The 144179-nt window shown below is 32.6% G+C and overlaps 1 protein-coding gene and 1 pseudogene across 3 annotated transcripts; both read left to right on the top strand.

The window, feature by feature from the left end:
• Nucleotides 1-23018: 23018 nt before the first annotated feature.
• CDH9 (cadherin 9) lies at nucleotides 23019-94029 on the top strand. Of its 3 annotated transcripts, none has more exons than XM_054584001.1 (11): nucleotides 23019-23299; nucleotides 58714-59008; nucleotides 64700-64819; nucleotides 65669-65836; nucleotides 67901-68088; nucleotides 69044-69297; nucleotides 83507-83643; nucleotides 84118-84239; nucleotides 88740-88857; nucleotides 88956-89207; nucleotides 93542-94029. In XM_054584001.1, the coding sequence occupies exons 1-11, from the start codon at nucleotides 23072-23074 to the stop codon at nucleotides 94027-94029; spliced, it is 2370 nt and encodes a 789-aa protein (XP_054439976.1). In that variant the 5' UTR covers nucleotides 23019-23071. The 3 variants fall into 3 exon arrangements, with proteins under 3 accessions (XP_054439976.1, XP_054439975.1, XP_054439977.1); XM_054584000.1 differs by having other exon boundaries at nucleotides 93539-94029; XM_054584002.1 differs by lacking the exon at nucleotides 64700-64819 and having other exon boundaries at nucleotides 23185-23299.
• A 28566-nt stretch (nucleotides 94030-122595) lies between these two features.
• On the top strand, nucleotides 122596-127197 carry LOC129079023 (dnaJ homolog subfamily C member 10-like; annotated as a pseudogene).
• Nucleotides 127198-144179: the final 16982 nt, after the last annotated feature.

Below are 144179 nucleotides of genomic sequence, written 5' to 3'. Positions count from 1 at the left end.
AAAATGCTTACCATAGTAGCCACATAATAAATATTAATTTTGCTTAGTATCATTATCATATTTACAACATACTAAACCTGTCACTTTATACTACAGTTTTTAGAGAATTTTATTACTGTATTTGAGAAAAGTAGTTACAATATTCAGTTCACATTTTTAAAACTTCCTCTCTCTAGGCTTGTAAAACAGAGTAGAAAATGAAAAATAATTATATCTTTAAGTAATCGATAGAAAAGATGTTTTTGGCCTGTGCTAAGATACTTGATTAAGCAACATATTTTCTCTAAAAAAAATCTACACTGGCTTTTAAAATTACCATATGGTCAGTCATGAAAGCAGAGTAGGAAGGACAATGAGAATATATTTGAAAAAAATTGAAGAAATTTTGTTAAAAATTATGTACACAATCACACTTTCAAAAGACACAGAACACTAAAAAACACTAATTACCAGACTATAAAATATTTGAAAATGCATTAAAAATATTGGCCTTGGAAAAATATTTATACGATCTTTACTATTAATGAAAATAAGGCCAAGTTTTCATAATGATTTCTAATGATGTTACATGCAATTTTTAAAAAATATTTTATTTTATTTTATTTATTTTTCAGAGAGAGGGGAAAAGAGGGAGAAAAAGAGGGAGAGAAACATCAATACGTGGTTGCCTTTCGCACGTCCCCCACTGGGGACCTGGCCCGCAACCCAGGCATGTGCCCTGACTGGGAGTCGAACGGGCAACCCTTTGCTTTGCAGTCTGGTGCTCAATCCACTGAGCCACACCAGCCAGGACATTACATGCAATTTTTAAGTGGAAAAAGTTTGTCCTATGAAATGTGATCTCCCTTTTGGAAGGAAGATTTTAAATGAAGAAAAACAATGATAAATTATAATCAGGGATTACAACAAGAAGGAACCTAACTGACTGATTTGACAGGCAAGGGTAGCATAACCATGAAAAATTTGCTTAAAGTTATCCTAGAGGAAAAAATTGGAGAGTACAACCCAGGTCTCCAGAAATAAATTGTGTAATTAGAAATGCCTTAGAGATAAAAACTATTATATTTTTACAAAATTATTTTTGGTTCCTAACCCTTTACATATGAAATTCAGCTTTATAGTAAAGCGTGTGTAGCCAAAGGTAAAAAATGTCTGCCATTTGGTTGACCACTGTGGTTGGGCTTTCTCCACAAACCTTACTGAAAAGTAAAATGAACCAACCGAATCCTGCATGTAGAGAAGGAAAAATAAATGCATGCAATGTCTATGCCATCTGGGTTGACTAATAATTGTTTACTAGCTTTTACAGGGAGACATTACAATTCAACCTGGTATAAAGTGGAGAACAGCGAATGGGAGTAACAAGATCAGAGATAATGGGTTTTTATAACTTTACCACTCTAGATTTAATTTCTTCATTTTAAAAATGGTGGAGAGAGACTAGAAGACATTTAAGGGCTCTTTCAGTGCTAAAGTCAATTGAAGCTTTATTTGAAAATAGTTGTGTATTTAACTTTCAACTGTTTCTGTAACAAGCTTCTATCTTGCAAGGAAAAAATAAAACAATAGAAACACTGCTTAAAAATGTCAAGAAGCCTGGATATCACTCTCATACCTGGTCCTCTTGAAGGCCTTTTCTGAGCTGTGGATTCTTCAATGTTGGTGTCCAATATTATAGCAGATCTATTGCCTCTGTTCAAATGACCTTCTTCATATTGTCTAAATTTCCAACACTGATATCAGAATTTCCATGTATACAAAGAATGAGTTGGAATTCCGTTATTATTATATATATTCAGAAATATATTTATTCCAGTGTATCTACAGCACTACCTGTTTTCAAACACTGTATCAGCATGTTCACATCTATTACAACACATTCAAATATCAACCACCTGAAAGTAAGAGAAGTTTGATTTATTTCAATACCTTTTTGTGTGTTATAGCTAACTGAAAGAGTATAATACATTCAATTGTTTGAATATATATTTCTTCATGTATAAAATTATAAAATAATACTAAAATTATAAAATGAGTATTTTATACTATATATAGAATTTATTCCTGTACTATAGCAAACATTGCATGATATGGAACAATTTCTTAATATGATTGCCCCATATTTGGGAAAAAAGAAAATATGTAAGTTTGACAATTTTAAAATAAAGATTGAATTCATTTGAAGGGTAAATAATTGTAATATAAAATAAAGCTTTAAAAAAACTCAATTTGTAAAATACTAGATTTAAAATAAGTTATATAAGGCTAGTTATTTCTTTAAGAGGTTATATATTGACATCTTTTCATAGTTCTATCCTTGGATATTATTTCATTGTTTTGTTTTGTTTTAAACAATCTTTCTTAGGCACTCCAGGTACTAGACCCCACTTAAACCTAAAAGAAATTACTATTCATAACCATTTTTAATCTATAGTGTTATGAGATTAATAAGAAAAGCATGAGTATGCCAGATAAGTTCTCCCAAATCACAAAAAAGCAACACGCCCTATTTCAATATAATCTCTTGTGGAAACATTATATGAATATCTGATAACCAATTAAATATTTTGCTTTCACAATCTATTTACATGAAAATTAATTATTTATAGGTAAATTGTCTCCTCTTCTTGTGATTTCCTCCTGGAATTACAGATTTCTTTCTGATGTTCTAAAGAAGGAAATTAATCTATTCACTAATTAAATTAATCCCATTGTAAAATGCCATTTTGTAATAAGGATCTGCAGATTTTATTTTTTTTTTTTGGCAATGAACCTTTATTTATAATGGTATCGTACCCAAGTCTATGGGGAAAATGAGTACCAGCTGTGTTGGATATACCACACACAAAATTAGCATACTGACTCTCTTTGCCAGTGATATTGTTGAAGTTATGTAAAATACTATATATTCCTGGGGTGTGTTTTATAGATGAAACATTTTATATTACTTTTAAGAATGTTCTTGAAAGACACTGTATGCATCCAAATTCAGTTTTTATTGTCAATATTGATGCTTTATTTACTTCCATTGCACCACATATAAGGAACTTAATCAAAATACATGGCAGAGCCTTTTTTTTCGTTGTGAAATCCTACACATTTAGTCCAGCAATTGTAGCTACACGTTTATTGTTGATTTTTTAAGTAATCATGTTTGCTATTGGCCAAATGATATGAAACACAGTAAAAAATAACTATAACTGACTAGATGAAGTGAACAGTCTGGCTAAATTTTTCTATGGACAGATAATTTTCCCTGTTTGTCATTTATCCATTGATAAATTTATTGATCAATTAATCATTTATCAATTTACTTGTTCATTTATTTTTTACATCTATTTTTAACATCAAAGTTTTGAAATCTGGTTAGTTATCTTGGGTATTTCTCAGGGGCATGTTTTTAGAAATATTTTAGCTTCAAATGACTCTACCACAAAATGTTTCTCTGCTTGCCTGCCCTAGGAAGTCCTCAGCCCTTCATTTTGTTCCTACTGGATGGTCATTAAAAAAGTTACCCAGTACTGAGAAATTTAGGGAGAATCACTCAATAAACCCCAGAATTAAAAACCAAACAAACAATAAAGTGTTCATGTACATGGAAACAATCTCAGTGTTATTACAATAGTCCTCATATCCACAGGGACTACATTACAAGACTCTCTGTGGACACCTGAAAAAAAGAGTACCAAATCCTACACTGTATGTACTGTTATTTTGCTTTTATTCTCTATACATTCATTTTCACTTAAAGGAAGCACTTTAAGACTTCTTTTTGGCATATCTGAATTACCAGCATCACTAAGTACCCTTGTGTCTTGGGGGAAAAGAGAAGAACAATGTGAGATTTTGTTTTACACTCCAGAATGGTGTACTATTTAAAACCTTATATCTATTTAATATGTTGAGCTATGATTAACCTTGGGTAACTGAGACCATAGAAAATGAAACTGGAAATAAGGGCGGTTGCTATAATCCAGTGAGTGTGGAGAAAATATTATGTGATTAAAGTTACCTGAAGCTTATGTGGTTTTCCCCCTTCCTTTATAAGATATTAAGAAATTTTACTTAATGTTCTTTTCATCTTTTGTAGTTAATTTTTATAATTTTATGATGGCTGAAAAAGTAATTTTCTCCTGGGACAATATGCAACTGTATGACCACAAAGTAAGTACTGCCCATTAATATGTCAGTGTTATTAAGTCAGTAGGAGACCCAGTCAAATATACATCTCAACATATTGTGCAATTTGTATAAAAACTGATCCAAAATTCCACATTCATAAAAACAAGCTACTTGGCACAGTACTTTAGCTCCCTCTTTTGGATGGCTCAGATTATAATATAAAAATAAGAGAAAATACTCTAATTTGCCCTTTTATTTGAAACAATGTTTACACCATTATCAAACTGCATAAAATTAACCCTTTTAATCAGCTTTCAAGTGAAAATAAGTCAAATCTATATCTAGTAATATTTTTTTTGTTGAGTGCTCAGTTATTGAAGACCGTGTTTTAAAGCTAAAGATGTATTTTAGCAAAGTATTTTACTACATAGTATTTGAAATGAATTAATACTTCATTTATGAAGATTTTAAATACAAATCCTTCAAATAAAATATTTCAGCTCAATTATTTAATAAAATACGTAATAGTTGTTTTATAACAATAATGAAAAAATATATTTAAAAGTTTTGTAAATTTGATGGATTTTTACTTGACACATTTTTAAGTATCTTCCATTGTTATTTCAGTAATTATATAGAAGATAATGCATAAAGATGTATAAAGCAAATATTTGTGTCACATCTTGATATTTATGTGTTATGTATGTATATGTGTGTATTTATATACACATATGTAATTCATATTTAAAAAAATTATATATCTTATTAAAAATTATCACTTAAAATTTAATAACACCAAAATAATCTAAAAAACAAAATTATCATGTTTGGTAATATTTTTTTATTTACTTATAGTAATTGGACAGTATTCATTAAAATGTTTAATATTAAATAACAATAAGTATAAATTATATAATAATTGATAAAATCGTTGCCTTCTAGGAAAAAAGTGGTTAAATTATGATTTTACATAGCTAAAATATAAATTGAAGAGAATATTTTTATTTTATATTTTTGCAATTGAAATTTAACTTTATTTTGAAAATTAAGGATATTTTAAATAATTAAACTGTAGTAAACACTAATTATTTTTATTTATGTTCAACATAATATACTAGGCATTAAGACATTGAAAGTTCCAGATTAAAATACTTTATAATTATGTTTCACAATACTAATATCATTATCTATTTACGGAAAATAAATTAGAGTAGATATGTCATCATTGAACATTCAAAAGGAATATACTTTTATCTTCTCTATTCCAGTTGTGTTCACTTTTTACACAACTTCCTAATAAGGGAGCACTTCTAATGTATTTGTTTAATTTACAGATAGTTTAAAGTACACTCATTTGGACAAAAATACAAACATATTTTCAAAGTTCATATATGGTAGATTAATACTAAAAATCTTTGCATGCATAGAACAACCCTTTATAAATTTTCTATATTTAAAACTATCATTTTATTTAAAAGAATATTACAAATTATTCTTTCCAATGGCAATGTAAAAATCTACTCCTTTTGTGTTTACTTATGTATGATTTTAAAAGTTCTTTATTGAATGGTCAATTTGTTCCCGGCTTAATGTGATTTGACTCCACCCTATCAGTACTAATTCTTCTGCTCATTGAGTTCTGTTGAAGAAATAGATATTAATTTAATTTCTAAATTTAATTAAATTAAAAAATATGCAAAAGCTTTGCCATGTGCTAGGATTTACCTATTACCACTTGCATAGGATGTTTCTTCCAGTTTCTCAATTGATCTCAATGCTCAACCCTGAATAGGTCCCTTTTTATTCCCCTCAGCTCTACTAATACTGGGATGGAATAATCATTAATAATAATATAACATTACACCCTTTACAGAATGATAAAAAGAATGAAGATATTGCTAAGGAACAGAGACATCAGGGAATAAAAATTAACATGGAGTACCTCACTGCTGAATCTAAATTCCATAGTCCAGGCAGTTTCCTAGGACTTAACTCATGGCTGTTTCCATCCCTTGCTCTCAGCCTGCTGCCTTGGAGCTGGTGAGCATATCCCTAACCAACAGGTATTACCTTGACACTAATTGTCATTTAGGAGCCCAGAATCCTCAATTAATCCTAGACTATGTGAAAGAATTCTAAAAATTAAATAATTTATTCTGATATTAAATGTTACCCAGATAATTTTTTTCTTTTTTACATTACTAAAGAGAAAGCTTTATCCTTATATGACATATGAGCATTTGGATTTTTTCAATAGAAAGTGCAGGGCCACCACTTAACCAATGTCTACTTGATTTAAAGGACTCCCTGAGAATCGAAGATTTCATAAAGATAAATCATACTTCCTTGTAGAATCTTAAAAAAAGCTATAATTTTGTCAATAGCATTTTGTCTCTAATAATAATTATTCATAGGCCAGAAATATTTTATACTATTTTCCTCCAAATTTTAAGCAAATATAAAAATTACTTAACTTTACATATAGTTAATATGTGGTTAAGTGAAGATGATTCATCTGAGAAACATTTTTATATAATATGTACGTCAGAAATAAAAAAAACTAGAATGAAGAAGAATAGAAAAATATAAACAGTTTCAAGGTAATGAGTTCTTGTATTTTAAACTTGAAAGTTGTCATATTGCAAAAGAGGAAATGCAGACAGAAAACAACAGTAGAACTCAATAACACTCTGGCACCTGAAACTCTGAGTGATATAAATACATTTTGAAATCTGTCAGGCTTAAGCAAATTAAAAAAAATGTCTTTCCTCTTGGTGGATATATATGAGGTATGTCAGGAAAAAGTCCAGCTATTGTTAATATAACAAGAATGGTTTGCATGACTTGGATGTAACCTGACAGCCAAGGAGAGTGGACTGGAATGAGCACTTGTGAACAGTGATAACTTACTGTACTAGTCAGTAGGGGTGGCAGACGCCATTGAGGGAGCATGTGTACTGTGTGGCTGTTACATTCAAAATGACTAAACAAGTAGAGCAACGAAACTGAATCTACATCAACTTTTGTGTTAAGCTTATTCCTCTGTCGAAACCATTTGGATGATTCAGAAGGTCATAATATGGGCAACTAGTGATTGGCAGCTTCATCACAACAACAGGACTGCTCATATATTATGTCCTGTGCAGAGACTGTTTTTGCAAATTGTCAAATCGCCTTGGTGACTCAGCACCAGTTCAGCTCACATTTGGCACCCTGCGACTTCTGTCTTTTCCCAAAACTAAAGTCACCTTTGAAAGGGAAGAGATTTCCGTGTTGATGAGATTCAGGATAAAACTAAGGGGCAGCTGATGGCAATAGGGAGAACTGTGTGAGGTCCCAAGGTGCTTGCTTTGAAGAGGACTGAGGAGTCATGTCCTATGCACAATGTTTCTTGTATCTTGCATCTTCTTCTATAAATGTCTCTTTTTCATGCCACATGGCTGGATATTTTTTGGACAGATCATATCTATATATAGATAAATATTCATGCAATAGAAACATGAATTAAACAATTGTGAAAATTACTACCACTGTACAGGAAATATATATATCTCATGAAGACACACACCAATGTGTTCTTTGAAAGTTTCTATGTCTCTAATTTTTCTTTAAATCTAACCAAAATTTCATAAATAAAATTTATCATATTTAGTCAAACAACAATCTCACCTTCGTACCCCTCCTCAACTTTTTTTTTTTTCAAAAAAAAAAAAAGTCTGTTTATCCCAGCACTGTGTCATAGAAATGACTTATGAATGCATGGCTTAAATGCATTCTTGGTACTGCATCTGTGTTCTAGAAAATAAAATATAAAGTTTATTAGTTGTAGGTATTCACAGGCCAGTGCTATTTGCTAGAGATTTATTGAGGCATTACAGTAACTATTTCTGAGGATGGTTACAACGAAGGAAAAATAAACTCTTCAAAACCAGTAAAATATGTAGGATGTTAAAGGATAAATTATCTCAGTAATAAAAATCACATAAATCATCAGTATATGTTGTATTTGTCTTTATCTATACAGTTTCTTTGTCTGTTCACCTATATGAGGTCTGATGATAATGATGTCTCATTATAGTAGGATGACAAAGTCCTAAACTAAAAATGACGTACTGAAGAGATAATGACATACTGAAAGTTCTGAGTCTCAATGTTGACACAGGCAACCTTCATATGCTTAATAAGCTGAATCCTATTAGAAAGACAGCTGTGTCAAGTGTTTGGCAGATATATACTGTTATGCAACAGAAAATGAATTAAGTAATTCTGGGAATTACTATTAATGTACAGGAAACCGGAGCATGTATTTTAAAATTTATATTATGTCACAGGAACCTTCTAAAGAGGCAAACATTGAGGATTTTTTTTTTTGGCTTTAATGAATATATATTTAATTTAGTGTATCATATCTCTCATGCTTAATGATGCTATTTAAGAAGCAAACATAGTTCCTTTGGCAAATATAGATAAAAAATAAAATAAAATGATCTTACCATGTGGCAAACAAATGAGTTTCACAAAGAGAAAGATTCATACCAAGACATGTAAGGCGCTTCAATAAGGCCTGATTTTAGAAGATTAACTTAGATGCATCTTTACTTTTTAGATTTCCTCTTTCACAAACGAAAAATGTCCCAAAAGATTATAGTGAGAGCATGATTATTTAAAATGAAAATAATGTTATCCCTTTAAATTCACTGGGTTGATGGAGATATTCAGTTATGTTATATTTTTGTTGTATTTCAGTGTGTGGTTTTCTAGTATTTCCAACTAAATTTTGAACATTTTCAACATTGCAGTGCTTTAAAAATGAGATACAATTATGTGCACTATGTGTCAAGTGAAAGATAACGTTTAAATCATTGAAATAGTGCACTGTTGTTAGGTGTTTCGTTATATTTTTATAAAGCAGAGTCTGAGTGCACTGAATCACTTGAACTCTTGGTCTGCTGTCCCTCCTCCAAATCAGACCATAGTTCCACACTAACTCTGTGTACATTATGAGGATTATGAGGATAATTAATTTTTATTGTAAAACACTTCTGATTCACAGGTTGTTATTAAACAATCCTCAGGAAAATTGAGGGAACTGAGAGTGGCTGATGGAGATAAAAATAAAAACAAATGAATAAAACAAGAGAAGGTCCTCATATGAACCAACAATAAGTATATGCTCCATGAGCAGAGAACATGATTGATGGAACAGTCTGCATGGGATGCTGGGGCAGTGGGACAGGAACCAAGTCTACTTCTTAATAATTTTTCCTTATAAATTTATACTATATAAACCCCAATAAGTTATATTTTATATCAGTGCCAATTTTATTATTTTACTACTTTCCTTTGAGTTGTTTTAATCAGACCTTGTGATTTGTTAATATAATTGTCTATCATAGAACTGCTATAAAAAAGGAAATGACCTATGTTAATTACCTTTTTAACTCTCCAAATTTATACTGCTTTATTTGGATTACAGTGCTGTGGCTTTGTCATGGGTACTAGAGTCAGACTCCCTAAATGTACATATCAGCTACTAGCGCCTGAAAGATCACCAGGAACACAGCCATGGTCAAATACAGTTAGGTTTACAGCTTCCCGCAACGAATCCTACTGTCTGTCATAGGGACGTGGGAGGTATTGTGGTCAGAGGGAATGAGGATCTGCTCATTATGAAGTCTGGAAAAATACTGGAGCATTTGGGAAGAGCTTATAAAGCAAGGATCAGCACTTAATTGGTAAATATCAGGAAACTGAGGTAATTTTGTCGATGTGTATTAGTTTCTGTCTGAAAGCCGGAAAAAGAGCTTGAGGTTGACTTTGGAAGGAAATAGAGTAACCAGGAGAGGAAGATATTTGGTCATTTTGGGTGTCTCTAGTGCCCTGCTTTTGTCGAGTTCACTCACATATGTTGAGTTAGCTAATCTGATGCTGATATTCTGTTAAATTGTGTTCAACAGGGAAAACTACATCGTAACTCTTAGTTGCCAGGTTGGTACCAACTATCAGCTCTCAGAGCTGATTTTTGTTTTGTTCCTCATCAACTAACTGATGATTGTCTTGGGCAATACATTTACACACTTGGTATTTCATGTTTTTTGTGTATCAAATGGGAAAACAACACCTTCAGCCAGTGGATTCTGAGACTGGTATGTGATTTATTCATAACGCAAATGTATCTGTCAAGAGGCTTAGTGTGGGCAGTGACTATTAAAAAAAAAGGTTTATTTCCTCTCTCGTATATTTATCACAGGTTGGCTGGTAAGGGTGTGTGGGGTAGTTCCTCGTCATCACTTCAGGTTCTAGGCTGGGAAGTCTTGCTATTTGGTACGGCAAAGAAAAAAAGGCAGTGGAAGGATCATGAAGCAGTTCAGACACCTTCTCAGAAAGAACCTACACCACGGCCACCCAAGCTTCATTGGCCAAATAACCTCACAGAACTTCAAGGCAGCAGAGAAGCCCAATTCCCTTGGACTAGAATGAGAGAGGCACGGAGGCACAGGCTGTTTGGGAACAGAATGAATGGCTGCCACAAACTGTGAGGCACTTAGAACAGTGGTTGGTTCATAACATGAGCTTAATAAGTACTAGATATAACAGTAAATAACTACTGCTATGTTAGCATAATCTTCCATTTTCTTCCCTCCATAAGATTATTATATATCGTAAGTGAGTTTATTTTTCAGAAATATTTTCCACGTGATATAAAGACAGGATTTTTAATATCAGTATCTGATAATGAGATACTAAGGAAAATTTTTTGTAGCTTTATTGTGCATGAGTAGGTGACGTGCAAACTTAAACATGTTAATGTATCTTTTTACTAAAATATTTTTAGAAGTTTAGTTAAAGGATATCTGAATTTGAAACCACTGGATAGTCCATGCTAGTTGTTCATTTCTTTTTTTTTTTTTTTTTTGGACTGTTTAGATTTTACTTGACTGACAAAATGAAAAATCTTGAGGTCTATTATTATGTTGCCAAATGGTACACTAGACTCATGTTATATTGTGACTGTGTAGCACTAATTGAAAACACTACCATGGTGATTGCTATAGTAACATTTAAATTGTCATCAGTGCCAAGAGATAGTTAGTAGAGCTCTCAGTATTTCACAGTACATCTCAAGAATATAAATGTAATTTTGCTGGTGTTTTTATTTGTACAGGCTGACAGAAACAAATATATGTATGCATATATATTTTTAAGTAATAAATTTTTAGTAAAAATACTTAAAGAGGAATATTGATGATTTATATTTTAATGGAATCAGAGTATCTCATATAGTATCTTTCCATATTACATTACATTTTGTTGTTTGACTTCTAAAAAATAAAATGTACTTTTTATGTAATTCCACATACAGAATATTAAGCGTTTTAAATTCAAGTTATTTAGTTCCTCAACATATATTTCTAAACTTCTCCTGCACCATGCAAGACAGTGTGTTGAATATAGTCTGAAAAAGAGAGAATCACAAGTAATTTAGAGAGCTAAATATAACAGAGCGTTTTCAAGGTCTTTAAAAAAGAATTAGCAGCAATTCTGTATAATAATAATATTATTATTGTTTTGTTTTACAAATTAAGAAAATGAGACATAAAGTTGTCTTGCCAAAAGTTATATAATTAGGAAGTAGCAAAACCCTTTGAAATAATTCCAAGTTTATGGTGTTAAAAAAGTCTTCATGTTAACTCTCTGTCTTTAATATTATAAACTCAATAATGCAGAAGCACAGAAGAAGAATACTCTCTTACTTTTACCTGGGGAAGTCACGGAACTATTACAAATGGGTAATACATGTTAATATTTAAGTAGCACTATATTAGATCCCTAGGATTGCTGTTACAAAGTACAACCACCACTCCTTACTCCCTTCAGCTTTCTGCTCAAATGTCACCATAATTGACAGGCTCTTTTCTACCATATTATTGAAATAACAGTACCTTTCCCAACACATGTAATATATCTATCCTTTAACTTTATTTTTCTTGCATAGCTTCATTTCTTAGGTCAGTTTTAGATTTACAGAAAAATTAAGAGGAGGATAATTATGATGTTCCAATATACTCTTTATCCAGTTTTATCTACTATTAACATAATACATTAATGTAGTATTTTTTTTCAATTATTCATCATCTTGTTTGGTCTAATACAATCAGAATTGATTTCCTTACAGTTATGGAGGCTGGACTTCGGACATCAAGGTTTTGACAGGGCTGTGCTCCCTCCATAAGAAATGGTTCCTTATTTCTTCCGGCTTCTAGTAGCTTGGCCCGTGGCAGTGTAACCTCAATCTCTACTTCCATCTTCCTATGATTGTCTTCCCTCTACATGTGTGTTTCTTTTCTTCTTCTTATGAGAACAACTACAATATTGGATTAGGGCCCAGTCTAATTAAAGATGACTTTGTCTTAACTTAATTTCATCTTTAAAGATCCTATTTACAATAAGCTCACATCATTGGCACAAAGGGTAAGGAATTGAATCTCTATATCCTTATATTGGTGGCAATATTAAACCCATAACAATAACTTTTATACTAGTGAAACAATAATCAGAACTGTTGACCAACTATTTCTGAATTTCTCTCTTCCCAACATATCATAAGACTGTACTCCCCCACCTCTGAATTTAGACATAACTGTGGGGTTTGCTTTGCCCACTGAAATGCAGATGAGTGTGCCTCTTTTGTGTGGAAGACCTAAAGGTCAGCATGAGTTTTTCCGTGTTCTTTCACCGTTGTCTTTGCAATCATGAGAACATGATGATGAAAAGTCCCTTCCCTTGGTTAGAAGCCTCCTAGGAAAAGCACAGTGATCATATACCCTACCAGTTTTGAGTTACTACATACAGCATAACCCAGTCAGCTGTGACTGGTGAATAAATACCTGCTAGAAGCGATATGCTGTACTAACAATAACAACAACAGAAGACACATAAAATTTGTAGCATTGGGTTAAAACTTGGCCATCCAGCAATGGAGAAAGACTTATCAGAGTCTCGAAAAATGGACATTTATTTCATACAGTAGCATAATATTTGGTAAAGTTATCACTTGCGATAACTTCAAAGGTAGGTCCTCAACCAAATAAACTTATAGCACTAGGGAAAATATGGAAAAACAAAGTATTACTCTAGATTTGTTATCAAAACACTATGAGAAAGAGACAAATTCAGAGAGCTATTGCCAGTCTACTGGCAGAATATAAGGAAATGAAGATGGCATGAACGAGGGACAGGCAGGTTGAAAAGTAGACAACATTTCATGATAAAAAATAAATAATAGTTATGTTGAAAAGGACTGATTGAAACTCTGAAAGTGAAAACACTAGAATGGCCATCACAGCTATTTTTAAAACTTTTCAATGGAGGGTATCAGCAGGATTAAGGACCCAGCTAAGAGTTTGGATCCCAGCAAATGATGTTACCTGGACAAAATGTGTTGTGCTACAAGCAGTAAAGCTGTGGTTCATGCAGTGAAGTCCAATAAAATGAAAGGAGCTGTAATCAAGCAGTAGTAGCCAGGCCTGTGGAATAGTGATAATAAAATATAATCTAGTGGTAATAAATATAAAGAAAATCCAAGAAGTATATCTAAATTTAAAAATGTCTATGGAGTGTCCCCTTGACACATAAAACTGAATAGACTAAAAAACATGAGTCATTTAATGTTTAGCAGAGCTCTCCTGACAAAGAAACCATGAGCCCAGACCAAAATAAATAAATAAATAAATAAAAGTCTGGGTTTCACTGAAGTCTAAAACAAGCCAGGAATGCTACTGTGGCAGGACCCTTGCACTTTCTTTTACTTTAACTGAAAACACTTTCTCCACATGTCCACTTGGATAGCTCCCTTTTCTTCAAATATTTACCCAAATAATTTCTTGTCAATAAAGTCAATATGGAATTTCACTTTCTTTCCCTTATCCATACTCAGATCTACCTGTATTGCTCTATTTTTTCCAATAGCACTGAATACATTCTGCCTATTATATGTTTTATGTTTTCATATTTATGCTTATTAAATAGTGTTTGTCCCTGCTTGAATGTAAGTAGCAGGAAGGGGTGTGTGTGTGTGTGTGTGTGTGTGTGTGTGTGTGTGTGTGTGTGTGTATCCCTAGCACCTAAATTGTGCTGATGGTGCTGTGTACCTGGCAATGTAGCACCGGATAAACTATTTGAAGAACAGCTAAATGGTTCATTTCTAATAAAATAGATACTCATTCAAAATAAATGTAGATATATTCTTCTAGATGCTTCAGAATATCTATATATATATATAGATATATATAATCTCCTAGAATCAATCTGAGACTTGGATTTGACACAGATGATTGATTTAAAATGTGCTTCTCAGGAGAATACTTGAAGGGAGAAAATGAAGCAGGAGAGAGAAGAGTAAAGAACACAGCACAAATATGGTCTCTCAGCTTGAGTCTAGCCTGGGCCTGATTACAGAAAGAAGGCTTGGAGAATAAAATGGAATGAGTGTTGACACACCTTGAGGCAAGGAACCTGGCTATTTGTACCTCAGTGTCATTGGCTACGGTGATGAGTGAAGTAATGTCCCTAGCTTGGTGGTTCCCATCAGTCTAAGATAATTCTCAGAAAAAGAAGTAGCTCTAAGCAGTTAGCAGCCAAACCTCCCAGTAGCTGACCGGTAGGTAGACGGCTTTGTCAATGGGACATGCGTGGAGCACTGTGGCGTCCACAGAATCTTACAGTAAACTGTGAATGTGTTTATACTTTTAAAACTTTTTACGTAATAGTTTACAATGACTTTCCTGATTCTCATTTATACTTTCTTAGACAAATGCGTATTCTTTTATTGCAGCTTAATAGAATGTAATTATATAATGACATCATCAATACTTTCAGTTTGAAGAAAAGGAAGAATGTAATTATATATTACAGATTTACTATATTTCCACTGCTACACTCAACCTGAACTCCTCCAGTGCCTCTCATCAGTAAATGTCAGCTCTAAATCTGTTTGTCAAGCCACAGTCTGTATTCTTACTCCCCAGCTTCTACTAATTGTAAGCCAGTAAGAACATTCTTTTATGAGGATTATTTCTATCACCTTCTCAGCATTTTCTGTGTATTTTCTTGATTTGTTAAGTCTATTTTTCATATGCCAGTTAGAAGTATCCATTTAATACTATGTTGTGATTGTCATGCGTGTCAAGCTCTCACGTGATTTCAGCATGATGAAGGTTTAGATTTTTTGCTATGGCTTGTGAGACTCTGGAAGCCTGCCATCTTTCTGACCTTGGAGTCTATAACTCCCCCCTTGTGTACTGAAGTCCTTTCTGTGACTCGAAGGCTTCTCAAATGCATTTGCTTTCTCCCTCAAATCCTCCTCACCTAGTATTTACGTTTCACTAGTTCTTTTTATGGAACACTGTTTCCATTGAAATCCTCCTAACTCCCTTCAGCTTTCTGCTCAGACATCACCATAACGGAAAGGTTCTTTTTGACCACACTGACAAGAACAATACCTCCTCCACCACACATAATTTATCTACCCATTTAACTTACTTTATTTTTCTTAAGCAGATTTCATGTCTTAGATCAGTTTTATATTTACAGGAAAACTGAGGGAATTACTTGTTGTTTTGTTTCTTTCCTTTTCTGTCACCATACCTACAGGGTAAGGTGCTTTATTCAATTCCTTGCTCTATGCCTGGGACAGTCTTTACATATGCTGTGATTTTTTTTTATCAATTTGGTTTAGACTATGAATGCATAAATATCTGTGATTCATTTGTACCTCTTTAAAATATATATAACTCTACTATTTTGTTTATGTTTTTAAAGATCAGTCTTTATGTATTAATGATATTGACTCATTCTCCATAATGCTCGTGGTTGCCTCTTTCCCCTCCTTTTCTCATGTATCTACGGGGAAGTCTCCCCACACTGTGAGAAATGTTGAGGCTGGGCACGTCCATCATCCATGCGAGCTTAATTACTCTTTCCGCCGAAAGGCTTCTCTTCTGATCCCCTTTATTTTCATAGACTCTCTGTTGTGTTTTGTTTTGTCTTTTGATTTTTTTCCCCCTCAGATGAAAGTGCTGTGTGTTCTTTTGCTGACAGGATGGTGAGCATTTCCCTTGCTTTACTATAGCCCAATTTATGCTGCATTTTATATCATTGTGCCACATCAACTTGTAAATCGTTTTGCCCAATATCCAGTGTTTTAGAACACATAGACTAAATATGTCACCATTTGTTCATGATAATATCACATTTTATCGTCTCCACACACTAGTGATACTTTGTAAGCCAACATTCTTACGTAAGTCAAGGGCATAGACAGCTCTCTTCTAGCGGTTTTTTTTTTTGTTTTTCTTTTTTTAAATCTCTGACAGACAATGATTTACTTATAAGGGATATCTAAAAATTAAAATATTTTGAATATATTACCACCTTAAATTGTTTTATATTTTTTCTTGGCCTGTTATATTTCAGGGAGTGCATTAATTGAGTAGATATAATAATATCTTGACCAACTTCAAAAGAAGCTTTTTTGTAGTAGAGGGTCATATATAAATTTTGATGCATTTGGTCTGCATTCAGGGGACTGATATTGGGGAAAAATTTGCTCATCTACTTTTAATTGAAAGTCCATGTGTTTTTCATATATCCAAAAGTCACCAATCATTATCTTTTTAACCCAGTTCCATTATCCTTATAGACCGTGGTTATTTATCACAAATACTGGCAATCAGTTGTTTACATGACTTTATAATACTATATATTCTATATATGTCTTTCTATTCTCTTATGCACAATGTTATTATTGTTCCCTTGATAGGATATTGGCAAAAGCTAATTCAATAGCTTCTCCTAATAACAGTTCATACAGCTGGTTTCTAGGGAAGACCTAATGCTAAATTTTTAAAGATGGGAGTTTAGTGGTGTTAACTATTAATGACTGCTATACCTAGCTGGCAGCTCATATTTCTACCATCATTTTCTGCCTTTTTAAAAAATTATTTTATAGCCTTTATTTAGAGAAAGGTAGAATCCCAAAATACAACATGACAATATTTGGGCATGGATTCTTAAAAAATATATATATAATTCTAGAGATCCTAAATATATATGTATACCAAATAAATATAACACACTAATAATCAATTACATATATTCATATATCCACCTATATTTATATAATAAATATAAGTATTATCAATTATTATAAAAATAAATATTATTTATCCTGAAGTAGTTCTTTGGTATAAAAAATGTAATAGTGTGTTAGTAGAACTAATGGTCAAAGAATCCAACAACATACATAGGAATTTTGCCAATACCAAAAAATAACTGGATAATCAGAAATGGTTTTCTTCATTTCTCCAAACCTCACATATCTCATCTGGGAATGTATTTAAATTATATGACTATATTTCACAGTTTCTATTATGAAGATAAATAAATAAATGTGTGAGAAAGTACTTTGTTGCTTATACATTCTATAATAAGGTACTAAAATTAATCATATACACTTGTCTTATGTGTACATTTCATCTCAGAAACTTTGCTTGAAAACAAGATTGAAATTATTAAAATACTTTATCTGTGTTTAAACTATGGGGATAAGAAATAACAATATAATTTAATTTGGAGTGTGGATTTTATATGGGGAACATCTACTTAATTATAAACATGCACATATTTTCTTGATTCACAAATAACCAGCAGCCATTTTTCTCAAATGCAATTGAAATGTAATTAAGGGAACAAGGAAAAATAATAAAACAATTTTCAGTTTTTAAAGTTAACAAGATTCATATGAATTCCCTGGTTACAAAATCAAAGTCAAACCAAATTTAAAATACTGTACTTTGTGATGCATCTGATGTTATTTATTTATAAACAAAAATGTGATTAAAATGCAGAGCATTTAAGGCTGATAGAGATAATTAAACATAGAAAATGTAGTAATCAGCTTGTTGCTATTGAATGAATAATGGATATGAAGAATTTTTAATAAAACCTATGGGAAAAGAACTTGCTATCTTTAAAAACAAATGCAACAAAAAAACTCTTAGAATTTTCATTTTGTGTAGAACAGAGGGACATGCAGATGTTAAATTGGTCACAGGATGGTTCCAGTTATATTTCCTAAATGAGAAGAATTATGCCAAGAATTATGAGGAAAATAAAGTTGATATTTCATGGAAGGGCTTCAAAGTTTAAGCAAACATTCTATCATTTATACCACTTATGTTATCAATTTTATACTAATTCCTTGTTATGCAAATTTCGCATGAATATTACTCTTCACTGCAGAAAGTATTCTATTTGTTAGAGGAAAAAACAACATTCTTTTAAAAGGCACATGTCTTCCAAATTCAACTCTTTCCATATTTCTATTGTTATGGAATGAAATATTCAATCAATCTCAGTGATCCCAAGCTCATCTTAGGGATTACCAATTTTATGCATGAAACAGTTAATCAATTAATTTTACAAATACATATTCAGTACTTACTGCACATCGATAATTACTTTATATAGGACACAGTGATTTACAAAATACCACCATGCAAGCTACATTATAACGACAAGAAAGAGTCAATAAACATATAATCCACTAAATGAAAGAGGTAATTAAAATCATGGTAAATGGTGTAAAGAAAATACATGTATGGTATGAAAGAAATCAATAGAGCCTGAATTGGTGTAAGCTATTTTTGAAAAAAAAAGTTGTTTAGAAGACTTTTCAAGAATTCAGAATATTATAGAGACTGAAAATAATGGGAAAGAGATACCAATTGAGGAGCCAGGTAAGATTGTTCAAGGACAGAGTGTGAGTAAAGACAAAGACCCTGAACTGGGTACATGAAGGAGACCTCTGGGTAGACGCATAAGGAACAATGGTACTTAACAGCTGTATAATTACTGTCATGAGAATTGTCATCAGTCATACAGAATTTAAATCCTGGATGCCTCCCACCTTTTCCGTTGGTGCCTACCACCCTGTGATATTAGTAAGTTACTTCAGCAAGCAAAATCTCAGTTCAATCCTTCATCTGACACAGCCACTTTCTTTTTGTAATATTGCTGAGATGAAAGTTAAATAAAAAATGTTTGAAGAAAGACTCAGCAAATTGCCTAGAATGGAAAGCCAGTTAAAAGAAATGCTGGCTGCTAGCATCATAGATGATAGTAGGTTGAGCCTAAGTGTAATATAGGACCTGGCTTTGATTCTCAATATTTCTCTCTCTGTTTATATAAACTCAGGCAACCATTGACTCTCTTTGTACCTCAGTTGCTTCATAATATTGTGAGAAATGATATAAGATTTTACTTTAAAGTGTTGTCATTTATGTGTTTGTATGTGTGTGTGTGTGCACGCGCGCACACAATATAAAACCAGTAGGGCAGTGAATTCTTTCCTTCCTATTATTAATTATGCCAAAATATTGTTAGCAGAAGCAATACAAAAATTACTTCTTTATTTTGACTGAGAATAACAACAAAACTTGATTCTTTAGTTTTCTAACACAACTTCTATTCCCCTTCTTTTCCACTCAATAAATGCCTCAATCATCTGCCCAATTGAAAAACTAATAATCTAAGAATTATACTATATTTCTTATTTTTTACCCTCCACATTGAAGGTAGTACTTAATATTATGAATATGTAATTTCTATCTATGTCTTAGGCCCGGTTCTCCAGAAACAAACACTGAAGTGCAGATTTGAGTGCAAGTGATTGGTAATAAATTTCTTCTAGGTTAGGAAGGTAAAGAGAATTGGGGAAAAGCAAAACAGGGGGGTTATCCAAACAAGATGTGATGTCAAAGTTCCAGCCCCAGCATGGTTCTGCAGGGGAGCTCTGGGATGTAAATAACATGTAGGTTTTCATACTTCTGCACCTGTTAGACAATGGCCCGGAGACTTTGTGGGAGATGATTGTAGAGTTGCAGGCACTTTAGGATCTCTCTGCATGTGGGCAAAGTGGCACCAGTCCCCAAAGGAAGTTCTTCAAAGAGTTGCAGGTGCAGGCCATTAGAAGAAGCAAAAGCATACAAAAAATGCAGTGTATGCTGTGTGTTTGTGTGGTCATATTAAGAAAAAAAAATCAAAGGGAATCTGAACAGAGTATGACTGGGCACTTCAAACCCCTTCTCTATATGCGCTTGTTATCTCTTACTGGACTAGAGCAAGATTCTAACCAATTTCCCCTTTAATAAAATACTTTCTTACCCTCTAATTTTCATCGCTTGTAGCCAGGTTGATCTTTAATAAACACACCATGTTAAAAATCTTCAAACTGCTTTCCAGTACACTGAAAATGAATACAACTTTTTAAATCTAGCTTTAAGGCCTATGGGATCCTAGCTGCTGCCTAAGTCTCCGGTTCCATCTAATACAATTGGACTTTTCAGCTTCAAGGCTTACATTCTACCTAGAGTGGACATCGTAGTGAGAACAGACCTCAGGAAAAGAAAAGTGCACTCCACTTTTTCTGGCAAGGATGATCAGAAAGAACAATGGCCAAAAGAAATTTCCCAGTGGGAGGAAGTCGGGATCATCGGTGTGGTCAACTAAGCATCTGCCGTATTTTATCAAAGTGAGATATCAGCCGTCCTTGCGATTCTCCGGCTGCTCATTTTCCACTGCACCATCACTAATCAACAACACGCAGGCCATGTTCCAAGCTAGTGGCCACTCAGTGGTACTTTTCCATTGCACTTGTTCTCAGCACTCTTTGACATTGTAGTTTTCTGATATTAATTTCAGAGTTTTACGGTTCTTGTGATTAAATTTACTAGTGTTCCATAGTTACAAAGTTATGAATAGCTGCATAAAGTCCTGATAAAGAAAATTCTCATCACCTAAGATTTCAGAATATAAAGTGATGTGACTTTCTTTTCTCTTACTGTTAAGCATATAGATTTGTAGCTATATACGCGTATTTTGTTAAGTAACAGTGTTTTAAAAACAATAGGTATGAAAATTAGGGTATCTCTCTGAGGGACAGAGCCAATAGCTCTGGACCATAGCAAACATCCATACTATTATCTGTCAGTCACCGTTCTCTGCTATGTGGGAAATTATATATATACATATATGTATGTATGTATATATGTGTGTATATGTACATATATACATATATAGAGAGTAACCATGTTTGATAATAAACCATTAACATATTGAGAATTTATATATCAGGACTGTGCCAAATTCTTTTCATATATAATCTAAAAAACACTGTTTAAGACTGTGGGTCTAAAATGAGTTCCAACACTTATTTCCTGTAAGATCTTTATCAAAGTACTTAATTTCTTTATACCTTAGTATTTTCATAGTTAAATTCTGTTTTAAAAATAAGCCCTTGTACTACAAAAGACTATTAAATGTTCAAAGTAAATAAACAATACCTTAAGTCAGATACTAATTATTCTTTGATAGAAAGAGTAGTTGAGACCTAGTGATGTGCTTAAATATTCTAAAGTCTTAGAGCTAATAAGGGATAAAGCTAAGCTAGAGCTTTATATTAGATGTTTATGTTTGGATAACTGCAGTTGAGTTCATAGATGGATGGTCCAGCCTTGAGCATGTGGCCTTAGCTAGGCAAATCAGAACCCATTACCAAGACTTTTCAAACTCAATTTAGAAAAGACTATCAGTTGCTTTCTGGTTTGGAATATGTTAAATCTGAACTCCATATATTGCTATATTCCATGAGGTTGAGAAGGCTGAGTTCAAAACAAGACAGAAAAGAATAAAAGAGAGACAGAATCAAATACAAAGAAGAGTACTCAAGTACTCAAGCTCATATTCTAGTTTTCATGAGCAAGAAACGCCCTGTAGCTTCTTTGTCCCTTATATTCTTTCCTTTCCAGAATTAATTTGATTTTATAATCCATTTTATTTTTTTTTTGCTGACGCTAGTTTGGGGTGGGTTTCTATTGCTTAACAAATCATTATCATCAGCACCATTATCATCATCTCACATCCACTATATTAAATGCTTTACACATTAAACCAATTTGCTAATAAATAAAATTAATTCTGATATACCAAAAAAGGTATCTTTTTTACTTCAGGAAGAATTCACTTACTATCTCAACAGAGACACTGTTTGTTTCAAGATTCTAGATCAAATTATCCTGTAGATAAAACCTCACATCTAATTTTACAGTACCAATTTTGTATAGCTCTTCACTATATTTGGAAATAAACACATGTTGTTTTTATTTATCAGGTAAATGTTTCCACTTAGAACACGTTCAACTGTGTCTCAAATAAATTATGAGATACTCAAAGGATTGTTGGTAAAAAATAGTAGTTATCAATTGTAAAGGATCAATGCGGTACAGTAGGTATTGCAAGATACAACCCAAAGTGTATTCAGTATCATTTAATTTGCCGTTAGGCAACATCTCAACCAATTACAGAGAACAAGGAGGAAGAGGAGGAGGAAAAGAAGAAGAAAGAGAAAGAGCTCATAAAATTTAATAGTGTGCAGAAAACAGTTTTATTTAAAGTATATACATTCACATATATGAATATTTGAATAGATAATGTACTTTTATTAATCTCAAGGAATGCTTAATATGATCTTTGCTATATTGTACAGATTAATTGTTAAAATATTCAGTATTTTAAATTACAAATAATTCACATTTGTATGCTGCACAATAGTCACTATATTAAAGTCAACAATTAACTTCCTACTTTGTGTGTGCTATGTATGTCTTCCAACTTATGTATATGAATTTTTGAGAATAGTTTACTTATGTTACATGGAAAAATAGTGTATATATAACAATATACATAACATTTAAATAACATTTAGGATTTTTTTTTACAGTTTACAGGTTATTTTAAAGTGAAACGCAGTCTAATAAACCATTTTCTCCCACCACTCCTCAGGGGAAGTAGACGGTACATTGAATTTGATATCCTGCTGAAGACGCAGATAATGAGGACTTACTATTGCCTACCACTATTCATCTGGACCTATATGTTTTATTCAGTTGATGCTATCCCATTGCAAGAAAAAGCTAACAGTAATTTCCCAACCAAAAGAATAATGAGTCTGACAAAAGACAATGGTAAAATGCTACATCGCACCAAGCGTGGCTGGATGTGGAATCAGTTCTTCTTGTTGGAAGAGTACACAGGGACAGATACACAATATGTAGGCAAGGTAAGAATGTTTATATTATCATTTAGAAGCTGAAAGTAGTAGTACTTTATTTTTACAGCAATTTTTCATGTCATTAATGATTATTAAAAAATAATTCACTAATTATGTTCTACAAAAAGCATGCCATTGCACAATATTCAGTAGGGTAGCGTAAGAAATTTGATTTATTTAACTAGCTAAATGTAGGTCAGTACTCATAGTATGCCTCAAAATAAAATAATTTATATGTGGACTTGATTTACTATTAATCAGCTAGATGTGATTTAATCTTGTATATGCATCTAAAAGATTAAAATGCTTTCTTCGAAATTTAATTTAAATCATGTGTAAATAATAACTAGGGTATTATAGATGACAATACAAAAGCAATTATAATATACCAAAAATTACTAAATTGTATTTGTCTCTACTTATGAATAATTTATTATAGTTAAGAATGGTATGATACGTATGAGAAATAAATAGACACAAATACTTGTAGATACTTCTGTTTCTTAATATCAAGATAAACTGAACTACTTCATGCCTACAATCCAGACCAAAGGGTTTGAGGCAGAAGGAGGAAGAAAAGGAGAAAATAGGACAAAAGAAACTTCCTTTAGAAAGATTTAATAGCATTCTAGTAGCAGGGTGATATTGCTCATTATCCTGCTGTAGATTGTTGACGTTGTTCATTAGCAGTTGGGAGCAAATGACAATGGCAAATATGTAATTCCCTTCTTGAATTCAGTTTTCAGGAACGGATTCATTACCTTTCTCTCTCTCTTTAATCTGTGTTGCAGACTATGTGACATGATTTTTCTGATGTCCAAAGTTTTATCTATTTTCCCCTTAACAATCTTAATATATTACTTTATATGTCAGGCAATTTTTGTGTTCACTCTGCATTATTTCCAATTTATGCCCACTCATTTCAAATCATGAGAATAAAACATAATGGGCAATTATGAATATTAACATTTCCCATAGATATTTATTTTTCTTACTTCTTGGCATTAAATAATAGAAATGATTGTAATGATATGAGTATCACTCGATCCACTGCAACATCAGGCAAATATGATAGACCAGGCCAAAAATATAAACAAAAAAGCACCTGCTATCACAAAAGTTATGCCTGCTGCTTTTAAAGAAGAAATACCATTATTTATGAATTTTCCAGAATTTTGACTTGATTATTCGTTTTGTGCGTTTGTGACAGTTTATTTTTTCAAATGCAGCTTCCCTTATCAGAAGTCTATTATTTCCACTTCTGTGGAAATCTCTCCTCTGGTTTCATAGGTTATACTCATTTTGCCCCATACAATTCACCTGATGATTCCTTTCCTCTCTCTCATTTCTCCTCAGGTTAGTCATATGACATCCTTCAGCAACCCTCATTTAACATCACTTTTCACTCAATAGTTAGTAACCGACATCATGATATTTCAAGTTCAACTGACAAATATTTGTGTCAAATAATTTGAAATTGCTTTATGATTCTTTTTCTAAGGTAGTGTATAAAAGACACATTTAGCTCATGTGGCCTTATATAAAGGGTTTCATCCTGGGAGACTCACAGATACAGAAAAACAGATAAAAAGGGGCACTCACAATCTTAAGGCAATCAGGGCTACACTACGAGCATTTATCTTTAGCTATAAACAAAAATGCTTCCTTTTTAAAAATTGAGTGTGCATTGACTATCATTACTGCACTGACATTTTAAAATATGCATTGCATTAGACCTTGGCTAGATAGCTCTGTTGGTTAGAGCATTGTTGCCATACACCAAAGTTGCAGGTTCCACTCCTGGTCAGGGCACATACAAAAATCAACCAATAAATTCATAAATAAGTGGAACAACAAATTGATGTTTCTCTCATTCTCTAAAATCAATAAATAAAGTATCCATTATGTTTTAGATATTTTTGTACCACTTTTCTTACTTTTAACTAGTTTAGTTTGTCAAGGTAACTACTAATAGTGTGTATATAATTTAAAAAAATTCATCAAATGTTATTGATTATTTTGGGAAAATAACCTCTGTGTTTACCTATAGACAAATTAAGGTATTTAATTTTTTTGTGCCTATTTTTAACAACTAGATCATGAGCCAATATGGAAAACCCATATATAATAATCACAATTTTTCTCAAATGAGGAGAATCAAATCAAATCTGTGTCAACTATTTTATATTATCCATGGAAAACAATATGCACAGGAAAGAGATATTTTAATGAAAAAAATCTACTCTACTTCCTTAAAAAAATACTTTCTCTCTTTTGTAATATGGCCTTGTCTTAGATATGCCATACACTGCATATTTATTTCACTATAAATATGGGTTTCCAATTACTTCTTAGCATTCCTTAGGTCCATAAGGGTTTATAAATTCTCTTCTGCTCTCCAGGCTTTGGCCATTATTATTCATCTGTGATTACAGAGACTAGCTAGACCCCTTCCCTGAACTTGGTTGAACCCATGAGTTTTGATGAGGATTTAACTGCTTGAACACCAACACAGACTGTAATTTTGATCACACCGCTCTGGTCGCCCTGGGCAGATGTAGTCTTCTTGGATCAACTATACTGGCAATACCCCATGTGAAGTAAAGGCCTACCATATTTACCTTATACCACCAGGATTGGGAAAGATTATATAGTTGCTAATGGGAAGAGATTTTCACATTTTTTTCTTAGTTTTGCAGAAGCTAGGTATTCCAGAAAAATAAGACCCATGTTAATTTATAGGTTATATAAAATTGTATAAAGTCAGAACAATATATAATCCTTGAGTGCAAAATCTAGGGTTTGACTCTGAATTTAGAATAAGCAGTTTTAGAACAAGGAAAGTAGTACTAGCAAGATTTAATATAACCTATATCTACATACTTACAAACATATAACTTACAAAGTTCAGTCCTGGTTGCACCATTTAATAATTATGCAGTACTTAGAAGTCAATTATACTTCCCAAACCTCAGATTCTTGTTAGGTTAAATTAAATTGTCATTATAATTTATTTAAGCCCTGGCCAGTGTGGCTCAGGGGATTGAGCGCCGGCCTGCGAATTAAAGGGTCGCTGCTTCGAGTCCCAGTCTAAGGCACTTGCCTGGGGTGCAGACCAGGTCCCCAGTAGGGGGCACATGAGAGGCAAACACACGTGATGTTTCTCCCCCTATCTTCCTCCCTTCCCCTCTAAAAATAAATAAATAAAAATATTTAAAAAAGATGTATTTATGTCCAAATTTCTGATATTTTCTAAGATTGTGGAGAAGGCTGTGACTATGGGCTGGAGGAGCTAGTACAAATGTAATAAAAATTTCCATGGGGTAGTCCAAGGAAATGGGATTGCATATGGCCTTATAAAAGAGACACACGCACACACACACGGGCTAGTCGAATGGGTTACGTATAGACCATCACTGTAAAAGGCCCAACATTCCATGCTCAAGCATTTCTACTTAAAGTACGGAATGTGAGTCCTTGTTGAAAACTTTTGTACAAATTCATTATGAATGGAGCACAATTTAGGATGATAAATTTGCTTTCATTATCAGGATGAACTGGAGGGGCAAGAAAATAAATCACAATAATATTTCTATAAGGAACTACTATAGAACTTTTTTAATGTCATTTTAGACATTTGTGATATTGGTGAGAAAAGTCAGAAGCATTGAATGAAATTATGAGCAATTTTTGTCTTTCCTAATAATCTCACTTCTGGCTGAAACTATCAGATATTTACCAATTCTGCTTTCTGTACCAAGAGAAACCTTTGGTTCTTCACTTGAGAGGATTACAACATCATTGCAATTACCATGTAGCTTCCCTATAATTTGAATAAATACGTGTGACTGAATTACTTAGGCAGACGGGTAACACTGCTTGAGATTAATTAAAATACATTTAACAAGAAGCATAGCACAGGCTTCTAGTGTTCTGTTAGAAAACTGTCATGTGCATTTGATTTTTTGCACTTAGATGTAGTTCCTGAAGAATCCCGACTTGTTATGGATTACTCATCAATTGATCATGTGCCTACATGTCTTTTTGTTATTTAAAATTAGCAGAATTTAAGTATTTGATATTATTACTTGGTTATTAAGACATATTTATTGCATGAAGAGATACCTAAATTACAAGAGTAGTATTTATTCATTTTTAAAGAAAACATTAGTTAGTATAAATGATTTTGAAATGTCAACTTAATTGACCATTATATTTTAATTCAAACATATGTTTTTAACACTTGCTTTGCTCAAGGTATTGGCATAGTGTCCTGGAACTGTCTGTAAGTAGTCACCAACTAAATATTAAATATATATATTTTACAGAGTTAAGTCTCAGTTTTTCATAGTTTTAATTAAAAGATACTATTTCATAGATAAAATCACCATGAGTTTAGTCATAGGATCCTAGAATGGAAGGGGATTTTAACATTTCTCAAGATTTTGTTAAAATTAGATAGAATTGGTTTAGATGTTAACTAAAACAATGGAAATACAAGTACCAACTCCAGAACAGATAGGAGTCTAGTTTATGTTAAATTGAGCAATCAAACTGTTGAGTAATTGAGCTTTTGCACTTACGTATGTTGACATATGCACTGACCATTGATATTTTCTTAAAGCATACATACAATATGGTATTTGGATAGATAGTTTTCTCTTAGGTTTTAGAATATGGCCATTTGATGAGTATAGACACAGAAATAAAGTCTCAAATTTCCTGAAGGATGTTTGATAAATTTTTATAGTGTTATAGTGATTTTCAGAATCAATATAAATTACCTTTATCAAGGTTTTAGAACGCCATTACTGATGATGCAGTACATGTAGCTGCTGCTTCTGATTTAAAAGCATCTTTAATCCCAAAATTCTCTTTATAGGTTGGTTGTTTAAAACTAGGAACACATGAGAAAAATATTAAGCGTTAAAAATACGTTCTCAGGATGATGTACAAATGCTTATTTCACGTGAGTTATATAAAAATCTACTTTTATAATAGAATGCTATCATTTAATTTTTACTGTCAGTACTGTATTATCAGATAGCTGCGTAATATAGTACACTAAATAGCCTTTTTACATGAAATCATTTTAATTTTCAAAACATATTACACAGTATTTCTTGAAAGATACCAATATCTGGGACAAAATATCTATAGAAAAATAGCTCAAAGTTGCTTAAAGAACATTTAAATTTATTCATTACCATTGTACATTTCAGCCTCTGTTCTATGTCAATGTAACTATGTAGTCTTAGCACTAAGTAAAGTAAAACTTTCTCCTTCCTATACTTGACCTCTAGTTCATTATGTTCACAGGCCTTTTCCCAGGAAATATCTAAGCACCTTTTCCATAATTTTATCTATTCTCCTTGTTTTAAGTCTAATCTCAAATGCATCCTCTTATATACAGCCCCTCTTCATTCTCCCGGCTAGAATTTATCATCAAAAATTATATCACCTCTCAAAATCTGATTCATGGCACAATTTTAATTATTCTGGTCTACTGTTTTACCACTTCAAATCTGTGACCTTTGAATCCTTGTTGAGTTTTTGTTCTCTAAAATGGTTGACATTATATATTTACTCAAAATTAATATTCAGGTGCTCTCTCACTAGACCTTTAATGAGCATTTATAATCTGGGTCCTGAGAGACTGACACTATAAAACACAGAAAGAGCAGAGAACATTTAAAATACGTGTATTTCCCTTTCCTGACAGACTTTGTGCCAAATTTAATTCCTTTCCTGTATTGCATTACACTTGAGGGTTCTATCTGCAACCAAGCTCTTCTTATCTTGCTCTAGGCTCTCAGAGAAACATATACTTTAGATTCGCTTTCACTGCAAACTAATTTCTATGTCCTTAATACAGATAATGTCAAAGAGATATTAACAATTAAAGGATAAAATTAAACAAATTCTGATTGAATAAGGAAGGGAATTGGAACTACTCTTAGAAGCATTTATATTTAAAATTTTAGTGACTTTTTTAGCTGGAATATAAATAACAGTTAAGCCATTGAAAAATATTAGAGTGTGATAGAAAAATGTTTATTAGTATGATTACAAAATATGTGTGATTTTTTTTTCCTGACACTGATTTCCTTGATTTAGTGAAAATTTAGTGAAGTAGTAGAATCTTCAGGAAACTACACAGAGAAGGATAGGAAAAAATATATTTAAGCACAAGTGCCATCAGGAAGAATACAAAAAGTTGATTTATTTTCAATTTCTTTCTTTACCTTGGTAATTTTTTCTTCGTTTTTATGCAATTATCATGTGAACAGACAATTATATTTTATGCTTCTGATTAATCAATGTTTTATTATTATAAAATAATGCCCTTTTTGTTTGATAATACTACCTGCTTAAAGTTTACGTTCTCTGATGCAAATTTACCTATACCAGTACGTTTATGATTGTGTTTGTGGTGTTTATATTTTTCCATCCTTCTGCTGTCAGACTTTTTGTGTAATTTTATTTAAAACGCCACTTTGTAAACAGCTCAAATTCAATTTATTTTTTTCCACTCTGAAAATCTTTAATCTTTAATTGAAATATAAAGTCCATTCATATACTCTTATAATGCAATTATTGATGCATTTGGACTTAATTCTACCATTTTCTTGTTTTCATTTACCCTATTGTTCTTTAAACCTTTGATTTTGCTTTCTAACTTATTTGGGTCAATTCAGGATTTTTTTAAAAAATACCTGGTTTTATGTTCTTTACAAATAATCTTTAACTTACAATAATATATATTAAAGTAATATTATATATTTTAGTATACCATGAAGTAATCTTACAACAGTATAATTTAATTTCCCCTGTGGTACTTTATTTTTGTCATATACTTCCTTATGTGTATACTATAAAAATGCATCATGCCTTACTAATATTTATTTTTAAGCATTTCAAAACTGATTTAAAAACTTACAAAAATAAAATTCATATTGATTATATTACATTATATTATATTATATTATTAATTACCATTTCCAGTCAGTGCATTTTACTCATTCGTGTAGATCTGAATTTCTGTTGCTATCATTTCTCTCAACCCAAAAACTTCTTTTTGCATTATTTTTACTATAAAATTTCTGCTCAGTTTTTAACATTAAGGCTGAATTTCTTGGAGTCTTACTGTGTAAATGATCAAGTCAGCCACCTGTAACATGTTGAATGTATTCAGAGTTTAGGGCTATCTTCTCTCCGGCTTCCTCTGTTCCTAGATTCCCTCCTCTCAATTTCTAGTCATTATGATAGGCCTGAATCCTGATCTCTGAGCACACGCATGACACACACTTATGTGCACAAACTCACGTTCCTTCTTTTCCTTCCCAGTTTCATTCTTCTTTCTCTCTTCCCTTGCTCTCTGCCTCTGCTACGCCTCCCTCCGTCTTTCCCTCCTTTTCTCACTTCTCCCTCTCCTCCTAACTAAGACTCTTCTCAAGTTTTTCCTTTGGGTCTCTTTGATCTCTTGTCTTGTTTCTCTCCCCTCCTCTTCCTTCCCCCTCTCCTTCCCCCTGTCTCGCCTTCAGAAGTCTATTCTCTCTCCACAGACACCTTTCTCCACAGTCCTCCCCCGTCCCACCAGGGAAGGCACATGCATGCACACACACTCTTTTATACCATGTTTTACTGTCTTTTTATGTTCAGGTATGTTCAGATACACAGCACTTTCCATTGTGTTATAATTGATTACACGATTCACTAAAGTAATACACTGTATATGTTTTTAGCGTAGGAGCAGTAGGCTATACCATCTAGCTTAAGTGTGTAGTAGGCTATACGATCTAAGTTTGTGTACGTGCACTCCACCATGCTCACACAACAAAATCATCTAATGATGCATTTCTCAGAATACATCCCCATCATTAAACGAGGCTTGACCGTGACATAAATAATGACTATGGAGAAATCCTTTTGAATCAATGGATAACAATTTTAATGAATATGTGTGTGTATTTGTATGCATATGTGTTGCCAACCTGCCTGTTAAAAATGTATATGTATAAACTAATGCATGTATGTATTAATTGTGGCAATGAAATTTTACTTTTGTATATATCTAAGTTAATAGAACCAAGATCGCAAGATAGAAAATTGGCAGCATCCAAGAATGCGCCCTGTCATTTATGCCTTTCTAATCAATACCTTAGAGGTAACAACTTTGCTGACTCCAATCCTTTATCAAGAGTTTGACGGTCCTTGAATTTAATATGTATAGGTTTAAACGTTATGTCTGGCTTCTATCTATCAATATCATGGAGATAAATTAATCCATGATGCTGTGAATAAGATTAAATTTTTATTGGCAATACAGCTTTCCGTTGTATAAATGTACCACAATTATTTATTCTACTGTTGATAGATCATTGATGTGCTAACTGGAGGCTATTATAAAAATCCTATAAAATTTGTCCTGGCTAGTGTGGCCGAGTGGATTGAGTGGCAGCCAGTGAAACAAAGAGTCACCAGTTCAATTACCAGCCAGGGCACATGCCTGGGTTGCAGGCCAGGCCCACAGTTCGGGGGTGCACAAGAAGCAACCACATATTGATTCTTCTCTCCCTCTCTTCCCCTTCCACTAAAGATAAATAAATAACATCTTTAAAAACATGCTATAAAATTTTTATACATTATTTTTGTCATATATAAATTTATTTCTTCTGGGCATATTTCAACAACGGGGTTGCTAAATCATGGCGTGGACATATATCTGTAGTAGATATTAGTAAAAAGTTTTCAAAAAAATTGTATGAATTTACTCTACCCAGGGATTTATGAGAATTCCAGTTACTGCATATACTTACTAATGTTTTATATTGTTATTATATAGTTTTAAAAATTTAACCTTTTAGGTGATGTGTAGTACTACTTCATTTTAGTTTGAATTTGAATGACACTGAAAATTTTAAAGTTAGGCATGTTTTCATTTTATATTGAACACATGCAGATCGTAGTTTTGAATCGAATGCATGGGTATTTGCTCTTTTTTTATTGTTATCTAACTTTTTATTGTCACTTTATAAAGGCCTTTATATATATTAGATACAAGTCATTTATTAGATGGAGATGTGGGAATTATTTTCTTCCGAAATCAGGTTACTTTTTCATTGCTCTTATAGTGTCTTTCACTGAACAATATTTATTAATTTTAATTCAGCTCAATTTGTTAAACCTTTTTTAATTTGTTAATTACCTTTTTTTAAAGGTAATTAGTTTTGGTGCTTATTTAAGAAACATTTGCTCATTATTCAGATAAATGTATCTATCATAGTTAGATCTGCAAGCCAATTTAAATTCATTTATGGACTATATGTAAGGTAGGGATCAAAGGGTCCATCTAGATCTGGATTTGCCCCAGCATCACTACATTTTAAAAATCATTTATGTATCTAATTCCAATGGCCTTTTAAAATAGTCACTTTTTTGTTTATGGGTGTGTGTATTTCTAGTTATTTTCTTGATCTTTTCATTATCTCTGTGTGGTAATACCAGGCTGCCTTAAGTATTAAAGTATTTTTTAAAATCTAGTCATTTAAGTTCCCAAGCCATGTTCCTCTTCTTTCACTGTGGTTTTCAGGGTCTTTCGCATTGTCACAAAACTTTTAAAATTAGTTTTTAAATTTTCACTAGTTTCAGACTACAAGATTAAAATGGCCTACATATTTAAGGAAATGTGTGACCCTGGATTAAATCCTGGGTCTAAGTGGGAAATTAACCATTAATACATTATTGGAATGGTTGACATATTTCAAAATAGTCTGCTTATTTTAATGTTAAAATAATTATACTGTTAACTTTTTAAATTTTGTTATAATCATATTAAACGGTTTCTTAATTCTAAGTTTATAGAGCTGAAATAATCATACAGAGGTATAAAAGGATAAGATGTTTACAAATGGGAGAAGATAATTTTCATATGTATAATACATGAAATAATACATAGGACAAATATTCACAGACCTACAGAAGTCTATAAAATAAGTAAATATGAACAGGTATATAGAAATTGGCAAAAAAAGATTGGATAAGTATTTCATAGAACATGATATCCAAGTTTCCTGTTGGAAGAACATAAATTGTTCTGTCCTCAACTCATTAGTAAATATGAATTTAAACCACTCCAAACCAGATTGATATAAAGTCCAGAGGGGAGATGATGCTATGCACATTTTGGAACTCCCACAGATTAAGATTAAAATACAAATATTAGAAACACTAAGGGAGACTTAAATGGAGAAACATAGTATACTTAGAGATTAGAAGACAAAAAAAATCTAAATGTTAAATTCCCTCCAATCAATATTTCTGTGCATTTCTTTAACTTTATTTCAAAATAATTTAAAACTTTGGGAGAGTCATTCGAATTGTGCAAGGTAATTCTGTTCCCCATTCAGCAGTTTTACCAATTATCAGTATTTTACCCAATTTGTTTTATCACTTTCAGATTATAAAGATTAGTGTTATGGCAGAATGATTTCCATTTGATTATTGCTTCTAGGACTTGTCCCTCTTAAATATTACAGAAGACAGGGAGTTCTTGCAAAGCCACACTGACTTGGCAAGGAGTCAACTCTCATTTGTGTTCTCTGCTGATCAGATCTCTGTTTAGTTTCTTAGTATCCTTGCTGACATTATCTATCTTGCTTCAAGCTGTATCTTGTGCACATGAAGTTTAGACATCAACCAAATATTTGGGGATGTTAACAGAGAAATGGGTCATTGAATCTCTGTGACTTCTTCCTCGTTAGGATTGTACTCTCCAGTTTCTAGCCACTGTGGTAGACCCAGTGTCTACCCATCTCTGCAACCCAGTAATGCCACTTCTCTCTGCTTGAGCTCTAGTTACATATTGTCCCCAAACCAATAGCTAGGAAGTAGCCTCTGTGAGGAGAATAGGCAGGGACCGTTCACTGGTAAAGAGTTTCAGTTCAGGGTGATGAAAAAGTTCTAGAGATGGATAGTGGTGGTGGTTACACAACAACATGAATGTACTTAATGCCACAGAATTATACACTTAAAATAGTGAAGATGAGAGCTGAGCATTAGGTATGTTTTACCACAATTTTTTGAAAAAAAATTGTTCGCTGTCAGATTGTGAGAAACTTCAGAATTTTATTAGTATAAATTTCAACTTCTAGTACTGCCTTATGTATAACAAAATTCAATTTTTTTTGCAGAATAAATGATTCAACTTTCATAGAAAAATAAAGTACTTCTTTTTAAAAAATCAACCAATATGACGATAAACTAAAGCATAAAAGCTCCTTTGCACTTCCAAGATGCTAGGAAGAAAATAGAGGGAGGGAAGGAAGAAGGGATGAAGAAAGAGAGAGAGAGGAAGGAAGGAAAGAAGACGAGAAAGTCTGGTAGTGGTACAGGCCACCAAAAGCTGGTAGTTTTTGCAGCTCCTCCTTTTTCCGTTGGTATCTTGTGTTATCAAACTATTGTTAAACAGTACAGTGTCAGTTTTTTCTCTCTGCATATCTGTTGTTGTTTTGGTCATATATTTATAATTATTCTAAATAAATCATATTTATAATTAAAGAAAATAATACTTTCTTTAATGCAAATGCTTTGTGAGGACAAAAACCCAAATACCAAGATTGCCTTTGAGAAACACATCAAAATATGAATATGTCGACTCCATGCACTATTAAGGACTGTAATATTGTGAGATTAAAAAAAAAATCCTGAAGTGTTAAATCAAAATAAGCTCTCTTTTCCCCCCCAGAGCTACACTTACAATTTTGGTTTCGTGTTTTATTATATTAGGTAGAACTTTCAAGTGCTTTATATCATATGTGATGTAAACCAGTTCCTTAGTCTGTGCTGTAGCATGTTAAGACATATGATGGTTCTCCGTTTCCTTCCTGGCAAAAAACTCAGGTCTTCAAGTGGAAATCTGCAGTAGCCATTTGTAAACATTTTCTCTTCACCTTTTGTCTGGACCAACACGTCTACTGAATAGTTGTACTTCCACACTTCCAGTCACAATAGCTCAGGTGCCTATGAAATCAGTGATCACTCTCTCTTCTTTCCGGTGCAATTTTGAACACCTCCACTTACTCCACCAGTACATCAATGAGAGTAAGATGGCAGAAGTCAGGCTACTAATTTCTCATCATCCTTGAGCTATCTAATCTTTTATTTTACTGTATATATAACAGAGGTATGTAAAATAATCATCACATCACTATTTTGTTTTACTGCATTTTATAAAAATACCTGTGTTATATTCAGATTGTTTATTCTTTGAAAATACAGATTCTTCTGCTTCCCTTAGTTTAGTGTTTGGCATATATTAGCACTCAATTCAATGTGATGTTAATCTAGGTTTTTGAGACAAAACTGTGTGATGTTATCATCATTATTATAAATACTGCACTGATTAAGCACAAGATTAGAGCTAAAATGAATGGGCAGATAACACATTGAACTGCTGTAGGGAACTTTTTCAAAGAAAACAAAAATCATGTATCATGCCTCTTCGTTAATTTATTTGTATAAGTACAAAAGTCATCATTCTGCTCACTAAAGATAGCTTTTTCTTAACATGAAAACATGATCTTAAAAATGATAAAGGAGAAGAAAAAATAAGTTTTAAAGTATATCATGGGAGATAAAGTGTAATCAAACATTATTAAATAACATAAACTTTACATTCTGTTTTGATGATGTTCAATGTACTTTAAGGAATAAAAATGCATTATGAACACTGTTCTGAACTTCAAATTTGTTCATGGTATTAAAATATATAACGAGATCACAATACAAAATCAAGGAAAAGCCATTCAAGAAAATATCCATTATAACATGCCCCTTAAATTGTATTAGGACAGAGAGACAAACAGTAAAATCAAACAGTAAAAAGTGAATTTTCATGTTAGATTCATTTGAAAAGTGTTGGTTGTGGAAGAGTTTTAAATTGATGAATAATATTTTATAATTAAATGCTTATGATAAATTTAAATTCCATTTCAACTATGAATCAGTAGGTAATATGGCTTATACTGCCAATCTTCAAGTAACCTCTTCAGTAAAAGAATACAAAATAGAATTGATGTCATTCAGGTGATTGCAAACTAACACACAAAAGCAAATGATATACTATTTATGTAATCAAATATCTAACAGAATCTTACACAGGCTTTTTAGATACTGGAGCCTTAGGTTTTTCAATTTCTTAATATTTTAATGTAAGACATAGTATAGAGCTAATGCAGAGAACACATTCCGCAATCCTACTTGAAGCCACATCTCATGAACACATATCACTTCAAAGTTGGATGGAAATACGAGCTTACTACTACCTTGCTGCAGTTGGCAACCTTTACAAGAATACAGGCATATACACACATGCACATTTGTTAGCCCATGGGGTAAGAATAGCTTTGTTTGTAAGGAGATGCAACATCACAAGCAAATATTGTAAGGAAAATTCTGTTGTCAAAATATTTCAGCCATGCAATTGATTTTAGCAACAAACACAAATGTGTCGCATAATAATGATTTACTCTATACTTCCTTCTTTTCAACATGCAGGTTTTATATTTAATGAATTTTGTGCTTTGAAAACACAATGAATAATACTGTTTAAAGTTGTTCCTACTGAGGAAATATTTTTCTGAAGTTGGATGAAAAAGAAAGAGTGATAATACATTGTTGTATTTAGCACTCCCTAGAGTATAAAAATTGCCTCTTGAAAATGATGTATTCTAGGCTATAATCTTTGTTTGTATTCTATGAGATATAATATGACCAATGAGTGAATACCAATATTCTCTCATGTCATTTCACTCCTGATAGTATGTGCTTCATCTTGACCATTCTTATGGTGAATAATGCTGAAATCAGATATTGTACCTTCTCTTTTCTGATGTTCTGGTCAAGTCAGAAATAGAGATTCCTATTTTAGCCTTGCACAAAGCTGAAAAGAAGCTGAGTTTGCATTTATGTCAAAAGGAACTTCATAGAATAAAGGGTAAGAAATGTGTGAATTGTGATAAGAACGACCTGTTCTTGTCAGTAGTATTTCTGAGGTTTTTGTTGCTAACATTCTTTTCTCTGCTACAGATCAGAAAATTTAGAGAAAATAATAGTTTATGTTGATATTCACTTTGAATTACATGTGACAATCCCAGGACCACTTCTATTGTATTTACAGATGACATTTGAATTACTGCAGTACTTGTGACATTTATAAGAAAAAAAATTGTCTTATTTTAGGTATACAGGAGAAGTTCAAATTTGCAAAATGAGGTTTTTGTCAAATAAATAAGGTATAACCTATGTAAATATATGGAAAGAAAATTCAGTGATGGCAGAGAAATGAAGATTCTGATTACTAATGCAAAAACTACAGTCTGTATTCAATTATTCTATCATCCTTCTTTGGAGTTGTTGCAATAATAAAGTTATTTTCGATGTTTATCTTAGGCTAACAAGCCTGATAAATGTGATGCAACTTAAACAATGAAGCTTGACCATGACTATTTAAGCAAAACAATATTGGGTAACCATTTATAGGGTGTACGGGACCATGTAAATCATTTGTATGAGTATATACTGATGCAGTGAAGTTGTTTTTCTTCACACATTTCTGAGGTTTAGGTAAGTTGTTAGCAAAACTATACATACATATCTGAGGATGATTCTTTACTGCTAAACAATGTGCCTCATATGCATTCCTTCAATAAGCTTTTTGAAAAAGTTTAATTGGTTATAAAAGACTGTGATTTTGGTTAGTAACAATTTAAACTGTATGTGTAAACAAAAAAGATGATGACTATTTAGATTGGTGACATTTCCATAAAAAAAGTCTCCCAAATTATTGGAATTCAGGTTTTATTACTTCATTTTAACTTTATCTTGATTTAAAGATACAAAAAAGTGTTGTTTGAAATTTTCAAGAACTTAAAATTGGTGGTGGTATGAAGAAATGTTGAGGCTAATATGATTTGCCTTGAAAAGGTATATGTATATGCATATGTAGATATACTGTATGTGAGATGAATATTATATCCATGTATTCATATATAAAACTTTTTTTCAACCTACCAGTGAAATCAGCAGAAGAAATGCAGAATACAATTTTAGGACTCTTGATGTCAGCAATGAAAAAAAGGGAAGAATTAAAATAAATAATAAGCACAGGTATCAGGAAAAGGAAATTTTCAATTTTAAAAGTATCAATACAGTCCAATTAAACTCTACAACTATGTATTGGTATCAGTTAGTTCCAGGTACTACATTAAGGCATGTCATGTTTACAATGATCGTTTGTCTAGAATGATCACAGGGAGCAGGGACATACATACAAAGGTAAGAGCTAATTTTTTTCACACCCAACTTAAGTAGAATCCCTGCTTTTGCCTTACTTTCTTGCTCTAATTTATCACACTAATATTTTAAAATTTGAAATGATTATCATTCTGAAAATCTTTTTCTCCCTGCTAACACAAGAACAGATTCTCTGTTTGATTCAAAATAACAATATAGTATCAAAGCAATAGTGAAATATAATTCTTCTCCAATAAGCCTTGAAAAAATGAAAAGGTTTGATACTTGTCAAAGGATTTTGAAAAGCATTTTAGTGATAAGTGTCCAAAAATAACAAAAATAAAATAATTAATATTCGATGCAGCAATTCACCCACTAGAAATTTACCCCATAAATATAATCTTAGAAATATGTGGAGATGTATATTTAAGAGTATTCATTATAGCACTCAATACTTAATGAAAATAACAAAGGAACCAACCTAAATATTCATTCATTGAAGATTACATAAATATCATTAAACTATTCACAGTGAAAAACACGTGTATAGAACTTTTAAAAACAATATAAGAAGCTGAGATTAATTATATAGTAAAAAAGTGCATATTTTAACTTTTAGGAATCTGTGACATTAATTAATAGTTGCATATATATAACTTCTGATATATTAGACTGTGTTTTAGGTCAGTATGTAAGGACAGATGATGTCTTCATATTCACTTTGTTTTATATACTTTATGTATGTATGTATGTATGTATGTATTTCTTTAGTGCTGATGTTACAACTTTGTAGCAAGCCATAAAGTATTAGCCTGTGATGTTCTGGTGGGGCTCAAATGTCAACAATGAATAGTTGCTGTCACCAAAAACTAAGAAATATAGAGTTGGCATTCAATGAATTTATGGTGGGCCATCATATACACACACGCACACATGCACACACACATATACACATATATACACATTTATATATAAAGTATCTCAAAGTGTGTGTGCGTGTGTGTATATATTCCTTTTTTGTTGAGAACGTCTAAGACATGAGTTGCTTATTTAAAGGCATCCTAAAAGTAGTTTGGCAAAAAGCACCTTAAGGGGACTAGAACCAGAAGATATATCCACTGTTACCCTACAATGCCTGTAAATTATTTTGGTACTATTTTATGATCTACATTTTCTTTTAGACAAAAGAAGCCCTATACCTCTAAAAGGACAAAGTTTAAATACCATAGATTAAAGATTATATTATTACCAGTAGTTCCATGTGATTAATTCTAATGTGATTTAATGGGTCTGATCAATTATTGCTCAGGGCAATAATTGTAATCAATTGTAATTGTGTATCATTGTAATTGTATTTGTAAATAATAATGAGTAATACTTTTTATTTACTTTTTATATGTTTATGAAATCAGTGTGCACATTAACTTGTTTAAAGAGAATAGCTTATTTTGTTGTAAAATGTATTGACAACTATCAAGAGAGTTCTTTTTATTAAAAATATTATTTTAAAAAATTGATAAACTTATTAGAGAGTGAAATCTTTATGTCAGAATCTAAACACAACATCAAAAACAAAAAGTTAAAAGGAGAAATTTTTTGTTATTGTTATTGTTCTGTTTGACTTCATCTTGTTGGTGGGCAATAGAACAAAAGGGGACAATACTTTAAGAAACTGCCAGCAACAGAAGGCTAACTGCCGTGGTGAAGAAGGGTCAGTGAAAGTCAGTAAGAATGCTTTGTTTTTGGTTTCTAATTGAACTGTTTATACTCTCCAGAGTATTTTGTTTTTAAGTAAATAGTTTTTTTTTATGTTAACAAAATTTGTAAATGCTATTCTCAACCAAAAAACCCCAGTGTTGTAATTACGTTATCAACTGGAATGTTTACTGTGATGTGTAAACTTTTCAGTTATTTTAGAAATGGGATATAAGATGTAAGCTTTTTGTGTCTGTGCATGAACTGTCTTTGTTTTATCCTCATTTAAAAAAATATAGTTTTTAATTTATTTTTAGAGATAGGGGAAGGGTGAGAGAGAGAGAGGGAGAGCAATACCGATGTGAGAGGGAAGCAATCGGTGGCCTGTGCTAGGCCTCTAACCAGAGACTGTACCCACAACTCCGGCGGCGTGTGCCCTGACTGGTCTGGCGCTGGCGAGCTTTTGCTTTGTGGTAGGACACTCACACGAATTACACTGGGCAGGGCGATCCTCCTGTTTTATTAATAACTTTACTGAGTGTAAAAATACAAGTTTCACAATATTTGAGCATAAACATCTTGAGCATTGATCACTTCTTTATCATGTAATGCTCCAGATTGTTGATGAAAAGTCTACTGCTTATAAAACCCACATTCCCCTGCAGCTGAACTGCTTATTTTCCCTCACTATGAGCATTGAGGCGGTTCTCCATATGTAGCAAAATTTTATGAAAAAAGAAGAGAAAATCAAATTTAAAAAATCCAGATTTCTATGTCTCATCACTTTATCTTTTTTCTTGTCTTTTTTTGAAGTATTATTAACATAAAAACCATTTGAAGAATACCATTCAATGGAGTTTAGTACATTTTTAATGTGCAGCCATCACCCCTATTTCCTAAACATTTTATCACCCCAAAGAACAAGTCCCGAACCTACAGAGCAGCCACTCCCTAGTCGCCTAACCTCCACACCGTGTCAGCTGCCAGCCCGTCTTCAGTCTCTAAGGATTTACCTCTTCTGCATATTTTATATAAATAAAATTATACACTATGTTATATTTTATTTCTGGCTTCTTTCACTCCGTATAATTTCTTTAAGGTTAATCTGTATTGTAGTATGTATCACTACTTCATTTATTTTTATAGTAGAGTAATATCCCATTGTATAACTATACCAAGTTTTCTTTATTCATTCTCCATTGAGGAATGTTTGGTTCCACCTATGGGTCCTGAGAATAGTGTCGCTACAAATACAAGTATTTGTTTTAATACATGTTTTCAGTTCTTTTGGGCATATATGTAGGAGTGGAATTGGGTCATATGATAATTCTATTTTTAACTTGTTGAGATACCATCAAACTGTTTTTCATAGTGTTGGGCATATTTTCATATTTTGTTGTTCTTTTGTGTATATTCTTGGGAAAAATATCTGTTCAAGTCATTAAACCATATTTTAATGGTGCTCTTTGTCTTTTTGTTGTGAAATTGTAAGAGATCCTATAAATCCTAGACACTAAACCTTTATCAGATACATGCTTTGCAAATATTTTCTTTCATTATGTAGCTATTTTTTTAACCTTCCTGATTGTGTCTTTTTATACACACAGTTTTTACTGGGTTTTTTTTCCCTAAGATATCCAGTTTACTTATTTTTTTTAATTCTGTTTTTGGTGTCATATTTAAGAATACACTGCCACGTCCAAGATTCTGGAGATTTGCTCTGTGTTTTCTTCCAACAATTTTTAAACTCCTGAACGAAGGTCATTGTCCTATTTTGAGTTAATTTTTGGCCTGATTCAATTTTTATTCCCACATTTGTCCAGTCATTCTTAGTAATATTTTTGCATATTTTTGTTACATAGATTCTTTTTGTGTTTCTAATTATCTTTTGTTTATAGTGAAATATTTTTCATTGGTGAACCTAAGTTCCTCATGTGTACTGTAAGCATATATTTAGAGTTTATTTAAAGTAATTTTGTCTTCATTGTAGTGAAGCAATTTTTTTGAGTTCAGTTTTCTAATCTTAACTTAGTTACCTCTTAGTTACCAATTTTCTTCCAACATATCATGAACATTTTTTGTTTATTCATATTTATGTCTACTCTCATGGCCATTATCCCCTCCTTTGTAGGTGAACTTCAGCTTTGCGCTCAGGGAAGATTCCTGCAGAATGAGAGACATTATCTTAGCAAGCATGTATGGGAACTTGGAAGGCAGAAAAGGAAGTTATTTTTCTGATAAATAAATATGGAAAACTTGTGTAAGACTTCTGATTTCTTAGAAAGCATATCTCTTGTTTCAAATTAAATGTTGGTTAGGGAAGAAGGTGGCAAAAATCGACAAACCAATGATGCCATTTTATAAACCATTCTTTGATGGGCACCCTCCATGTTCATCCTTCTCATTGTCACTGTCCATTTCTGTTACCTTCAGAGGTGCTTATGTACTAAAAACAGAGACTCCTCTCTTCCTTACTAGAGTATTATTTGTTGTGGTTTACTGAAATTTATGTTATTTTCTCAAAATTATGTGTGAGTAAATCCTGCCTATTTGATCTCCTTTAGGAAATGGCTAAAATTAACTAATGTATCCGCTCTTGTTCTCAACATTACTTTAAATTCATTTATTTGAGTGTTTCTTTTGTCATGTTTCAGTTTGTGAAAAAGAATGAGAACCTAAGTTTGTTCATTTATTCTACCATTTCAAGTCAAAAATCTCACAATGACTTTGAGGCAATCTGTTAATAGGATCATATGTAAAATAATGGTGATTTATTTAAAATACAGGCAGTTTCAGAACATATTAATTAATTTGGTGCAGAGCAAGTATATCGTTGTATAACATGGAATCTGCATAATGCCTATAGTTGTGCATCAAACATGACATTTAGGTAAATGATTCCAAATATTCGTGGAAATAACCATAATTTGACCACAAAATAATTTTTAATAATTAGATTTTATTATTCCTACCTTATAAGAACATTTCTCATTAATAGTATATATAAATGATATTAATTTCATATTAAATGTACTAAATACTAGTCATAGCAAATGTAATTACAAGTTTCAAAAATAAGTATATTTATTTTAGCATTTCTGTTGGAAATCAAAAATATAATTTAAAATTCAACTAAATGGATATTTTTGAATAAGCAAATAAATGAAGTTAAAAAATTGGAGGTATAGAAGTCATCAAATTAATTCCACTATCATATTTTAATAAAATTTTAAAAGCTAAGTACTAAGGATACAAGGTGATTAGATGTCCTCATAGATACATTAAAAAAAAAACAGAAGAAAAGACAACTTTATAGAATTTGCTAATACTTAACATGTAATATTTATTAAGCACTAACCATGACCCAGGTATTTTATTGCTTCATATACTTAAAAAAAAAAGTTAAACCTCAATTCTAAGAGTGATCACTATTTTTATGATTATTTTATGGAGATAGGTTAAATTACTTGCTCAAATCACATAACATTGATTGCAGATCTAGGATTTTAAACATGTTTGTCTGATTTTAAAAATTCATCCTTTTAAACCATTACACTATACTGATGCTTGGTGTAGCTCAGTGTATGACATATCAAGTGTATCTGCTACCTGTAAAAAGATTAGTGTATGAAACCCTACCTGAAGATATGTGATAGAAAGGAAGAATGGTATTCCTATGTCCTAATACCTAGAAACTGTGACTTTAGTGCAACATATGGTAAAAGAGTATTGAGGTTGCTAATCAGCTATTCTTAAAATAGAGACATAGAAATGACAGATAAACGATGATAGATGATAGATAGATGATTAATAGAGATAAATGTAACCAAAAAAGAAGGTTCAGAGAGCTACCATGTGAACATCACTTGACCTGTTGCTGCTGTTTTGAAGATGGAGGAAGGGACTTACAAGCCAAAAAAATCAGGCAAGGAAATGGATTTCTCAAGTTTCCAGAAGGAATGCACTCCTGCTGAAAACCTGATTTTAGTCTTGTTATACCTGTGGGAATTCTGACCTAGAGAAATGTAAGAACTGTCAGATAAGAAATTTATGTTACTTTAGGCCATAAGATTGTGGTAAATTCTTATATCAGCAACAGAAAACTAATATAAGTTATAAGGAAGGGCTTCTGCATATTGGAACATTTAACGTGAGCCTTGAAGAACAGTCAGGAAATAATACTTGAAGAAGTATACAAAAGACATTTTAGATAGTGGGAGCTAATGCTTAAAAAAAATAGCGAGAACAAACAGCTAAAAAAAAATAGTTGAAGAATGATAGAATAAGGAGTAACATTTGGTTTTAGTGGACAGTAGGTATTTTAGCAGCTTAGAAAATAGTCTAACAGTTCATTGTAAATTGTCATTTAAATTGAACTTCATGATGATATATGGCAGAACATTTTATTTTATAAAGACTTGTTGGAATTATTATAATTTAAAAATTATCATTTATTTTCTTATTTTTTTTTACCAGAACATGTTTATTTCAGATGTAACAACAATGTTAAAGTCAACAGATTAAATTCTTAACTTCATGAAGTAAACTTAGCCATTTAAGTATTTTTAAAAATATTTTTTTAATTTATTTTTAGAGAGAGAGGAAGAGAGGGTGAAAGAGGAGAGAAACAGCAATGTGTGGTTGCCTCTCAAGCTCCCCCTATTGAGGACCTGGCCGGTAACCCAGATATGTGCCCTGACTAGGAATCGAACTGGTGACCCTTTGATTCGCAGTCCAGCACTCAATCCACAGAGCCACACCAGGCAGGGCCATTTAAATATTTTTAAAGTTAGCCCCTCCAAAAAACTGAGGGAACTTTTCTTTTCTATCCCACACACCATCATTCCTCAGTTGTTCTGTTTTCATAGTACTTTAAATTGAGTAAACTGCTTTGGGAATATTTCAGAACTTCTTTCTCCAAATAAAAACTAATCTGGAAAAATTATATATTGCATTATTTCTCTACAGATGCTTTTATTAAAAGTCTAAATGCAACCACCATCAAGTATATATACATAAAATTATATATATAAAATTATATATGTATAATTACCTATTTTCCCCACATTAAAAACTATATGTCCTGAAAAATTGGTAGATCCTGTAATCTTTCAGTTAATAGGAGTGTTTTACCTCAATGATCATTTTCATCTTACTTCAAAATAACCAACCCAACTGGGACATTATTTCAGTCTTTACAGACTCATAAGCATATGAACTAATACCCAGCTTCTAAATCTTCTGTAACATCTTCCTCCATAAGAGGATAAATATATATTTTTTATCTTAACCACAGAAAGGGAGTTCTTAAGATACAGAGTAGTGATTAATTTTTTTTCCAAATGGAGACAGTTGGACAGTGACCAAAAAGAAAAAGCTTTACATTTTGTAGAACTCTAGTTAAAGAATTAATACTTAAAATTGATTAAGGAAATCACTAATGAAGGAAGCTGTCGAAAATGTTACTGCTAATTGGAATTCATGTGTTATAGAAAGCAATGTAAAACAACAATGAGGGGGTCAGGAAATCCTGTTTTAAATACCTTTTTAAAATAAATTCTGTCTTGACCTTGGGCAAAGTAATTAATTTGTCACTCTAAAGAATTTATACTTAATTATATTGAGATGCATGGTGAAGGAAGAAAGCCAATAAGGGTATAGTTTAGTGAGTGAGTAGGGAAAAAATGAGTAGATAATTTGAAGAGTTAGAAACAGAGGTGGTTGTGTAGGTACTTGGAAGTCATAGTAATCTTTTGGTTTTATGTGCTTTTTTGGTGTGTGTGTGTCTGTGTGTGTATATGTTGGCGGGGGGAGACAGTGGGGTAGAGAGAGAGAGAAGAGGTAGTTACTGGAATGAAAAGCCACAGATCTGTTTAAAGCAAGTGATTCATATAAACTAATTCTAGCTTGAAAAAGATCACTCTGGAACATAGTTCCACTATGTTCATGTGGAACATAGAATCTGAAGGAGAAAGATTCAGGTAAGCTGCGTAGGAAGCTACTGAAGTACTTCAAGTGGTCATCAGTGGTGGCTTGAACTGAGATGTTAAGAAAAAAGATGGCGATGATGGGGTTCACAGATAGATTAGATGAAGAAGATGAGAGGGAAAGAGGGGAAATGACTTTGATATAATTAATCATGCAGGGGATAGCACTATTGACTAGAGTGGAGTGCTGGATAAGGCAAGGTGAGAGGATGGATGTATCGTGGACGGCTAAGAGAGAAACAGAATTCTATTTGGACCATATACAATTAAAAATGGCTTCTTTGACATATTGATGGTATGAAAAGCAGGCATTGAAATATTAGATTTGAAAAGACAGTGCAAATTATGAATGAAATGTCATTGTGAGAGTGCTTACATATAATTTGTCTGTAAAACCATTTGACAAGGTAAACTATTTAGAAAGTAAAAATCAGAGACAGAAAAAAAGAACTCTTTATTGTGTAATGATAAATTCATTAGAGCAGTATCTATGGAAATGTCTAAGAGAAAGGTTTTGTGAATTCACTTGTAGTGTATTCGTGCATAAATTTTATTTTTAAAAATATTTTGAAATATAATGGAGACTAATTTAATAGAATGATAGTTGTTTAACATTCACACTGTAATAATTGAGTCAAAATGATATAATGTTTGTGTATCAAATTACTGCCTTATTATATTTTCTAAAGGAAATGTTTGATGCATTACTTAGTATAAACTCTACTGTTTTGGAAAAAAAGGTGAGGAAATATGTTGTAGAAATATAAAACCTTCTATAAAAGCTGAGGTTACGCTGAAGTTAATATGAAGAATCCACTGATGCCAGTTTGTTTTATGCTGATTCCACAGATTATCAATTATATAACATAATTCTTAATTACATATTTATTTTAATTTTCTTATCATTTTAAAACAGCCTTGGTAGTCAATTCTGACTTTACTTAAATTGTGTGTTCTTAAGGAATGGAGACATTTTGGGTTAATTCAATGAGAATTAGTGTCTTAAAACAGCAATTTTAGATTCCTAAGGAGAATTGCTTTTTTTTTTTCTTTTAACTGTACCTGTGTGTTGAAGATGAAAGTTTTGTGGGCACTATTGGACTACGGAAAGAGGTATCTGTGAGAACAGCATTAGAATGTCACTATTAAGGAATGATAAGTGATTGTGCTTTCCTTCTGAGAGAAGACAAATGATAAGGAATTGTCAAAATCAGACTTGCATAAGAAAGACATATTGCCCAATATCAAGCTTTACCGATAATTTCAAGGGCATGCACAATCTATGGAAGAATGTAAAGAAGACGCGCAAGGTATTCAGTGCAACTTTCCAAATCTCCATGGAATGCATCTCTAGCACATGTCTAAAACATAGGCCCCTAAATAAGGTAGACAATCACCTGCTTTTAAAAAATATTTTATTTAAGTTATGAAGCATCTCCATTGTATACTCACATAGATTATGAGACTGTTTCCAGAGAGTATGGCTTGTTAATCATAGATTCTTAGTTTAAGTACAGAAGGCAAACCTAAACCCACGGGCAGTCTACTAAACACTAAAGCATTTTAAAGTTAAGTATTCTCCTTCTTCCAAATAACATTAATTTTTTTTAGGGCATTTTTTCAGCATGCTTACAAAAAGATAGGCCATGTTCACATGCTGAATCTCAACCTCTTTCCAGTACTGTGAAGGTAACTGTTGTAGGTGAACTGCTGGACTTCCTAGTCAATCCTCTGTCCTCAGGCAATATTTCCATACTATATATTTCTAAGATGTTTTCAATTTTCTGTGTTACACTTTGTGCTGTATTTTCTACAAAGATTAATCATACTAACATCATGACAATGAAATGGACTTGACTCAGACCATATTTAATAGTAATTTCCTTTGCAAAGCTCCTTAACATGATGATATCCACCCAGAGTTATTTTAATATTATTTTGTCTGTGCAATTACTTTTATTCCTCCGGTGGTCACAGTCAGTTGAACATTTTCATATATGTTGATGTAAGTATTTATTAAATGTGTAACTTTTATAAGACCAAATTTTCTTCCTTTTCTGGGCAGTTTTTAGAAGCCTTTTATAAAGTGATGACTTCAATTCAGATCATAAAATATTTTCTCATTCTGGAGAATTATCATTTATACAAGTTTAGTTTTAATTTAATTCTATAAATCAATTTACAAAACATTTGTTCGTCCTACATCTTTGTCAGAGAGATTAATATAGTAAGCTCTCTATGTACCATACATTCCAGCTGACTAAGATAAATAACCAAAAAACATCATTTGGTGAATTCCTGGTCACATTTGGTTTGTAGACATAACAACATTCCAGTTAAAACAGGAAAGGATTTACAACACTGGCTACTGGGTGTAATAATAAAACTTTGCTGTTCTATCTATTGAAGCCCAATGAGTTACACCATTGTGAAGACTTTTTTTATCTGTAATATTTAGGACTTTAAAAACAATGATAAAAGCCACACTTTTATGTGATGCCCTACTATTGCTTAAGTTTAATACAGTATTCACACAATTACATTTCTTTTGTTTGACTCACTAAGCCACACCGTTACTGGCCCTTAAAGCGATCAGAGATTATGACATTTGATAACCTTTTTGAGTAACGCATAAGCCCTCTTCCACCACTGTTGACAGCTCTGCTGAAGTTATTATTTATTTAATGAATTTAATTAGAACTTCGTTTTCTCTCAAGATCAATTTCCAGCCATCGTCAGTCTCCTAAAGAAGATATTTTTCTAATGCTCCTCCACAGGCTAGCAAGACTGTTCCATCATGCTGATGACATTCTAGGAATGTTATTTAGTCCTGTTCAGAATCTATAGATGGGCTCTTACCATACCCACAGAGAAGTTTAAATGGTAGGGCCAGTGTTTATCAAGTCACTATATATGTTTTTGCCGTGACAAGAAGAGCAGGAGTTCAGTGTTTCTTCTGTAGGGATATCAAGGCCTGAAGTCTCTCCCTCACTTGCCATTGGTCATCATTAGATTGGAAAGGGATAACTTAAAATATTGTTTCCTTGTCCTAAGATACTCCTTGGAAAATGCATAAACACATCCCTCCCTGGTATACTAATTTTTCTGTGAGTACCTTTTCCTTTTGTTATGTCTCCCATTTCTATTTATTACCTTTTTTTAACCTAAGATTGACTGTTAGTTTTTCCCGGGCAAGTCATCTACCTACGGGTATGGTAATAAAAGCTGCCTTACTCACATTTCTCTGTGGTCTTCCACCCCTGTCTCTAAGCAGATTAAGCATTTGGCAGGTTGAGGATCTAAGACAAAGCCTGTTGCTTGATAATGGAACTGCACTTACAGGTAGCTCTAATTAGTCCACAAGGGTTGATGCTATGGCTCATCTTTAAATACCTTTAGAAATATGTGCTGATTAATTCAATTGCATCAAACTTAGTCCTCAGGGATTTGTTATATATACAAAAACTTTAAATCAGCCAGGCATGGCTGGATAAGGAATAATGGAAGAAAAAGTTTCATACATAGAAATGTGAAGTGTTTGTAATTGCATCCCCTTGCTCTATTTCTACCTGTGGATTCTACAAACAATTCCAGTGACAGCTCCCCTTACTTCCTGTGATATTCAAAATTAGAACATGTTCACTTAAATGATATAGACAACCTATAGAGCCTTTTAGTTACCCATTTTCAATAGCAAGTGTTTCAATTGCCTATTGAATAGAACATTTCTCTGCAAGCAATGAGTTATGTGATATAATCATAAAAGATGTGTCCTTGATTCTTTCTTTTTAATAATAACAGTGAAAAAATGTGTAACTTACTCAAGAAGAAAAATATATCTTTAATGGTGATGCAAAACATATCTTAAAAATATATCAGTGTTTTTGAACAATGTTAAAATATTAGAAATAAACATTATTTCTAATTAGTTATTTTTAGCAACTGTCAGCAATAGACCTTATGTCTTTCCTCATTAAAAATTGAATAAAATGATAGAAAATTTCAAATATATTTTAAGGATATATGAATATTGTTGATAGTAAGAGTTGGACATTATGACGTGCCATTTGAAATTAAAAACACTTTAAACAAAAATTAAAACAAATGAATAATAAAAAATAAAAAAACTCCTAACTTTTAAAAGAAGGTTAAGAATGAATTTGCTTTGATTTTACTAATTTAATTTTCAAATGTTGAATTAGTCTGGGCTTTCTAGAATGTTACTGTGTACATATGTAATTTATATATGTATATAAAATCTTTTTTATATATACACGAGGCCTGTCCAGAAAGTATCAAGCATGTAGTGTGAAAAATAGGGAAATTTATTGAAGAAGATACAAAAAACATCGTACATAGGACAATGATAGGTCAGTCCCCTTCAAGTAAGTACCCTATGACCTCACACAGTTCTCCCAAACACTGTCAGCTGCCCTGTTGTATTTTCCTGAATCTCACTTAAGGTCTGAAATCTCTTCCCTTTTAAAGGTGATTTTAGTTGGGGGAAAAGCCAGAAGTTGCAAGTTGCCAAATCTGGCTTGTGGGGGGACTGAGTCACCTGGGTGATTTGATGGTTTGCCAAAAAACTCTGCAGGAGACACAATGCATGAGCAGGCACGTTGTTGTGATGAAGCTGCCAATCACCAATGATTCATAGCAGTTGCTTTCTGAATCATCTGAATAGTTTCTGTGGAGGAATGTACATGCTTAACGCAAAATTTGATACAGATGCATTTCTCTATTCACTCAGTCATTTTGAATGTGACAGCCACACAGTACACACGCTCACTCGATGGCATCTACTGCCACCACTGACCAGTACAGTGAAATCATCATTGTTCATGCATACACTTTGCAGTCCACTCTCCTTGGCTACCAGGTTACATTGATGTTGCGCAAACTGTTCTCGTTTAACTAACAATGGCTGTTTTTTTCTGGGCAGACCTTGTATTTCTTGTAAGGAAATTGTTTATGTGATCATGGAACCTGGAAATGTCTAAGATCTGCAAGCTGGAGACTTAGGAGAGCCAAAAATATATAGTTTCATGCTGAGTCTGAAGGTTTGAGAACCAAACAGGAAATCTGAAGGTGTAAGTTCCAGTCTGAGGCTGACTCTAAGGTCCTGGAAGATCAATGTCCCAGTACAAACAGTCTGAGAGAGAGAAAATCCTTTCTCTTAGCTCAGCCTTTTGCTCTATTCAGGTTTTCAATGAACTGAGTGATTCACACCCACAAGGAAGAAAGCAATCTGCTTTACATGGTTCACCAATTCAGATATTAACCTCACCCCAAAACACCCTCAAGGACACATCCACAGTAATGTTTAACTAAATATATGAGCACCCCGTGATCCAGTCAAATGGACACATACAATTAACCATCACATGTCTACTCCTTGTCATCTTCATATGCATACATACATCTTTAAGACATATTTAATCTTTGAATAAGGACAATAACAAAATTTGTAATTTTGCCTAACAGATAGAACTGTCATACTTACAAATGAAATCACTGATCCCTTTCCTAGAAGAAGATGTAACATCAAGCGATATGTATTTTTCACCTTAATATCCTGTAATTTAAACACAATGATGTAATACGAACCATATTTAAATATTATAATATAAGTCAATTTAACGTAGGTTCCATGATAAAAGAATAAGAGAGAAAAGAAAATGGTATTTGCTTAACTTACACAGAAACACATATAGTCATAACAAAATAAGGAGGAGATACTTATGACAATTACTGTCCTTATTTCTGTAACTAGTCAGGTAATTTTAGCTGGTATTTATAAATATCTTCTTCTATCAATTCTTTGTGTGTAGAAGGCTCCTTTCTGGTTGTGGCTCTTTATCTAGTGGAGGCACTCAAACCTTCAACCCTAAATAATTTGGACCATTAGTGATCTTATATGAACTGGATTGTTGTAGTTTTCCATTGACTTTAATCACAGAACATGGTGATACTAAGAGGAGCTCCAAGGGGTCTTATGCTTCCAGATACACCGTCCCTTGCCCCTCCATGGAGTAGCAGTCCACTTTTCCCTATATAGTCAGGATCAATCACCCCAGGCAGTACAGTGATTTCTTTCTTTGCTTGTTGATTCAGAGGCATGAGGAATCCAAAATGGCCGTAAGGAATAGTTCTCCAGTTCAATGGAGTCATTTCTGTGTCTCTTTGTGGCTATTCCTGCCTCTGGAATTAAAAATTTTAGCCCGGCATATTATAAGGTTGCTGGAACTGGGAGCTAGTGGGTCACTAATAATAGTAGTGGTGCCACTCCTATTTCGATTTCTTGATTCTTACACCCATGAATTCTGCCTGTGGGAGAAAGTGCCATGTACAGGATGATGATTCAGAGCATATACAGCCTTCTGTAGAGTCTTGCTCCAGCCCTGTAGGTATTGGCTCTTAGCTGTCACAGTAATTGAGTCCTCAGAAGGCCATTCTAGAGTTCTATCAAATCAGCTGCTTCAGGGTGATGTGAACCTTTGTAAGAACAATGAATTTCATGAGCATTCACTTGTTCTCATTCACTTTTGCTGTGCAGTTATTTCCTTGATTAGAAGCAATGTTGTGTCATTCACCATGGTGATGGATAACACATTCTGTATGTCCATGATGGCAGTTTTGGCAGAAGCATTGTGTGCATGGAAGGCAAATCCATATCCAGAGTGTCTACTCCAGTAACAACAAAACGTTGCCTCTTCCACCGTGGAAGCAGTCCAGTGTAATCAATCTGCTTCTCTTGGAATGGTGTCATTTCAGGAACTCAATGTTGGTCAGCTGCTGGCAGATCAGTCGTTCAGCAGTGGCCAGATGGCCCTGAGTGAGTGGATGTTCCTGCTGCTGAGACCATGCGTAACTTCCATCCCTGCCCCTGTGGCCAGTTGATTCATGAGCCTATAAGATGGCAGAAGTGGCTGGGGAAAGAGGTAGACTGGTATGCACAGAGCAGTTTGTCCTACCTTCTTGATTGTTAAGATTCTAGTCTACTGAGGTCATCCTTTGGAGAGCATTCACATGGGATGCATGTTTTTTGCACTTTTAGAGAGGAGTGCCCAGAAGCTTCTTTCCCAAATTTCCTTTTTACCATTTTTTAATCATGTACTTTTCAACTTGCTGAACATCCAGCCAATCTATTAGTGACAGCTCATGGATTGATACATAATTGCATGTGTGGCCATTTTTATTTCCAAGTAAAATAAATCACCAGGTGTACTGCTTGAAGTTCTGCCTACTGAGAGGATTTCTCTTCACCATGGTCCTTTAAGGATGTTTCAGAAAGGGGACTGTGATGATTCAGCTGTTCACTATTAAGTGATGCCTGAATATCATGCAAAAGTATCTCTAAAACAGGCCCAAGGCTTTTCTTTTTAGTTCAGTTGATTGAAGGAATTCCTTGTGAAACCACAGGTGCAGACTGGTAGAGAAGACCGTGTAGAGTGGGAACATGGACATATGAACCACGTTTTCTTGTAACTTAACTTGTGCTCCCAGCTCACATCCAGGCCTGATCATGCAGCTGCCACTTCCATTTGATGATGGAGTGCTGCTGGGCACACTCAACTTTATGGACAGATAACACCTAGTTCATGACGAATACCTCAGGTTGTACAGTGACTTGGCAGCCCATGGACACGCATTCAGTTTCTAAGGCCCAGTAATAGAACAAGAGCTGATTCTCCAAAGATTAGTTACCCACAGAATATACCACGTCTTTGTTCTACAGTCCTTAGGACCTGCCCTGCAATTCACTTATCGATTCACCCGTCAAAGGCTCCAAACAGTATCTATCTGCTCCTAACACTTCAACCACTGAATCAGCCGGTTTATATAGCCCAAGTGTTTAAGCAGCTCACAGAGCAGCCTGGACTTGTTGTAAAGACTTCTTCAAGTTCTGGGTCTCACTCAAAACTAGCAGCTTTTCAGGTGACTTGGTAAATGAACAGAGTAACACTCCCTTATGAGGAACATGATCTCTCTAAAAATCTAAAGAGGCCCACTAGGCACTGCGCCCCCACTTTTTTTAGTTGTAGAATGGGCCAGATGTAACAATTTATCCCTCACCACAAGATAGTTTGGGGGCCCACTAAGCTCACCATGAGATAAACCTCAAGTAGAATTCCAGTGATCACCTTATTTCTATATTCTTCTACTCTGATGTGCACATCACACTAATGCACACACTAGATGTTTTAGATGTCCTGGAATCAATGCCATTTCAGAACCAGTGCCCAATAATCCCAAAGGGCCTGAAAATGTCCTCTTTTTTAGTGTACAGCTACTCTGATAAAAGGTGTTGGCTCATTTGGGAAAGGCTGAGAGCAAAAGAACTATTCTTCTAGACACTCTTAGTACCTATGAATAGGTGTCAAATGAAACACCCTAACATACAACTTTCCCTAAGAACTATTGATTCTCTTTCTCTGGAAAACCCAGACTAAAATTTTATTTATATAAAGTATAATTTACATATTTATACATATTATATTTATATACACGAAAGTTTTTTCCTCAGGAAATATATATTATAAATATATATTATATTATTATATGCACTTACATATTTAAATTACACTATTATATTCACATTATTAAATTCACATATATATTATTTTATTATACATACATGCATATAACAAAGAATTGGCTTATGTTATTATGGAATTTAGAAAAACCTCAAGATCTGCAGTTTGCAAGTCAGAGGCCCAGGAATGCTAATGCAGTAGTTAAAGTCTGAGTCTCAATGCTTAAGAACCCTGAGAGCCATTGGTAAATGCCAGGAACAATCTCAGACAGACAGGCAGAGAGTGAATTTTCTCTCACTCAGCCTATTTTGTATTCAGTCCTTTAAAGGATTAGATGAGGCCAACCCACATTAGGATGGGGCAATCCATTTTACTCAGTTTACTGATTCAACTGTTAATTTATCCAAAATCATCATCACAGGCGCACCCAGAATAATGTTTAATTAGCTATCTGGGCACTATGTTGCGTAGTTAGGTTGACGTATAAAGTTAGCCATGATAGCTGCATTTTAAATTTTCAGCCTCTTTTGCATGTATATGTTTAATTTTTCAAAATTCTAAAAACAAAACAACACAAAACTAAAAGTGATACTGTTGAAACATAATAACAATTTAGAAATGTATCAAGGAGTCATCCATCTCTATGTATTTATTCAAGTTTAGAAGAAGCCAGTAAGTTAGTTCCAGAGAAAGGGGACTACTTGGTTCATGGAGATCTGAAGAAAATTTTTTGATACTCATATTTCTTGAGGCTTTTTATATGGGCCTTGTTCTATAATAGAAAATTAATATATTCATAAAGTATATACTTTAGTCTATTTCACTGACTCTATTAATACTGAATGTATGATTTAAAATTAATAATGTAATAAAGAATTTTAGCATTTCAGGATAGTAGTCGAAGTTTTATAAGATTGCACAAGAAAATAACAAGTAAGAGGTTTCATTCTTAAAATGAAATTGTGAATTAAAAACAGTGTTTTAAAATGTGTGTTTAATTATGTGTAGAATTACTGTTTAAAATGGTGCTCTAACTTAACAGAATAAAGAGCATATATATCATGGCAGAAACTAAAACACATATGAATAAGATAATCTAATAACTGATTTTAACATATGAATTACTAAAATAATACATTTTTGTAAATATTTTATTTTGTAACTAAGGTTTAATAAATTTAGACAACATACTTACTCATGAAATTACTCATGTAATTCTATTAATATTTCAACTTCTCCTGGACATCACCTTCTGTCCAGACACCATGACTTTTAATACTGAGTGTTCCTTGAAATTTTTAAATTGAATATAAACAATTCAGATAAATTAATATAAATATTTTATAAAAATACACAAAACGTGTACTACTTAAAAATAAAGATTATATTTATAAACTATAACTGCTTTCAATATTATGTTTTGTTGATAATATTTTTAGAAAAAGAAAAATATAAAAAGTTTAAACTATATTCTAGATTGTGTCTTTGAGCATGAATATCTTACCTAAATTATTTATGTCCCAATGTGCGTATTTATTTTCATGATTTTAGTGGCTGAAAATAATGCTATTGCACATTAATTAGCCTAACAAAATTAACAAGGTGAAAACATCAGCTCTTTCCACAAGTTTTGCCAAATTAGGGCTTGTAATAAATCAATTCTCAATCTTCCCACTTACCTATGTTTTTCAATCTTTCCTAATGTTCCCTCTCATTAAAAGTATCTTCTTCTTTTTCCTCCTCTTAGAAAAAAGTACTAGTAATGCAAGACTATATGTTCAACAATATTTGTTATAAAATAGCTTGAAAAATATTTGTAAAATTTAGACATTACAATAATGTTATTGATATATTTTAAAGATGTAATTTATGTAAAGGAAGTTTTATATTATTTGATAATATATTACATGAGAACACACTGTTTTAAAAAAGAGGAACTATTTGGTTTAGAATATGTTGAGATTCTAGCTATTTAAAAGAATCTCTTTTTCATTTTTACAGTTTAATGGGTACAGCAAACAATTTCAAATGGGATGAATATCATAGTAGAAAAGTGAAATGTGGTTTATAGTTCCAGAGCAGTCATGTCTACTTTAATCCACAGACTTTATTGCATCAGCATTCCTGGGTCTCTACAGAGCCAGGAAAGGCATCCCTAAGGAAAAAAATTTAAAGTGAGATGTGATCAATATTTACTAGGGGAAAATTCAGAGAAGAGGAAGGATGTTAAAGGGTGAGAGAAATATATGCCAACATCAGGTATATAAGCTGGAACAGCTCTCAGAAATGAATAAAATGAAATAAGGCAAAACAATCGGTTTATATAGCATGCCTAGTTAAAGTGGCAAATATGGCAGTGTTACATCCTGGGGTGAAGACAAGACTGTGGATGATGTACAAATAATGCTACAGAGTCCAGACAATTAGAATAACAATACAATTAAAGATTCTTTTTTAAAAGAGAATAGAATCTCCATAGTAGAGCAGCCTGATTAGTAAACACACATGCCCACATACACACATACACCGTTTACCCAGTGTAACACAAATTTGCATGAGACTAACCGTGGTCTGTAAGACTGAAGTCATGGTTTTCATGCACTGTGCCTTTTTGATTTTTAAACTGGAATAATATGGCCAGATTTGTGATATAGATAAAACTTCTTTAGTGCGAGAAACTGGAGTAGAGCAAGAGAGGAGGCAGGCTTCAATTAAGAGCTCATTGTAGTGGTCTCACTAAGATAAGATAGAAAACAAAGTAAGGATGCTACTATACAGATGGAAGCAGATAGATGAGTCAGGAAGATATTTCAGAAAAGAAAAGCTGCAGATGGTTATTTTAATATTAGAGTTAAAAACAAAGGAGGAATAAAATGTGAATTCCAATTTTTTTATTTTAGCTAACAAAAACCCCCAGATTTAATAGTCAACTAACAGGTGGAATGTGGAAACAAAGAAATAGGTAGAACCAAGATGTAACAAAAATTGTGAAGTATATAATTGAAAACAACATAGCAGGTATAGGCTAGTTAAGGCTCAAGTTTCAAAACAGTTATGTTTGCAAACATATGAAGATTTTTTTCCAATGTAAAATTTCTGTTAGTATTTGATTCATTTTATCTGTTTTCAATACCATATGAACAGCCTTCTGCATTAAGAAGTTAATTACTAAAATGAGTATGTATCAGAAGAAAGACAACTTATGAAAAAAATCCTATTTTTATTAAATTATTTACCTGGCCAGAGGAAAAGCCCCATATAGTTGATATCACTTGAAATTTCTAATGAACATAAAATGCCAATTTTGAAAAAGAGAACACTGTATTTGAAAGAGTACCCTCCCAAGAGACTGATATACAAGATTAAAACCCTCTCTCTCTGATTGAACTCTCTAATTATAGAAACTGTGCATCTACAAACAATATACTGTTAGGAGGTAAACCACTTTTAAAATCATATTTTTCCTAGACTTTTCAGCATTGTAAGTTTAGAAATTCTTCCTATCATTTTTTTGAGTTTAGTGATTTTCAATGTAATGAAGAGTGTATTAATATTTTACACTCAAGATCTAGGTTAATAAACTTTTTTATTGTTAATGTATTAGAGATTTAAACCTTAGTAACATTCTATTCAAAAATATTTCTTAAACATTGTGTTTTGAAAAAAGGATATATTCATTTTTATCATATTTTAAATTTGATCACTCTGATGTATAAATATAATTACTGAAAAATTTTGAGAATGATAAAACTGAAATGTGTAGTTTCCCCACAGTGAAAATGAAGATAACCATTGCAATCATTGTTCCAGTGATGTTATGTGGAGACAACTTGATTTGTGCCAAATTATTTTTTTCTGTAATAACAATGCATCTATTTATAGAATTCTTTTTTTTTCTACTTTTCTAAAGCTTCACACTGACCAAGACAAAGGAGATGGAAATTTAAAATACATATTAACAGGAGATGGGGCTGGCAGTATATTTGTTATAGATGAAAATACAGGAGATATTCATGCTGCAAAGAAATTAGACAGAGAAGAAAAATCCCTGTACATCCTTCGTGCCAAGGCTATAGACAGGAAGACTGGGCGGCAGGTGGAACCCGAATCTGAATTTATCATTAAAATCCATGATATCAATGACAATGAACCAAAATTCACAAGAGACTTATACACTGCCAGTGTTCCTGAGATGTCTGGAGTAGGTAGGTATATGTTAATTCATGTAAACTAACTTTTTTTACTTATTTGCTAAGGTAATATTGTACACATTTAGTTGTAATATGGGCCTCTTTCAGGATAAGAACTATAACTAAAAACTATTGTTTCACATTAGCTATCTCTGTTTTAAATGTTTCCAATGGTATGTATTTTCAAGTGTCCTGCTATGTTGTAACTGACATCTAAAATGATTAGTACTGAGAACAATTATTCCATTGTATTTCAACCATTTTCACCTCAACTCGACTGCCATTCAAGTTGAGTATATTTTTGTCTTAAATGAAAGGAATACAAATAGTATCAGTAGTGTGGGAGAGTTTTGCTTGCATTCTTTTGCATAATAACAACTAATGCTTTTGCATTTGACAAATTTCTTTTGATCGTCTCATTTGATCACTGAAACAACATAATGTTGTAGGTGAGGGAAATACAACTTCAAATCCCCATTCTGTTAATTAGGAACCCCAGGTTCAGAAAGATTAAGCAACTGAATTAAGATCAAATGACTTGGTAGCATAACAACATTTCAAGTCTTTTTTCTTGTATGTCATTTAAGTTACTATCATGCAAACTGAAAATAATTGTTTCATTTTTAAGTCTGCCCATAATTTTAAATACCATTTATTATGCATTGCTTTTTAATCTGTATATCTGACTACATTAAACTTATTTTTATAAAAACTTTAAATTTGTTAATAAAAGCTAACTTTAAATTCATAACATAGTTCTAAAATAACATCAAAAATAAGCTTACTATAACATCTGAACTATGCAACCGATATTTTGATCTTATGTATTTGAATGTTATATAAAAATCAGCTTTAAGTTTATGATTTTGACATTATTATAATTAACATATTTCACTCTAAAATGATTTTATGAGGAAAATAAAGTTATATCTATCTTTACTGAGTGATTGATATAAAAATGTGTCTTAACTTTTTGCCATGTTGTCAGAAGAACAGTTTGTTAATAAAGTTATAATTTCCTCTAACATCAAATGAAATCTCATCTGTCTGAGAAACTGAGTTCTACTGCCTTTGTGTGCATTCATTTCAGTAATATGAAAGGGACTTACTAAATTAAACAGCAGCCCTATAAAATCATAAGAACTTGGATGAAATAAGTGCAGTTGTGTTCTCTTAAATAATTTTAAATACCTATTGTCTTGGTACAGTTCCATGGAAAGTACTAGACTGGTCCAAGAAGGTCAACCAGTGATGCATTATCTGCATCATGATTCCTTTTTTGGGATCACATCTGAGATGGAGATGCATTTAAAAATTATACTCTCCAGTTCAACCTCCCATTAATGAACATTCTAATACAGTTTGGTATTCTGGTTAACACCCTTTGATTAAAAAAAACACATTAATTTTTTATTGTATATATGTTATTTTGCCAGACACTTTAATGCTTAACACACAAACTTTCACTTTTCCTTCTCTAAAATGGTGTGATATACTTACAGGAGTAAAACAGTATGACCGAAATGACAGAGATATTTAACTATAATATATTTTGATAATAATTTATTTAAATTTGTATAACTTCAAATTTTCAAAGCATTACCTCATTTTAAAAATCACAGTATTTGTTAGATACTATTGCTATTTAAACTAAATAATCTGGGCTTTTTCCTATATTATTTTGTGTATTTAATGTAATGTCATCCCTACAAGGGTGGGCAACAGTAGGTTTACAGTTATAATAAAAATAAGTAATACAATAAATAATAATAACATAATAAACTCCATTTTGTGTACTTACAATTGTAAACTTACTTTGGCGACCCCTGTAAACCTAATTCAAATAGGTTTTCTCTCACCTGAAATACAAATACAGTCTAGATTCTATTAGTACTTATCACGTACAAAATAAGGACTGGAATAAGCAAGTCTATATTTTATTTTTTTAAAAACCTTCTCTTGCTCAATGCCTGTAATAAAATATAGAATGTACAACTTTATGCATAGAAGAGGACTTGTTTCTAATCTTGTCCAAAATACCCTCCTTATAAAGCAATCCATACTTCATTTATACAAGATTTAAATCGTGGCTAGTACAATTTCTGATAATTGCAAGCATTATGACCATTGCCAATCGCATTTCCTCCATTTCTACAATTACAAAAAAAATTTTAAAAAATTGGGCAGCAGTGTGGCTCTGGTTGCAGTTTTTGGTACTAATAAATAAAGATAAGAACTACAGGGAAGTCTTGGTCTTATTTATAGAGGATAGCGACTATTCTTCATTGCCAATATTAACATCACAGCATTACTTGCATCTTCCTTGGCCCACCCATAGACTATATGTATACCTATCTTTAAATATATAAAATATTCACATGTAGAAGACACACTTGATTTTCCATGTATTTTAATAAATAAGTAAAAATGAGCCCAAAAGAGTTAAACTGACTTGCTCCACAATACACAGAGACAGTTCATTACTATACTAATGTTTTTTTTAAAGGTTGAGCCTTGGCAAATGTTCCTCAGTGGATTGAGCATTGATCTGTGAACAGAAGAGTTGCTGGTTCTATTCCCGGTTAGGGCACATGCCTGGGTTGTGGGCCAAGTCTCCAGGTGGCAGTGTGCAAGAGGCAAACAGTTGATATTTTCTCTCACACATCAATGTTCCTCTCCCTCTATTTCTCCCTCCCTCAAATAAATAAATAAATAAATATTTTTAAAAAAAGTTTGATAAATGAAATAATGAGATAAATATAATGCTTTGCTATTTTTCTCCACTGTAAAGTCATTATGCTTAGACAATGAAACATAATTCAAAAAACTTCTAATTTTATTATAGTCTTAGTAATTCCTCAAAAGCTTCATTTTTCTTATTTAATTCTTTTAATTAGAATGTCCCCCTATTTCAGTAAAATTAAAATAAAGAGTAGAAATCTACAAATAAGAGTAGAAATGGAGGATGGAACTGCATTTCACAGTAAGATTTTCTCATTTTTTTTTTATGTTACTCTCCTACCTGATTAAAAAAAAACTCATCATTTTGCAGATGTGATTTTCTCTTCTTTTTCTTATACAATTAACCACTTACAGAAGGAAAATAAAAAGTGATTCTTAGCAACTCTGTCAGACTATGTGTAAACCACATAGTGACAGTTAAATCCCATATGTAATCAATTCATAAAGAATGCCTCTGTAAATAAAGTAATACACAATGGTTTTATTTTAATATTATTTTTAGCATATTAATGATTTTGATTTAAATCAAAGAGTTAACAAACTATTAACTATTAACTTTGGGAGTAAATAGACTCTAATGACAAAAACATAAAATTTATTTTATACTTTACCCTTCTTTCCAATGTCATCCTCTGACATTCTGTATAATGGTCTCTTCTTCCTGTTTATTTTTCTCAGTATATTTGTCTTTCCTTTTTCTCTCTCACCAACTTGTCTCTTTGCTTTTTCCCTCTACTCATGTTTCTCTCAAAATCATATGCCATATTTCATTTTAATTATCAGAATCATGTGCTCCCCCTTTTAGTTGAAATCCAGTAATTCCAAGTAAGTCTTGAATTCTGAAACAAATTATCATCTTCTGATCAGAATACATAATCTGATAATATATGAAGACATAAAATGAAAAATTAGGTATGTCCTAATTCTGGAACGTAGAGGTCACCAGCATGAATTGGCTATGTAACATGTACCATAATATCCATAACACCAGACAGGCCATTTAGTAAAGTATTTAGAATGAAGTTTCTTCCCTCAGACTGGTGAGGTTGAATCCCATCCTTATCATCTCCTAGGTATGTGATTGTTAGCCACCTTTAAATGCCCCAATACCTAGTGCTATGTTTATTATTAGGATAAGGTAATATTACAAATCAAGTGCTGAGAACTCTGCACATTGTAATGGTGAAGGGATCACTTTGCTTTGGTCTAGCTAAGACTTTAGTGCATCAGTGGATATTTTCTACATAATAAAAGAGTACATCTGGGATTGACTGAGTTGTAGTATATCTTCTCACAGGACATGTCAATTCCGTTGCAGGTGAGGAAACAGAGGCCTCTAGAAGAAGAACTAAGTTTCTCATCTTTTCTAATTAATTTTGAGAATACAAAGGTCTTGCTGAAATTATCATATTGAACATATTGGTGGGAAACGGACTGTTAGTTTAATCTTAATATACAACTTGTTATTTTTCTGAATTTGCACTTACACATACATGTAGAATTTGAAAACATCCACTACAACTCAGACAAGATATGAGTGTGCAATATATGTGGGGTATTAAAATATATGACAAAGCTCTGTCTTAAAAAATATTAAAATCTATGCAAGAATGAGTCAAACATTTGAAAAATTATATGCAGTATACTGTAAAATGTCATATAAACTCATTTTTCCCAAGATAGGCTTCAGTTAATAGTAGTTTTACAATTTTGCCTTGGCTCTTTAGAAGGAGCTACTGAAATATAAGAAAAGTTTATCAACATAGTGTATTATGTTTAGCTCCTGAAGCTACCTTTTTAACAACTTTTAAAAATCTTTTATTTCTTTCTGCTGCGTAGTATCCCACTGTGTATATGTACCATAATTTTTTGATCCAATCATCTACTGATGGACATTTAGGTTGCTTCCAACACTTGGCTATTGTAAATTGTGCTGCTATGAACATTGGGGTGCATAGGCAGAAAGAAAAAAAGAACTACTAAACTTCGCGACAGCATGGATGGAACTGGAGAGCATCATGCTAAGCGAAATAAGTCAGGGGGCGAAAGACAAATACCATATGATCTCACCTATAAGCGGAACCTAACCAACAATGCAAAGATGCAAGGAAAATATGACCAGCAACACTGAAAGGAAAAGAAATCAACAGAGACAAGAGGGAAGGGGGGGCAGGGTAAGGGAAGGGAAGGGGAAAGTCAAGGAACATATAGCAAGGACTCATGGACAAAACCAAAGGGGAAGAGCTGAGGGAGGGAAGGAGGGAGGGGGAAAGGGAAAGTGGTGGGGGGGGAGGCAGAGACAAATGTATTTAAAAAGTAAATAAATTTTAAAAAAATCTTTTAAAGAAGATTATTTGTGATAAAGTTTAAAGAAAATAATTGAAATTTTATACAATAAAATTAAACAGAGATTAATGTTAAATTATAATATTGCATTTTACAGTATTATACATTTTTCACAGTAAAGGAAATGTCTACCGATTTATATATGTGCAGAAAATAATAATACGTAGCTTATCAATAGGTATAATTGAATGTGACTGTTACATTTTAAAGGGGAGGCAACAACACTTAATAATCACATATATATAGTTTATAAAAATATTGCAGGTCAATTTTATGTCATTTTGTTTGTTTTATTAAAAAGGACATCTCCATTTTTCATTCTATTATAATACACAGTTAATTTACCAGAGTAAAAACCAGCATTTGTCTAATTGTATTAGTCTTCATGATATTACATGTTTTTGATTTTAGATAGCACAAACCATGAATGCAAGGAGTATTTAAATTTAAAAAAGAATTAAAGACAAAAGTGAGAGGTGTTTTTTTTTCAAGCAGCGTCATTTAAACAGATTTCTTCAAATGGTCTAACACATCACACTACCAGTAGTAATTTTTCAAAAAGATAGTTTCTAATTCAGAAGTATTTTAGTGTCTTTGTTTGGGTGGGGATTCATATAGGTACATCAGTTACACAAGTGACTGCGACAGATGCAGATGATGCCAACTACGGAAATAGTGCCAAAGTGGTCTACAGCATATTGCAAGGACAGCCCTATTTCTCAGTGGACCCAGAATCAGGTAACAGAATTTAATTTGGCCCCTTTCTCATTACATAATGCATCTGGATGCACACTTAATTTGCATATTTTCTGTACTTCAAATGCTAGCTTTTCAGTATATGTTTCTACTTATTCCCTACAGTTATTACATGTAAATAACAAATTTCCTGTAATGTATAGAGATTATTTGAAGCATCAGCTTTTGGACTAGTTTTTGAGTTTAAATTTATAACACTAGATACAAAATTTCACAGGTATTCAGTCTAATGAACACAACAAACTAATGAACTAACTAGAAACAGAAACATAGTTACATGGAACTGACTGACAGCTGCCAGAGGAGAAGGGAAGACTGGAGGAAAGATGGTGGAAGGATTAACCAAAGAACATCTATGCGTGATCCACGGACATGGACAACGATATGGAGATGGGCTGGGGGAGGGGACAGCATGGGTCTCAGTAGAGGTGGGTGAAGGGAGAAAAAGCAGGGACAACTGTAATACCATTAACAGCATAAATTTTTAAAAACTACAGAAATTCAGCTTTTTATGTGTCATAGGAAATACTCAAACCTAAAGAATGGAACAATGATCAAAATGAAGTTTATTTGATGAGTTTTGAAGTTCATTTCTTTATTCATCAAAAGATAATCAAGTTGATTTAGAAAGACTCATTTCCAGAATAACCAATGGAAACATTCTTTCTGTCCTGTCAATTATGCTAAATTGGTTAAAAATTGAAACGCATATTTTGGCACACCAACATTTTCTCTCTTTGTTATGATTAACTTCTGTAAAATGGACATTGCTCAGCTTAAATTTAAAAATCAGTGATTCAATTATAAAACATTTCTCTACTTTCCCAAAAGGCATTATAAAAACTGCATTACCGGACATGAGCCGAGAAAACAGGGAGCAGTACCAAGTGGTTATACAAGCAAAGGACATGGGCGGCCAGATGGGAGGCCTTTCTGGGACCACCACAGTGAACATCACGCTGACCGACGTCAACAACAACCCTCCTCGATTTCCCCAGAGTAAGAAAGGTCTCAGTGGTTTCATGACCGAAGGCTTATCCAACACACGACCAACAGAGGCTAATATTTGCACTAGTGGTTTCACTTCATGTTTATGCATAAAGGCAAACCTACAACACTTGTTTCTACAAAATATGATTTCCCACAAATTGAAAGCCATTGCAATCATTTTTATCAGTGAATAGGTAGTGAGAGGAAACACGCAAATCATTGTCTTCTGCTGCATTTAAAGGAGTAGTAAAGTTTTCCAGGCTACCTTTCACAACCTTCACTATGACCAACTTCTTCTTTTTCTTTTCTTTCTCCTTGTTAGGAGTGTGGACTCTCAATTCTGACTCCCTGGCTTCAAATCTCATGTCTGTGATTTGCCTTGCCTCAGTTCTTTTGTCTGAACATAAGAATTATAATTCTTTATTTAATCAATTCTGAAGCACAGACTTGGCGCTTTAACAGTCTCTGAAATCAGAGACTGTATTAAAATCAATGCATGTTGCTTCAGTTGGCGGCACTTTTCATTTCCTTAGAGGCCCACAGAGTTATGGTATGCCTTGGTTGTGATGGCATCTGAGACATGTCCAAGTTTGCTGGTATCTGCTACCTACTTGTGAAGGTTAAACCTGTCAGTGCTCTTTCAATAAACTCCGTTTTGTATGCCATGAAATCCTACAAAAAGAGATGCCCATACTCTGCTGAAAATATCTCCATCTTGCAATAAATAAACATAGAGAGGTCCCTGTCTTAAAATGTTCAAGTAAGGAGTTCAAATTTAAATGCATGACATGGATTCCAATACAGTAAAACATTTTCTTAGGCTAATCAAGTTTAAGATATTGGATGATTCAGCTTTGGATGGTGGACTTAAACGTATGATGAAAGTTAAAAAATAAAATTTTCTAAGAATGAGAATAATAAGGATAATTAACATAAATCTAAACTTTGTTTTCAGTTTCCATAAATGTAAACCAAAAGAGTATAATTTAATGAATTATCAAATGGTTTGACATTCTATAATTCTATGATCAATTATAAAGTTAGCAAATGGTTTGGAACTACAACAACAACCAAGAACTATCCCTGAGTTAAGCATGTTAAAGACATAATCCCATGCAATCTTCATAACAAACCTATGAGTCCACTGCTACCATTATCAGTCTGATTCTATAGATGTGGAAATCAAGGATTAGAGAATTTAACTGATTGGCGCAGTGATGGAAGTTGGAATCCAGGCAGTTGTATTTAGCAGTTTCTCTTCTTCACCACCAAGCACACTGAAAAGAGAACAGACTTTGAAGTCAGAGAGCCTTTGTTCTGTTCTCTGCTGTCCCCAATTTTATAGGATGGTTTCCTTCAGCCCTATCCCTGAGGCTGATATACCTACCTTCGTCCTATGAAAACTAATGTTACAATTAAATGAGTTAACATAGATGGTTTTGGCCCTATATAGAATTTAGCACATATTAAATGTTTAAAAATTTTCTTTGATATGTTTTGTAATTATTGAATACATAGTCAGAAACTATATAAAATGCTTTCAAGGATAGCACAATTCAAAATAGTGGTTGGCTAGAACTGTAAGAAAAAGAGACATTCATACCCCACTTAAAGATATTAACATGTAATATAAAAAAATATATATAAGTGAATTTTCTATCTCTGATTTAGAATATAAAAACTAATGCTTAAGAAGCAGCTTATCTAGAGCTTTTGACATTGTCATACACATTTTTATATGTATAAATTATTTAAAAGATTTATTTGGTTTTTGCCCTAGGCCAAAGTTCTGGATTCTAATATTAGGCCTACCATCAATTATCTAAATAACCTTGGGATATTCACTCAGTCTTTCTGGAACTCATATTTCTCATTTACAAAATGAGAGTGCTCTGCCTTTATAAATTATTTTTCCTACTTAATAAATCTATAATTTTTGACAGCTTAAAATTTAATATAATGAAAAACGCTCCCAATTTAAAATTAATTTATTTCAGTAGAAAAGGCAAAGGAAATAAAGGATTTTTGTTATCAAAGACAAAATGTTCAAAAGAGCTCCGGTTTAATTTTCAGGCACGTATCAATTTAATTCTCCCGAGTCTGTGCCTCTGGGAACCCACCTTGGGAGGATAAAAGCCAATGACCCTGATGTGGGGGAAAATGCTGAGATGGAATACCGCATTGCCGAAGGCGAAGGCGCTGACATGTTCGATGTCCTCACTGACAAGGATACACAGGAAGGGATTATAACTGTCAAACAGGTTTCTTTTTACTGTCTTCATTTTTTCCTTGCGCACTTTATGGTTGATTTTTGCTTTCCAGTGAAGGGAAGAAAAGCCTAGGATTTATTTTCCCATCCTTTACATGCTGTCTACCCTTCATGTAAGTGGGAGTAGTTGTGATTTCACTTCAAGTAAGTTAAGCACCTTCATCATTGACACTTGAAAAGTTGTAAAAAAACTCAACAGCTTTAGCCTATAGAATACAGCAATCAAACCAGGGTTAGATAACCTATAAAGTACTAGTTTAATGTTTAGCCACAGGTGAAAAATAGGCATGCAGTCATCACTATATTTCATATACTTTTTAGCATATTTAAATGTTTAAATGTGATATTCTATTCAAGGTAATAAAACCTGAAAATGCTATGAGTTTTATGTTGGATTTCTTGATTTTTAATGTAGTGTGGGAGAATATTTTGAAGCTTTATATAAAGTAATCCAGTTAAGTATCAATTACTCTCTCTTATCCTGATTGTTTGCTTTCATCTATTTATTGCTTTCTAGTATTCAGATTAATAAAATATTTTTTATAATACCAGTTTCAGAAATGTGGAGCCTACGGACTAATATGAATAGTTTGATAAATCTCTGTTCTATATTTCCTCTCATTTTAACTTTGTATAATTTTAGTTATAATAGCAATAATAATAATAAATAACCTATATATACATTAGATTATAAACCTGTGACCACCAAAATGTGAAACGTATTACTAAGTGGGAATCAATATTAATATGTTACTATAATATTCAGTTACTTCCTGTGAATAAGCACAAGGCATAACAATATTTACTAATTTATGTGATATATCTATGCAGTAATAATTGGGAAAGTTATTTAAGGATTAAGAGCACTGGTTATTAAATACTGAAGTTGTCTTCCATTGTTATGCCTGCTATATTATATTAATTTTTCTTATTTTATTTAACTGCAGAATTTAGATTTTGAAAACAAAATGCTGTACACTTTAAGAGTGGATGCAAGTAACACACACCCAGATCCACGATTTCTACACCTGGGACCTTTCAAAGACACAGCTGTGGTCAAAATATCTGTGGAGGATATCGATGAGCCTCCTGTGTTTAGTAAAATTTCTTACTTGATAGAGGTAGATGAAGACGTAAAGGAGGGCAGCATCATTGGACAAGTTACGGCATATGACCCAGATGCAATGAACAATTTAATAAAGTAAGTATTTTGAGAAAATTTAAGTGTGCAGAAAAATAATAATCTCATCATTTACAAGCTATGTGAAAAAATTTATATTATACAATGTAATTTGTACAAATTGATCAAGTACATATATTTTCACAGCAGAAACTCAGCTGGACTGTCTTCTAAGTGCTGTGCATATATTTATTATCTAATATAACTCATCACTTTTCAAGATAGATCTTATTATGCCTTTCTAAAGAGGAGAAGTCTAGGGCACTCAGCATTTAAATACCTTGCCAAATAATTTGTAAGTGTCAAAGCTGGATTTGAAAATCAGGCTGTCAGTCTTTAGAGTCTGTGATTTTTAATCCCTTAGCTCATGTGATTCTATCTCATTGTACCTCTTGGATAAAAATAGTTCAAATAATAAGTGATCAAAAATAGGTTTAAAAAATTGTTCTTCTAGAAATTCTATGAAGAGATTTCTTGGAAATTGTTGGAATATCTTCTTCTGTTAACAGTCACTAGGGCGTACCATATATAAAACTTTGGAGAATCAATGTCAATGATATGCTAATAATAACAAAATTAATAAAGAAAGTAATATTTAAGACATTCAAAAGTATTAAAATTAATAGTGTTGTGTAGTAGAGTGTAATGCTTTCACAAAATTTGAATATTTTATTAAACATTTCAAAGCTTTCTATATACCAGAAATTTAAATGATTCTTACACATGGTGCTTAAGGGGACTCTAATTAATAAAAGATGTGGAGGATGAGTGAATGAAAAGGGTAAATATGTCAAAGACACAGAGTGCTGAAAGCCTGATAAATGACACATTATATGTTAATGTGTGGCTAGAAAAATGAATAAAATTCTTTGTTAAAATTTAATTTTTTTTAATTAAAGAAAACAAATCGTTCCATTATTATTGGAAAAGCCCAAGTTTTCTAGAATTAATGTCATCTATTACACAAAAAATTAAGCATGATACTAAAAATATAATTATTAATTTTTAAAAGATGTAATGACTACTCAATAGAGTTAATTTATAAAGCAACATTTGTTGTGCTAAATATATCATAATATTTATACTGTTAGTTGATAAATATATTACAATGCATAAAATTTTAATCTGTAGTTAATACTCAGAATTTATATTAGTTTGAAATATCTGGTTTATTTTAGGTTAATTAGAATAGAATTTAAATGAATTTTTAAATTAAGTATTTGACATACTCAACGGGCAAAAACTAAAAGCTTTCCCACCAAGATCAGAAACAAGACAAGGATGTCCACTTTCACCACTTCTTTTCAACATAGTATTGGAAGTCCTAGCCACAATGGTCAGACAAGAAAAAGAACTAAAAGGCATCCAAATTGGAAAGGAGGAAGTAAAACTATCATTGTTTGCAGATGACATGATAGTGTACATAGAAAACCCTGTAGACTCCACCCAAAAACTACTCGACCTAATAAGTGAATTTGGCAAAACAGCAGGATTCAAAGTCAATATTCAAAAATCAAAGGCATTTTTGCATGTCAGCAATGAAATAGAAGAAGAAATCAGAAAAAAATACCATTTGCTATAGCAACCAGAAAAATAAAGTACCTAGGAATGAATTTAACCAAGGAAGTAAAAGACCTGTACACAGAAACTATACAACATTGAAGAAAGAAATTAAGGAAGACTCAAATAAATGGAAGCATATATCATGTTCATGGATTGGAAAAATTAATATCATCAAAATGTTCATACTACTCAAAGCAGTTTATACATTCAATTCCATCCTTATTAAAATACCAATGATGTATTTCACAGAAATAGAACAGACATTTCAAAAATTTATATGGAATCATAAATGACTACGAATAGCCGTAGCAATTTTGAGAAAGAAAAACAAAGTAGGAGGGATCACAATACCAGACATCAAACTATATTACAAGGCCACTATAATCAAAACAGTACTGGCACAAGAACACACCCATAGACCAGTGGAACAGAATAGAAAGCCCAGAAATAAGCCCAGGTCTATATGGTCAATTAACATTTGATAAAGAGGGCAGAAACATAAAGTGGAGTAAAAATAGCCTCTTCAAAAAATGGTGTTGGGAGAGCTGGACGGCTACATGCAAAAAATTGAAATTGGATCATCAGCTGACACCATACACAAAAATAAACTCAAGATGGATAAAAGACTTAAATATAAGTCACAACACCATAAAAGTCCTAGAGGAGAACATAGGCAAGAAACTCTCAGATACCCCACACAGCAATATTTTCACCAATATATCCCTGAAAGCAAGGGACATAAAGGAAAGAATAAACAAGTGGGACCTCATCAAAATAAGAAGCTACTGCATGGCTAAAGAAAACATCAGCAAAATGAAAAAGGAGCCAACCATATGGGAAAATATATTTGCCAATGACACATCAGATAGAGGTTTGATCTCCAAGATATATAAAGAACTCACACAGCTCCACTCCAAGAAGACAAACGATCCAATCAAAAAATGGGCAAAGGACCTGGGCAGACGCTTTTCTTTGAAAGGATACTCGGCATCACTAGCCATCGGAGAAATGCAGATCAAAACCACAATGAGATACGACATCACACCGGTCAGAAGGGTCATGATAAACAGAACAACAAACAGCAGGTGCTGGCGAGGCGGTGGAGAAAAGGGAACACTAGCATAGTGTTGGGGGAATGCAGACTGGTGCAGCCATTGTGGAAAGCAGTGTGGAATTTCCTCAAAAAGCTGAAAATGGAACTGCCTTTTGATCCAGGGATTCCCCTGCTGGGACTATACCCTAAAAACCCCAAAATGCCAACTCAAAAGAACCTATGCACCCCAATCTTCATAGCAGCACAATTTACAATAGCCAAATGTTGGAAGCAACCTAAATGCCCATCGGTAGATGAGTGGATCAAAAAAGTATGGTACATTTACACAATGGGATACTATGCAGCAGAAAGAAAAAAAGAACTGCTAAACTTCACGACAGCATGGATGGAACTGGAGAGCATTATACTAAGCGAAATAAGCCAGGGGGCGAAAGACAAATACCATATGATCTCACCTATAAGTGGAATCTAACCAATAAAATAAATAAGCAAGGAAGCTATGAGCAGCAACATTGAAAGAAAAAAGAAACAGAGTCGAAGGAAGAAGGGAGGGATGGACAGGGAAAGGGAAGGGAAGGGACAAGTCAAGGAACATATAGCAAGGACTCAAGGACAAAGCCAAAGTGGGGAAGGATTGAGGGGAAAGTGATGGGGGGAAGGTGGAGACAAATGTATTTGAAATAAATAAACAAACAAATAAATAAAGATAAAAAATTAAATATTTGAGTTCAAATAATGTATTATGTATATTGTTTAACATTATTTACAAGCATGAGTTCAAATAATAGCAATGCATAGAAAATTACTAAGACAATTTTGTCAGCACTCATAAAATGCATTTAAATCCCTATATTAGATAAAACAAAATTCCAAAAATGAAATGAATAGTAATCTAGTTTCTCCAGTGGTCTATAGTTGCTAGCATGTTTATATCCAAAATAATGTTTGTTTTTTTCATTGAAGCTGTATGTGGCCTTTTGATACTGGCACTCTTATATGTACTTTTTAAAAAAATAACAGTAGAAAGCTTTAACTGTTTTCATGTTTTTTTGCAATACTGCCATTTGAAATATATCATCACATATTATAACAATAATATGGGATTTTTTATACCAATGGCTAGCTATAAATGCTCAATAAGTATCTGTCCTTGATAGTTTTAACCAGATTCCAAAATAATGACGACATCATCATCATCATCATCATAATAGTCAATGTTGGCTGTGCCTTTATTTTTCTCTGGTTGGAGGCACCAAAGTCTTCTGTTAAATTTCCACATTCATGTCATTAAAAAGTCACTGAGTGTAGCTTTTGTCTATGGATATAATCTACACTTAGAAAAATAGACAAGTGACAGGTTAACTATTTCAGGTAAAGAACCATTTATTGACAAACTAGTGAGCATTCCTCATTATGAATGTGACTACATTTTAATGATCTGTGTACATTTTTCTCATTCTTTTAGTATAATATCTTGAATATTAGGAATTCAATGAATGTTGGTTAATTTGAGAGGAGTATCCAGACTTCTCCATGTTGCCAAGCACATTCGTTTATTCAGAGAACATCAGGAGAGTCATATAGCTGTATTAGTTTAACACTCCACCCTACACAAAGTTTTAATGTATTATATAAGTTAAGTAATAAGCAACAAAATTTATGTTCTGTTACTCCAATTGTGGCATGAAATTCATGACATGAAACTGTCAAAACAATTTGCCTATATTTTCTTACATAAAATAATTTTTATTTTATTAAGCATTTGCTATGAACTAGAACTGACTAAAGAGCTTTATATTTTAGCTCATTTGAGCCTCACTACAAATTCATAGGGTAGATGCTATTGTTATCACCCACATTTTACAGAAGAGTAAACTAAGCTGCAAAGAGTTTAAGGAACTTTCCCAAAGACACAGAATAAATACAATTAGCAAATACAGGATTCAAATTACTGTTGATCTGAATGCATAACCAGTTCTTTAGCAATCATATTGTGCTCTGCTTTCTTACTGATATGATTATAAATTAAAGGTAATTAATATAATGTTCTCATTAATCTACTATTTCGACTGAATTTGGTGGTATAAAGCAGTCCTCAAAGACAAAAATATACAAAAGGAAAAAACATGGCTTTTGTCCCTCAGTATTCTTGTTTCTCTTTGCTTTTTTCCATTTCCCACAATATGGAATTGCATAAACTCACACTATAGACATGTTTGCTTAGAAAATTATAACTTTATTTTTATTCTTTTTTTGTTTTTTTTTTAATTTGTATTGTTGTTCAATTATAGTTGTCTCCAATCCCGCCCCCATTACTCTCTGTTGCCCTACCCACATTCCACTTCCAATTCTACACCCTCATCATCTTTGTCTTGGGTCCTTTGTACATGTTCCTTGACTTAACCCTTCCCCTTCTTTCCGCCGTTATGCCCCTCTCCCCTCCCCACTGGTCACTGTCAGTTTGCTTTTTACTTCAATGTTTATGGTTCTATTTTGCTCGCTTGTTTGTTTTGTTGATTAGGTTCCACTTATAGGTAAGACCATAGGATATTTGTCTTTCACTGCCTGGCTTATTTCACTCAGCATAATACTCTCCAGTTCCATCCATGATGTTGTGAAGGGTAGGAGTTCCTTCTCTCTTTCTGCTGCATAGTATTCCATTGTGTAAATGTACCAGTTTTTTGATCCACTCATTTACTGATGGGCACTTAGGCTATTTCCAGCACTTGGCTATTGTATATAATGCTACTATGAACACTGGGATACTTAGGTTCTTTTGAACTAGTCTTTCAGGATTCTTAGGGTATAATCCCAGCAGTGAAATTGCTGGGTCAAAAATCAGGTCCATTTTTAGTTCTTTGGAGAAATTCGGTATTGTTTTGTAAAGTGGATGAACTGTCTGCATTCCCAACTGACAGTGCACTAGGTTTCCCTTTTCTCCATCACTCCCCCAACACTTATTGTTGATTTGTTTATGATGGCCATTCTGATCAAGGATGCAAGGATGGTACAATATTCACAAATCAATAAGCATAATACATCACATAAAGAAAAGGAAAGACAAAAATCACATGATAGTATCAAAAGATACAGAAAAAAAACATTTGATAAGGTAAAGAACCCATTTGTGATAAACACACAGCGAAGTCAGAGTAGAGGGAGCATACTTCAATGTAATAAAGGCTATATATGAGAAATCTACAGCCAACATCATATTCTTTTTTAACAAATTTAATGAAATATTATTGGCAAGGAATGAACTGCAAAAGTTTAAATGATATGCTTTGATAAAGTCTGGCACATTAATACACCCATTAAAACTTCACCAAATTTAAGATAATGTATAAATATCTTATGCATTTCTCATGTTCCTTTGTAATACCTTCCTCTCAATCTTCCTGGAACCCAACTCCATTCTCAGGCTAACAGTAATCTGCTTTTTGTAAACACAGATTTGATTAGACAGATTTTCTTGAATTTATACAAATGAAATTATACAGTGTTTATTCTTTTATGTCTAAATTATTTCAATTAGTATAACTATCTTAAGATTGTTCTGGGTTGTTAAGATTTTACCACGTTGTCATGTGTATCAACAGTTTATTCTTCTAATTCCAATGTATGGGAATACCACAATTTGCTTATCTATTCACTTATTGGTTGACATTTTGAGTTATTCCAAATATGTGGATATTACAATACATTTATACACATTTATGTCTCTAACCATTTTTAATTGAGCTCATAAAATATACATATAGTTATGTATTTTATTAATTGTGAATATTTGATAGTATCATGAATTTATTAAATTCTTCTATAAAATAACATATTATCATGTAGATGATACATCATTGATAAAAATTTAGATCGTTTGGAGACATGCACACACATACATACATGTGGGCACACACTTATCCTGTTCTATATCTGATAGTAGCAACATACACTTTTAGAAGTAAAATTCCTGGATCCAAAGCAATTTCACAAATATTTCTGCACTCACTCATCCTGTACCATCAGGATACAATTTTAGAAGTAAAATTTCTGGGTCAAATACTAACAGTAAAATTTACAACCTTGATTCACAGTGTGTGTGTGTGTGTGTGTGTGTGTGTGTGTGAGAGAGAGAGAGAGAGAGAGATAAATTTTTAAGTTCAAAGCTCTCTCAGAAATGTTTGATTTTTATGGGGTGAAAAGACAATGAATAGACAATGAATAGTGGTGTTACCTATAAAATCTCAAGAATTATAACATAACAAAAAATAATGAAAACAAATTAATTTCAAAATATGTACCTAAAACTACAGCACCAAGTCTGCCAAGGTTTAGGGCCATGCCTGAACCATACAGGCTGCATCCTGATAGCATAGAAATGGATGAAAAAAATGCTTTAGATATCCAATTACAGTGTGAAAACCCAGCAGTAATTTAATAAGGAGGTAACGTTGTAATGTGTGACTCTTGTATGCTCTGATAGCATTTAGAAGAATGACTGACTCCCAGAGCAGAAATAGGCTATGATAAGCATTATGGAGAAACATTTTCCAAGGAAACCTTGGGAACTAATTCTCACCCACCAGTAAATCTGTTCATCAGACATATTTTTCTGAAATACATCTGCCGCTTGCAACATGAGATTATGGTGACAATTAGCAGCTGTTGTCAGCTTTGCTTTACTTCGTTAGTAATCATGGATTTCCCAGGTTATAAGATTGATAATAAGCTTTACAGGTTCTGAAAAAAAGCGTGTTCTCTCATTTCATATCTATTTTATGCTCAAAATATTTAAAGTTCAATGAAATTTTAAAGAACTCTTTTTTTACTGCTGTCAAATCATAAGTCCAAAACAAACTTGCTAGAGGGACATTAGTTACACCTTGAAGAAATGTACTTGATTCCACCATTGACTAGAATAAAAGAATAAATGCTTTCATATTTTTGACTCCTTGATATTTGCTGATTTTATTACAGGCATTCAAATAATAATAATTTGAAAAAAGTCACTAATATCTGCAAAAGTTTGTTCAAACTTAATATAGCTACATCTCTTTTTTGAAGGGGAATGAAGGTTTCATAATTCAGAGCCAGAAAACACATTTCTCAAAAGCAGTAGATGGGAATGAAAGAGCATAGGTATAGCCTAATTATTTTGAATTAGTCGATCAATAATGTGCCTGAAGTTCAGTAAAGGAAAAGGAATGCTATCTTTGACATATTTCTTCAGGTTATCAATTTGCTCTGGTGTCTAATTAATTTTACAAGTTTTATTTTGTAGCAGGTGAAACTACATGGATCTGATGTGTGTTTTTATTGGTAGAACATTTAAAAAAGCAAACTACAAAAATCAGATTTCAGCTTCCATAGGTTCAGTTACATTGTGGTCTTTCTTACTATCTGTGACCTGTATGATTGGATGCAGTCTCTGAGGGAGATATTCATCCCAAAAACTGCACCAGTGATCTTTTAAAAAATTATTGTTCAAATTCATTGTGAAGAGATTAAGAAAATGCTTTAATAGGTCATCTGCTGGAACACAGAGATAGCTTTGTCCTGTGTTAAGTGTTTATTGGGTTCTTTTGGTCATTTTCTGTAATCCAGTGCATTTATTATTAATAAGTAAACCACAAGGTTGAAAATAGGACATTAGCTGCTAAGTAAGAGAAAATTATACTTGGGCTTTGAAAAACTTCAGGGCATTATTTGCACTAGGGCAAATTTCTGAATATATATTAGAAGTTGGTAGTGTTAATATGTTAAAGTGAGTTATTTCTAAATCACCACAGTGATAGATCTTCATGAATTCTTAACTTGAAAGCAATGCCTTTCGAATTTAAATCTAAGAGTAGAACAGCTGAATTTCTGACTTACTCTGACTTTGCATAAGCTCCAAGTAATTCAAAGCTAGATTTGTATAATGTTAGAACTCGTAGCTGTTTCTCAATTATGGAAACCCTTATGCTAGTATTTGGAACAAGTATCAATGGGCATAAAAGCCTCTATTTTCCTCTTGGTTGTTCAATGTAAACAGCCATAAGCAAAAAATGGTTAATTATTTAGCTTCCCAATAATGGACAGAAATATATGTAGGTGACTATTGTAAACTGAGTCCCATTCAATACATAATGTAGTTATGTTGTTTTATTTTGTTTTGTTTTTATTTCAGATTGTTTTTATTCTAAAGCAGAATTAAGAAAAATAAAACATTATTTTAATGTTTCAGTGACAGCCCACATTCAGAACTAAATTATAGTTGATACCTGAAGATAAATTATTTGATTTCATTTTAGCACTATTAAGCAATGGAGATTAAAAATATATATATGATTTTCATCTTTAATTTTAATACATTAATAGAGATATTAGAAATATGAACTATCTCAGGTGTTTGTCTGACAATGTATTTTTGGTTAAAACTAATACAACTTTTGTTTTTAGGATATAAATATATGATATTTTATATAGTTTTATATATTAATTGTTTATTAATATATCTAGGTTTCTAAGTCTCCTCTGCCAAGGATTTTCGATGCGAGAAAATCTTGGGCAGTTATTGTATGTCATAGGAGTCTTTCCAAACCCACCAGATGCTTTTTATAATAATTATATAATAAAATCACAACAATACTTATTGAAAAAGTGAAAGAATATTACCATTTCCGTGCAACTGTATCATTCATTGCATTACCCTTCCACAAGTTAACAAGAAGATGATATAGTTGGTTCCATATTTCAGGAGTGGGGTACCGAAAGAAACATGAAGACATATATTTAAAATTTTTAACTATTCCACGTTTGAGATGAATACATGAGGTCTGTCCAGAAATAGTCCAGCTATTGTTAATACAAAGAGAATGGTTTCCACAACATCCATGTAACCTGGCAGTCAAGGAGAGTGGACTGAAATGCACGTATTTAAACAATGACAACTTCACTGTACTAGTCAGTTGGGGGTGGGAGACACCATGGCGTGAGCATGTGTACTGGGTAGCTATCACATTCAAAATGACTGAGCAAGTAGAGCAGTGAACCTGCATCAGATTTTACATTAAGCTTGAAAATTTCTCTGAGGAAACTATTCAAATGATTCAGAAGGCCACTGTTATGGGCCACTGGTGATTGAAAGCTTTATTACAATAACATGCCTGTTCATGAATCAATGTCTTGTGCAGAGTTTTTTGGTGAAACTTCAAATCACCCAGGTGATGCAACCCTGCTACAGCCCAGATTTGGCACCCTGCAACTTCTGGCTTTTCCCCAAACTGAAATCACCTTTAAAAGGGAAGATATTTCAGAACATCAATGAGATTCAGGAAGATATGACAGGCAGCTGATAGCAATTGGGAGACCTATGTGAGGTCCCAAGTACCTATTTTGAGGGAGACAGAGGTGTCATTGTCCTGTGTACAATGTTTCTTGTATCTTGTACCTTCTTCAAAAATGTCTCTATATTTCATAATACATGGCTGGATAACTTCTGGACAAACCTTCATATATATGCCCCACATTCACTTTAAAGCGATATTTGTAAGTCTGAACAAATCACTTTACAAAGTTTACTGGAAAATAAATTAGGCAACCACAAGGGTGTACTATGTTAAATTGTTTAAATTAATTTTGATATATGTTTACTAATATATGCCTTATATTCAGCATAGTTCATATAACAATAGACTAACTCACATGTTCTTTATTAAAACAACCCAAACCAAAAATATCCTATAATTTGGATACATGTATTTTCATACTTTTCATCCAGTGTTTAAAAGTTGCCAATGTTTTACAATATTTAGAAACCTACATACATATTACTTGTGTTTTTCAAAGTCCATGCTTAATAATTGATACATTATAGATGTATAATAGAAACTGTACTTCCTTAATCTGTTGGATTAAAAAGTTCATTGTTTAAGTGCTTGTAATAGATACCTAACAAATAAAGATAATATTAGTTGATGATTAGTCTGTAAGTTATCCATTACTATAATTTCTTTTCTTTTTTATTAGTGATGTATTTTATATTTTTTTAATTATACTTTATTGATTATGCTATTCCAGTTGTCCAAAATTTCCCCCTTTGCCCCTCCCTGCAGTATCCTCTGCTACTTCAGGCAACCCCCTACAACGTTGTTCGTGGGTCATGTGTATGAATTCTTTGTCTACACCAATTCCAAACTGCACTTTACATCCCCATGAATATTCTATAACTACTTATTTGTACTTTTTTAAAAAGATTTTATTTATTTATTTTTAGACAGAGAGGAAGGGAGAGAGACAGAGAGGGAGAGGAACAACAATGTGCGGTTGCTTCTCATGGACCCCCCCACTGGGGACCTGGCCCACACGCCAGGCATATTCCCTGACTGGGAATCAAACCAGTGACACTTTGGTTCTCAGGCTGGCACTCAATCAACTGAGCCACACCAGCCAGAGCCCTATTTGTACCTCTTAATCACCTCAGCTCTTCACCCATTACTCCACACCACCTTCCCATATGGCAAATATCAAAACGTTCTCAGTAACCATATTCTGTCTCTGTTCTTCTAGTTTGATTAGTTTGTTTTTTGGAGTCAGTTGTTGCTAGATACATATTCATTGCCGTTTTATTGTTCATAGTTTTGATTTCTTCTTTTTTGAAAATAAACCTCTTTAACATTTCATATAATAATTGTTTGGTGATGATGAACTCTTTTAGATTTGTTCTAGTGTGGGAAGCTCTTTAGTTGCCCATGGGTTCTAGATGATAGTTTTACTGGATAGAACAATCATGGCTGTAGGTCTCTGCTTTTCAGGATTTTGGAAATGTCTTGGCTATCCTTTTTAACCTTCAAAGTTTCTTTCAGAAATCAGCTGACAGTCTAATGGAAACTCCCCTTTTAGGTAACTAACTGATTTTTTCTTGCTGCCTTTAACATTCTCTCTTTATCTTTTACCATTGGCATTTTAATTATGATGTGTCTTGGAGTGGGCCTCTTTGTATCCATCTTGTTTGGAAATTTTTGTGTTTCTTGGACTTGCATGTCTATTTCCTTCATCAAATCAAGGAATTTTTCTTTCATTATTTTTTCAAATACATTTCAAATTTCTTGCTTTTTCTCTTCCCCTTCTGGAACCCCTGTGATGCAAATATTGGAATGATTTAAGATTTCCCAGCAGCTGCTTACACTATCCTTCTTCTTTTTTTTTAAGATTTTTTTCATGTTAGTCTGATTGGTTGTTTTTGCTTCCTTATGTCCTAAATCATTGATTTGATTCTCAGCTTCATACACTCTACTGTTGGTTCCCTGCAAATTGTTCTTTAGTTCAATAAGTGTGTCTTTCATTTCTGACTAGATCTGTGTTATGCTGTTAAGGTCCTCACTAAGTTCCTTGAACATCTTTATAACCAATAATTTGAACTCTGCATCCAGTAGATTGTTATCTCTATTTTGCTTAATTCTTTTCCTGGAGTTTTGATATACTTTTTTCCCCTTTTGGGCCATGTTTCTTTGTGCTCTCATTTTGACAGCCTCCTGGTATTTGTTTCTATGTATTAGGTAGAGCTTTTATGACTCCTGATCTTGGTAGCATGGCCTAATATAGTAGGTGTCCTCTAGAGTCCAGTGGCACAGCCCCCACTATTACACAAGATGGTCACTCTAGGTGTACCCTTCATGGGAGCTAAGTACACCCTCCTCTTACAGTTGAGTCTTGGTTGCTGTAGGCAGGCCAAAGGGAGGGATTTACCCAGGCCAGTAAGCTTCAAGGACTAGCTAAGACCACTGACCACTAACCTCTGCCCTCCATGGAAGATCAGCTGTTTAGTGGCAGGGCGGTGGTGCTCCAACACGGTCTGTAGCTGTCCACTGGGTGTGCAGGCTCTGGGATTTTGTGGGCGGTTCAGGCCAAGGTCAGCCCCCACCTGTGTTTTGGCCAGGGCCACCATGTCTGAGCTATAGAGTAATCTGAGATGGCTGTTAGTTGAGCTGGGCTTGGAGATCCCCAAGCAAAGCCAAGCTGTTAATATTGGCTGGTTGCTGCTAGTTGCTGATAGCTGCAACTAGCAGCAACCAGTTGCTGATGGCTGCTGATGGCTGGCAGGGGACACTTAGCAAAGGATATAGGGACTGGGAGGCTCACTGAGGCCAGCTTTTGCTTTTGTTTGAGAAGATTTAGGAAGTTGCGAAGCATGAGCCAAGTCCAGCCATTCACATAGAAAAGTCATAGTTAACGGCTTGGATGGGCCATTAGTTGGGTGGGATGGATTCTCAGAGGATTTCCATAGGGAGGGAAACAGTGTTAGCCAGGTTGATGGAGTCTTAGATATGGCACCCACCTGCTGGCTCTTTGGCTCGGTCAGTGGGGCGCGGGGTTTAGAAAAAGGACAATGGCTTCTGCCCACCTTTCTATCTGGAAGAGAGCTGTATCTCAGCTCTTGCCTTGATGCTAAACATTTCATTTCCTCTCTGTATGCCACTGATGCTTTTCAAGCTGCTATCCCAGTACTGGAGCTCAGAAGAAGTGAGTCTGAACAGGTTCGTGTATGGGTTCTTTAAAAGGAGCTCTTTGGGGCTCCAGCAGCTTTTTCCATAGACTCAATACCCGCTGGTTTTTGCAGTGACCAGAAGCCTGTTCTTTCTTTTTCTAACCAGTTTATCCCAGGGTCTGTCACTTTGCTACATGAACCTTTTCCATGGAGTTGCCACACAAAACTCACCTAAGGGTTTGTTAGGAATTCAGAATCCCAGCTCTCCAACTAAACCTACTGAATCAAACTTGTTTTTAACAAGATTCCCATGTGATACGCATATAAGTTAGCATTTTACTTTTCTGCTTTCTTCTATTTTTAAGGGTTCATATCATTAGTTTAGGCCCATCTAGATAATCAATGTTAATCTCTATCTCTATTTTTAACCTTAATCACATCTGCAAAATAACTTTTACAATCAAAATAACCTTACCGCTGGTTCCAGGGATATGGAGGTAGACATCCTTTAGAGGATGGCACTCTTTCACCAATCAGAGGATGATACAAAGTTTATGGTAATATCTTCCATATCTACACCTAATTAGAAATATTCTTTTTGCTAATGACATTTAATTTTTATTTGGAATAGGTTTGAGGGATAAGTTGAAGGGAGGCATTTGATTCAGCTTCCATTTTTTTTAATGAAGAAAGTCATTCAAGAACAATGCATTTTACGACAGCCTATGCATTTGCTTATGCTTCTAAGGACCCCATGGACACATGTTCTTATGTGTTTTCTTAAAGCATAATTTCTATTTAGCCAATGCAGTGACTCTCTCAAGTTTAATATAACTGCTTAATATGTCTCAAGCACTGCATGGGTCTATAATAGGATAATTAAATCAAGTGACAATTCAAAACATACAAGCTGCCACAAGGGTTTATAAGTACAAATAATCACTTCAAAGTACACATAATCATAAAATTGAAATAATAGAAACAGCCAAATATATCAAATTGCCTAAATGACAATTCCATTAAATAAAAATTCAAAAATCTCAGCATTTTACTGGTTATGTTTTTATCAGAGCATGGTGTGAATCGCCGAATGTGTGAACTAATGATCTTAAAACAATGCTTGGATTGATGACTCTCTTTTCGGCTAGGTACTCCGTTGACCGGCACACTGATACAGACTGGGTCTTCAGTGTCCACGCAGACAATGGCTCCATCTTCACCTTGAAGCCTCTTGACCGCGAGTCGTCCCCATGGCACAACATCACCGTGATAGCCACAGAATTAAGTAGGTTGGAAATATGGCCGTCTGAACACAGTCTTTTTAACCCAAGTGGTAAAATAATGACACTAAAAAAGACCCTTTTTCCTTAAGTGAATGGTTGCATCATTAGAAAGATCTGAGAGGAATGATTTAGAGTGTGTTGCATTTTTAATTCTTTTAATGATTACCAAATGTTCATGTCTTTTAAACTTGATTTTCTTTATACCTTCTTATAAGATAGAACTAAGATCTTTCCTCATAAAATTATTCAGTTTAAGAAAGTTATCTCTTACAAATAATAGTTTATCATCAGTCATGTTCTCCTCTTTTTATCATGCATTCCATCTGGACCGTGTAAGAAAGCTGGGGTATCCATCAGCAGTCCAATCAAGCAGCAAATACCACAGAAATGATCTCTTGCTGAATTACAAATGGGGAGAGTGATATCACTGCTTCTCTCTCAATGAGACTGAAATGTTTTCCGTGTTCTCCTTACAGATAACTCAAAACAGAGTAGCCACATTCCAGTCTTCATCAGAATTCTAGATATAAATGACCATGCTCCAGAATTTGCCATGTACTATGAAACCTTTGTTTGTGAAAATGCAAAACCTGGGCAGGTAAATAAAATTATTTTGAACTTTAAAAATAAATATTTTTTCCTCACAAATGTGGATGACATTGACTTACTTTACTTACACTTTTTTTTCCTTCAAACTATTGTCAATCTTTGGTGTAGCCTATCTTGTTTTACCACAAAAGCCACAATGACTTAGAAAAGATGATTTTAATACAGCTTTTATTATGGAATCCATACTAAAATAGGAAAAAAATATAATATATGATTTAATTTATATACTGGTTTCTACCTGGTTCATAATTATGTCGATACTGAATTATATTCACCATAGAAATGCATCAAATAAAACATAAAATATGAAAATAAAATTGTTCTCTGTCAGTATAAAGGGAATAAATCATTGTTTTGTTGATTCTATTTTGTCACTTTTAGTTGCTTAGTCAGAACATTTTGGTTTAGTATAAGTTATATTTTGTATATTTTATTTTGTTACTTTTCAACTTGAATATTAGTGAGATTAAAATAAATATTTTAAGTCCCCTACAGAGTAATATTTCAGATATCTCTAAATTAATTTTAAGCAAAGTCAAGATATGTGCATTTTTGACAGAGTATTTTACAAATGACAGTAATGAAATAAATTTTACTGAGAGAAATTTTAACCAATTACTTAGGTATTTCTTTAAGAAAATGTAGGTATATGAATCCTGTGTAATGTGATTATTTTTTTTTTATATAGAAAATAAAAGTGAAATACAGTCTTGTTTTTCAATAGAGATTATAATGGATTGAGTGTTTCTGTTTCTCTCAACATTCATATGTTGAACCTTCCTAACCACTATTGTGGATTTGTAGATGGGGCCTCTAAGGAAGCAATGGGAATTTAAAAAAGGTCATTAAGGCAGGGCTTTGATCTAAAAGGATTAGTGCCCTTTAAAGAAGAAACACCAGAGAGATCATTCTCTCTCTGTGCACACACTCAAAGGCAAGGCTAGATGAAGGCACACAAGAAGAAAACAACTATCTGCAAGCCAGGAATGATCCCTCACAAGAAGCCCACTGTGCCTGTACCTTAATTTCAAAGTTTTTATTTCATTTTACCAACAGATAATCATTACACAGATATTTGGATTAAAAATTATTTTTCTTTTTCTTTTTTTTTTACTCTCCAATAGGTAATGAGCATATTCTCAGTGCAATAAATGATTTTTTTTATTTTGATGCTTAATATCCATAGCATAGTTGCATATTAGACTATTCATCTACATACTTACTAATGAAAATTCACTTTGTCAACAAGGTATTACTTTATCAGACAGTACTATATTGAGTGCTATACTACATTTATATTTATACACTACTCAGTGTTATTTTTGTTTGATATAATTCTCAAAGTAGGAATAATTAAATTTGACCTATGCTCATATGCTTTCAAATATGTCATATATTTAATGTCATATTTGATAACTCTCATCGAATGTGGATAATTGCTTATTTATTGGGCAACATTGATTTTAAATACCTGCCAATATGTAATATCTCATAATAATTTTAACATGAATTCTTCCAAAATATTGAGATTGAACAGTTTGTTTTCATAAATATGTGGCTATTTAAAAAAATCTTCACAGCTATATTAGTTTCCTAAGGACACCATTTAAAGGGGAGATTTGTCCAGCATGGCAGATGAAATGAAAATGCCCGAAGCGGGATCTGCTTGAGGAGGAAAGGCTGGCTAATCTCAGAAGAGAAGAGCCCCGAGCACCTTTCTCCTTGGACTTTTATTGAGTTTAGCTCTTATAGGGGTACAAAACATGTGAATAAAACTCATCAATCAATGTTAAATAGTAATGATTAAAGGAAGGAGATATGGTTCAAGGATAACAGTAAAGGGATCACAAGAGTCTTTCTGAGGCAGGGTCAGGTAAACCAAGTGACACCCATTCGGCCCTGAAACCTGGGAAAATAAACTCATCCTATGCTCGGACCCCAAACACCGGTACTCATTAATTTGAGAGCATTCTTAGCAAAGCAAGTTTCATAGGATTTAATGCATTCCTTTTCCAGGCTTAATTGCCCCCTGGAAACTACCTGATCCCGTTCAGGGCTGTACCTGTCTCTAGCATAGTTTCATGCCTGAGTCAGGCTGGGAGAGCAGAGCAGCCAAGAGATAAGGAGACTTTTTTTCAGATAGAATGAGGACTCCGGCCATGACAGAGTCAAGGGTTGAAGGTCTTTTGCCCCTTCTCTGTGTCCCCCAAGACCTTTCCTGATGGCCTCAATGTGACTGTGCTTGTCTTAGGTTGCCCCTGCCATCCAGTGGTCTTACCCATTATTGACTAACCAGCCATCCTCAGGGGCTAAGCAGGGTGATGGGAGGGAGGCAGGGGATGAGCCCCTGCTGGGAGGACAGGTTTTGTCTCTTCAGTGGCCTATTTTCCCAAGGCCTCCTTGCTCAGCTCTAGCCTTAGGGCCCTCTCGCCTGTCGGCTAGGCTATAGTCCCTGAAACCAGGCGGGACGGTTCCCAACACGCCATCACAAATTACCACAAATCAGGTAGTTTAAACAGTAGACATGTATTCTCTATATAGTTCTAAAACCAATGTGTCAGCAGGTTCATGTTCTGTCTAAAGGCTCAAGGGAAGACTCTTTCTTTGCCACTTCCTAGTCTCAGTGGTTGCTTGGAGACCCAAAATACTCCAATGGCTGTCTCCACTATTGCATGACATTCTTCCTGTATCTCTTTCTGTATCTCAATTTCCCTCATGTTATGAGGACTCCGTTCACTGGGTTAGTACCCATGTAATCCAGTATGATCTGATCTTAGCTTGATTACATCTGCAAAGGGCCTATTTACCCATAAGGGAAATTCATAGGCGCTGGGGATTAGGACGTGAACATAAATTTTGGGGACACAAGCTAATCAACGATGGGCTATAAAGATTCTTTACTTGTCTATTAGTATGTTTTTCTTTTATTTATTTATATGTTATTCATATATTACAAGTTAATGTTTTAATGTAAAGTATAATTTAAGTAACTAATAATTATTTTAATATATACTACTACTATTAAAATATCTATGTATTTTCATATAGTTGTAAAACAATGTTCTTATAAAAATTAACAGAAAGAAGATATATATATTTTTAAGCCTCTGATGTATATTCTCTCAGAAATGCTTAAAGAATGTCCATCTAATTATTTCAAAAAACAGCCATATAATTAAAAGACCAGTGTTGTTTATGATACAAAAATCTTACAAAGTAATAGAACAATTTTGTTATTCTGAAACAAAGTATTGAGCAATAATATTAAGCTTCATGTACATTTTTGTCTATGTCATGCTTCAATTTTCTAGGAGAAACAGTGGATTCAGTTTGTATTAACAATTTTCAGAAGCATCGTATAAAAAGACATAAAGTTACATGTCACTTTGTCAAAATGAATAAAATTATGGTTAATATAAAATTATAGAAGGAAACTCTTGACTAGTGAGTATACAGATTAGTATGCCTATAAAGGGAACACAACACCCAAAACAACACATACATTAAACTACTCTGAAATTCCACTAATTGTTCATCAAAGAATCAGACTATGATACCCAAAAGTGGTGGAACTGTTTGGTTTTTTTTAAGATGAGAAATTTGAAAGTCAGAGTCATTAAATGACTGTGAGGCGAAGTCACAGAAATTACAAGTCCTGGACTAGAAAAACAGACACCTGAGGTGTAGCTGAGTGTTTTTTCCCCAATGGAGAGCTCAGTGGCATTTTTTGTACACAGTCCGTCCTTTGCTGCTCCAGTTGTGACTCCACAGCACAGCCCTGGTTTACAGAGAGCACAGCTACGAGGTTCTGTAATTTCTCCAAGTTGGCATGGGTTTTACAATACTTGAGAAGCATTTATTTGTATATCTTTCTAAACTTTGGCAACACCATTAAAAGATAGGCAAATATTTGAATAACATATGCGATATGATTGCACTTGTGGTGTCCCATAGCTCTAAAAACGTTTGATTTATGATATTATTTGACATATTGCTCATTTTCCAAAATGCTATTAATAGTATTTTTAATCTATAGGAGGTGATTATGCTAAGTAAACTCTTATGTTTTTAAAGCATCTCTTATGTTCTTTACCTTTATGCCAACCATTATCTAGTGTAGACAACAGATTGGTAAATAATTAATAACAAAAAGACTGGTGCTTCCTGAAATATTCAAAGAGGATTGATGTTGGAGTCATCAATTCTTTCTTTAAGGTTTTACACTATACCAGGCAGGAATCAAACACTGAATCATAGAGATACCCTGTAAATGAATACTTGATAGATATTGTTTTATTATTAATTAGGTTAGTTATATTAGATACAACCGTTAAACCAAAAACAAAAACTTTGGCATAATTTTTTGAGATGGAATTTTTTCCCCTTAACTGCAGTGGTATATTAAAGTGCAAACACTCATTAAAATTCTCTTGTAATAACTAACAGGCCTGTATTTCTGTTGTGCTTTATTTAATGTATTTTGTTTTAGTTGATCCAGACTGTCAGTGTCATGGACAAGGATGATCCTCCCCGAGGCCACAAATTCTTCTTTGAGCCAGTGCCAGAGTTTCCCCTCAATCCAAACTTTACCATTGTAGATAATAAAGGTATAGACCATTTTTTTATTCAAAAAATTTTATGAGACCTTAAGATGCAAAATTAAAAAGCTGATGTGAGTTATTCCCTCCCCACGCATTTTTTCCAGATAACACAGCAGGAATCATGACTCGAAAAGATGGGTACAGCCGCCACAAAATGAGCACCTATCTCCTACCGGTTTTAATCTTTGACAACGATTACCCGATCCAAAGCAGCACGGGCACTCTCACCATCCGGGTGTGCGCCTGTGATAACCAAGGAAACATGCAGTCTTGCAATGCGCAGGCCTTGGTCCTCTCGGCCGGGCTCAGCACGGGAGCTCTGGTTGCCATCCTCCTCTGCGTCCTCATCCTGCTCGGTAAAGTTACACCTCTGACCGGTGCCAATTTCCCTGCCTCATTGCCCAGTGATCCTGCACTGAAAAGCACTCTTCTCCGTAGCTATAGATGGAATATTTTAACCTTTTAAAAAACAATTATCCTTTTAACCAACAATTAGCTTTTGTGTGCAGTGATAGGTCTGGCTTTCTAGAAATTAAATTAAAAAAAAAGATAAAACAGCTGGTGATATTTTATATTTATTGATTTCTAAAAAAAAAAATCATACTTTTTAGAGCTAACCATGGTCATTGTTTTGTAATGACTTTTAAGAATTGATTTAATTTTCATATCCATTCTATAAGGTAAATACTTGTATTCTTCTACAGAAAGACTAAATAACTTACACAAAGTCAGTCATTTAAAAAATCTTTGAACTACCTTCAAAACCCAGATCATTTGAATTCAAAATTCCCCTTTCTAATCATTAGTCTCAAAACCAAAGGCTATCTTCACAATTTTAAAACAATTACTAAGTTACGTACATCAGATATGTAAATGGCAAATGTATTTAAATTATCACAAGATAATTTTTTCATAAAATGTGTTATATGTAGGTACAATATATCAAATTAAAAGCCTATGTTCATTTTTTTAAAATTATCACTATGGCATTGTGGGAAATCTAGTCCTGCAATGTTTTCTAAATAAAGTCATGCTTCCAATAGCAAATGTTTTATTTGAGCCTGCCCTAACAGGACAACGATTTAATTCAATTAAACAGTTGTTCCACTGTAAAACATGTCTCCAAAATTGTTTCCAACACATACTCATCCAAAATGCTTATGCTTGGGGCAGGAGAGCTCGCCAAATTTATGTTCCAATGCCCATATGTGCTGGCTTCTTTTCACTGCAAATCCTCTCAAACTATCTGGATGAAATCCCTTTGGCCAGATATCCTTGTAGGACTTCAGTGGGGGATTGATGGAAGTGAGAGTAAACCGTTATTTTTCAGTTAAAATGATCCAACTATTTAGAAAAACATTTTCTCAGGGTGTCAGAACATGCACACTATCATCACCATCAGCAGTCCGCATCTCCACCTGCTGCTGCAAGGTTCAGCTCCTAAGTAATATATTTTTGTATCCCGCATGGAGATTAAATTTGACCTACACTTTTAGCTAAGTGCCACTTTTTACTTTTCATATTGTTTTGTTTGTTCAGATAGTTCTACTTTCCTAATTAAGAACATGAAATCAGGCATATTTTAAATTCCATTTTTTATTCACACATTAATGTAATATGCACACATACATAAAGATACTCATGCATATACGGGCGAACAAAGGCACCCCTCCCAAATAAGTTTAGGTATTACAACATTCTTAAACCAAATTGTGTAACATTTTCTTCTGCAGAAATCCTAGAAGGCTTCTTTTATTCTAAAAAGTGTCACTATTCTTTTCTGAGCAACATAGAACGCACACACTTACTGTTCATCTTCTCAAGTTATTGCCTAAATGTGGAGTGATGCACTATTATTTTAGTTAAAGTTGGCTAGAACCAGATAATAAAACCTCAGTTTTCATTATCAGAGTTCCAATGCAGTCTTGTTGCTCTTTCAAGGCTGCGTACAGATGACTAGGTAGAGTTACTCCATTTCTTTTTTTTAAAGATTTTATTTGTTTATTTTTAGACAGAGAGGAGGAGGAAGAGAAAGAGAGGTACACATCAATGTGTGATTGCCACTCACATGCCCCCCACTGGGAACCTGGTGCGCACTCCAGGCATGTGCCCTGACTGGGAATTGAACCAGTGACCCCCTGGTTTTCAGGCCATTGCTCATTCCACTGAGCCACACCAGCTGGGGTATACTGCATTTCCATAGTTAAGAGAGTCTGCTCTTTGCAAGACAGTGATATAGCATGGGCAATATTTTAGACATACCCTGTTACAAGTGGAAGAAACGTAGTTTTTATTTTATATCTATGTTTCAAGACAAAGTAAGGGATTAAGACTTAGGTCAGGACTTTTTAAACTCTTTGGTTCCTTGGTCACCTTTGGCAGTCAGATAAAGCTTATGGACCTGTTTAGAATAATAATTTAAAAATATATAGAAATGAGTTATATAAGGCAAAACAAAGCATATCTGTCAATTGAACAAAAAAAGAAAACAGCAAAATTTGCTTAATTATTGTCATTTTGCCTTGTTCTAGTAGAAATCAAGTAATCACTTGAAATGTGTTGTAACTATACTGCAAGGTAAAATAAGTGATTTTTATTGGTTTATAGTCACACATACCATGACTATCACAACAATTTATACTGAAATCCATATTAGAAAGGAATGCTTTCTAATTACAGTTACAGTTTAGTGTAAATAATGATACACTTTTTTCTACCCCTTATCTTAGACTCTCTACATTTCATTCACATATCCCAGAATAATAACCTAGTCTAAGGAAAAGAAGCAGATACTGGTGACCTGGTAGAAGAAAGAGAACACTCAGAATAGGTCCTAAAGATCATTTGTTAGAGTTAGTAAACATTATATTAACCTAATAAACTTTTCAAATGATTTGACTATATAGTTGTTCTTTTATTTATAAAAAGTAGAAAATTCATAAAGTCATTCATTCCATGTTAAATTTACAAATACCCTTCTTTTTCTACTGCATGGTTCACTAGATTGTTGGATTTTAAACCTTATGTTTGACTTAATTAGTTTAATTTTATCCTTTTAAGTATAGTTATGTCTTATTTTTACTGAAATTTAAATTTTTTTCTCTATGTTGTTTCTGTATATAGCCCATAACTGAAAGGCCATTATGTGGAGATTAAAGATGCTTGGAATTATTTTTTTTAAAATATTTCTCCCAATTAGTAAGAGCTGAGGAATGTTTGTTGGCCAATAAGACAACAGCGCCGGACTGACTTTTAGTGGAGTTATAAAGTCCTCAAGGGCCAGTGTGAGGTACAGACTCAGTGTAAATGAATTTGCTTTATGTAGTCTTGAAACAGAGGTGGAGAAAAGAAATAATTGATTTTTGAGCCAACATTTTCTTGGTTTTCAGTGAAACACGAATATTACTGACAAAACATTTACTGACCTAAAGTAAGGGAAACCTGTTTGTTATTTCTTTCAGGCAATGTGTAAATGTGCTTTTGGGAAATTTTCTTTTGTTATTTCTAAAATTTTCTTATGCCTAAAAGCAGAGATGTAGTGCATTTTAAATGGAAAAGTTGTATTTTGGAAATGATGTGTTTTTTTCTTGTTTTTCAAATAAATGCATTTTAATGGCATAAGGCAAATATTTACTTGGCATATGTTCACTGTCAAGTGTGTGTGTGTGTATGTTAAATTCCAGCAATATAATGACAAATAAAGAATATCATATGGGAGGAAGTTTATAGTTAACTTGATAATATAGGTTATTTATAAGTAATCATACAATAAAGGTAAAAATATAGGTAAGTAATAAAAAGAAAAGGGACAATACGGGGAATGCAAATTAGCATTTTAGCCTAAAAGCTTGAGTGCAAATTGTGGAAGTAAAGGAAGCCCTCACGAACAACATATGATCTGAGCTACCTTGTAAGATGATTATATGCTTAAGATGTATTTGAGTTTGTATTGTATTTTATAGTGTAAATATAAAATACAATATTGAGTTATATTTCAGATCTTAAGCAGGCTTTAAAAACAGCTCAATAAAGAAACTTAAGTAAGCAGATGTCAACTATAGGAAAGGATGAGATCAATAGCACAAACATATTCATGTACATATATGTTATATATCTTTGTTATGTATGTTATATACCATATATTTTCATATACTTATGTGTGTATATATAGGCATTAGATATACATAACATGTATAGAATGCACACATATGCATATATGCATATACATGAATAATGTTTTACATATATTCCCTTGAGTCACTAAGAAAATATTAAATTGATACTTTCTCTTGGTATAATAATTACTATAGCTTTAAAATTTTAGTATTTTTTAAAAATATATTTGAGAGAAACAAGGTATCAAATATTTACAGTTGGCTAAATATATTAGCCATAATTGAATAAAGCTTTTTCAATGCCAGCGCTCAATAAGAAAGTGAATCTTAAAAGTAAATAAATGACACTGTAATACCTATTTTATCAATTTAGTGTATCCAGTCTTTGGCCCAAATCACCCTGCATTTGTGTAAGATAGTTACTATTTTTATCCAATTTCAGCAATTCTCACACTCCACAAGCATCATTCACAGAAATGTGCTATATATAAAATTTAAATCTCTACCATGGAATCTCACTATTTTCTTTCTTTCTTTTCATTTCTCTCTCTCTCTCTCTCTCTCTCGGTAAGTAGTTTTAGTTGTGCTGTTTGCTGCATTGAAGAGGCAAAGAAAAAAGGAACCTCTGATAATTTCAAAAGACGATGTCCGGGACAACATCGTGACCTACAATGACGAAGGCGGTGGGGAAGAAGACACTCAGGCTTTTGACATTGGCACATTAAGGAATCCTGAAGCAAGAGAAGAAAGTAAACTTAGAAGGGATGTAATGCCGGAAACTATTTTTCAGATAAGGAGAACTGTGCCTCTGTGGGAAAATATTGATGTACAAGATTTTATCCATCGAAGATTAAAAGAAAATGACTCAGACCCAAATGCACCTCCTTATGATTCTCTGGCTACATATGCCTATGAAGGGAATGATTCCATAGCAGATTCACTCAGTTCTTTAGAATCTCTCACAGCGGATTGTAACCAAGATTATGATTATCTCAGCGACTGGGGACCTAGGTTTAAAAAACTGGCCGATATGTACGGGGGTGATGAGAGTGACCGAGATTAAGAGTATTGTATGACTTGATCGATGTTAGTGGAAGTGTTCTTTGTTACTGGGTTGAGTGGCCTGTGTTCTCTTCCTTGGAGGAAATTTTTTAAAAGTCAAAATTTCAAACAATACGTAGGTGTTGTCTTAGTAAGGGTTTGCTTAATCAGTAAGTTTCTGTGAATGAATACAAATGACATAGATTTTTTAAGAAATAATAATAAACCAGTTCACCCTCTTTGCCTAACAATCTCCGAAGGAAAGTATATCACATCAATAATCAATAACAATATATAAAGGCTTTTTGTGCCTTTTCTTAGATATAAGAACTTTATAAATGTTTTCTTAACTGACTTGCAGTTACCTTTACTATTAAATGAAACATTGTGCAACTGCTTTGTAAATTAAAATGGAAAAAATATCCCTAAAGAAATAGGAATGAATATTACTGCCATATTTATTTAGTTGAAGAATGTCTTGGTGTTAATTTATTCATATTTTTATAAATGTATATTTATATTTTTGTATTTTTATGAAATAAACTAGTATTTATAAAAATAAATTTCATTTTATTTAATTCCTAGAAGCAGTTCTGATGTCACTTAAAACAAAAGCTTTTACATCTTTAAAGGTAAAACATGATTTACTCAGGGAAAAATACAGCTATGTTATGCATGTGATTTGGAACTAGAATGTACTGGAACTGTAAAAGAACTTTAGTACAGATTGTGAATTTCTGCTTCAAAACTTAAATATGAACAAGTGTTTACTGAGTCATTGGCATCAACCCATCAATAGGATATAAGTCACATGTGGAACAGAAACTATTATAATTGTGATTAACTTTTTTTGTACCATTTTTACTATGAGATAAAAGGGTGAATTAAGAGAGAAGTTCTGTAAGTAATGCTATGTAGATGACATCTAAATATCTCTTCTCCCATCAATAGTAGTTTTCAGAATGAGAAATAATAATTTTGATTTTTTTTCCTTCATGATCAGACAATTCAGGCAATATAACTTGGGTAACATTTAGAGTGTATATATAAAAACTAGAAAAATGTTTTAATTATTTTATTGAGTAGATACACAGTCATTGTATTTGAGGAAATCTTGGAAAAACTAGTGACATGTAGATTAAAGACAAGAAACCTGAAGAAATGTGAAATTTAACTAATGATTAGATTGTCCAGAAAACAGAACATAGCCACCCTCACACATGGGAAAGAAGGAGATGGATAATTCTGCATAATAACATTTTTGCAATGTTTGAAAGACTGCCAGATAGAGCACTTGCCCTTATTTAGCCTGGAAAATAAAACCTAAACCAAAAGAAAGAAATTGCACAGTGAGATTCCTTGTTATCCATTTTCTGTGACATTAATGATCCTTTTCTTTCCCTTTTTTACTTATCTTTCAAGGAACAAATGCCATGGTCAGGGTGATTTCTAGGTGAAATTTATATAGAAATTTAACATTGAATAGTCTGTTATCAAGATTTTTCAAATAGCATATACCTACCAAATTGTAAAGAGGCACTTTTGTGTTCTATTATCTTACTATGTGGTAACATCTTTTAAAAGTAAGGCTGTTTTAATAATTTTACCATCAATAGGTAACATACATTACAGAGTTTATGTAATGTTAAGGAAAAAATAAACATCCTGGCCCATTAAGAATTATTTGATTTTTTTTCTAATCATGGGAATCTCTTAGAAAACAGAATGTTTTCAGTTTTAATATTAGTTTAGAAAATTCTAGTTTTCACCTAAGAAAGTAGTTTGTCTGGCATGAATCAGACAAATATTTGAGGAGGATCATATAGAGTATCAAGGTAGTCAGAAAAAATCAATTAAATATCCATTAATGCTTCTTATAATCCCTTAAACTCTAATCATTAGAAAGATAAGTGACAATAAGTCAATAAATTCTGAAGAAGACTATAATGAGTGTATTTGTAACATCTGCTTAAAAAGAAGAATTATGTCAAGTAAGAAATGGAGAAATTGATAATTACATCACATTTGCCTCTTTGGGTTTGCTGTTTTTTAAAACCTAAGGGGACCACAACAAACCAAACCATCTACAAGTTTTGACCTAAGGTTGCTATGATAAAATAATATTTTAACCATATACTAGATAGAATAAGACATTGATTTTTTTAAGCTCCATCTGAAGAAATGTTAATTTGACTACCAGTTTTTTGGTAATTTGGTACTTAAATAATGAAGTTGGATTCATAATTCTCGTTCCTTGATCTGGAAATGAATAATATGTTGAATCTTTATTAAGACAGAGATAGAGATTTCATATTTCATAGATATACTTTAATAATAATTTTTGCTATAAATCAATGTCCTGATTTGATCAATGAAATTACCAGATCTCTGTAAAACCAATACTTCCTATACTTTTCCAATAATTTAAGAAATGCTTTTTATGAGAAAAAACGACATTTAAGAGTCAAATCAAATTTTATTAATTTCTTACTGGTAAGTTAAAAATAGTTCTTTACTTTTCCAGAAAAGTAGACATGAAAATATTTACACTATTGGGTTTGGATCTTATTTTACTAGATGCACAAAATACCACCAGTCATTTTAGTTTCTATCATTTGATTCTCACATATTAGTGCCTTTCACCTTGATGTTATACTTCAAATATTTGCCAAATGTCAAATGACATGCTCAATATTTTGTATGACAATCTTTTTAATTTGATAAAATATTATGAATACTTAGGAGATTAACATAAAATGTAAACAAAATAAATTATTCTCAAATTTATAACTGTGCATTCATTCAACACCGTATTGATTAGAGCTTAAACTGTTAAATCCAAGTATTATTGTTAAATTCTGCTTAATCATAATTAAGTCACTATTTAAAAAGACCTTTACAAAATTACAGAAAAGCATGAATAATATTTCCATTATTTTTAGCTTCACAACTGAACTAAAATAGCATTCAATGATCTTTGCTTTTAAAAGAATATGGTAATAAAACTTAACTAGATTTCAGACCATCAATTCCAAATGTCAGAATTAAATTACAAGCCAACCCAAAGAAGGAATAAAATAATAGCCTTCTCTTCTGAAGTTTTAATTATCTTCATAGTTTCCTAATCATCAGCCTGCTCTTAGCTCATTTTTTTTTTATTCATGGGTGATAGAGTATTGGTAAAAGCAAGCTAAATAATCCTGAAAATATTTCTTACTTAAATATTTAATTGCTTCCCAAATTTCAGTAATAATATGTAGCTATTTATAACAATACATATTAGTTGATGGTAGTTTATATGAAATAGACACCATCTTTTTTAGTCTGTATGGTCAAACAGCAATACACAGACAATAGGTCATATCTGACTTGCTGTCTTTGTTGTCATTTGAAAGAATAGTGTTAGCTAATAAAGTGTTAACAACCACGACAAAAAAATCACCTATTATTGCTCACATTTACAAGTCAAAACATTTTTCCTATAAATCTGTCCCTTTGGATTCTTCTTTCTTGAAGAATCTACTGGTGAGATTAAGCCATTATCCTTTTATATTAATGTGTCACGCAGTTAATTTCATAATTTGCTAGTTTATGTGAGACACTTTTTTTTAGATACTTTTACTGTTTCTAAACACATGATTATATAATTTTATAACAATCACTTTTAATAATATAAATAGCATTCATAAATATGTAGCTTTTTTACTATAATTAATTTCGATATTATCAAAATTATATGTGCTCTGGTTTATGATTTCCCTGCTACTATTTGCTTGGTTTTCTATGTGTCCTTATTATTAGTTTGACTCCAGGCTTTTTGCCAATCATCGGTATTCTCTCTCTTGAGATTCTCAAGCATAAAAAGCAGAGAGCCAATTTTATCCCATTGAAGAAACCTTTTCTTTAGTCACTGAGCTATTCCAGTGGATGGACTAAGGGCCCTCTCTTCCAGGTGCATCCCGATACCTCCTCCCTCAGTCAACCTGCAAATCTTCTGGATCTGTCCTTTAGGGTTAAAGTCTTGCATTCCATAGCTCATGTCAAGCACCTTTGGTTTGCGTCCCTTGTTCCTCCTACTCTTTAAATTTAAGCTAATTTGGTCTTTATATCTTCCAAATAATGCTATCACTTATTTGTTTCTAATATAGTAGTTCCATATGTTTTAAACAACAATTATTTCTTGGTAATCAATTAGTTTCTTTCTCTTTTTGCTCTATATGTATTTGATACCCTGAAGCTTTATTAGTATTTGCAAGTACTTTAACTTTTATTCACCACAAATTTCTTTTTTGGACACTTAATTGCTTCATTAATATATATGGATTGCTTGTTCCTCATAGGGAAAAGGCACTGAGTTTCTACGCCTTAATTATATAATTTTGAACAGAATTCTAAAAGTTTGTGAATGCTATTATTAATAAATCTATTTTTGTTTTTAATCATTATATATTTAGTATATGATTATTATACTAATAATAACTTCATATATATAGATTTAAGGAAATATATTTTAAGTGATTGTATCCTTGAGATGAATATAAACATTCAGATAAATTTTTAACCATTTTTGTTATGTTCATTCAGTAATACTTTTGAGCCCTGGCTAGTGTGGCTCAGTGGATTGAATGCTTGCCCATGAACCAAATGGTCGTTGGCTCAAGTCCCAGTCAGGAAACATGCCTGGGTTGTGGGCCAGGCTCCCAGGAGGGGGTGCACAAGAGGCAACCACACATTGATGTTTCTCTTCCTCTTTCTCCCTTCCTTCCCCTCTCTCTAAAAATAAATAAATAGAATCTTTTATAAAATAATACTTTTCAATGTATAGTATCCTACAAATTTCATTTAATACCTTCTATGTACTTGAAAATTCAGAATTCTCACACTCATTTAATAATCAAGTACAACATGATGTGGAATAGTATTAATATGAGAGCAATTAAAAATGAATAAAAAATACAATGCCTATATGTTTATTTGAATTAGAAGTCATAATTATCAATGTATGTCACATTTATAACCACTCTCTAATACTAAATTTTAATGACTGTCTAGGTTGTGGGATATGTTTCAAAATTTTATAGGAAACATTCGTATTTTATTCTATAAGCTACAGGAATGGTATACTCAGAAGAGTATGATTTTAATAAACAGTAATGTTTCACATTATAAATTATAATTCAAATTACAATTTATTTAGTATGCTATATCAACAAAGAAACTTTATTGAAAGAATTTTTTAAATTAATTAATTTATTTTTTCAAATACATTTGTCTCTGCCTACCCCCCACCACTTTCCCTTACCCCCTCCCTCCTGAAAGGATCTTATATAAATTAATGATTAACTGAATTACTAACTTTGTAAATTCTTATTAAATGTTAACATATGTGAGGCTAGATAAAAAAATGAAAAAAATTACAATGCAGAACCTATTCCTTTTAATATTTTAACTCAGTTCAATAGGTTCAACAAAAAATAAGTAACTAAAAGATAAAGTGATATTTGATTAGGTCTTGGTAATGATATACAGGTCAAAAAATAAATATTTTTTAGCTTCACATGCGTTTTAAAACTATATTTTTTAAAAAATACATTATATGAATGATGATTACTATATCCAGTAAAAAAAATCAAACTCTGAATAAAATATGGTAAAAAACTGTTACTACTTAATTAAATTCGGTCAATTTTAATATTAAAATTTAAAGTCACAGTATAATGAGGACACTGACACCATTTTTTGATAATTGACCATTGTTAGTTTTAAAGCCTCACTCCTCCATTTTCTCAAACTCACACCTAGACAAACTGATTAGAAACCTGTGCGATTCTCCCTTGGACAGAGAGAGGAAATTCAAATCTCAGAAGTCCTGACGCGGGAGCAAACGTTCACCGGGCCTTGCGTCCTAATCACAATAATAGCACAGGCCAAACATCCTTTCCTTCCTCCCTCTAGACACTTTAAACTTGCTTCAGAGGTATGACCAGGTCTCCCCAGAGACATCACTTACGTAAGTAATAAAGCATTTCCTGTCCGATAGTTGGGTTTGCACAGAATCACCAGTTTGCACACGGAACCCAAGCCTGAAGGAAAGTCCGTCTACTTGAACAAGTGACAATACAAAAAATAACACACAGACATAGCTAAGGCTGTGATACTAAAAACCGTGATTTGGTAAAGTTAAAAACAACTTTAATAACATAAGTGGACATTTTATAAATATTTCAAAATAAATATTCTTATTCCTTTTTATCTCCACTTTCGTAGTACTTCAGAGGTACTTGCTAATACTCCTTTTAATCATGAAATTGTTCAAAATGTAATTTTATTCATTTATTAAATGGAATATTTTAATTGGAACATACTTGCGATTTTAATTATAACGTGATGTGCATTTGACTATTGTGAGAATAAGGAGGTTGGTAAATGCAGGAAAATAGCTTTACCTTAAGCTGCACTGAATGCTTGTATGCCTTAGTAATTGTACTCCTCCTTTTACAAGGATTATCCACTTAAGTGTCAAATGTCTTTTATATAGGTATTAACTTTGTATTTATGCTATATAACAGGGAACTGAAACTTACATATGGTCACGAGTTAGTAAGAGATGAAGCAAGTTTTAAATCCAGGTAACTTGACTCAGCAGGATCTGATTTTAAACAGTATCCTATACTATATTGTCATCATTTTATGAAACTGAAAACACAGTAGTAGCATTGAGCTGGAGACTGCTTAATCATATTTGTCTAAGAAAATATTAATGATATTCAATTTTTTAAATATATAATAAAATCTCCAATAAGAGTTTGGGGTTTAGAAAAAACAAAGAATATAAAATATTTTCTTGTAGATAAAAGGGTCTGAAATTACACACACATGCACATACAAAGTTCTAGAAAAAGGACAATACCTGAATCCGAAACCATGATATCTAATAATAGATATCAAAAAATAACTTAAAGCTGTAAGAGTGAGCCAGATATGGAGTGAGTGCATCATCACTATTCTTTAATGGTATGAACATCAAGGATAGGCTAGCTGGAGCAATAGGGACTTTCATTACTGAAATGCTTACTATTAAACAACAACATATATAATAATTTGCTTTACAGAAAAAATCCAATGAGTCAATAAATGTATTCCTAATTATATACACATGGCAAAATATTAGGAAAATATATAAAAATAATCACTAACTGTAAAAACTAAATTGTAACTTCTGTTGCTTATTTCTCCTTAGATGGAAAAATCAATTTGTGATTGGGACATTCCCACAGAATTTTGAAATATTATTACTTTGCCTTAAAAATAAGTCTTTAAGTCAAATGGAGTGTGTGGGAGATCAGATATGGGTTATGTATTTGAGTTTATTTGGAATCTTCTGTTAAAACTAATAATTATAGGTAAATTTTCACTCACACCTTGAAGGAAGGTTACAGTGGGAAGCTTGACCTGTTGCACAGCACTGGGGTAAAGAAAGCACTCGAAACAACAGCGACTTGAGGACAGAAATGAGGTCATACACCCTGAATTTTTATATGATGCAGTGAAACCTTGGAAAGTCCGCTTGTAAATTAATTTGTGAAGCAGGCAAATGAAAATGTGGGCTAGCAGCGATTAAGTCTAATTCCAAGCAGAATATCTAAGAGCACCCTTGTCCATTCTGAAGTGTTTAGTCTGGAACTTGAGAACATTTTAGTAACATGAGAGAATGGTGAAATGGGCAATGGTAACACAAAGCCCATTGCTTATTTCTCTGGTCAATGAATAAAATATATGGCTTTTTTGGTCATTTTTATTCAATTAAATCAAATTACAATGGGAAACCAGGGAGAAATTTTGATGACCTTCCTCCCTCCCCCCACAAACATTTTCCCAAGCGTGATGTTAAATTTGTCAGAAGTCAAATATTTTCTTGAGTGCTGAGATAGCTTTTCAGTGATGGAAAACTTTAGCCATCACCAAGGGTAAAATAAGAAAAACATTGCAATAAACAGTTTTTTTATCTATCTTCGGTCATAGATTGCATCTATTTAATACTGTTTAGTTTTGAAATGTAGAAGATTGTTCATATATATTATCTGAGTGTGTTTGTACACTCAGATTTTAATTTTTATAGAAAAATTATACTTTGAATTAAAAACTACCCAATTAAGAACTATTTGTGAAGCTTACAGTATTCTAATTATCCCTTTGTTTTTCTGTTTAATGGTAGCTTCCTATATTGATGACACCATTCTAATAAACTGCTTAACTTATAAGAAAACTAGCTAATGATTTCAATTTCATAACTGTTGATATATTTGTTAAGTGATATAAAACATCAAGAAATAACTATATAATATGATCTAGTTTTTACTTGGATATTATTTATTGAATTATAGTAACCTTATGACCTGACAGAAATTTTGATCAAGTGCCACGAAATAAGACAACAGACATGCTCTGAATAGAAGAGTTTATTATACTGATTGAAGCCTTAGTTAATACAATAGTGAGGATGTTATTTTCATTTCATGGTCTGTAAAATTAATTCCTTAACCTTCCAGTTATAATGAAAGATCATATTATGTATTTTTCATTATTAATCTACTCTCATACTTATTATCATGAAATTATATTAAATATTCTCAACCTATTCTCATTAAAACTTTAATGCAATAACCATCAGTTTTGTTCACTGAATAACAAATAATTAGAAATAACGTTAAAGGATATTTAAATGCAAATCTATATTAAATAAAAGAGTGAACTGAATTCCTAAAATATTTTACTTAAAAATCTACTGTAATGCAGTTGAAACTAACAGAACTAAGCTGCCAGCTTTTAGTTCATATATGACTAATTAGCAAAATTTGTTGTTATTCTCAGTAGCATAACAAAAATATGTTCTATTTATTCTCTAAATATTACATTTGCCTTCCTTTTATAAGTAAATATTCGTGCCACCTGACAGAAGTATATAAATAAAATAATATTTCAAAAGAAAAAAATAAATGCATACTTAATTTTAGTTATCAATTTTTGATTACTCACTGCATATGTGGCAAACACCTTTGAGAGCTGGGATCAAAGAGGCGAATTTCAAGTTAAGAGGAAATTCTGCTCATCTTTGAAAAAATAACCTTTTTTCAAATTTTTATGAAGGGTCCAAAAGAAAAGCAGTAAATGCAAGTGATCAAAAATAAAGCCCCAAGCTAAATACATACACACACACACACACACACACATACACACACGCACACAAATCTCAAAAGGTAGTTTTAATTTTCATATGTTTTAAAAAGTAGAGTTGTGTTCTGAGATAAAAAGAAGAAAGTTCATCTTTATTCCTCTTCAATTTTTGAGGAAAGGGATATTACCTCATTAAAATTTAATTTAAAATTAAATCCAAAAGAGAATAAAATCAACCCTACAAATGAGTTGAGACCTAATCCACTGAGAACAAAATGACAATGAGTTAAGGAATAATATGCTCATATGAGTGTTCTCATGTGCATTTATATTATTCATCATCTTTTTAGACAAATGTATTTTATGAATATGAAGACTTTAAATGCATATTGATGAGAGAAAAAGGAAAAAAATGTGGCCAGGGAGATAGTAAACAAGAAAGGTACACGTCCTTCCATGGTTTGTGCTGCTAATCTTATTTATATTATTATTTTTTTTACCGTTTCCACTTTTGGAATTGCCATGTGTCGATATTGACTAGTTTATTCAGTAATATACAGGGTGGGGTAAAAGTAGGTGTACAGTTATTTGTAAAATAATACAATAATTAACAAATAATAGAAGAATAAACTCTGTGTTTCATGTGTTCACAACTGTATGCCTACATTTGCCCCATCCTGTATATAGCCAAAGGGAAAATCTTCAACACTGAAACTGTTTGCAATGAAAAGGGCCATGCATATGTATATAATGTAACCCTGTCAAGTACATGGGCACAAAATGAATTCTGGAATCAAAACCTTAGTGAAATTTCTTATATACTTATTTCCTTTGAGCAAGGGTAAGATATCCAGTGGGAAAGGAATCAGGTCTGTACAAACAAATGTGTGTGTGTATATGTGTGTGTGTGTGTATATCATGTCATATATATGCATTTTATTGTATTCTGATTAGCATCTAATAGGTTTCTGAGGAAAAAGTATTAACAAATATAAGCAAAACAAAATGGCTGCTATGGTTATTATGCTAAAATCTGTTCCTTACTAAATATAAGCTTTCATAAAGACACATGTTTAATTACCTGGTCTCTTATTGTTTTAGAATCTAGAATGATAGACTGTCTCTGAGAAATTAGTTGAGCAAAGGTGACAATAAAGTCCTTCCTAGTTCAAAATATATATAATAATTTTGATACAGCCATTTAGCCAATGATGGCTATCTTTTGTGTTAATAACACAATTCCAGATATTAAATTTTTGATAGCATTCGTAAAGGAACTAAAGTCAAGACAATACATACAAAGACAACAGAGAAATTATTATTTTCAAATTCTAACAGTGTCTATTAAAATATCTTCCCCTTGCCTTTAGACTCTGAGGCACTTTCTATGTAGTAACATTTACCATCTTGACCTATGGTCTTCCTAGGCAAAATTTAGTTCTCCATTTTCTAGGAAACATTAGTCTCCTTACTCCAGGTATATTATCTATGTTTTCTGTGTTCATTCTTCTGAAATGTTGAAAGTTCTAAGATACTCTTGTTTACCCTCTAAGGTCATGGAGAGCATAAGGGGGAAGGTAGAGTTGAGGAGTTAGGAGGTAAACTTTGTCTTTTCCAGGAGCACACTGTTATTCTATACTTTGTTTTTGTCCCACTAACATCTACACAGTAGTAGAAATGTTACACTGGGCAGTTAGTTAGATGTTAACAAAAGGAAGGGAGAAGACTGGAACTGAACACTTTTTAACCCCAATTAACTAGGAAAGGACAGTCACACAATTACTCAGGGCATGCGAGTGGGCAAGAAAGATGTTTTTTAGTCATGCAAGGGGCCGACTAGCACCATTCCTCCAGATTAAGGGGGAGGGATAGAAAAAGGAAATTCTTTTAATTGAGCACATGTATAGTAGAAGCCCAATCTCAAAACAAAACTATGAGATAAGCACAGGAGAGACCAAAATGGTGACCTGGGGTAGTGCATTAGTTTGAGAAAGTCTAGGAAAAGGATCAGATTGAAGAAAGGCACCAGCCCCTAGCAAATCGAGGAAAGAGATTGGGTATTGGAGGGTACCAACACAGGCCTGCGAAAAGTGAAGGAAGCTTATTCTTCCCCCAAACCCAAGAGAATAGAAGGAGGCTTAGGTAGTAAGGGCCTCGGGATAACCACTCCTGCAACCTGGCTGCTCTCTGCCTCTTTGAGGGTGCACTATCTTTTTTCATTCTAATAAACTTTGTCACTATTGCTGAACTCCTTTTCAAGTGTCCCTGAAATTTCTTTCCTGTGACACTGCAAGAAACTCTTTCCTGAACATGCCAGGGCAGACCTTCCCCACCTCAGTCCTCCCCTGGCAACAGAAAGAGCATCCAGAATGTTCCCCATCATTGAAAATCAGGACACGTGATAGACTTTTCTACTTTGATGACAAAAATAGAGTAAGGCACCTATTCCGGAGTTTAGTAAGCATCTAGTCAGCGAGAAAAAGGAAATGGATTGTATTTTTTAAATCATCCTCAATCTGTTTGTGTGTATTATGTTTGATTCTCTTGGAGAAACTCCACCTGACTTTGAAGGATAGAACTATGATAGACTGAAAAAAATTGGGCATAGATTCTCTGCAACTCTTCCCATGATGAATAGATGAATAGTAGGTGCTTCATGATTGGAGAGCATAGATATTTCAGTAGTCTCTTAGTTAATCTCAAAAAAGAATTTAATGACACACTTTTGTCCTTGTCTTTCATTTGATTCATCAATAAAAAAAGATGTCATGTTCAATGTGTTCAGAATATTTAACTGAAGAAAGAGACTATGTACAAAAGAGTGAACAGTGTTGAGAGAACCAACAAGGGTAAGTGAATAACCCACTGAAAAATGACAATGAGACTTTTTATCCACAGACCTAAAAGAATACAGAAAAAACAATGTGACAGAAATAACATTTGAAGTAGGGCTCTAATCAGAATCTGAGGAGAGAGAAATCTCTTTGATACTACATCATGGCAAGGAGAGGAAAACAATGTTTTGACCTCTCCTCTTGCCACTTTATTTACTTTGGGTGATACCCATTGACTAAACCCTATGAGAAACTGAAAGCAAGAAAGACCTGTGATATAGTGTATCAATTTTAGCATTCTGAAGCATAGAGCAAAACAACACAGAGAAGGTCAGAAAAGCTTGGATAATTGATCTGGTAAGGCAACAAAAAGGAACCGTCAAGGCTGTCTATTATAAGACCTTAGTATAAGTTCCATTCAACGTCCATAACGTTCTGCACATATAAAGCTAATATTTATTGAGTGAATTTATGTGTCAGGCATTGTGTTTTATCTCTATGAATGAATATATTCCTCTTGAAAATACTATGAGGTTAGTATCATTATTATCCTTATTTCACAGTTGAGGAAACCAGAGAATGTAGAGGTATTTTTGCCAAGGTCACACAACTGAAAAGAAGATTAGAGATTAGAAAATGTACTCTGGACGCAGAGTATATAATTTGCTCACTTCTCTGCATTACTTTCAAAAGATTCTATAGTATTGCTACTGGTGAAATAAGTAATGCTGACAGCCCTTAAAGCCCAGGGCTAAGAAGCACCACTGAAATTAGCAGGAAGAAATTAAAGCAGATTTTCAAAGACCCCTGAGTATCTAGAGATGCAAACACTATCTCCGTATCATTCTCCACGAACATTGAGCATTCAGCCAGGAGCCATCCTTATGTGCATGCTCAGGCAGATTGGAGGAAACAGTCACTCCCATTCTATCCCTGAAGATTGCATACAACTCTCCCCTAAAACCCGGAAGCAAACTCTATCAAAAAAAGGAGGGAAGGAGGGAGGAAAAATTGTTTAGTAACTAGTTCTCAATAAGCAGATCACCCAGTTGATTTAAAGATGTCTCTTAAGAATCTCCTATGGGATCCTGAACAAGCTAAATGATAGCCTATGTCAACTCCTTCCAAAAGACTGAACTCCAGTTATCATTCTTATATTTCAAGGCAGACAGTATCTTCTATCAACCTGAATATTACCTTACTGGACTATGATTTGCTTCAGAGGCTTTAAAAATCATTATATTAGTTATAATACAAAGAATAATCTAAATAGAAGGTAATTTTAAATTATTTTAAATATAATATTACCAAAATTGTCAATCTATATAAATCTTATAATTTCGATTTTCATAAGAAATTTCAAAATTTAATTTAATCTCAATTCTACATACCTATGATGGAATTATGATTTTCTACATTAGTGGTAATAACATTCTGACTAGTCAAAAATATGTAAGAAAAATTTAACTTACGTGGAGAGCATAAACAGAAAATCTATAATTATAAAACATTCTGAAGGTTAAACTATGATTACTCAATTGTTTTGTATTCCAAAAAAAAATACTACATGAAAAAAAAATTACTAGACCTTAACATTATGCAATAAATTCTTGATGTTAATAAACCTATAAATATAGTGAAGGTTTTGGGTTCCTAGAGGCTGAAGTTAATACATTTCTCAGGAAATATGATCTCTTTGATAATTTAGAGGGCTTTTGTACTTTATTCATCTAAGCACTGCTTCAGTAGAAAATATGAGAGAGAAGGATGCTTTGTGTCTAAAATAAAGTATTCCTATTTCTTTGTAATAAACTGTCTTTTTAAAGATAATGACTGACAGTAAAATAAGAGACATTCATAAAGTTCAAAAATCAACCTAATTAATGCCCTGGACAAGATGCATACATCTCTCTTTGTTTTTCAAAATTTAGTAAATTAGGTCCCTTTAATATAAGTTTTCAATGTACTAGCTATATTTATCTCTTTTATTCATTTTTAACCATCTCCCACAGATGAAGCTACCTCTTCCTCTAGAGAGGTAGCTCCAGAAGAACACAAACCAAATCCCATTTATTCACTCATCCTTAGCACAAGGCACATGCTACCACTTAAGAATTAGTCAACATATTTGGGATGTATATTGCTTGTCTTCGAAGAGTAGGGTAGACTAGATATCAACCTTTTAATACTAAACTTAGTACTAACCTTATAAGGTTATAAATACTTAGGTTAAAGGTTATAGTACTAACCTTCTAGAAGTTAGAGGGTGTTCAAAATGATTGTTTAGAGAGAAGATTAAAGACAACAATCTTTCCAAAGAGATTATCTCCACTAATAAGACTTACTGAATAATAATAATAAAGTCAAAGATTACTTACTTCTCTTTTGTCAGAGAATTAACAAAAGACAGTAAGTATAAAATTTTGTGAAGACTTCTCAGCACCTATCCTTATAGGATTAGTGACCACTGAAAAAAGTATTGCTATTCTGGGACATGATGGCAAAAAAAGTAATTCATTTCAATGAAGAAGCTATTTGGAGAAGACCATGTTTCTGAGAGGTTACTGAGCGTCAGCCCTCTTAAAACTGTTTTAAGGAGGAAGGGCATGAGTAATTGATCACAGAGCAAATGGCTTACTTGATTTTATATCCAAAGAGCACTATTTCTTAAATCACTAGGATGAATCACCAGCTGGCATTCATTGCAGTCATATACCAGTGAGAGCAGATGGAATATAAAATGGTATAAAACATGACTACTGAGAAAACAAGCATTTTAAAAGTTAATGAAAGAAAAAGCATCAAGGGTATAAAGGAGGCCTAGTGAATGTTAATGAAACCATAGCACCTCTATACTTTTAATGATTATCTGAATGGTAAGTAATGTCAGTAATAGTAATAATACTAGTAATATATGTATAATTTTTCTAAGTATTATCTGAAGCACTTTAGGCATATAATATTATCTGGTCTTAAAGTAACATTTTAGAGGTATGCTTTTATTAATCCTATTTTTTGATAAGATAAAGGAGACTCAGAGGTTAAATAAACCGTAGGGTGTGGAAAGTCAGCATTTAAATTAGAAGAGTTCATACAAGTATGTTAGTTCACAGACCCATGTTATATTAATTACATTAAACCATATTTTGAGTATTGAGTTTTCATTTACAAATTGATAAATGATGTGCATATTTTGATGGAATGCCTTGGATTTTATTACCTCATCAAAAAGAGCTATCTACCAAGCACTTGGGTATTAGCAAAACAAACAAGAAACACACTAACAAAAAAGACAACACCTTCCTTATCCCTTACCTTATCTCAAAGTATTTATTACTTTAGTGTACAGTATTTAATATTACTTACTGAACATTTGCTATGGCTTTGCTACTATTCTAAGCTCTTGAAAGCTATTAATTGATTTAATCTATTATTGAGGTAGAACTATTATTACATACATTTCTGATATAAAAATATACAAAGAGATTGAACAGTTGCATAAATTCTAGCAATTAATAAATGACAAAGCTGGAAATATTCTCCAGGCAGTCTGACTCTGAATTCTGTTGATGCCACCACTATATAAGAAGCCAGGAATATTTTTTCAGAGGTCTATCATAAGAAGCTTTTAAACTGCTTATTTTAGTCAACCCAGAAATCTGTTTCCTTAAGAATTAATTAAGTAACAAAGTCTGAAGATGGAAAAAAATTGAATAAGTTAAATATGATAGTTTATAGTGGGAAGATAAATCACCTTTTAATATCAGCCAGAATTTGTATCACTCTGTTACAGACTGACTTTACAATGAACAACAATAAAAAAAATTATTAAATAATTTAATTCAAATATACTCATTATAAAAGTGTATAATTAACAATACTAAAGAAATGATATATTTGTGGGAAAAAACTGAATTTAGGTTGTATATTAGATGTCCTCCAAATATAGAATGGTAGCAATTTTACATTCATGAACATTTACCAAATGTTATCATTAGGAGAACTGTAATTCTCATGCCATTTAGATAAAATGTCCCTTACTGAGTAAATTTTATCTGGACATCCAACCAAGGCTTTAGTATCCTACTCATTCTGCTATTTTTCAGCCTGTATTATTTATTTGAATCTCAGAATCAGGACAAGTGCTTCTACTGAGTTTCTCTTAGAACAGTTTTTCTCTTGCAATGTATGCCTCATTTATAAATATAAAATGACATTTATATCATTCTGATTTTGATCCAGACTAATTTCATTCACTAAGTTTGCCAAGTTGAGAAAAGCATTGAACACATTTATTGTAGATACTTCCTATAGTCAATCTGGATTGTACATTTTTCACTACCAGATGGATTTTCAGTTCATAAGTGTTTCATGAACAATTTGTATGTTTTCAGAGTGACATAAAACGAGACTTAAGGATCTGAAAGTCGAGCATAGAGATATTCTATTTGTTCTCTATTTAGAAGAGTCAGATACAACAATAATCTAAAGCCTTGAAAGGATCAAGCTTAATGGATATGTGGATTGTTAATGATCTCACATTGAATTCTGCTGTGAGGCCATATTATCAGGAAGGAAAAATACACAAACGTCATAGTAAGGGCAAACTTTTTTCCCAATACCTAGGAGATACATACTTACTTCTGAACACTAGCAGCCATAGTCATATTTTTCCTACATCTGATTGGAATAAATTCAGTTTTTCCCCATGTGGTGAGTTTATCAGAGAGCCATGGTGAAATTATTGGCTCATTACATTTCTAAGTGAAAGAATGGGAGCCAGAGGTTGAAGCCCTTGAGGTTCACAAGAGTTTATGGCAATTCATTGAAGTAAAATTTCCTAATATATTCACTTAAGAAGACAAAAACATAATTTAAGTCCAGCTGAAAGAAGAAATGTCCCCAAAGCATGAGGAAGTTGCTGCATAAATCAGCTCAGAAAATCATTTTTAATCTCATGTAAATTCAGCATTTTGCATAAATCCAACAACATTTTGCACAATACCATTTAAGGCCATTATGCCTCAAAAGGGATTATAGGAATCTGTAATATTTCTCTTGATATCATCATCTGAAATTCTTATTTTATTCTTCACAATTCTTAAAACTATGTGGTGTATCAACTAACACTTGTATAATTTATTGGGTACACTCTAATGAAAGTTACAATAAAAGATTCAGATAAAATTTATAATAAAATTACACATTTGTCTTTCCAGATGGCACACTGACAATTTGTTCATATAAAATCAATATTTAAAAAGAAAAACTGACCTGGCATGGTTGTTTGTTGATTGGAGCATCTTCATGTGCACCAAAAATGATGCGGGTTCAGTCCCCAGTTGAGGCACGTACATTGGTTGCAGGTTTGTGCTTGCTTGGAACATGTAGAGGGGCAACTGATCAATGTTTCTCTCTCACACTGATCTCTCTCTTTCTTTTTCTCTCTCTCTCCTGACCTTCCTCTCTCTCTCCCCACTTTCCTCTTTCTTTAAAAATCAATAAACATACCCTAGGGTTAGGATAAAAAATCTAAACATATTTTATATAAAAAATAGGAAAAAAGAATATCAGCATAATTAATCAAGTATTCCAGGGCTAACAATATTATAAAACCAAAATTAAGTTATTATTCACCATAAAGGGTTTATTCCATAACACTATATGCAACAAAAAAATAATAACACTTAAAGTGACTTACTTAGCTTACTTCAATTCCATTAACCTAAGTCTTCACTTTAAACCAACCAAATAATATTGATTTAGCCAATATACAATGTGGTACAAATAATTTAGTTTATGATTAATTGTATATTTAGGCTTATTAAGTCATTACATTAAATATTATACATTTAGTGTAAATAAAAACAAATGTGTTACAGCACCGCACACATTTAATTTTATGTCAAGATATTTATTAGATAGGTAGTTTGTAAGACTGTATTTAAGGATGAATGCTTAGAAACTTTTTTCTTCTTTGTGGTCCATCTTCACAGAAATTATTTTCTGTATATACATTGACTTTTGCCTGTTTCTGTATGCTTTTTAGACATTACTTTTCTCTAAAATGATCCAATGTATAAAAATGATTAATTCAAATTAAAACTCTTTGTACTCACTGAAAAGATTTCTCATTTTGCTTTTGAAGATTCTGCTTCTGTCACTTAGTGTGTCTCCCTTTACTTTTTGTCCCTCCATCTCATTTCTTGTAATACTAACATCAATGCAAATAGTTATTCCAATGTGTATGTAGTGTGATCTCTTTATAACTTTATTTTAGAAGGACAGTTATTTTACCTTTGTGCCCAGTAGGAAAAATGTATATTTTTCTCAGGAATCCACTAATCATACTTGAATTGAAAATTATTCTTGGCAAATTAACAAAATGATAATGATACCCTCAGGAAATAAAATTACTCCCTTGTCAGTGAAACTCCTGATTCTCTCACTCAAAATGTCCCAATTATAGATACTGAGCAAGATAAAAGAAGCACTTAAAGTTATGGAAAATGGGAAATTGAGTAAGAACATTCACTTCTAACTTTTTGTGGTCCACCATGTGTAAATTTAAATAGTACAGCATAATCTTTAATCTGCATTGGCAGATGTCTCTACCCATCAGTATTCAATAATGATCTTCCAAGATTTTAGATAAATGTAGTTGTAAGCATTAAACAAAAGGCTTTTATTTTGAATGCCTGGTGATAAAGTTAAAGATGCAGGTTTATCTTCAGAAAATTGTGGTTAAAGACTGTGTGGTCTTTGCCACTTGAAGAAACAAAACAATAGAGGTCATTTTAAAACTTTTTTGGAGCCTGTTTTAGCTTCAAAATTTTAATAAATGAATTTTTAATTGATGCTTTAAGCAAGTGGTTAGTTTATCTAATGGTTAAATCCACAAGGTCTAGAATAAAGACTATCTAAAACTCCTCCTCGTAAGTGTATTTTAAAACAGTGTTCTCCAATGATAGCATTTATTTTTTTAATATAGAAATTGCATAATGATTGTTCTCTCTGATCAATGATGTCTAGGCTTCTGCTTTCATTTTATACAGTAATGGCTTAACATGATGCCAACACATGATAAACACTCAAAATTAGTCATCTGTATCAGGAAATCCTGAACAAAATTGAGTCCTAAGATTTTAGAGGTGAAGATAGAAAAAGAATAATTAATTGTTTCTAGGAAAACAATAATTAACCATGCTATTTTTTTCTTACACAAAACAAATTCTAACTATATTCTGGTAGTATTTTCAAACTTGCATATTTTTATGTACATTGGGTTTTCCATAACCTCTGAAAGATTACTCACATTGTTTTTCACTCATGTATTCCTTTATTGATTTTTTCAGCCTGTCAGTCAATTGTTCAGCAAATATTATGGGATTAATATATGCTATGCACAAATTAATGTATAATTAATACAGCTGAGTGAGCTACCAATTTCACTGTAATCATATTCTCATGATGCAGCCTATATTTAGTAGATAAATAGACCAAAATTAATTACATAGGTATATTATAATAGATCGTTAAGTTGCTAGAAGGAAATAAAGCGAGTAAAATAAGACAAATATTTTAAGTGCATGTGTATTGTTAAATATAAGGCTATTGGAAAAGGCTCCCTGATGTGATAATATTTGAGCAGACACTATAAGAAAATAAAAAAATGAAGAATGCACTTGAAAATTCTGAGGAAATATTTCCCAGATAGATAGAAAAAGATATGCAAAGTCATTGAGGCAGAAATTAGCTTGTGACAACAAAGCATCAAAATGAGAGTGAGAAAGAGGGAAAGAGGTAAATAAATAGATTATTAATAAAATTGTGGCCCAGATTACATACAACCTGGAAGATGATCACATATATTTGAATTGTAGAGTAAGGTTGGGAAAACCTTGAGAATTTTAAGTGCTGTGATGTGATATGTTTTTAAAGGATTAAATTTGATTTCATAGACAATGACTGCTGCTGGGAGTTGATGAAGAATGCTCATACAAGGGACACATTTCAGTGGAACAACCCATAGTATTATTAACTTATTGGAATATGAACTATGATACAGAAGGCTGGACGATGGTTCCATAGATTTGCTCAAAGTAGAAGAATGGATGTGTCTTTTTATTGAGATTAGACTACTACAGAAGGTGTAGGTTTGATGAGGCAATTACAAAGTTTTATTTTATGCACATTAAGTTTGAAGTCTCTGCTAGGTATACATGAGCAAGTAACAGGAGGTATTTTTCTAGAGGTAAGGAGTAAGAGATGAGCTAGAGACATGAGTTTTCAATATAATGAAAAGAGCTGTGTCAATGATTCATTAGAATTGAATAATGACTGAGGTGTTTTCAGAGGAAAAAGGAAGGAGTAAATCAGATGATCAAAAAATTCTAATTCAAATAATTTCCTTTAAGTGAGGAGCCAGTAAAATTTATGTCAGCTGGAAGGAGTGCAGAGTCAAAGCTGGGGATATATTGAAGCCAGGATATATGTTGATAAAAATGACTCAGTAGAAAGATAACATGCTGGTGGAGGAAGTAAAAAGAGGAGATGATTTTGGAAGTGAGGGTAAAGAAGAAAAGATATAAAATCACAATTGGGTCTTTCTGCCTTGAAAAGGAATCCAAACAGTGTATCCACTGTGATAGGAAGACAGACAAGAACATAAATTGAGATGGATTCGATAAACTTGATAGTAGATGTTTATAGACATCCTCTTCTCATTGCTTCCATTTTCTGAGTGAAAAAGAACAAAGTTTTCTGGGAACAAGGAAGGAAAATGAAGTGGTAAAATGATTTAGGGGAGAGAAGAAGATGTGACATAGGTATCTAAGAGAGTGCCTCTGTGCCATCAACTGTACTTCAACTTAATTCCATCTGAAGTAAGAGCACTTACTCCTTTGCGCCCTGATAAGACTCCAACCCTCACCACCAAGCACAATTGACCACTTTCATTTGGGTTACTACTTGACCCTGAATCCTGTCTTCCTGTTAACACTGTCTGGCACTTTAGTTTTATAACGGTCTTACTCTGATAGACTATAAGTGCCTCAAAAAACTCTTGTCTAAGAACTCTTGTCTTAGAGTGCAAGCTATGCCCAGTGATTTTCACATAATAGTCTCCTACTATGTTTTATGAAAGGAACAAATGATATTTTATGCAATTATAAAGTCTTAGATAAGAGATACAATTTAAAATCCTTATAAGATTTACGTATAAGACAATTCCTATAGCATGGTAACTAAGAAATATTCCAGATTTCATTACTTACAGTCCTTGAAATCTGTGTAAATAACAATGTCTTCAACGACATTTGGAGTAATTAGAATGTCTTAATGCTTCTGAAACCTAAATCTTCACTAATAAAACCAGTCAATCAAATGCCCTGTCCTGGCTAATGAACTTTATAGGCATATATTTGAATCTATATGTATATATAGTATTCCATTCAAATACCTCTATTTATTTTGTTTCAATTAAATTACAATTTTTACTTCAAATTTCAATATGTTCCTAAATAGTAATTTAAGATTAGTAGTCATTTCAGAATAAAAGAGTTAATTTTCATAACAGTCATAGGTGAGAGGGGAATTTAAGATACAATTACATTAAATTGGCTAGGTATGAATACAATTTTAAAAACAGTTATATATTGTCAGCTAAAATTATTTACTTTTTTTTTACTTCCAGGTATGTCTGCTTCCACATATAAAACTCTTTTCCATAAAATATTCTCTGCTCTAGATGTATGACCCATATGCCTAGTTGAATCAACCTTTGGTTTACTCAAAGGCAAATTAAACCCAAAAATACCAAACAGGAGACATGGTCTTTCTACCTCACAAAATCATTATCTTCCAGCCTTATCTCACTTAGTAAATGATTGAACCCATATTAAGCAGAAAACACAATATCACGCGCTCATATAGTCTTCATTACCTAACCCATTATCATATTCCTGTCAATTTCTTTTCTCTTAAACACCAGTCAAATGCGTCCACTTCTTTCCACATGCAAAACCACCTTATTACCCCAAGATACTTCCAATATCGTGTCTGGAGTTCATCAATAGCCTTTTAATTTGCCTCCAAGTACCTCAGCTTCTTTTAAAGCATTTTGATTATCCTGCATTAAGGATTACTTTTACAAAGTTAACACCTAGTCACTGCATATCCTTAAAAATGAAATTAAAAGCAAAATTTAATGCAGCCCCATTGCTCTCAAACTCTTTAACAGAGCATAGAGTCTCTCCAGCTTTGCCTCAAATATACTCCCCATTCTCTCTGAATACCAGCCAACCTGTGCTCACACAGTTTTACAAATGTGATATGCCTCTGTTCAAAGACGCCAGTTTTGTCTCCAATGCCTGGGATACCTTTCATTCTGCCTCACGCATCCTTCTACTTGTGAAAGTATATTTTCTTGCCAATTTAAATTATAAGTAAATTCTTCAGATATGCTTTCTCTGATCTATCTTAAATGACCAACTCCTCCTCTTATAGCAAAGTTACAACGTATACTGTTTTCATCACAGCTACGGTATTTTACATGGATTTGTTTATTTCTCTGATTATCTGTTAGCTTACTAAATATCCCATTAGACTGAGATTCCACAAGTTAAGAAACTCACATGTGTATTTCAGTTTTAAACTGAGCACATAGAATGTTCTCATTAAATACTTGAGAGAATAAATGAATTAAAATATACAGAGACAATGATGTAGAGCAATAACATTCCATAGAATATATAACACAATGTATTCCCAAAGACAGCCACTGGAAACATTCTGGTTTTAAATTAACTAAAGTGTGCTTGTATTCTTTTCTTTATTTTCTTTTCTTCTTCTTCTTCTTTTTTTTTTTCCTTTGGATGCAAGATGCCATAGGCAATTCTGGAAACAATTGTTCAGAATTATACAAGCTAAAAAAGGATGATGATTCTGGAAATTTTGTTTGTTTTGTTTGAACAGATGGCAGCTGCTGATATAAAATAAAAAAAATACATGCTACATAAAAAATGAACTGAATTAACGTCAAATAACAAAAATCAAATAACAAAATATCTTTTGGTGAATGATAGATTTACCTATACAGGAAAATTTATTTACCCAAAGGTTGTTCATAAATCATTACTCAAATATTTTATTTTTGAAAAGTCTAATTTGAAGCAAGTTCCTTTACATTACCAAACTCATTATCATATTCCTGTCAATTTTCTTATACAAGCAAGATGAGGAGTTTCTTATACATAACTTTTTAAATTTCATTTCACAAAAAATAAAACATGATGCAATATTTAATAAACCCAATTTAATAGATATTAAAGGATTTTCATTAGAATGTTTATATTATACTTCTAATCAATATAAATTTTAAACATTAAATTAGTGAAGAAAGTTTCATAAGGGAAATATTTTCTAGAGTCATCTTTTTTTTACATAAATGCATAATGTTTAAAGTATATTTTGCTCTTAACTATATGGATAGCTCTTCAGTTTACATTCTACATTTTTATAGCTTCAGCAAAATAGTCCCTGCAAAGGAACAGGAAAACTGTTATGTCCCTGGAGGCTGTGCCAATCAATAGGTATGTGGCCTTGGGCAATGCGCATTGGCATCTTGGATCTTGCTTTCCTCCTGTTTCCAATGAGTGTACTACTCTTGATTGTTTCTAAAGGAACATTCAAAGCCATAATTCTGTGGTTTGATTTTCTAATTCAAATATGATATAGTACTAACATAGTCATATATTTTTATCTCTGGAGTTTCTTTAATGGGAAAATTAAAATAGCTTAAAGAAAATCACAAAAGTACACATAAAAAGAGTAAATGGACCTGGTGAATATTTCCCAATTTGAACGATTTTGTTGCTCAGAGATTGTTTCCATGGCACACCACATACAGTCAAAATTCCCCAGAAAATATGTCTATATTGCCATGATTTGCTCTGACAATATCAACTGTTAACAACCTACCATTCCTTTTCTAAACAGCAATTGAATAGAGGATGAAGAATGACATGCCATAAACGCATTACTGTGCCAAAATTTAGTTCAAATTCATTACCATTTAAGAAGGATCATCTTGTGCTCTCTCAAGATGAGATACTCAGGGATACAACATCATTGTCCTTCCTTAGAAACTATTAAAAAAATTACCTGCAGGGAAGTGAAGGCCAGAAAAATCACCATCTCATCTCTAAAACTAAAACATTTTTAAACTTTCTATATATTAGATTTATTTAGAAATTAATTCCTACATTACAAGTCAGAAATCATTAAATTACATATTTGCATGTATATATATACACATGTATGAATATATGTATATGTGTATGTATTCACATACACACATCTTACAAAGAGTATGTACCATTTGCTAAAGTTATTATCTAACATACTTTTTCTCATCAATAATTAATCATGAATATCCATTCAAATCAGTTAATTAAGATTTAACTTACTGTTTTAGATAGCTAATTATTATTTATATAAAGTTGTTTCTTTTAAAAATCACACTTAGAACAATGAAAATTAGGTAACATATTATTCAACACATTTTGTAACCTACATGTAATCAGATTGCTGAGTTTTGCTGAATGACCATTTTGTTAAAATTAACCATTTTAAGAAACTTGTGCCTTATTAATTGCTTATTACTTTTTTTCTGAATTTCAGTTTTTCCTCAAAAATTCGTCTTTTTATACCTGAGGTTATATCATAATACAGAATGAGAGAAAAGGAAGCCATTTGCTTCAGTATATATATATTTTATACAATAACATATTCAAATTGTCCATTGTATTATGTTAATAGCGTTAATTATGTTTAATGTGAGCTGAGACCTCATAGTTAATTTAGATTCAAAAGTATTTTTAATTATAAAATTAATATATCATTAGTAACATAAAATAAAATGTTTCTTTTAATGTTCTACTCCAGATTCATTGGATTTAGTCATCCACCTATACACATTCAAATAGCAGTTGCCAAACAGTGAGTTACATTTTAAAAGTAAATTAATAGACACCTCAAGAATATGAATTTCTTTCCACTTGAATTTTGATATCAATAATGTCTTTTAAAAATTGTGAATGTTTAATTTTTTTCTATCTGCCAATTTCTGCTCTTATCCCCTGGTTTACATATTTCAACACTTGCAGTTATTACTTACCTTGAGAATAAGTATATATGTTGTATCTACTTGCTTATATAAAAAGGTAAAATTTCTTTCTGTCTTTACAACCTCTTAGCGGATTGGCTGATAGAGCACCACATTCTGCTTTAATTCTGATTACAGACTGGAGGGGGATATAGGGGATTAAATGATAATGAAAAAATACAATAAAATTTTTTAAAAAGGAACAAATGTTATAGTACTTATTGCACACCGACTAATGAAATATAGTGTGGCTAAGACTGTGGTCCTAATGTATAACATGATGTATGTTTGTTTTAACTTTTACCTAAATATGTCCCTGAAACACCAACAAAAAATATTTCCGAAACTTAAGAAGTGAACCTGGATTTAATACCCACTCTAAATCTGTCATGATTAAACATGATCAATTAAAGGAGAAATTTCTGTTAGTAACCAATCAAGAATGCCTGAAAATCTTTTAATATTTTAACCTGTGTTTTGACTTCATCTCTAGCATGTTCACTGTATAATTAGAGCAAATCTGAACTCTTTCCAGACTGACTTGAATTCTCCTTTCTTGGCCAATTAATAAATTCAGGATTTATATAAATTGCGTAAATTTTCTCCTGTGGTAGTTGTTTTGTTATTCTTCAATGCTTCAATTCATGGAGAATAAAAAGGCGGTCTATTTATATTTCTATACATGATGGGGGAGACCACAGTAAAAGAACATCAATTTTGTCTAAGGCTTTCTCACAAACGTTCAGTGTTAAATGGTTCTTTATTCTAAGTGCTAATAAGGAGAGGAATTAAGCATTTTTCATCTGTTCTAGCCCTCTAGGACAGATAGAAGTCCTTTATCATGATCGTGGGTGAAGTCTCTTTTAAGGTGTTAGGGATTGATAATAGCAGGTGGCATATCAGTAGAAATGGCCTTGGATATTTTGTCAGTTTTCCCTAATCTCTCCCTTCTTTGTACCCAAATACAAGCCACTGGGTAGTGTCAAATAAATGCAAATCTAGACCTAGATAGGGAACTACTTTACTCAGAAGAAAGACAATTAAAAGGGAAAAAGTCTAGCTCTCAGAAATCAACAAGTATCTTTAAATCAAATGGAAAAAGGCTTTTTCCCCATAAAAATGTCACGAAGAGGGGTAGAACGATTAGTAGACATTGTTAAGAGAAAGTTGGGCAAGCAAGGAAAAAAAGATCAATGTCTTGCTGTGGTTGTACCGTTCTTAGGATAAGCTGACAAGGTCATGATCTAATTTCTTATCTCTTGTTTAGAGTTGGGGGACAGTTGCAATTCAGGGACTTATAGGGAAGAAAAAACTATGACTAATTTTTGGTCATAACAATTGAGAACTGTTTGTCAGCAGGGATGGAAGCATTCTCATCCCGGGAAATGTGATTCCTGTATTCAGAAGTGACCCATGATGGACAGGGCCTACTTGACAGTTTTGTTGACCAAAGACAGTTTTATTAACACCAACTCTTCCATCAACCCAATCTTTTTTCCTGATGTCCTTTTAGAATGTCAGTAAAGCATATTTTTGGTGAGTCACTCACAACATCTTCTACACTTAGAAACCAACAAAACTGTGCAGTTTTAAAACCATTCCCTAGGCAAATGCTTTTAAAAAGTATATATGAGCCTTGGATCTATTTGTGAAAAAATATTGACAAATAATTACTTAAATGTACTATTATATAATGATGCTATACTTTCTATGCATCCTGAAGTAATTTAAAACTGAGTGCATTTTATTTGAAAGCAATGTTAAGAAATTACAAAACACTTCTTTAAACATATTTTTTCGTCTTATAAATATATATCAATTTGTATTAAGTGGTATATTCTACTTTAGTATAATAACGTGAAATTTATTTATATGTGGTTTTAAAGGCCCATTTTTAATTATCTAGGTAATCTATTTACAGGTTAAAGAGTTTCCATTTATTATGGGGTCTTCTTATACTTGATGTCAGGTTGTTTAAATATGATAATTCATATTTTCATACTTTTATTTAATTAAATATACTTAAAATGTACAGGTGACATTGTAAGTAAAAAGTGCCTTTGACTCCTATGTTTTATGAAGAATGTTGTCATCTTTCTTGTGACTTACATGTACCACTGATTTCAACTGTTTTGACATTGTCTTTAACTTAATAGCCCTTCAACGTTTTGAAAACACTTCTACATAGAAATCTTATAAACAAACACACATACACTAATATAAGACCATTCCTCAGTAATTGACCAATCCTTCATATAGTGATTTTAAAAAAAAAGCATCCTGAAATAGTAGCATTAATTTGTACAATTTGCAATAATCAGATTCGTGGCTCATGTTGGTTGTCCGTAAGTGCCCACAAAGGAGTCATGTTTTCAAAAATGTATCTCATCCTTGGTCTTCGTCACGTTGCCATATTATAAACAATGAAAGCTGCTGACAAAATATTGAGGTTTCCAAAAGTTATTGTCAACAACAAACATCTCAGCTTACATTCACTTCCGGCCTAAGAATCTTATTTATAAGCCAAATGCTACAAGAGGGATGAGAGATGACAAATGAAAGACACAATGACATCATTGGGAAAGGTGCGCTGTGATTCGGTGGCGACCTGGTCATGTGACATTGGACCATTTCGTCTTTAAATTTCTCAGCTTCCTTAACTGCAGAGAAGTGCTAACACTTGCACTTGGATTATATTTGTAAGATTTAGATCATTTCTTTTCAAAATAGGGTATTATTAACCTGGAACTCAGCCTGACTTCCACACACGAGATAATTAACCAGGAGAAATTCAAAAGTAATAATTATACTTGCAAATAAAAGATAGAGTATTATAAAATTTAGTAGGTTCTGGTCCACAGTACATAGTAAGGTACCCATGAGGACAACTGTGTTTCAAGTTAATAAATTTTAGATTTCAGAAATTTAATTTGAGAGAAATACATATATATATAATATACTGTATATAGGTTATTGTATTCACCAACTAAACTAATAATATGTATGCAGTGAAAAATGAATATTCAGTTAAATTCAGACTACAAATACTTGATATCAATTCAGGTTAGTTTTTTTTTCTTTTATTAGATTGAAAAATAATTTTTTTTCAGAAAATTTTTATTTCACAATTGCAGTTAAGTTAGAATTTTGTTTCATGTAGTCAACAGGAACATATCACAGAGTAACGTATCTACTTTCCTTTAAATTTGAAAAGTCAGAAATCTTCTGGTAATTCTGTACATGTGGAGAAAAACTTTAAATTTTCAAAGATTCCAACTTGCTCTTTTTACTTAGGTATTACTATAATCAACCAGTCTAGAAGTCATATCTCATTGTTCAATGTAAAGATCAAATAACGTTTGAGATAGCTTAACTAAGTAATTATGCAAACGAATGTGATGGAAGTATGATAATAATGGAGATATTAATGGCTTTGATGGAGAAAGGAAGAACAGGGATGCTCCGAACTGAAAATAAACCAAAAGCTTTGGGGAGCCAGTGGAATTGGGCGTAAGAGAGGGGCTAAGGGCTGAGGGGGTTGTTATAAGATGAAAAGGGATAGAGATGCCCTGAAGGCACTTTTTTCTGCCCTGAGTCACAGCATTGTTAAAGCTCGCCTTCATTTCTGGGGAAACTAAGCTGTGAGGGCTAAAACTTTCTTTAGAAGTATGATCATTACCAAAGGACATAATACAAAAAGTAAAGCATTTTTTTCTTATTCTTATTTGAAACACCTTTCGAAAGTTTTTACAGAAAGGTAAAAATATCTTAAATAACTTGTTAAGTAAATTTAGATCATTTTAAGATTTAACATTTTAATTGATAACTAAATAAATTATGGGTAATGATTTAAAAAACCGAATGCAAGCATTCCAGGTGATTTATGAAATTGACCTTTATAGTTTGTTTTTGTTCTACTTTAGTGATTAAGTATTACAGAATAAATCAAGATCTTCATTACTGTAGGGATTACCTTTCTATTTAACTTCTTTTCTACATGTATATACAGTGTAGTGAAAAAGTAAGTTTACAGTTGTGTGTATGGAAAATAATACAGTAATTAACAAATAACAATACAAGTATAAACTCTGTTTTGTGTAGCCACAACTAAAAACCTACTTTTGCCCCACCCTGTATATGTCTCTATCTATATATACATAAAAATATATATCCTACATACAAAAATGACAGATTTAAAGAAAAATAAAACATTATTTATTTTGAGAAATACTGAAATACAGCAGTATTTAGATATATTTTCCTAAGCATACGGTTATGATCTGATAATAAAGAAGACAAAGAACTAATCTTTAAACTTTATGTCATTGAAAGGCACATTCTCTTGATTTATGAAATAAAATTTGACCCTAGCCCATAGATCACATACATCATATACATCACATCCTGAGGGTTATGGGAAATTGACTGCAAGTATTCATCATTATTCAATGTACATAAACAGTAATGACGTTGACATTTGTAAAGTACACAGCAGGAGTCATGTCCACCTTTTAGTACTGCTCATTTGTTTTATGACCTCATATAAGAAAAACTTAGCACCTTTTTATCTTTTGTTGTTTTTTCTTTCTTGTGATTTTATAATTCGCTTACATGGTTTTATTGACCACAAATGCCATTCTTCTAGTTTATAACCTTATACTAATTAACCACTTGAAACCTTTACTTTGTTTCCAATATTTAAAACAAGTCTTCTAAATATGAATATATATACCAAAGACAACTCAAAATTGAGTTTCATGGGGTGAGCAAAGAGGAAAAAGGTGGGGCAACTAAATGTAAGTGAACAACAATAAAATTTTAAAAATTGAGTTCTTAAAAAGTATGTCAATAGCCTTATGTTTATCTTAGTATAAAATGTCCAAGGGGTTTACTTTTCAAAAGATAATAATTTAAGCATAATTATATTTTTTCACTACTTGATTAGTTTTAAAATGAAAAAAATCAGGGATTATCTAAGTACTGTTTACTATATATTGCCAGATGTGCTTTGATAGCAGAAAATGACTTTCAGTTAATTATTAATTCAATAATTTACTGAAAATATAATTTTATATTTCAATATATTTTCTAAAATTTTACAGCTCATTTTGTTAAGCAAACATTTTTTTTTCAAAAAAATTAAACTTAGCCATGGTCTAAGTTATCATGAATTGTAAATTATTATGTCCTTATTAATTAAAAAAAGAAGATAAATAAACTGGATGCATAGGATAAAAGATGGAGTAACAAAATATTCCAAAGGCTCTCTAGGGGTTAGGGACTATTGGGTACATGTCTACTGTGCCATCTCATTTTATTCCTCAAATATCAACATCACCAACTTCATGACATGTGCAGAGATTAAAACTCAAAATGTAACATAATTTGTTCAACATCTAAGTGTTACTAAGTAGGGGAACCAGAATTGATTGGACTTTTAAATTCCTATACTTTGTTAAGTATATTCTTTACTAACATAATAACAGTTTTTCTTTTTGAAAGTAGTTGAAAAATTGTCACAAAACTGCCAGTATCATTTTTACATTATTTTTCTTAGAGGATTTTCTTTTTATATCCTTTAATGTGCTTAAAATAGGATTTCTAAGTGTATATAAAACTTCAGTCGTGAATGTATCTTCTTTGTAAAATCATATCTCAATTACTAGCGGCAGCCAAATTCTTGGATGGGTCTTTGTTAATGTGTGTTGGGACCCTGAGCTGACCTGCCTTTCTCTTGGGACCTCAGGAGTCAGGTGGTATATGGCAGACTTCTTTTTTACCTAAACATCAACAATTCCCAACTGAGGTTTCCTTGCAGGAGTGACTATAACCCATTCCCTCTAAAGGTTAAAAAGGTGAATTACTGAAAACCTCACCTCTCTCTCAGCCGGAGGTCAGACGGGAGGCCTGATTCTTGCTGTTGGAATGCAAAGTACAATACACCAGCAGCTTCTGGAAATTCTGATAGGCTGAAAGATGAAAGGAGTAGAAAGACCAGTCCTGCCTTTCATGCTATGGGACAATAGTTTTGAAATATTAGAATCTAGAAGTTACTCTCATCACCAAACAAATACCCAAAAAATAATAGATTCTCAGGCTGGAAAATTCCAGCACGCTTGTGTGCTTCAAAGGAACCAACATGAGACGGTTGCTGTGCAGCTCATCCTCCTCCGCCTTCATGGGGAGACTGTTAAAGTGGATGGATTGGAGTCACCAACTGTGGTGATGATAAGATGCTTTGCGGAATGAAAGGAGCCATCGGTTATCCTGGCCTCTTCATCTTTAGGTCTGGACTTGCTTCAGAGTACCATGGTGACACATCAAAGGAGACTTCAGTGAGTTTCTCCATGCAGCAGATTACAAGTACAGTGACAGAATTATAGCCCGGGAATTCCGCTAATGCTGTACAAACCAGCTTTGCTGCTGGCAGTGCCTGGCTGATCACTCTGTGTTCCAAAGGAGGAGATTGTCTGACCTCACAGACCTGTCTCAGGCTTAGCGGCCTCTTGGATGGTGTTGATGATGTAGGAAGGACGGACTGTGCCATCATGACAACCTCCTACAACTACTACTATTTTGCTCCTAGAGCCAAAAACAAAGAAAAAGGCAGTGTTTTGTTTCTTAATTCATTGGATGCTTAAGAAATGTATTTAGAAATAATGCAGAATCTTCCAGATTTTGAAGTCTTTTTGGCAAACAAGCTAGAGGATTGTTTGATTCATCATTAATTGCTTTTATTTTTTCACTCCAGAAAAAAATGAAACTTTAAATTACACAGCGTGAAAAAACTGAGGACTCTACTTAATAATGAACATATTTAAGTCGGCAACTTTGTTTCTGTGCACCAGAAATTTATAGCAATCTCTATGTTTCTCAGACATGTCTAGCAGTATTTAAAGGACAAGGAAACAAAGAATATGAAATTAATCATGGCAAGAAGACTTTGGCATGATATGATATGATATATCATAGTATGATATATTTGTCTTTGCCAAGAAAAAATGTTCATTCTCATGTTACCACATTTGGACTTCAACATTTTGCTGTCATTTACAAAGAACAATAGCTTGTTAATTTTTTTTTTTTATTCCTTGGTGCCCACTAAGGTGAGCTTTATTGCCAGAATTATGAAAACTATCAAAGCATCTTTATGGTCAGCTTAAGTTTGTTACATGAGTTTGTATAGTACATGAAGGACTCTGTAACATGTATAATATTCAGGCTTATCCAACAACAATAGTGTTCAACCATTCTAACATTCATGAACGTGAAGAACGTCACTCTGCCCAACAGTCCTTGGAATTCACAGAGGATTTTATGTCATTCTACTATCTCCCCGACATCTCCCACCTTCAATGAACTAGCTAAACAAAGAAAACATGGAAAGTATGGATGGTAGTTGATTTCTATTCTCCATGCCGTCATCCATGTCAAGTTTTAATGCCAGAATGAAAAAGAATAGCCTAGATATTAATCTGACTGATCAATGTGGACAACATAGAGTGCCAATAGTAACTTTCTCTTTGTGCCAAAGAAATGTTTGGAAACACCCTGAGATAATGTTTGCCCCCCAAAATCAAATCAAGCTTATCAATTTTATACTTACAATGGCTAGAATAGGCATGCTTATTCCCTAAGAAACTGGGGTCCAGGATTTTACCCTCAAGCATCCACAGATCTAGTGCCTCAGACCTTCAATGAAAAAGTTTTACAGAGAAAAAAAACATTGGGTGGTTGACTTCTATGATTCTTGGTGTGAACCTGGTCAAAATTTTGCTCCTGGGTCTGAGCTCTTGGAAAAAAGCATTAAAGGAAAGTGAAAGCTAAAAAAGTAGACCCTCAGGCTTATGCTCATACACTCCAGAAATCTGGTATCAGAACCTATCCAACTGTTAAATTGTATCCCCCTGAAAGAACAAAGAGAAATATTTAGGAAGAGTCCATAGAAGACAGAGATGCAAAATAGATCACTACCTTAATTTATGAAAGGTTGAAACAGTTATAAAAACATGGAAAGAGAAATAATATGAAATATAATGATATTGAAGATGAAGAAAAATTGAAAAGAATTTCTGATGAGTGACATCAGAAGACATCTTTTTAGATCATTGTTACATTTTTTATGGGAATAAATAAACATTATATATTGGAAACATAAAATAATATTGGAATTCACTATTCTTAAATTTCTTGGTAAGTAAATAGTCACTTTTTGAAAACTTTTAGCGGGATTCTATAATTTCAACCCAAACCTCCCTAACACATAAAAGACTTTCCAATTATCAGGTATCATAATGATTTTCGGTTGTGCCTTTATACCCTCTGCCCCCATTGTTTTTTGTTAAAACACAAGAGATGATATGTAGTTTTTCAGTTATTTAGGGCTAATTTTTATGTCAATGCTAAGAATACAACTATGAATAAAACTTTTTATATGCAAACAGTCACAGAAAGGCATGCTGAAAATTCAATATGAGTATGAAGTAAATTTGGTTTTGATGGCAATGTACTTTATTTTTACATCATTTCTTATAGTTATACATTGATTATTGATTAGTAAAATGGTCTAATATGACATTTAAACTCTATTTCCTAGTCTCTACTAATTAGCTGTGATAAAATTCTATGACTTTGTTTATAACCATGTAATTTATATCCAGAAATAATCTGTACATTTTTATCAGTGCTAAAAAATAAGCTAAAACTTCCACAGTAATTCTTTGAAACCAGGTCTGTTTTATTCATCCTAGTGTTAATGCATTTCCCGATTGGAGTTGATTTTTTAAGCAGCCTTCCAAAGTTTTCAAAAGAACAATATTCACAGAATCACAGCTTCATTACACTATAAGCTTGAGTTTAGTTTTCCACATGTTAATTTTTTCTAGAGAATCCTGCTGTGTTTAGTGCAAATCAATAGAACCAAATGACACTAAAGAATGAGTGGCCAGTTTCAACAATTTCCTAAAAATGAAGGAAAAACCCTTCCCTGGATTGAATTTGAGAAACACAAAACTATTTAAGGCTCTAGGACATGATAGTACAATGGTTGTCAAAACATTATTTCCTTAGATTAGTATAGAATGACTTTTTAGTCATTAGAGAGAATTTATCTTCAAGATGGTTTGGAATTAAGTTGAAAATGCCAAAACTACTTCAGTCTTACATAATTAATACTTTTGGGAAAGTGTTGGAGAATGGGCTCCCCAAGGAAGCTGAGTATATTTTGTACTCTGGAGACATTCCTTTTGACCTTAAAATCTCACAAATCATCTTACACTTTGTTATCTATGAGGTGCTAGTTCAAAATTTCACTGTGAAAGGGTCTTCTTAATAAAATGAAGACTATTTAAGAGAGACTCTCCAGTGACCTATCATCAGCCTATTTGATAAGGGTAAAATAAATGTAGTAATTAATGTATGCCCTTACATATTAATTTTCATACCACTTTAGTAGAAAACACTTGAAGTATTACCACTGACTGCCACTCTATTTTCAGTTCTGTTTACTTATTAGGTGCTAAATTACTGTTTTTCATGATTTTTCATCCTCAAATAGCAGTCAGTTTATAATATAATTTCTTGATTGAAAGGAAGAATGATTAAATAGAGTGTAGAAAAACAGTGCAATTTTTGGGACAAATCAATATGTAATAATTGGCAGTTAACAAATATTTGAATCAGATAAATAAAAAGATAAAACAATGATAAAAAGAAAAAAACATAGAAACTGTCCAAAAAACCACATACATCAGGAGGTCATACCTTATTAGTTTGCTATTGCTGCTATAACAAATTGCCACATGTTCAGTGGCTTAAAACAACACAAAATTAATATATTACAGTTTTGGAATTTGGAAGTCTAAAATCAGCCCCATGGACCTAAAGGCATGGCATCTTGGAGACAATCCTTTTCCTTTTGAAGACCACCTTGATTCCTTATCTCTTATTCCTACATCTTAAAAGCCACAAGTATTGTGTCTTCAAAGCTCTCTCCGTTTCCATAGTCACATGGAGTGTTCTGTTTGACCTTTCTGACCCTCCTTTATAAGAAGGGTTGTGGTTACAGGGTATGCAAGTGGAAAATCCAGTATAATCTCCCCAATTCAATTGTCTTAATCACATCGGCAAAATCCCCTTTTCCACTTGAAGTTATATACTAACATGTTCTGAAGTTTAGGAGGTAAAGAACTTTGGGAGGGATCATTATCCTGTCTCCCAAATTGACCAATAATTCATGTACTCAAGTTATATCACTGGTGTTAATAGACATATCTATTAATACTTTTAGGAAGACTAGCTTTCCCAATTTGCCTAGGATCGGACCTGTTGTATCACTGAAATTCCAATGCCCTGCTATAACTCTCAGTCCTGATAAACAAAGATAATTTGCTTTCCTGGGCCCTTAGGAAACTCTGGTCTTCATTCATCCCTAATAAACAAAAATACTTTGACATCTGTGTCTTGGGCAATGCTAAATTTTATTTACAGAATACTTAGCTGATATGCAATGTATTGAGGTTATAGTTAATGGGTTGGGTTTAGAGAAGACTAAAACAACTGTAAGGTGTGTATGAAATCCAGTAAGAGTCCTGATACCTTATACATTCTTAATGAAATGTCTTGGCCACTGCTATAGACTTTTATTGCCAAATGTATAACTAAAGCTAACTTGATTCATCTTTAAAGTATGTCAACCTCTGGGTCACTCAACTGAAGCCAGATGTGGAAGAGTAAGAGTCCCTCAGAGAGGATGTAGCTAAAATCATAACATTTGAGAGGTGAATTCTGAAATCATATATCTATATATCTATATATAGATATATTTTACTATTGCTGGAAATGCTCTACTTACAGTAGTGATTATTGTCATGTCAAAACTCATCCATGGCATGCAGAAACAAAAGTCAAATTTACAAATCTATGTAGGTGCGCATGTATGTGTGTGTATATAAATATAATAAAATTTTATGTCCTATGTATTTTGCACAGTTATAACTTAAATTATTGTCATAAATTGTTAAGAGAAAATATTTCAATAAAATTTCATTGAGTGACCTTTTGGATGCATGCTTGCAATATTATAACATGATAAAAATCAATGATTGCTTAGGAACCATGCCATGTTTTTAACTATTGGTGTTAATTCTAAGATCCATATTAACTTATAATAATATTATTTTTGTTACATTAAAACTATTTTCTGTTCAGGAAAAGTTCTTACAGTTAAAATGTGTAACTTGATATAATTAAACTTATTTTCTTTAAGATTTAGGATTTAGGTAAAGTTTCTAAAAAAAGTTACTTTCTGCAAAGGACGCTACCACTACTTTCCAAAACTTTCCCTCTGTTTTATCTGTTTTTAGAGGAGACTTAATTATTCTCTTTGCCCAATATCATTCCTCTAAATCTGATAAAGATTGGATATGTTTGCCAAATACAAAATATATAAAAATCCCCAAATTCTCAAGCTGTTTTCTCCATAAGCTTCTCAGCAAAATATATAATCATTCTTTAAATATGATAAATATCAAACACATTAAGTACACACACATACATACATATATGACTATGATAAAATATAAATTTAGCTAAGATACCAAAAACATATATTTTCAAGGAAGCAAAATCTTACTTTGCACTTCCAGAAAAGTTTTGGAATAAACACAGAAAGACATAAAAATATATTGGAAATTTAAAAAAAAAGCTAAATATATTGAGTGCCATAATTGTTCCTTCAAAAATCACCCTTGTTTCTTAAATTCTATAAAAATGAGGTCCATGAAAGATTTTTACACACAAAAAATAAGTACAAACAAGTAATTGAAAACTAGGAAACATTTGAAAGGAAAAATAAAGCTTTAAAGATACACTAATCTGTTAATTTTGTATACCGTAAGAAGAGGAATTGAAATAGACCAGGCATAGAGATAACTCTTTATTTACAAAATGTGAGCAGCAAAGCAAGCAAGCAAGAAATAATATTATAATTAGAAATAAAATTGTTCCAATATTGATAAGAGAATGACCAAGTATAAATTAAAACTTCAAAAAAATAGCGATAAGATGAAACTAAACTTACAACATAATTATTAAGGTAATTAAAATTATGTTAGGAATCTGGAAATTAGAGGAGTTGAGAGGAAATAAGAAATAAACCATGGTTTTTGGCTATTTTAGCACTAAGTTTGAATGAGGAGTGTGATTTCATTTTTAAAAAGATCTCAACCTTTCACATAAACCTCTCAATAATATTTACTATGCTGTATTTTGTGTTCTGTACAAGGTTACATAATATCACATTCCATGTTCCATTTGTTACTTCTGGCAATACCTTTTTCAGTTCATTTTATCCTAATGGGACACTTATCTTAATTGTGTGGTAAATAAATTGTCAAAATTGAAATGTCAATGCCCAATAATAAAAGTTAAAGAAAAAAATCCAGTACCTATTTGTAAAATTTATGTTGCATATTGTTATTTTAAGATAACCACTTTTGATCCTATAAAACCTATAACAATCCATCAAGTTTCAGCTTAAAACAGAAAATAAAAGAAAGGATAGCAGCTAACAGAACCAAATCTACTTTTGCTAGTCTATTTATCTCAGGGTCCAGTTATATATATGCAGCTTCCTTTTTTTCCATTGAATTTCAATTATAATGGCAAAAGAGCAGTTTCCTCCTGGAGACTTGGAAATACAAGTGTTATACTGAGCTCATGACATTTAAATGCAAGGATTAAGTGATACAGTTATGATTCAGATCAGGGGATGTGTTACTGTGGAGGATTAAGATTACAAGAAAGAAGAAACACAAAGAAGAAAAGGAAAGAGAGCTCTTATTTATTGCTATGTAATAAATCACCTCACAATTTAGTGGCTTAAAACAATAAATGCATTGTATCTCATGCAGTTTCTGTGGATCTGAAAACCAGGGGTGCTAGAGACGAATTGTCCCGGTCCAGGGGTTCCTGAAATCACAGTTAAGAGGCTGGGCAGGACGGCAGTTGCCACCATCTGAAGGCTTCACTGCGCTGCAGGATTGACTTCCAGGATTGACTTCCAGGATGGTCCCTCATTCATGTATCTGGTAAGTTGGTCCTGACAATTGACTGGAGCTTTTGACCACATGGACCCCTTTAAAAGGTTACTTGAGTAGGCCTCTGGGGCAAGATTGTTAAAGAAAAATAAGGATGGGAACGTGATTTATTTTAAAATCTAGCCTTAGAGCCTTACACTGGCATTTCCACAATGTTTTTGATTATACAGGACAGGGAGGACTGAGTAAGGAGGTAAATACAGAGGCAAAATTTGTCAGGGGTCTTCTTGTAGTCTGGTAGCCACAAGAAGGAATAAAGATATCTGTTTTTGAAAAAAAAATCCTATGTGATGTATAAAATTGTCTTAGTGTTAACTCACTAACAGAATCTGGAATGAAGGATCAAAGGGATCCCACAACATATTGGACTAAGTATTTATGGTCATCGAATCTCTCTAATGTTGTGATCCCATCCAAAATAAGAGTGTGTGCTGGGGTTTTGCACTAGTCTCTGTTAGTTTATCAGGATCAATTTTCTTCATAAAGAAATAAGAAATTATTACATTTTCATTATATATTTCCTTTTTACATATGCAAGTTGCTCTCTTCTTTCCTCGTCTTCTTCCTACTGGAAAGCCACTATTTAAAATTCCATTAAGAAGTGTTATGCTTTTGTTTGTCCTCAGATAAGTAGATAAGTCTCATGACTATAATCACCATAGATTGTATACTCTGTAGTTCTAGTTATAGTGTCTCCTTGTCCAAGAGCATTGTCTCGAACTTGACTTTAGTGACCCATTTCTGTTCAATGATTGTATTCCTTGTATAAATGCTAATATTGCTGCTCTTATACTTACTCTGGATGCTCTGAAATCATATGCTCTCTGATGGAACAGGTGGAAACATTTTTCCAATGTAAGTTGAAAGCATAGAGCTTATCTTAAAAATAAGGGATTTCAAAATAAAATAAGCAGACAAAAACCAATAAAAATCTCATTTAAATTTCTTTAGAGCCTGGAAATACCTGTCTTATTTATGCAATCTTGCCAATCTTTACATAAACACACACACAATCACACTGAAAACAACAGAAATACATATCTGCAACATTATCTTGGCTTAGGCAGATATAATAATTTATATGACTAATAAATAGCACTTAGCCCATTTTCCCCAACGTAAGTAAGTCTTTATCAACAAGTTGCTTTCACCATTTTTCCCAATGGACAGTGAACTCTGGGAATGGTTACAGGAGTCCTGCCTCTTCAATGCATTTTGGATTTCTGATTTCAAAACCTGACATGATAAAATTGTTATTTTAATCTACTGAATGTGTAGTGGTTTTTAAAGCTGCAATAAGAAACTAACACAAATTGTTAAAAATGTTTTATTTGGCTAAATACTAATCTGAGAAGTGAATATAAAGGGAAATTTAAAATAACATAAGGGAGTCCAATACTCTAACAAGGAAGGCAAAGATCTGTAGCTTTGCCAGAGATAAAACATAACAGGCATTTTGAATTGTTTTTTTAAGATGTTCTTAAGGGATCTTGGAAGAGGTTCTATTTAAGTTGAGACATAAAAATGAGGAGTCAGACATTTAAAGACAGAACAGGGAGTTTGCCAGAGAATCTTTCTGATTTTGATGAATGGTATGGATAAAAACACCAAGCCCAACTATGGCAGGACATTGGAAATTAGGTGGAGGAATACTCTCTTTAATGAGGGACATACTAGAATCTTTGTATCTTTTCTTTTAACTTTAGTATGTTTGACATTTATCATTTTGTCAGAGAAGTAGAAATTTGTAAGAGGAGAGGAAGATGGAGACTGATAGTATACATCATGTATATCCTATGGTTTCAAAAACATAATTAGTGAGAAATCATGAGTTTGTTGTTCTTTCCAATTTATCTGAAAGTGCAAAGTATATAAAAAATTTCTTTTTGTTTAAAAAACATAGAAAAGCAAAGTTTAAACATGATTCTGATGATGTTTTTGGAATGATCTAGCCTTCCTGGGACATGGGGAAAGGGGGAGAGAGGTGTTGAGGAAGAGAGAAAGGCGAGAGTGAGACTTCTCAGTGAGGAGATGAAAAGAGGGTTCGCTGCCCTGGCCTGTGTGGCTCAGTTGGCTGGAACGTCTCCTGTGAGTGAAAGGTTAGGTCATATGCTAGGCTGGGGTTGCATCCCTAGTCTGAATGCCTGCCATCTCACCTGATCTCCAGTCGGTGTGTTCTGGGAGGCAGCAGGTCAGTGTTTCTCTCTCTCAATGATGTTTCTCTCTCTCCCTTTCTCTTCTCCCTCCCTCTCCAAAAACAATGAAAAAAATGTCGTCAGGTTGGGGAGGATTTCAAAAGAGATTTCCTTGCTGAATTTGTTTCATTTTCTTCATTTTTACTGTTGAGTCTTTTACAGATGTTCCAATTGCCTTCCTGAACTTTTCCAACCTCACCCAGTCCCCACCCTCCTTGCAGAATTTAAATTTATTTATAGAAGAAAAAGAAAAAGAGAAATTAAATTGTTCTACTTAATCAAAGAAAGGAGCAGTGGAACTAAAAGAACCAGAGGGAAGTTTCCTACAAGAAAGAAAAAAAATATCTAGAGACCTGAGTATTAGAAAAGGCAGGGGAAAAAAAACATAAGAAATAAGTACAATGGGGATTTTTCAAGTGAAATGCTGTATGTAGTGCACTTTGCAATGTGACACTTCTTGTAATCCTACATATGCTGAGCAAAATTACAGAAAGCAAATTACTCTGACATAATTAGATGACTTCCGGAAGCCAGTGAAGAGAATGAGTTTCTTGTCAGGAATGTCTCACACCAACAGCACAGCCATCTATCTGATTTCCTTCCATAATTTAGTAGATTTTTTTTTCTGTTAAATATCAAAAAAAGAGAGGAAAATAAATTATATGCTTCACTTTAAAATGTGGGTAGTCTGCATAATTTTAAATGTTTTTATTTCCTTTAAATTGTTTTTCCTCCAAAATCTTTCTCATCCTAATATTAGTCTCAAAAATCAATTTATAAGGAGATGTTCTGTGCAAGTGTAATGATACCAGCTATATTGGTGATAAATATCTGGCAATATTAAGGAAAAACAGTATACTATGCATTCCAGAGTACTGATTATAATACACAATGTTTTGCCTATAATTAGCTAAATATTTCATTGTACATTGGCACTTGTTTCCAGAAAATCTAAAAGGTATAATTTGAAGGATTATTTGATAATCTCTTTTCTGAGAATATATATACCATATATAAAATATGTAGTATCTTTTATTATATATTTTATGTACACATTATATATACACATATATATTTTAAAGAGAGTTTTAGAAATATAATCGTGATGTTAACACAATAAACTGTGTGTTATTTTGCTCCATATTTTGTATATAGGGAATTTAAGGGATGGAGTGACAGTATTTTAAAGAGGTTATAATAATTAAACATTAAAGGCGCTGTATTAATTTCTTAGGGCCGCCATAACAAATTACTACAGGTGGCTTAAAACCAGAGAAATTAATTTCTGGAGGCCAGAATTCCGAAACCAAAGTAAGGGCGGGGTTACTCTCCCTCTGAGGCCCTGTCCTGTTCTGCATCTTCCCAGCTCCCCTTAGCTCCCAGCTATCTGTTAACATTCCTTTGTTTGTTGATGCATCACCCAATTTCTGCCACCCTTTCACATGGCCTTCCTTGTGTCTCTTTGTGTCCTTTCTTCATCTTTCAAGGACACCAGTCATTTGATTGCAGCACACTTTAGTCTAGTACATCTTCAATTTGATTGCTCTGTAAAGGCCCTTCATTCAAATGAGGATGCATTTACCTACGGGGGTTAGCATTTGAACACATCTATTTGGGAGACAGAATTGAGCCCATTGCAGATGCTAAATATGTTCAATCGTTTTTCTCATTTAATCCTCATATTAATCCAGTGGGATAATAATACTACTTCTACTGAAAATCCATTTAGCTGAAAATCCTATAGCATAGAAATAAAATCTCTTTTGCATGATGGTTCTGCAAACAAGAGGTGGAAATAAAATTCTGATTCAGACAGTTTCACTGCAGAGCTCAAAATCTTAACCATGCAGAATATTATGTAATATTCCAGCTAGATATCACAGACAAGCATCTCAATTTCTGTCTTCTGACTTCACAGTTTGTTTCCTTTAATTATATCAGAGCTACTAACTGAATATCCATTTAAACATTGTTTCTTTGCTTATTTTGTTTACTTAATAACTAGATTATTTAAAAGTTAATACCAGATTTTTTTATGTTTTAGTATTTGTTTCACCTTATATTAATTGAGTTCCCAATCAAAACCAGGCACTGATCTAGAAACTAGGTATACAGCACTGAAAAAAAATAGGCAAAAATCGTGCTATCATATAGTTTATAGCTTAACGATGGGTTTATATTCTCAAGAAGGATCCTTCATTCAACAAGGAAAATTATGTATGCATGTGTATATCTATATATATGTATATTCATATGCATATGTATATGTATATAAGTGGTATTTAAGGATGAATGTATTTCCTTAATACTATTATACAATTCAGCTGATTTTAAAGGAAATTTTTAAAAAATATTATTGTAAGAAAGTTGTAAAGGAGAAAGTTCAAATCAGGTCTTCAAAATGGAAAGAATGATTGAACTTTTGACCATTTTTTACAACCTATAAATAGGGAATTTTTTGAAACAGAATTGTTTTATGTACAGGTAGGATAAGCTAATATGAAGGTATCAGGGATATTATCTGGAATACATGCAGAATGTTCCTATCAGAAGTGCTTAGTGTCTCTGTGATGCCTTAGCTAATTCTGCAGTAGGGTTTAACTGCCATTCGCACCTGTTGTTTGCTAATTGACTAGTACTGAGCAACTGGATGACCTTTGAAAATGCCACCTTCTGATCAATACTTGAGGTGAAAGCCCTTAGGAGAATACAAATCTCTGTATAGGATGTTTCTGCCCTTGTTGCTAGTGTATCTTTACTCTTACTGTTAAATTTCTATCAACTTTGTTTGACACATAAGGGTAATGACTATTGTTTCTTTTTTTAATTGGATTTATTGGGGTGAAATTGATTAATAAACCATATAAGTTTCAATTGCACAACATAACATAATATCATCTGTACTCTGCATCGGGCGCTCACCACCCAAAGTCAAGTCAAGTCTCTTTCCATCCTTATTTACTCCCCTTTTACCCGCTTCTATAAAAAATTTATGATATCATTGTGTTCTCCCTATAATTTTATTAAATTTTTAAAGAAATATATTTGTATTTATATATATTTATATGTTTGTATTTATATATATGCACACATATTGGAGATATGCACATTTGAGTACATATATCCAGTCATATATATACACACATATGAGCATATATATGCATAGCATATATGTAAATACACCAATACATATATGTATATGATTGGATAGAGTCAGAAATTCATATAATACCATACAATAAGAACACTATATTTGTTTGGTTCCCCAAATATTCTATGTATCAGTTTTCTTGGCATATAATGTCATATTTTTGATATTATAAAAAAGTTATATGATATCATTGTGTTCTCTCTATAATTTTATTAAATTTCATAAGAAATACTTTATTCCAAACTAGAAATGCCATGGAGAAATGGGTTCTCCAGGTTTGTTTTTATCATCTACCTATTATGATTATTTTGACTGACTCTGATTTAGTCTTTTGTCTAACACAATCTTATAGCTAAATTTGTGGAACAGGTCTACTAATTATACATGACCTAATAACATATATTTTCATGTGCTAACTTTTCTTTAGTTTTTATCTTATTTTCTACTCTTATTTTTTTAAATTTAACATTTCCTTTCATTATTCTCTCAAGTACCATACATAATTTATAAATTAAAAACAGTGCAAACAAAACAGAGACACATAAACAAGATAGTAATAAGAGAAAATCTATTAATAGTTATCATGATTGAGTAATGACTGACATTTTGTTTTCTCTGTTTCTTTGGAGAAAAATACACACATTTTATTTTCAACATAAAAAGCAAGTATTTTAAAAGTTAAATAAATAAAGTTTTAGAATACTTTATTGACACAGTAAAGAACCTACTTTGTTACAATATTGATCTAACATAATATGTTCTAAACTATTTGCTGTGCAACTTTGCTATTCAAAGTACAGTTGGAGCTTGTGAGGAACAATGATATTGTGAACAACCCCTATGGCACCACACAGAACTACGGCAATCAGAATATGCACTTTAACAAGGTTCTAGGTTCTTATTCATATGATTAAGTTTTGGAATCAAGGCTGGAAAACACATGAAACAAAATGTTCCAAGCAGAATAGTTTTGTAGTTCAAATGCTAGAACATGTTACATGTGAAATCTTCTACGTCTGTGTAGTACATTGTAACTTTTTAAAATTTTGGAGGTAGCAAAAAATATACTTCAAATAGAACCCTGAACTGCAAAATATCTGATAAAAATAATTTTTACTTAAAAAATTATTTAACATACTAAAGAATAAATGTTCCATGTGCTGTATATGAAATCACTGTCTGCACCAAAGAGAAATGAACAAATAGCAGGAATTTATTTTAGTGTAGTGATAGAGAAGGGCTAAGAATCAAAATTAGATCTATAATGGAGTAATTTTCTTCAAATTTTTGCACTGAAAATTTGCTTATATGGAGGGAAAATATGTTTTACATTTTATTCAATAATTCATTTATCAGATATTCAATATCTATTCAGATGTTAGACACTATATATACACTTACAAGAATATATTAGCAGTGTAGTAGCAATACATAAAATTATTTTTATGTTTGCTATTATCATATGAAAGTATTATTATTAATACATTTTGTTTAAATAATACATATTATTTTTTCAAGTTTTCATTATTTTTCTTGATACTGGAAGTGCATTTTCTAATAATTTTTATCTGAATATTTCTTATATAGTATACATCTTTAAAACTACTTGCAGTAGGTTTTACCTCAAAGTTTATACATCACTGATTCATAGAATACGGCACAATTGTCAAGTTTGTCACATTCAGAGTAAGCTCATTCTTTTAAAATGTATGAAATACTCTATATAACATCTATATAATATAATGAAATCAACTCCTTTCTATAATTTTTAGTGGAAAATACCTAGACAGGAATTAAACTGTTTACTACTTTGAGCTAGTCATCACGCAGAGGCTCCTCTTGTCTAATCACTGGTTCAATGCATAAAAACACCAAAAGAAAGCAGTGGAGGGAAAGTGGCCAATTTTCTAAAAGATTCTAATGATTTTATTATCTCTGGCAATATTTTCCAAACATAAGTCTATGCTGATTCTTTCACCGGGCTTTTACTGGTCTAAGGAATTTTCCTTGGGATTTAAATACAAAGTCTGCTGCCTGCCCGACCTTGTTGAGTGAACCTAAAGTGTACAAATCAGCTGAAAGCCCACAGGGAAACAGATTGTACCACTTTTGTCAGAGGCCGGACCTGTCAAAGCCTATTTATTTTGGTCCTGATGAAAAGGCAAGGGTTGTTGTTGGATTCTTGGAAGATATTACCTCTCAGAAGTTTTTGATTCAGCAAAATAATTGCATTTGACAAGATATTGAATTTGCTGATAAATCTATTGTACACAAAAGTTTTTACAAGGATTGGGGTTTTAAAAAATTAATCTGGAAGTCATTTCTCTTTTCATAATTATATTGTTATTAAGTGAACAAACAATGTATCAGTGAACCAGTTAAACAATGCAATGTGTTAAAATAAATTTTGCTTATGCTTTGTTGCTTTGAACATATATTTATCTCACAAATCTTGTTGTAAAGGTGTTCATCTGTTTCTGAGGTAGACACAGCTTTACATTGGGAGATAATACCTTTTTTTATTACATTCTAAAATATTCTTCTATGAAAATTGGTATGAGTATGTGATATTTTTGTTTGGATTGCTGTATTTTGCATTGTCTTACATTTTTTATGTTCTTACTATTAAAGTGAGAAGTTTTTATAAGCTTAGCATTTAATAGAATTTTCAATACTTTATTTTTATTATAAATTTTCATTACCATTTATCGCCCTTATACCCTCTTCCACCTCGACCACTCTCCTCCACCCAGCAATCACCACACTGTCGTCCCCGTCTATGAGTACTTTTTTCTTTTATGCTCCATCCCTTCATCCCTCAAACTTCAACTCCAGAGCTGTCAGCCTGATCTCTATCTGTTAGTCTGGGTCTATTTTGCTTGTTTAGTTTGTTCATTAGATTCCACGTACGAATGATATCATATGGTTTTTGTGTTTCTCTGCCTGGCTTACTTCAGTTAGTGTAATGTTCTCCAGGTCCATCCCATGCTGTCACAGAGGGTAAAATTTTCTTTTTTTACAGTCAAGTAGTATTCCAATGTGTAAATGCCCCATAGTTTTACCCACTCATCTACTGATGGATGTTTAGGCTGCTTCCAAATCTTGGCTATTGTAAATAGCACTTGCAGTGGACATAAGTATGCATATAGTCTCTTGAATTAGTGTTTCTTGTTTCTTTGGATGAATTAGCAGAAGTGGAATCACCAGATCATAAGGCAGTTTCATTTTTAGTGATCTGAGGTACTTCCATACAGCTTTCCACAGAGACAGCACCATTCCGCACTGTCACCAACAGTGCGTGAGGGTTCTCCTTTCTCCACATCCTCCCCAGCACATGTCATTTGTTGATAGATTGATGATAGATATTCTGACAGATGTGAGGTGATATCTCATTGTGGTTTTAATTTGAATTTCTCTGATGATTAGTGACATTGAATATCTTTTCATATGTTTATTGGCCATCTATATCTCTTCTTTGGAGAAATGTCTATTCAGGTAATTTTCCCATTTTTTAAATGGATTGTTTGCTTTTTTTGGTGTTGAGTTTTATAAGTTCTTTAAAATTTTGAAAATTCACCCCTTACCAGATATATCAATGAATATATTCTCTCAATCAGTCAATTGTCCTTTTACTTTGTTGATAGTTTCCTTTCCTGTGCAAAAACTTTTTAGATTGATGTAGTTCTATTTGTTCAGTTATTGTTTCCCTTGTCTGAAGAGGTATGTTGAAAAACAATTGCTAAGAGCAATGTCTCATATTTTACTACCTATGTTTCTGTCTAGGATATTTATGGCTTAGAGTCTCACATGTAAGCCTTGAACCCATTTTTAAGTTATTATTGTGTGTAGCATGAGGAAGTGGTGTAGTTTAATTTTTCTGCACCTATATGTCTAATTTTCCCAGCAACATTTATTGAATAAACTATACTTAGCCCATAGTATGTGCTTCCTTCTTCTATGAAATACTAATCAGCTTCTGTCCTATTGATATATGTGTCTGTCTTTATAACAGTACCATTCTGTTTTGATAATGATGACCTTATATATAGTTTGATATTAGGTAGTGTGATTCCTCTAAATTCATTCTCCTTTTTCAAGATCACTTCTTGCTATTTGGGGTTTTTGTGGTTTCATATTAATTTTTGAAATATTTGTTCTAGTTCTGTGAAATACATCACTGGTGTCTTGATAAGAATTGTATTGAAACTATAGGTTGCTTGGGTATATGGGCATTTTAATGATGTTAATTCTAACTATCCATGAACATGGTATGTACTTATACTTATTCGCCTCTTCTTTAATCTCTTTCTTCAGTGTCTATAATTTCCTGAGTATAGTTTTTTTCATCCTTGGTTAGATTTATTCCCAGTTACTTATTCTTTTTGAAGTAATTGAAAATGGGATTGTTTGCTTAATTTCCCTTTCTGATAGTTTATTATTGGTATATAAAAGTGCGATTAATTTCTGGATATTAATTTCCATACTGCTATATTACTGAATTTATTTATCAATTCTACTAGTTTCTTGGTGGAATCTTTAGAGTTTTCTATGTATTATCATGGGATCTGCAATTAATAACATTTTTACTTCTTCCTTTCCAATATGGATGCTTGTAATTCTTCATGTCTGAATGCTGTGGCTAGCACTTCTTATACTATGTTGAATTAGAGAAGTGAAAGTGGATATCCCTGTCTTGTTCCTGATCTTAAGGGAAATGCTTGTAGTTATTGCCTGTTGAGTATGATGCTGTCAGTGGGTTTGTCATATATGGCCTTTATTACATTTAGTTATGTTCCTTCTATTCCCACTTTGTTGAGAATTTTTATAATAAGGGAGTGCTGGATTTTATCAAACAGTTTTTCAACATCTATTGATATGATTGTGCAGTTTTCATCCTTCATTTTGTTTCTGTGGTGGATCACATTTATTGATTTGCAAATATTGTACCAGCCTTGCATCCCCAGAGTAAATCCTACGTGATCATGACATATCCTCTTTCTTGACACATTGCTGTATCTATTTTGCTAATAGTTGGCTGAGGATTTTAGCATCTATGTTCATCATAGATATTGGACTATAAAAATTTTTTTTGTAGTGTCTTTATCTGGTCTTGGCATTAGAATAATGCTGGCTTCATGAAATGAACTTGGTAGTCTTCCCTCCTCTTGATTTTTTTCTTTTTTTGAATAGTCTGAGAAGGATTGGTGTCAGTTTTTCTAAGATTGTTTGGTAAAATTTACCTGTATACCACCTGGTCCAGGGCCTTTGAATCTTTTTATTATTGCTTCAGTTTCACTAAGAGTAACCTGTCTGTTCAAATTTTCTGATTTTTTCCAAATTTGTTTTAGAAGAGTGTATGTGTCTAGAAATTTATCCATTTCATCCAGATTGTCCAATTTTTTGTCATATATTTGCTTGTAATATTTTCTTACATTCCCTTGTATATCTTTAATGTTGGTGGTAACTTCTCTTTCATTTCTGATTTTACTTAGTCGTGTCCTCTATTTTTTAATATTGATGAGTCTGGTTAAATGTTTGTCAATCTTGTTGATCTTTTCAAAGGACTAGCTCTTAGATTCATTTATCTTCTGTAATTTTTTAACTTTATTTTGTTTATTTCTGCTCTGATCTTTATTATTTTTCCTTCTACTCACTTTAAACTATGTTTGTTGTTTTTTTTTCAAATTTTGTAAGTGTAGAGTTAGATTGTTGATCTGAACTCTTTTTTGTTTTTTGAGAGTTCCCTGTAATGTTATGAATTTGCCTCTTAGAACTGCTTTGCTTGTCCCCACAGATTTTTGAGTTGCTCTTTCTCATTTTCATTTGTTTCAAGGTATCTTTTGATTTCTTCCTTGATCTCATTTTTTAACCCATTCATTGATTAATAGCATGTTAAAAAACAGTTTTATAAGGCACCTGTACCATTTCATAAATATGGCTTTTATTTTTTTAATATTGGATTTGATATTTGCTTTTTTGAAAGTTAAACATTTTTATTGCTTATACCCTTAGGGTTGTCACAATTTTTCCCCACTTCCCCACCTCCCAGCCTGTCCCCTATTCTATAGTCAATCTCCACACTATTATTACTGTCCATGGGTCATGTATATATATTCTTTGACTAATCTCTTCACCTTCTTTCAATCAGCCCCCACCTCTCTCCTCACATCTACAGTTATCAGTCTGTTCCATATTCTTGTGCTTTTGTTCTATTGTGCTTATTAGTTTATTTTGTTCATATGATTCCAGTAATAAATGAGATCATATGCTATGGACTACCATTGACAGGCTTATTTCATTTAGCATAATAATTTCCAGTTCCATCTATGCTGTCACAAAAAGTAAGAATTATTTCTTTTTTACTGCTCTGTAATAGTCCATTGTGTATGTACATGTGTGTATGTATATGTGGGTGTGTGTGTATATATATCTATTTTTTCAACTTGGATTCAGCTTGAATATTGTTAATATTATGTTCTAGGACTTTCCAATCCCACTAAAAAAAGATGAAAGTTGCCCTTCAATAGATTATTGGATAAAGGAGATGTGGTATGTA

The sequence above is a fragment of the Pteronotus mesoamericanus genome, unplaced genomic scaffold, assembly GCF_021234165.1.
Source record: "Pteronotus mesoamericanus isolate MK-2021 breed Mesoamerican mustached bat unplaced genomic scaffold, CSHL_Meso_final contig_75, whole genome shotgun sequence".
NCBI lineage: Eukaryota > Metazoa > Chordata > Mammalia > Chiroptera > Mormoopidae > Pteronotus > Pteronotus mesoamericanus.
The sequence above is the reverse complement of the archived record's forward strand: the minus strand, read 5'-3'. Positions and strand labels throughout refer to the sequence as shown.

What these genes read in the sequence shown, in the direction of transcription:
- CDH9 (XM_054584000.1), top strand. Translation starts at nt 23,072, where the DNA reads ATGAGGACTTACTATTGCCTACCACTATTCATCTGGACCTATATGTTT. An exon ending in CTCAGTGGACCCAGAATCAG is followed by an intron (nt 64,820 to 65,668) that starts GTAACAGAATTT and finishes CTTTCCCAAAAG; the next exon opens with GCATTATAAAAACTGCATTA. An exon ending in GCAATGAACAATTTAATAAA is followed by an intron (nt 69,298 to 83,506) that starts GTAAGTATTTTG and finishes CTTTTCGGCTAG; the next exon opens with GTACTCCGTTGACCGGCACA.